The sequence below is a fragment of the Camellia sinensis genome, chromosome 6 (genome assembly GCF_055761805.1).
Source record: "Camellia sinensis isolate YWXY chromosome 6, ASM5576180v1, whole genome shotgun sequence".
NCBI lineage: Eukaryota > Viridiplantae > Streptophyta > Magnoliopsida > Ericales > Theaceae > Camellia > Camellia sinensis.
Window position 1 is genome coordinate 167,132,706 of NC_138966.1, and position 144,179 is coordinate 167,276,884.

The following is a 144,179-nucleotide window of genomic DNA, read 5'->3' on the forward strand; positions in this document are numbered from 1 at the left end:
AAAAAACTTCAGGTTGCAAGTATTCTAGGGTCTTGGCAACTCTTTGCCTTCAATGTCTTCAAGACGATATGTCTCATTGCCCAGGACCGAGATGATTCTATAGGGTGCCTCCCAATTTGGACCAAGCTTGCCCTCTCTGGGATCCTTCTTGTTGCAGACGACCTTTCTCAGGACAAGATCACCAACTTGAAACTATCGTGGGTTAACCTTTTTATTGTAAGCCCTGGCAAGCTGCTACTGGTATGCCCTCAGCTGAATTGCTGCATTCTCCATTCTTTCTTCTGACAGTTCCAGATCTCGGGCCAAGAATGCATTATTAGTTCCGTTTTCTACTCCTTGGGTTCTGACCCTTGGAATGCTAACCTCCAATGGAATAACTGCTTCTGTGCTATAAGTCATGGCAAATGGGGACTCCCCAGTTAATCTTCTCGGCATAGTCCGATATGCCCAGAGTACATTGGGCAACTCATCCACCCACTTTCCCTTTGCTGCTTCCAACCTCTTCTTGATCCCATCTAAGATAACTTTATTAGATGCTTCTGCTTGACCATTACTCTGAGGAAAGCTTGGAGTAGAGTAATAATTCTTGATTTTGTACTTTGCACAAAAGCTCTTGATTAGCTTACTGTCAAACTGCGTACCATTGTCTGTTATTATTGCCCTTGGGATCCTAAACCTAGTAATGATGTTCTTCCATATGAATTTCTTTACATCAATATCCCGAATCTTTGTAAGGGGTTCGACTTCAACCTACTTGGTGAAGTAATTTGTTGCCACGAGTAGGAACTTCCTTTGTCTAGTCGCTTAAGGCAGTTGTCCAACAAGATCCATGCCCCATTAGGCAAATGGCTAAGGGCTGGATACTGGGTTCAAATCTGCTACTGGTTGGTGTATCAAAGGTGCAAACCTCTGACACTTCTCACACTTTCTGACATAAGCTTCAGCATCTTTCTACATGTAGGGCCACCAATACCCTTGAGTAATGGCCCTATGAGCAAGTGACCTGCCCCAGTGTGGCTGCCACATACTCCTTCATATATTTCATACAGGAAGTCTTCAATTTGTAAAGGATGCATACATCTCAAAAGGGGACCAATAAAAGATCTTTTGTACAGATGCCCTTCTGCTGTCAGACTGAATCTTGCCAACTTCAGTCTGATCTTAGGTGCTTCTTTATGATTATCTGGCAGTTTTCCATCTCTAAGGAATACTATTATCACATCCATCCAGCTTGGTCCCATCTCCACACACATTGCCTCATGCTCTGTGTTTAGTGGTTCTACACTTGAACCTGACAAGTAGTCAACCATTATTGTCCTTGCCTCTCATGATTTTATTGCACTAGCTAGGTTGGCCAAAGCATCAGCATGGCTATTGTTATCTCGACTAACTTGTTGTAGTTGACAATTTTGGAATAATGTTATCAGTCTGCCCACCTCCTTTACATAGGCCATCATTCTTTCATCTCGGGCTGCGTATTCGTCTGTTGCCTGGTTAACAACAAGTTGCGAGTCACAGAAGACCATTATCTCGTCGGCTTCTATTGCTGCTATCAACTTTAATCCTGCAATTAGTGTTTCATACTCTGCTACGTTGTTTGAGGCCTTAAACCCCAAATGAATGGATTGTTCTAACATCTGCCCATCCGGCGATACTAGCACTACTCCTATCTCCGCTCCTTGTCAGTTTGAACTTCCATCAACAAATTGGCAGAAGGAGTCACTGGCGTAAATACTGCAAGGCTTGAGTTTCCCTTCTTTCCTCTGTTCCACTATCCCCAGCTGGGTTTCTCCTTGTTCACCTGGACATCGTATACCCCAGCTCAACGGAGCCCGATGTATGATGGCGCTTGGTGTGAACTCGGCCACGAAGTCGGCCAAAACTTGGCCTTTGATTGTTGTTCTAGGTCTGAATTCCAGGTCATATTGACCCAACACCACTGCCCATCTGGCTATCCTGCATGTCAGATCTCCTTGCTGCAACAGAGACTTCAATCTTGTGGGCTTGAAAATAATGATTCAACTTCTTGGAGGCCATTACTAAAGCCAGTGTCAGTTTCTCCAAGGGTAGGTATCTGGTCTCTACATCTGCTAAGGTTTTACTCGCGTAGTAAACTGCCTTTTGTTCTCCCTTTTCTTATCTGATTATCACTGCACTCACTGCATGCTCTGAACCGCCAAGTATAAGAGCAGCTCCTCTCCAAGTACTAGATTTTAGAGAACTGGAGCGGTGATCAAGTATTTCTTCAAGTCGGCCAGGGTGACTTTGCACTTTTTTGTCCATAAGAAGTCTGTGGCTTTCTTCACTAAACTGAAGAAAGGTTTGCATTTGTTAGAGTTTCTGTTTATGAATCTATTTAGGGAATCTGCACTTGTTTTGCCGACGTTGGGCTCTTCAATTCTAAGATGGCCTTGATTTGATCCGGGCTTGCCTCAATGCCCTTTCTGGTGACCAAGTATCCCAGGAACTTCGCTGACCTAACTCCAAATACGTACTTTGATGCATTAAGTCGAAGCCAAAATGTCCTTAGGATATCAAAGACTGTCTTTAGGTCGGCCAGATGATTCTCAGGTTCCTTGGTCTTCACGACCATGTCATCAATGTATACCTCCATTGTTTTGCCTATTAGATGTCTAAACATCTTAGTCACCAATCTTTGGTAAGTTGCTCCTGCATTTTTCAACCCAAAAGGCATCACTCTGTAGTAATATAGCCCTTTTAGGATGATAAATGCAGTCTTCTCCTCATCGGGGAGTACATGGCTATCTGATGGTACCCCCTATAAGCGTCCAGAAAGCTCATCTGACACGACCCAAACCTGCCCCCAAAAGTTTGGACATTACCGGCCCAACTCGAGGCCTTAACGTAGTTATTTTAAATGTTACTCAAGCTTGGGGCCTGAACGGAAGCAAAATAACAGAAGAACAAACATTCATTGAGCTGTGACTAAATACCAAGATCATGTTGCATTACCAAACTTACAATACATTCCATGTACCATGCACACCACTGAAAGCAAAAGGGAATCAACTCAAAAGTTAAGTGTTAACGACATCTATATACATATCTATTGTTTCCCAAGGTTTGTAATAAAACATGCCACCTTAGGGATTTGCCAAAATATAACAAAAGAGTCACTTCGGGTGACTCAGCAAAACGGGAATAACTATAGGCTTTTGAGCTGACCTAGGGTTGACCCGCAAGCTGGTTACCTACAAAACATTCAGGAGAGTAGAGTGAGCAAAGCTCAGTGAATGATAGTAGTACAACAATTTAAAAGAAACATAACGAACATGGGTTAACAATGCATGTTCACAGATCATAATTTCACTTTTTTTTTTCCTTTCAGAACGGCCTCAGGCCCATGTAAGACAGAACGGCCTTGGGCCCATTTTAATAGCAAAACAGCCTTAGGCTCATCATGGTAGCAAAACGGCCTTAGGCCCAATAAAGTACAGAACGGCCCATGTAAGACAGAACGGCCTTAGGCCCAATAAAATACAAAACGGCCCATGTAAGACAGAATGGCCTTAGGCCCAATAAAATACAGAATGGCCATGAGCCCATCGTATCAACAGACAGAACGACCTTGGGTCCATAATTCACATGCCGAAGTTCAACATATATCAACATATCTCATATGACATAAGGCATCCACTAAAGAGTGAATAGGATCTTAAACAACACATACACAACATAACACATGAACAAAACATCATACTACGCTACTACCACTCACAGTGATGTGGGTGAACACTGGTTCCCTCTTGCGGATGCCCTACATAGAGCACATAAAGCATAAGTACATCACCTTTTCTCAATTTCCCTTCATTTCTTGTTATTTAATTCGCTATGTTTCATGTAATTAAACGCATTATAGGAACATCAAATGAGTATAATAACACATTCAGATGGTCAAAAAGGACGTAAGAAAATTATAGAATTTTCCAACTTGGGCTGCACATGCAGAAGTCCTCGCTACACGTGCGGGCCGCACGTGCCTTTTTAGCAGAATACTCCTAATCTTCTCCCATGTTTTCCGCACATGCGGCTGTGAGCCCCGCACGTGAAGCCATAGGCCTCGCACGTGTGGTCGTTTGCTCTGTTTCCTATCCGAAACTCCAACAATTCTAAGGCACAAGGGAATAATCACATAGCTAAAATTAAGACAAATTCACCCCAAGAATATAACATATAAACATGTGAATATGTAAGTTCAGGCTTGGTTTGTCATAACTAAAAAAACTCAAAAAGTCACTATCCTATTTAAATCATATCATTTTATTTAAGTCACATCATGTAATAACCCTCACACTGTCCTAACCATGCTCATGTGCATTCATATGATTCTGTCTTGTTAAGCTTGCATTTTAAATCTTGTCCTTGTTCGCTTGAGTGTTACAGCATGCTTTGTACCTTACTCGGTGCGGGTTTAGCAGAGGTCACCCTGAGCCTAGGTCAGTTTTGAACCTCTTGCATCTAAGACCGTCTTGGAATTTACTTTGGTTGACTCCACCTTCGCTCTGACATGTTGGCCGAGATGTCACTATCTAGGCCGAGGTGTTCATCACCGAGGCCGAGATGTTACCCTTGAACCCAAGTGACCTTACCCCTGGATTGGTGCGACCTAGACCGAGGTGTGACACATCTAGGCCGAGGTGTGGCACAACTAGGCCAAGTGTTGTCCTTTCTAGCCGATGTCCTTGCCTCTTGCTTGCCGAAGTCTTGTTGTTAGCCGATGTCGTTACTTGTCGGAGTGCTCTTGCCGCCTAGCTTGTTGAGTACACTTTGTCATAGTCTTGTCTTTTCACTCAGTCACTTTTGAGTAGAACCAACCAGCCATTGCCACGTACCCCTGCAGAGGGTTAAGTCAGCCGACAGACCCAGAGAACATACATTTTTGTATTATATCTTTGCCTTGTAGAGAGAGAAGCTCTAAGAAGAAGAAGAAGTTTTAGAGTGAGAGAGTGGGCTTTCGAGCTTGATTCCTAAAGATCAAACTGTTAGATTCGTGTATTGAGGTTAGATTCTTGATTCACTCTTGTTGTTCTTGTTGATCATCTAGCTGCATTGCACGATCGAACCTGTTCTGCACGACATGCATCGATTTAAAGTTGGTTTTAGAAAGAGAAAATAGTGTTCATGTGTTCTTAAAGAAAAAGTCTTGTTTGATTCGAAAGTTTGCATTAAGATCCATGTTTTTGTGTTTGTTCTCACAAGATCCTTGAATATGGGTACCCAGGTCTATGTTTTTTGAATTCATAGCATGAAATCTCAGATTTTGCAATAGCAAATTATGGTCTTTGCATTCATCTTCCTCATGTTCATGTTCTTCATATTCGTCATGTTCTTCAAGAGAGGGAAACCCAGATTTTCCTGACTTCATTTCCTTGAATGTGGCCATCGAGGCTACACCTCGGCAAGGAGGTGTGGGACCTCGGCCTAGACCTGATAGTTGCCCAGCATGTTTTCCCGAGATAAGAAACTGTGTTTTGTTTTGATTTGACTTAGTTTTTGAGGAATGCCGAGATCATCTGCATGCATGTGAAACTTGTTTGAAAGTGCATTCAACAGACCTTGCCATGTATTTGTAGGACTTGGACTTGCCTTGACCCCCGGCGTTTGAAGAACTATGTGAGTGGTATTTTTAATAAAGTTATGTTATTAAGCTTTGATAAAGTTTTGCCTTGCTTGTTTTGAAAAAGTATTTGTTAAGCATGAATGACTATCCCTATTTTGTGTATCAAGTATTAGCCTTGGTTTTGACAATCTTTGAAAGTCCGTACGTGCTAGGGGACTATAAGCATTTGTAGCACAATCTTTGAAAGTCCGTATGTGCTAGGGGACTATAAGCATTTGTAGCACAATCTTTGAAAGTCCGTATGTGCTAGGGGACTATAAGCATTTGTAGCACAATCTTTGAAAGTCCGTACGTGCTAGGGGACTATAAGCATTTGTAGCACAATCTTTGAAAGTCCGTACGTGCTAGGAGACTATAAGCATTTGTAGTACAATCTTTGTTATTGTCATCCCTTGGGACTTGAAAGCCTTGAAAGACTTTAACTGTTGAGACTTGAAAGATTTGTTAGATAACTTGATTTGTCCTTAGATTTTGTACAATATGTGATGTGCCTTGATTTGATAAAGATTTCGGATATCATTCATGTAAAACCCTTTATTATTTATACCATTCACTAAGTATCCAAGCTCACCTTTCTCTCTATATATGTAGGTGACGAGCAGGACGGCGGTGACGCCTAGATGTACTTGCCACATGTTTTGGATTTTACACTTTTGCAGCATCTTGAAGATTATTCTTCTTAGTTGTATTTCATTGTATTTTGTATTTGATGGCTGAGAAGCCTTTTGGTCAAGATGTATTTTTGTACTTCATTTTATTGTATTAAAGCTATGTAAAGATGTATGTCATTCCATCTAACTTATGCACTGCTCTTATGGACTACTTAGTTTTGAATTTATTGCTTCTGCATTTGTAAGCCCCATATGTAACACTCTGATTATGTGTGAATCTTGAAAATTGGCCTTCAGTAATCCCGGATTACTGGCCATCACGGCACCATTCTACTAGGAGCGGAATGGGGTCTTGACACATCACCTCTCTATCACATCACTTCAAACCCAACTCATATTTCATAAAAAGTCAAAAAGTGCACTTATTTAGGACACTCCAAACAACCCCTTAGTCTATTAAGCTCAAGAGTTGTTTATTGGGCTTGTACATCTCCAATCTTCCATAAATTCCTCATTCTCACTATGTAAATATATATTTAGATATACATGTATATGTATCATATAAGCTCAAACATACCAAAGAATGAGTTTTAACTTATCATTGAGGTCAATTTCCATCACACACACATAAGAGAGCCATGATGATTTGTATAATTGATTAATTACAATTAAACCCTAGTTTTTATGGAAGATGCTTCATTCCAAGCTTAAGTCAAACCAATTGAAGAGAAATTGATGATTGAAAGTAATTTACATTTACTTTAAGTTGTATTCTTCAATTATCCCTAGCAAGATCTCCAATCTCTAAGTTCTTCTCTTTGTTCTCTTCTTTCTCTTTCTCTTAGAGTCCTTCCAGGATTTCCACCCAATAAAAGATAGAGGTGAGTTAAACAAAGGGACTTACATAACATACACTTTAGGTCTTTGGCTTCTAAACTTGCCAAACGGGCCTTAGCGAATCAAATAAAATAGATTTTCAATTAAACTTCCCGAGTAGCTATAAAAATTTCCACTAGCATGTTCTCATAATCAATTTTAGTTTATCGCGCCTTTATGGCTTTAAATTTCCAATTTAACATTTTAAGTTTAACAGATGTGTGCCAATAATCAATAGATAGGAAATCATGATCAAACAATTCACACATGTAAGCATAACTTTGCATGGAATTTCACATTAAACATATAATTTCTCAGAGATCTAGGGATATAAAGCATATAAGAGAGTCGGGTTATTACATCATCCTTCCATGCCCTAAAGTGGCATCCACCAATTGGTCAATCTTGGATAATGGGAAACTGTCTTTGGGACAAGCCTTGTTCAGGCTGGTAAAGTCCACATAGACCCTCCACTTCCCATTCTTTTTCTTCACAACAACCATGTTTGATAGCCATGTTGGGTAGTTTATCTCTCGAATGGCTCTAGCTTCTAGAAGTTTATCCACTTCCTCTTCTACTGCCTCAACATGCATCAATGTAGGCCTCCTTGCTCGCTGGATGACAGGTTTGGCCAACCTGTCGATATTCAGTCTATGGCAAGTGACCTCGGGATCAATGCCAGGCATCTCGTATGGTGTCCAGGCAAACACTTCAAGGTTTGCTCTCAAGAATGCCTCTAATTCCTTTTCCTCTTCTTCGGCCAAGCTTGAGCCGAGAAGGAAGAAGCGCTCCTTATCTCCTTGCTGGACTAAGATCTTCTTTAGGGCTTCCTCATTTTTCTTAACTGGTTCTTTGCCGACGTCCTCAAGGACTTCCATGTCCTCATCTTCAATCTCTACTGCTTCTGCTTCTCGTATGTTATAGGTGGATTTCATTACTGTCATGGAGTAGTTCTTTGCCTGCACCTGATCCCCTTTGACCTCCTCAATTCCATGTTCCGTTGGGAACCGCAATAGCTGGTGCAATATTGAAGGAACAGCTCCCATTACATGCAACCATGACCTTCCAAGGATAACATTGTAAGGGGAGGGGGTGTCAATTATTGTGAACTTTGTGTTTACCTTCTTGGTGCCAACATGCACCTCCAAACTTACTGTTCCTACGGGCCACGTCGACATTCCATTGAACCCGACCATTGGACCATTGGATTGTTCCAGATCATCTTGGTGAAGGCCAAGCTCCTTGTAACACCTGACATACATGATGTTGCAAGAGCTGCCCTGGTCGATTAGAACTCGCTTTACCTGGTACTCTCCAATCTGGAGGGATATTACCAAAGCATCGTTGTATGGATGCTGCACCATCTCTAGGTCGTCTTCAGTAAAGGACACCATTGGTCCCTGGCACTTGTCTGCCCTAGGTTTTTTCTGCCGAACCTGATACATATGCTGTAAGTGTTTTACCTTCTGAGTTTCCCTACGTATTTCGTTTTCATTGACTTTCGAGTGAATCACATTGATCACTCGAGGTCCGTCTGCTTGCGGTTGTGGTGCTGAGGGATGTGGTGTTGCCGATGCCTAAGGCAATCTCGCTTGCTATTCCCTTGTCCTGGCCTCATCTACTAGGTCCCTTAAATAACCTTGTCTTACCAGGTCTTCCAGATGTGTTTTTAGGGCTCTGCACCCCTGAGTTAGATGCCCATCCTCATTATGTGTCATGACGCAAACCCGCCCCTATAGGTTTTGTCAGTAATCCTGAGATTACCGAAGACCTCTAAGACATAATGACATAATATTAGGGGCTAACGGAAGCAAATAACAAATATACAACATCCATTGAGCTGTGCAAACTTATATGAGACAGAAAAATTTGAAAATTTTTATATACATATTTACACATCATTCTTACATCATCATATATATACAAATTAGACAAAAATGGACTTAGCCCTATTTATAAAATAAACAAAGACTTGTTTAACCAACAAGAAAACAAAACTTGGACTTTATGTACTTAGCCATAACCACTAGACATTCGGAACCTCCACGGGAGGCACATAGGTTGGCTGACAAAACAGAGTCCAGGCAGAAGCTCTAGGCCTAGTCACGCAGCTGATCACCTATATACATAAATAAATAGTGAGCTGAAGCCCAGTGAATAATAACAAAGTAAAGGGTTTAATGAATGATGTCCATACACAAAAAAAGAGTCTTGTACATATAATAGATTCATATTCATATTCTTATTCAATTTATATACAGAAATCAGAATTCATGTTCGATCATACATAGTTCATCTATTAGCGCTACAAATCACATACCAAGCATCAAAGGTCATACTCGTCAGTTCTATAAAGGAACCTCCAGCCGAGTAAGGATAACTTGTCAGTTCCATAAAGGAACCTCCAGACTAGGAACTTGTAAACTTGTCAGTTCCACTTAGGAACCTCCAACCGGGTATAGATAGCTTGTCAGTTCCATAAAGAACCTCCGAACTGGGAACTTATAAACTTATTAGTTCCACTTAGGAACCTCCAGCCGGGTATAGATAGCTTGTCAGTTCCATAAGGAACCTCCGGACTGGGAACTTGTAAACTTGTCAGTTCCATTTAGAAACCTCCAGCCGGGTATAGATAGCTTGTCAGTTCCATAAGGAACCTCCAGACTGGAAACTTGTAGCATACTTGAATCATAGCATAATGTCACTTGTAACATACTTGAACCATAGCATAATGTCACTTGTAACATACTTGAATCATAGCATAATGCCATTTGTAACATACTTGTCAGAGTTGGACAATCATTCATGAAATAAAACATAGTATCTTATTAAACAGATCTTACTTCATAGACAAAAAGTACCTTATCTTGTACTTAGCTTTACTAAGTTATTACTCATAGTGTTCTGGTGCTTGGTTCGTCCCTGTGCTTGACCCTACATAATTTATAACATATTGGGTCATATTACAATTCATTCCGTTCTTTAACTTGTTTAATATTCTCAGGCTCCTTTCATGTTCTTTAATTCATTTACAATGTTTAATGCATGCCTAAGAGTGCTTTGAAATGAAAGACAACAGAAAACGAAGTATAGAACATCCTTTCAAAATTTCTGAAACAGGGCCCTCCGCTCGAGCGTAGCTTCAGTCGCTCGAGCGGACCCCTTTGGTCTGCAAAAGTACTGGTTGCTTGCAACTTACGCTCGAGCGAGACTTTTGACGCTCGAGTGAGGAGTCTAGTAAAACAGGATGCATTCGAGCGGGACTCTACACGCTCGAGCGGACAGGTCGAATTCTGGGTTTTTCCAGATTATGTTTGAGTTTCAAACTTGGTTCCAATCAATGTAATTAATATCATAAGACATATGTATAACTTTCAACATGAATATAAGGGCCAATTTTACAATATTTGAATCTCAAATTTACATAAATCTATCTTATAAACTTGAATCATATCAAACTCACTTCATAACTTCAAAGCCCATGCAAATTAATTTTCAACTTAAATATAGGCTTGATTTTCAACTTAAATAGTACAATTGATTATCAACTTCATGAAATTCAACATTATCATGCTTGCATGTGCCAAATAGCCTTCAATTCATTATGAAATGCATGTTTGTACTCAAATATGCAAACTCCTAAATAATCAAGAGAATATGATCCATTTTAAATCATTTACATCAAAACTTCTTTAATTTATAAATTAAGCTCATTGTTCATAAACCCATAAATTTCCAAAACTTAATTCTTATTTCATCAAAACATGAAATCCATTATTAGAAATCTATGATGCATGTACAATTAAAATATTAAACTTGTAGAACTTGTCCATACATGTAGAAATTAGACTCAATTCATGCATGATATTCCAAAACCAAACCCAAAGTAATTAATTTCTCATTTAACTTCACAAACTTGATCTTGGCTCTAATTCTTCATTTTCCTATCAATTCTCATAGCAAACATTGCATATATGTAATTCCAATAAAACTAACCAATTTAATATATTTAATAACATGTTTAAATTAAATAAAACTCTTAAATTACATTACATGCATGGATTAGAGATTAAAATCAAACCAATTTCCTTCCATAATTTTGAATCCAATTCAATTTCTTCGTCATTTTAGTAATTCCTCTTAAATCATGAAATTGAAATTATAAACTCTTTTAAAGAAATATTTGCATATATGAAATTACGATCAAAACTATTGATTTTATATTTTTTTTCCAAGCAAATCATAATTTAATTCTTGAATTGTTCTAATTTAGATTTTTATTAATTTTCTTCATATCTAACCCAAATTTAAACTCAAAACTTTTTTTTTTTACACATGAATTAAATCTAAAACTTTGAAATTCTAACATGTATGTAAGGATGAGCCTCAAACTTATGAAGAATAATAAAATCAAACTCAAACTAATTAATTTTTCCAAACTTATTTCCTTAAATCATAGATGTTATAAAATATGTTTAATTTGAATCAAACTCTTAAATTACATTACATGCATGGGTTAATAATCAAAGTCAAAACCCATATTTATTCTTTAATTCCTCCAAATTACATGCATGTAGAAATAAGACCTAAATTCATGTAAGATATTCAACATCAAACCAAAAATAATCAATTTTCATGTTCATTTCCATAACCATGAGCCTAGCTTTAAATTCTTACTCAAAACCCAATTTCTTACAACTTATAAGAAATTGATCCCATAGTCTCCTTAATCTCAAGTATTATATATAGATTCTACATGATTTGAGTATGAATTCCTTACCTTAAACTTTGATTTCAGAATTTATGGTTGATTTTCTCTTGGATCTTCAAGCCTCTTCACTTTCTTGTAAGGGATCTTGCCCAAATCTTAGAAGAATGGAGAGTATTTGGGGTCAAAAACCTAGGGTTTTCGGACCTAAGGTGAGAGGAATGAAGAGAGGAGATGGAAGTGTGAAGAATGATCTAGAAAAGTGTCTTTAAACTTGCTGAATTCGCGCAGTCCGCTCTAGCGTCGCTTTTCCCGCTCGAGCGTACTTGTTTCCGACACAGATTCCAAAACTTCAAACGGGTATAACTCTCTCATCCGGACTCTGTTCTAGGTCGGTCTTGTGTCCAAATCGAAGCCCTGAAAATAACCTTTCCAATGGTTCTAGCCTCACATCCAAATTCAAAGTGTGGAAAAAGAAAATGGCAAAAAGAGTGACGGTTGTTTGTAGGAAACTTATCCGAATTAAATTCTTGGTTCACTCCTACTTACCATTATGTCACCACTTCGATCAATGTCCTAAAATAAAACAAAGAGGTTCCAAATATTAAATTAAATTTATTATCATCATCAATTTTTGTTCCGTAAATCACCAAGGCCCTCAATTTCAAATCAAATCCAAAATCCTTGACGATAAATTTCATATTCAAATTGGATACCTCGTAAATAGATTTAATTCATAATAATCATAATTCTCAAACCTTTTAACATAATTAAACATACGAATTCATATCGAACACATAATCACATGCGTAATTAAGTATATTACAGGTTGGGTTATTACATTATGGTAGGCGCAGTGCTTCCCCAGACTTCTTCCCATAATTTCGCTAGGTATTTTCTTTGGTGCTCTATAATAGGGTTGATTCCGGATTCTTTCCAAGACTTCATAGATCGGAATTCGGAATACGGTTGTGACTGCTTGTGCAGCCCTCAGTCCCATCTCTTGCTTGTTGTATCCAGTGTTACCCCGGCCTTGCTTCGGCGAGCCGTTTCTCTTTTCTTGTTTTGGCGCCTTTGTCCCCAGTGTGCCTGCATCGGTTCTCGCATACTTCTCTATCCTGGCCATAAGTTCTTCCATTTTTTTTGGCAGTGTCTTTGCCAGTGACTTTCAAAGCAGCATCGTTTAGGCCGTTCTTAAAAGACACGACTGCCACTTCTTGGTTGCATCTTGGTATTCGGTTGAATGCCTCATAATATCTCTTGGCATATGCCCTGAGGCTTTCATCCTCGCCTATTCTCAAAGCCATCTGGGAGTTCACCCTCAATAGCTGTAGTTTGTTTGTCACAAACCTGGCCACGAATATCTCGGCTAGGCCTTCCTAGCTTTTCACAGTTCCTTTCGGCAACTTGTGAAACCAGTCTGATGCGATTTCCCCAAAGAATGAGGGGAACACCTTGCAGAGTAATGGCTCGTTCCCGGTTTATAGTGCCATTGAGTTCAGGTACAAGCCGACGTAGAAGTTAGGGTCAGACTTACCGTCGTATATCTGGAATCTCGGTATGTGGAACCTCTTTGGGGCCTCAAATTTGTCAAATTCTACCAAGAACGACATTCTCGGCTTGACCGGAGAGGTTACCTCGGCATCTTGTCGCTTCCTCTGGAGGTAATCTCTCAGATCCTCTTTGGTCCATTCAGGAGCTCAACTATCTACGGATTTTAGCCTCTTTGGCGCGCTACTCCCAGTGTCGTTATGGGTCCTCTTGGACCTCTCTCCATTGGTCGTGTCGAAACAAAGTTCCTTCCCTTGAACATGCCGATGTTCTTTGGGATCAGCTTCTTTGGTACGATGTGTCCTCTAAGAATCTCCCTTCATTGACTGCCCTCGTCCGACCTCCCTTAAAGGCCGGTGAGAGTGTTTCTTGGTCCTGGTGTGCTAGGGAACTAGAGGAACTTTTTTCTGTCCCTCTTTCTAGGCATCTTTTTTGGCTGCTGGAATCGACGTATCTTATAACAGAAACAGTGGCTGCATGACGTTGTTCTGCATCATGAAATTGACGACCGACTGAAGGTCAGCCAATTTGTTCGCCATTCCCTTCATCTCACCGTCCCTCCGCAGGCATCTATCTTTTGATACCTGGAGGTCGTCCTCGTTATAATACATGTCTCGGTCTGACTTCTTTGGTACATTGCCCTCTTGGCCGACATCTTTTTCTCCGGGATTCTGATCCCAAGTTTCTTCGTTGCAGTTATCCTCCTCTACGTTAGGATCAAAGTGTTTACCACTTCCAGTAGGGATGTTGTTCCCAATCTTCTCTTTCTGTCCATCATTGGCCATCTATTCTCCTTTCTTTCCCACAAACGGCGCCAAATTATATGTGTTGTTTTCTGACCACACTACCAAACAGGTACTCAGTTAGAGAACACCGACAGAATAGATTGTGCCCGAACAACCTGTCACAGAAAGATGAGACTCCGGCAGTGGTTCGTCCACCCGGGGGCACTCCGACGATCAAGTCAGTAATCAATATCTCTCGAAAATAACCAATTGTGCTTAACTCACAAGCCATAATACAAAAAGCGTACCTTAGACTCATGAGGGTGTCTTACTTTTATAGTCAGCACTATCCTGATCCTTGTAGAAGCCTAGCTTCTCTTGGACTCTGGCCCAATGCTCATCATGGACTCTCCAATAGATAAAGATAAATTCCCTAAGAGCTATATCCTTATCCAGGCTGAGGTCCTCCCCCATTTTAAGACTCTTATAGCTTATCCGTCTATCCTGGATTCCGGTATCTCCACAGATAACCTCGGCCTAGCCGAGATCATCTCGGCGTTAAGACCAAGACACGTGGCACCTCGGCTGGCACTTCGGTGCCACCTTGGCTACATGTTGTTATTCAAAAAATATGCCCCCACACTTAGCATTAATCTGTGCATAAAAATGTGCAGATTTTTTTTATCATTTCCATCTCACTAGTGGTGGATTTAGAGCTCTAAATCATTGCTGAACAAAAATATTGAAAAAATTGCAAACCTGCCCAGTCTTGATCAAATCACATGATTTGATTTTATTTTATTTTTTGAACACCGTCATTCAATTCTTGTTTTCAAATGTTTTGAAACTTTCAAATTAAGTTAGTCAAGAGGAAAATAAATTTAATAGGATTGTGCAAAAAAATCAAAAAATTTGGTATACTAATCTGTCCTAACCAACTTGGTAAGTTTGGTTTGATTGTTTTAATTTGTGATTCGGTCCTTTGGAAAATTAGAAATTTCATAACTGCGGATTGGTTTTAGATTTAAATCAAACCAGACAATATAACTTAAATCATATATGTTTATTTGTTGCACCATTAACTCTTATATCATAACACTACTTAAGGTATAACCAAAGAACTCTTGAATCATAATTAAAATAATATCATAATCAACATCACAATAATTCATACTAACACTACAAAAGTCATAATCAAAGATTACAAAAATCGTAACCAAAAATACATATACTGTAAAATTTCCTCATGTAGGGTATATATATTTTTCCATTTTACAATGTCAGATTTTGTGTATTGTATCTAAATTATGACATTTGCGAGATTACTTATCACAAATGTTATAACCAAAAGAGTTATTTAAGATGATCTAAATAAGTATATTTTTTATTTTTCACGAAAATATGCGCAGAAAAATAGAAAGGTGGTGTGACTTAAAAAAAGATTAAAAAAATAGATAAATACACTTTTTAGTGCATCTCAAACCACTCCTTCGGTCATAACTAAAAAAAATATATGAGTTACACATTACAGGGTGTTTTAGGAAGATAATTAAAAATTCACTTTTTAATTTTTTTGAATTTTTTTTTTTTAAAAAATATATATAAAAAATATGAGAGGTAATTTAACAAAAAAATGAGTTAAAAGGTGTAACACCAACCACTATAGTAAATTATGACAAAGTCACACCTACCATTATAATAAATTATAATTAAAAATTGCAAAGATCGTAAATGTGAATTCTCCAAGAATTTTACATCCATCCAACCAATTTCAAATAAAATCATTTTTTTTTATGTGTTTATTTTATTTTACATTGAAGTTAATAGTAAAATAAAAATCTTCTTGCTGGCTTGAACCTTGAAAAATATAGGTCCCGTTTGTTTTTAGAGATAGAATGGAGGGGATTTATAGTGAGGGAATTAATAGTGAGGGGATTGTTAGTGAGGGGATTGATAGTGAGAGGATTGATAGTGAAGAATTATTAAATTATTTTTATATAAAATAATAAAACAAATAAAAAATATAAAAAATTAAACATTATATTTTTAAAAAAAAATTCTCAATATAAAAAAAATAAAAAAATTTCTAATCCCCTCACTATTTTTCTAATACCATCTCTACCTCCTCCTTATCAATTCTCCTTCCTCCTCCTTACTAATACCAAGGGATTATCTCTATCTCTCAAAACAAACACCCCCTCCTCACTATCAAACGCAATCCCCTTCTTATAACCCCGTAGAGATGTGCATAGAGATACACAACAGAAGAACAAGTGAGGATGGAAATGGAAATGGAAATGGATTTGTTCTCGTCCTTACCAGAAGGGTGCATATCTGCTATTCTCTCCTTCACATCTCCTCTAGATGTGTGCAGATCATCAACGCTTTCATGGGGATTCAAGTTAGCTTCTGATTCAGACACTATCTGGGAGAAATTCCTACCGTCCGATTATCGAGAAATCATATCCAGATCGGCATCTCCTGTAGTCTTCCACAGCAAGAAACAACTCTACTTCACCCTCTGCGACTCCCCTATTCTCCTTGATTTGGGCAAAATGGTTAGCCAACTCTCTATTTCTATATATCAGTGATTTGATTTACGGTGGGTTTAATTTGTGTTTTGAGATAAATTTAAAAAAAAAAAAAATTGGGAAGAGAGTTTAGAAATTTTTTTAATTTTTTGATTGTATATTTTGAAAATAGTTTGAAGTTTGAGAGTTTGGAATGATTTGATATTCGTTGTAATTAAGTAATACATGTGATAGGTGATTGAGAGGAAGAGAGTTGAGATAAAAAATGATTGATTGATGTATAATAGTGATAAATAATTTAAAAAAAAAATTGAGAAAATTTATAACTAAACATGTTTTTGAAAATGTTCTTTCAAAAACATGTTTTAAAATACAAACTAAACACAGTGTTTGGCTCTTCAATTAATAATAATACAGTATTTATTTATTAAAAGTTTAGAGTTGTAGGATATGGACCGGAGAGAAGCCTCTCCAAGATGAAGGATCATCAATCCAAATTTACACAATTTTTATGAGATCTGGTCGAAGGATACTATAATATTTAAGACAACAATGAAATTTAGAAAGGGCAAATATGTATTTGTTGTGCAGTAAGATGTGAGGATTGTTTGTTACAGGTTTTTTTTTTTTTTTTGGTGATTATAATTTATTGGGTGAATTACATTGACAGAGGTTTGGTCTAATTACTACCCACCCTTTAACGTTTTGAAAATTACATTCTCACCCCTATAATTAATAGTCTCATTTCACAACTCCCTACTTATATAAATCGTAGCAACTCCTAGTAGAAAAACAGAGAAAATTACATTAAAAAAAAAAAAAGTAAAGGAAAGGAAAGGGGAAAAAAAAGAGAAAGTAAAGCAAAGCAAAAAAAGAAAGAAAGAGTACATGAGTTCAATATCTTCATTTCGTCTAAATAATTATAATGACAGGGGGATTAGTGTAATTTTTCAAACGTCAGGAGATGATATGTATTAAACCCAAACCTTAGGGGTGTACATGTAATTTACCCAAATTTATTTTAATTTAGGAGTTTATGTCAGACTGTTTGGTACAGTTTTTGTTTATAGCGTTTTAGACAGAGATGGCTTAAATAAGTTTTAAAAAAAAAAATTGATTATTTGAAAGTTAGGTTAGGGGTGCTTTTAGCATCGGTTTCTGATTATCAGTTTTTAGTTTAAAAAAAGGTCCACCAAATAGGTCGTTGCTTGTCTCGCGCTTAGGCTGCGTCTGGGAAGAGATTTGGAAAAGAAATGGAAAAGAAAAAAAAGTAGGTGAAATATAAATAAAATATACCTATATTTCATATAATTTCACATATTTTTTCTCTTTCTCTTTTCAAATTTCTTCTCAAATCTCCCAATCAAACATGACTTTAGACTGATGCCTATTTATGATTTTTTACATGGCTTATTTATGTAACGAGTTAATCTCGAACAAACTTCTATCAAGTTGAACACAAATTAACTCACGCCATGTTTAGTTGGGGATATGGGAAGTGATTTGAAAAGAGAAATATAAAATGTATGTGAAATGTGAATAAAATATACTTACATTTTACTTAATTTCACACATCTTTTTTCTTTTTTTCAAATTCTTTCCAAATCTCCCAATCAAACACAACATTAGTTTATTTTGCAGCCCTAGTCTGCAAAGTTCGATTTTATTCATAATTTTTAAAATGTTTGAACAAAACACAACCTCTCATTGATGTAAAGTAGTGGAGTTCAGAGATTTTTGCAGCTTTTGTTACTTGTCGTTACCTCTTCTATTCAAATCTTTGTACTGTGATGTTTATATATCAGAGCTTTGCGGTAGATAAGCAGAGTGGGAAAAAATGTTTCATGCTACCAGCCAGGCAGCTTTGGATCATATGGGGAGATACTCCACAATACTGGACATGGATCTCTTTACCTGAATCAAGGTCTTCCCTTCCTTTCAATTTTTGAATGTTTGTAAATTTTTAGGATCGAGACTTTTTTCTGCAATGATTTTGTTGTAGTTTCTGATGGTCCAAGTTTAAAGTTGACGTAAAACGACATCATTTTGGAGGTGTGAAGTGTAAAGCAAATAACATTATTTTGATTTAATTTTAAAATTTAGTAAGATCATAGCAAGGAAAGAATGACAAAGGATCCAAGTCCAAATTTGGGTGGCTTGGTTTTGACTTTCGCACTCAACCGATTTGTGAGTTATTATATATTCGGGGTTTAAAGGGTGGATAATTACACTTTTGGTTCTTAAAGTATGCATTTTGTTTCACTTTCATTTCTATAATACTGTAGTGTTAAATGATTCCTTTGATTGATGTCAATATTCAGCATTTTCTTAACAAAAAAATAATACCTCATCAAAAAGAAAATTAGCCCTTTACAAATTGACACGATTGAAATATTATGACAAAAATGACAAAATGTATACTTTTGTGAGCAGAAGTGTAATTAATCTATTTTTTGATGAGGTATAATATTTTGTTATGAGAAGATCCCTAATTGTAATGATGAATACTGATGGTGTTTGTTAAGAGGACTACTTTAACACACATATAAAACTTTTGAGGATGATATCAGCTCAATTGAAATGTTAGAGATTAAAATGACACAAATTGCATATTGTTGCATCTTAAGAAGTACGAACACTTCTAAAAAGGATCTGTGTCGTGTCCGTGTCAGACATCACCACTAATCAGACACTCTCCCAACACGTGTTAGACACTCATCTGAACGTGTCTTAGTTTTTTTTTATAAAGAATTTAGGACTCGGACACACTTCGAACACTCTTTGGACACTTTGAGGATACGCGTGTCCATTAACTAAACACACAAAACTAATTATAAGCTTGAACAAAATAATTTAGAATAAGATGATAAAACAAAAATAAAGTCAATTTATAGAAGTTAGTTTTGTATTGTATTTATTTATTATCTTAGAATGACATGTTTATATATATGACATATATAAATATATAAAATTATATATTCTGTGCGTATCTCCCACGTGTTGTGTTCTGTATTTTTTGAAAATTATCGTGTCTACATGTCCGTGTCGTATTCGTGTCATGTCACGTGGCTATGTCCGTACTTTAGTTACATCTTATTGCATTGGTGAGTGATGTGAATAAAGTTTTGCAGATTCTTGGAGGTGGCCCATCTTGTGAAAGTGTGTTGGTTTGATATTGGAGGCAGATTAAACACTCAAATACTGTCCCCAGAGACCAACTATGCAGCATACTTTGTATTCAAAACTACAGAGCAAAATGAAGGCTTTGAATATACCCCAATGAAGGCCTCAGTTACACTTGTTGGGGACATAGAAGATAAAACAATTTATTTGAAATTGCAAACAAATGGAGAAGAAGACGATGCACCGCTTGGTCCGCTTCCACGAAGGAGAAAGGATGGGTGGATGGAGATTGAACTGGGAGAATTGTTCAATGAAAGAGACAATGATCGTGAAGTGGAGATAAAATTGATGGAGACCGAACACCTTAATTGGAAGTCTGGCCTCATTGTCGAGGGCATTGAGCTTCGACCTAAAGTGGATGCATAGGTGAAAAAAAGACAGGCATGTCTTTATATCTGTTACGGTTAACATGTTAATGTGGTCTTGGTGTAAAATGAATAGAAAGATTACTCTCAATAGCTATTGTTCATCTTTTTTATTGTACCTTTATTTATTTGGATTTGGTTACAATTTAACAGTTTAGCCAAGCAATTTTACTGTGTCGTCATTGGGAAGCAAATCTGTATGTACCACCACCATTGAGTGGCTGCAATAGATAAAATGGAGGGTTGAGCTGATGATATGTTGCTCTTTGACATACTTGGAAGCTTTTTAATATTTGAACTTGAGCTCTATCTACACTAGAGGTGGCAAGTGACGGAGTTGGTGAAAATAAGTTATGCATTAAAATAACAGAGATGATCCAGACTCCCACTTGGGGGGTGACCCCCACCATCCCCACATACATGTGGGGGGCCAGTAGAGGACACAAAAATAAATAAATAAATAAATTGGACCAATTAGATTTTACTGGGGTGGTGGGGGTCTCACTCTTTTCTCTTAAAATAAGCAGTTTCGAGTGGTAGCTCAAAAACAATAAGGCTCGAATGATCTAAATCCAAAATGATGTCGTTTTGGATTTTATTTTTATTTTATTTTTTTCCTTTTCTCTCTCTTTACAGTGTTCTCTTCATCTACAAAGAAGAAGAAGAAAGAAGAGAAGAAGAGAGGAAAGAGAGGCGAGAGAGAGAATCAAACCCAAAAATCAACAAACAACAACACTCTGATCAATACAAGATCTATTATCAACATCAATACCGGATCATCATCATCATAATCATCAACATCAACACTAGATCTGTGTGTATACAGATGATCTTCTTCTCCTTCTTCTCACCTTCTCTTTCTCATCCTCTTCGTCTTTTCTGACCTCTTCTCTCTCTGTCTCGCCTCTTCTCTCTTTCTTCTCTCTTCTCTCTCTCTCTCTCGCCTCTTCTCTCTTTCTTCTGTCTGTCTGGTGTTGAACAAGAAAGAGAAGGGAAAGAAAAGAAGAGGGGGAGGAAAAACATACTCAAAACGACGTCGTTTTGGGTATTCAAGCCACTCTTGGGCTAATTTTTTCAAGCTACCAAGTATTATTCTAAAATAATTCAATTCAAAAATCCAATCAACTTGTTTATTTTATAAGAAGGTGGTAGAGGAGGTAGAGTTAGGGCAATGGTGGTGGTTAGGGTTGCACACGGGTCGGATCGGATCGAGTTAACCTATCAACCGGTAACCGACCGAATAGATTCGGATTGAGTGTTTTAATATCCGATTTCGATTGAATGATGGTTCGAAACCGTCCGTTCATAGGAATCAGATTGACGGTCAGATTCAATCGGTTTCACGGGTTGGGTTGTGATAGTTGGGCCAAACCATAACTGGACCTTCACCATTAGCAATTTTATTATGAAAATAGACATGTTTTATGATTTTTAATTTATTACCAAGTTAAACTATTAGTAATTTTAAAAATAGACAATTTTACAATTGAAAATATAATTAGCAAAAAATATTAAATTTATAATTTTACAATTCTAAAAAACTATCATAATAAAAAAAATTATTTGTTAACCAAACAAACAAAAACAATAAATTCCACATAATAAAAAAATTAAAAAAACCACACATGAGCATTCAGATTTTTTACATTTAGCTTCTTTTAAACAAAAACAATGACTTAAAACAAGGGTTTTTGTTAATAAAAAAAAAAATCCATGTAGGGTTTATGTTACTCTGCAAAAAATTAAAAAAAAAATATATATATATATATATATTAAATCTAGTGCTTTTTTTAAAACAAAATTTAAAAATACAAAATCCATGTAAGATTTCAGTTATTTAATAAAAAATTAATCATAAACACAATATCAATCAAGAGTTATAATTAATCAAAAACATTATAAACAAATAAACAAATAAATTCATACCTACGGTTTTAATTAGTAAGACAGTACCACCACCAGCATCGGAGCTTTTGATTTGAAGGATAGATGAACACCTCACAAAGTATCAGAGAGAGAGATTGGAAAGAGATGGAATTTGAAAATGGGTAAATCATAGATATAAAAAGATATCTAATATAGAGGGAATGTGGGTTTACGTTACACACAGAGAGAGATTAGAGAGAGAGAGAGAAATATAGGGAAGAGAGAAATATGAAAGTCTCTTGGACAACTTTTTTTTGCATATCATCATATTAGAAAGCTTCTTGGGGAAGCTTTGCACTTCTCCCAAAAATAAAATAATTATACAAATATATATTAAAAATGTAAGAGTTGCCTGCTTATGTTGAATAATTCGGTCGGGTCGGTTTCGACCGCAATAATTTATATAAAACCGTTGCCGACCGTGAAACTACAAAATTCAGTCAAACTAAACTGCAGCCGACTGGTTGAATATTCGAAACCATCCATTTTAATTCGGTTTGGGTCGGTCCGGGCGGGTGGGTCGGTTTTCGATTTTTCATGAACACCCCTAATGGTGGTGTTGGTGGATGCCTTCCTTTGATTTTTTTTTTTTTTACCTAAAACTAATGGGTCATTTAAATTTAATTTTAAATAGGTTTATAAGATGTCATCCATCATTAAACGGGTTTCAAAGTAATGTAATTCAAAAAAATTTACAGTTTTGAGTTAAGTTTGTCATCTCTCAATATATATATATATATATAGAGTGAGAGAGATTACACACATTGTCATTAAATTTTCTCACTTATATTAATTTGATTGGAAGAACAAAGGATAACGTTTTGGATAATTCTATTTGCACATCATATAAGCTTTCAACATATATCACAAATGTGTTTAGATATAAATTTTTTTGAACACATATCAAATGTTCAAATTTAGATTTATGAATATAAAGCAATTGTTTTAGATATAAATAATTAAACGGATTGTATATTTGAATAATTTATTTTTATTTATAATTTTAAATCTGAATATTTAATATTTATTCAAAAATTTATATCTAAACATATTTTTACATTATTCTATCTCAAAATTATTGTCAATCAAACCTATCTTTTATCTCCCCTCACACTAGAGTTCGTTTGGCAAGTGGGGTCTAGTCTAAAAAGTCTCATTTAAAATAGGTTTTGTTATTTTTTTGACTTTTTGTGAGAAAAAGAATGTAATGATTATGGGTTAAATGTGACATTTTATCTTATTAAACTAAAAAAATTATTTTATTTTTTTCACTAAAATAACTCTAAATCTAACCCAACCCAATTCAAGTTGCCAAACAAAGGCTAACAAAAATCTTGGGGATCCCAAAATAATTCAAAAGAAGTAGATTTGGATTGGATTGAACCTAGATAAGGTAACATATTTATTAAAAAATGATATAATATATTATATAGTAAAGAAAAGAAGAAACCTGTCGAGAGCACAGACTAATGCCTTCGTGGACAGTAAATACTCTAAATTCGTATCTGGGATTTTCGAATCGAAGGTCAACAACACTCTTCTCTCCCTCTCTCGTTCCTTTAATCTTCTCAGTTCTAATGTATAATACGTTTTCACATTTCTCGATTGTGCCTCTAAATTTGCTCTTCAGTTATATGAATTACTTCTTATATCTCTATGTAATCTGCCTCTAGAGCTTACATAGGACTGTGATTGATCTCTTTTTCTTTTCTTTTTTTGAATTGGGTGTCAATGAAAAACCTGTTGTTTGTTCTCATATTTGAAGCGATGAAATGGGTTCTCTGTGTTTTTAGTTTTTGTGATTATGGTTTATTATCTGTATATACAAGTCTATAATTGAGCTTTTCTTGATGTGGGTTTTAATGGAAATCAGTTTTTTTTTTTTTTTTTAATGGGTGTTTTGAGAGGATGGAGCTTAGTCAAGAAAAGGGGATTGGTTATTTTTATGTTTCTGATCTTTGTGATTATGGTTTATTTATTTTTCTCTATTTCAAATATTCAGCTTTGCGATTCTATAGTTGAGCTTTTTTATTGAAGTGGCTGTTGCTGAAAACAGTTTTTTTTTTTTTTTTTGGCTTTTTATTTTTTGGGATGGAGAAATGATATTAAAAAAAAAATGGATAGAGGGACCTTGTGTTTGGTTTATAAATTTGGTGAGAAGTACTGAGAAATGGTAAGAATAATAACTCTCTTACTTCGAGGATTTAATTTCTCACCAAAAGTGGTGGGATTTTGTGAGAAATAAACCGATTGGTTATAAAATTTTCATAATAGTGAGATTGTCTATTAAAATACAAAGGAAGAAAAAGAAATCTTACTCATATATCCTTATTCTCTCACATAATTTGCTTTCTTAATCATCCAAACATGAAAGCAAGAAAAAACAAATTTTTTTTTTTTTAACTTCATTTTCTCACCCACATAGGGAAAAAAAAATCTATTGTTAAAATCTATTGTTTTCTTTTCTCACCTGTTATACCAAACGGACGGTTAGTGAAGAAATGGCTCCTCATTTAATCTATGCTTCTAATCTTCTTCAGTATTAATATACTGCATTATGTAGGGTGAGCATGGTCCGGATTGGATCGGATTGGAATAAAATCAGAACCAATCTGTTATTTACGGTTCTTGAAAAATTAGAATCAATCCACTCTATTTAAATCGTGGAACCAATCGAACCAATCCATTTAAACACGGATTGGATCGGTTTAGGACCGCGGATTTACATAATTAAATGACAAAAAAATATATATAACACTTTAATTTCATAAAAATATAAGTATAGCACCATATTAGTTTCACAATAGCAACATGTCTTTTCATAATAACGACAAACTATTGTAGAATTTAAATAACCATAAGAAAACTGGTTCCACGATAAGTATTTAGACCATTACAAATTAACACTAAAACTAGCAAACAAAAGTAATAAAAGAAGATACTATACGAGTTTAGGTTTGGATTTAAGTTTTATATGAAATAAGAGAACATACTATGTATACGGTTCGGATCGGTTCTAATCCAAAACCATAGGGTTCAATCCGGAATCAATCCGTGAACTACGGATTTTTAAGTTTTCAATCCAAAACCGAACCACAGATTCAAATAACCAATCCAAACCTACTGGATTGGATCGGATTACAGATTTTACGGATTTCTTGCTCAGTCCTAGCATTATGCCATATGCATGATTTGCCTTCAATTATTTTTTTTTTTAATAATATATATATATATATATATATATTATTGTACTTGTGTTTTACTACTGCTTTCTGGAAAATATGGTATGCTGTTATTGTAAATAGCTTATTTGCTTTTTCAGTTGCATTAATCCTGAATACACAACAAATAACATGCACTTTGTCATCTTCTTGAATCAGTGTGGTGTTGTTTCAGAAATATAGGGGGGTTCAAGGTTAGAGAGGTGATTAGAGAGGCAAACTATGTTAGTGATCCAATAATGGTGGAAGTGGCTGGAGAATAAGTAACAGTAATTGTATGGGAGTTGGAGAGTGTGTAGCTGGGTGCGGGTAAAGCAAGTAGCTCAAGAAGAAGTGTATGGCAATGCCAAAATGGGCAGTATCTCCCCCAAATCTCCAAAATTCTTCTTCTTGAACCTTAGGAAATAGGTCCTATTTATAGGCTTTTCCTTGGCACCAAGAGGACACCAAGCGGCCAAATAGGGAGAAGACATGAGTCCTAGGGGATCACATAGAATATTCTGCCTTGAGCCACCAAACTAAAGGTGCCACGTGTCCCTCTACATGTACTGTCTACTATTTGTTTGCCTCCGCAACTACTTTTTTAAGCCTCAGCAAGTGTAGTTGCGACAGGAGTGTTTGGCACTGCAACTCCCTTTTTGGGCCTCAGCAAGTGCAATTGCAGTAGGAGTGTTTGCCTCTGCACTTGTCTTCTCAACCTGAACCTCAGCAAGTACACTTGCAGCGGTGAACCTTGCCACTGCACTTGCCTTCTCAGTTCTATTTAGCCAATACATGCATTCTCAGGACTCTATAGCCTGCTATCAGCCATGTTCGTGTTCACTTCAGTGAAGCCTCCACCGTTAGCCACCTAACTACAAACTTCCCAGCTTCCCAGGGCGAAGGCCACTGCCAAGCCTATTATTAGCCATGCTATGCCTTAGTACCAAGCCCAAGAGAGCTTCTTAGTCCTGCCTGTGCAACTAAGGCAGGTCCATGACCTGGGTAATGGGAAGGGAGTTCCTTATGTTTGGGCCACCCTGCTCCCATCTTCGCGGGATTGCCGCAGTAAATTAGTATCTTTGGGCCTGTTATTAACTCCAACCAGTAAGTCTTAGAGCCTGCTATCAACGCTAGGTTAATAAACTTTGGAGCCTGCTATCAACCCTAGGCTAGTGATACCTTGGGGCTTGCTATCAGTGACAAGCATTAGCCTTTACTTGCAGAGGGAGGCCTCTCTCAAAGGCTCCTATCACCTTGGCAGGATATTTCTTCTGCAACTTAGTTGTAGCAGTAATAGTTGCTGCAGTAGACATTTTCTGTGGCAAGTTTAGGCGGCAGGACCGAAGATATTAGAGATGGCGACGCCAACAAAATGCCTCCGCAACTTGGGCGCTGCAAGTATTGCCTTTGCAACTTTGTTGCTTCGGTTTTCTCATTTTCTTAGCAATTCCAGATGGCTATGGTACCAACATTACTTGGATTGGCGGCGGCACCGACATTACTTGAAATGGCGGCGCTAAGACGAAGTGCCTCCGCAACTTGGTTGCTACAAGTGTTGGCTCTGCAACTTAGCTGTTTCGGTCTTTCTCTTTCCCTCAACAACTTCAGATGGCAGCAGAACCGAAGATATTAGGAATGGCGGCGCTGAGGCAAAATGACTCAGTAACTTTACCGCTACACATGTTCCCTCAGCAACTTCATCGCTACAGGTGTTGCCTCTGCAACTTGACTTGGGCATTTTTTTTCGCAGAGTCTATCTGGAGCCTTGGTGGGTTGGACCTACCTCAGCCCACTTGTTGGCCCACTTCCCTTGGGCTTTGGCCCATGCTCCTTTTTTTATCCCCGGTCGCCTTTTTGGGGCGATCTAAGTGCTTGGGTCCATACTTAGCTTGGGGCTTAATTTCTGACCTGCTACATTTTGTCCCCTGCGCGCGTGAGAGACACGCTTCCTGTTTCCCGCGCGTGCATGATGTCAGTAAGCAACCCAAGGGTTGTGTCGATAGGGTCAAAATTTGCGTCGGCTCTAAAAGGGTGCCTCTTGGACGGTCAAGTCGTAATGGCCTAGGGAAGCGTATTGGCGCCCTTTGCTGATTTTTCTTTATAAATAACGCCCTTGGGTCCACTGGTCCCCCACTTCTTCCCAAAACACCTTTCTGTCCCCTTTGTCTTCTTCTCTCCCTTGTCCCTACTTTCCAAAGCCTTTCACCATTTTTTATTCTCCTTTATGGCCAGCACGAGGTTTCTTCCCGACAAGGCTACCCCACCCCCTACTGAGTAGAGGAGGGCCCCATACTTCGAAGGACTGGCTAACCCCTTCTGAAAGGCAGTTAACTCCTTCATTCCTGATGCCCTTCCTCTGGAGGAGCCTCTGCTTCCTTTTGGAAAGGCCACTTTGGATGGCGCGGATATGGTAAACCCAGTCTCTGTGCTGCGATTTCGCGTGGAGCGCGGCGACTTTCCACATTCTTACATCTACTATCGCACTCATTTGGGCCCTCCAGCAGATTGGTCTCTTTGGGTTGATGACATCATTGCAGATGGCAGTTTTGAGCAGCGTCTGCGTGATGTCCGTCTTTTCAATGCCATTTTGATCTCAAGGGAGTTATCGGTGCATAAAGTGCAAACCAACACTAATATGATTGTCTCCCGTTAGAGCCGTGACACTCACACTTTTGCCTTGGCATGGGGGGAGATAACCCTGACCCTAGAAGATGTTGTTGTTCTTCTACGCCTTAGCTCCCGTGGAGATCACTCCTTTGACCTAACGCCTCCCCTGCAGAGTAAGTTGCTGTCACTGCTCTTTAAATCGCCTTTCAGGAGGCGCGGAAGTTTGGCTCCTGGTATGACCTTAAAACCAGGGAACTACTCCAGGAGAGGCCTAAAAAGGATAAGACCACCTATCTTTCTTAGTTGAAGCATTTCTTCAAGGACATGCAACCAGTTGTAGGCGACATCACTGATGAGAGTCGTGACTCCGTAGTTGGGCCAGGCTACCGAGCTGACTTGTACTTGGCTGCGTTCATCATTTATTTAATCTCCTTCTTTGTTCTACCTAGTAACCCTGCCGAAAGCATTAACCCCTTAGTGTTTCCTTTGGCTGTCAAGCTTTACAGAGGCAGTAAAATTCCTCTGGCTCCCCTCTTCCTGGGTAACTTATATTTCCGTCTTGACCTTAGCCATTCGGACATGGAGCTATCCATGGGCTGCTATGATGCATGGAGCTTTGTACATACTCAATTCCTGACTGCCTTTTTCTATGAGAGATTTCCTGCTATGGGCCCCATCCCTAAGGAACACGAGTCCTTCTTCACTGATGAAGTCTTTGATGCAGAGGGCCACCCTGTTCCAGATGCAGAGGGCTGGCCTGTCACAAGGCAAGTGCGTCAATCTCTCCCTCGTATCTCTCGGCGGTCTGGCCTTGGCACCAATAGGCCATTTTCAGACTATGTTGACTGTATGGAGGAGTGCGTGTTCCACTCTTTCACTCAGTCTCTCCCAGGCATTTCTGTTGTCCCTTTTATTTTTCAGAGGCCCGTCACGTTGATTTTTGTCTCGACAGTGTCCAGGCTAATTCCCTCCTTATTACTGCCATGATTCGACCCAGATTTCTACCTGTGTGGAATGAAGAATGCATGTCCAGCGTCGTCTATTGGCCAGATAGGGTCCTTAGGCAGTTCGCGATGGATCAGGGCATCTCATATGCTCCTCTGCCTCAGACTGATTTCCACTAGAGTTTTCAACGATTTAGCCGTGACTATATCGCTCTACTTGTGTCCCTCACTTGGGAGAGAGGGTGCCTTTACTCCTGATAATAGGCTATTCTGGTACCGCAATCTTAATTCTTTCTTCAATTTTTGTAACAGTGTTCTGGTTGTCCCTGCAATGAAACCTATCCTACAGCTTGACTTATCCCTTCGTCTGCCTAAAAGCCGAGGGAAACAATCCAGTAGACTATGCCGCTTTAAGCTTCTATCCTTGCCCGTTATGGAGGAGCCTCATCCGTCTAGGACAATGTCTATTCGACCCTTGTAGATTGCTCCCCCTAAAGTGGACGTAACAATATGCATGACCTGTTCCAGGCTGAGGGCAACCCAAGCAGCAGCGGCATCAGTTCCTGAAGCACATGCCTCGCCCAGTAGGAAAAGACTCCGAAGGGTATCCATACTTAGAAAATATTTTGTATTACTTCCTTATACTTCTTATATTTACTTTTATAACCGCATGATCTTCTTCTTCTTTTTTTAGGGCCCACCGACCATACCGCCCTTTGGTCTAAGAGGTTCCTCTACTGCCATCGGCAGTTCATCAGACTCAGACGACGATGATAACTTTTCCATGGCTACTAGGGTCACAAGATTCAGGACCTGCAGGACAGTTCTTCTAGATATTGAAGAGGAACCAAGTGTAAGAGCCGAACCAACTACTGAGGCCGAGCCAATTGCCGAGGTTGAGCCAGTTGTCGAGGTTGCAAGCAATGTACAAGTTCCCCCTACTGTAGAAATTGCAGCGGGTAATATAGCTGAGGGTTTAGAGCCTCCACACCCTTCTGACTCTGCGCACTCCGGCCGTTCCTCTGTTGGCGGAGATGATTTCATACCTGAGACCCCTAGGGAAGATCGCAGCATGAGAGAGCTGCTGGAAGTTGTACCACCTCCTCTCAAAGTTGTATCTGGCGATTCCTCCCAGTCTATCGAGTCTCTATTAATTCAGCAGACTTCATTTCCAAACCTTTAAGTGGCTGAGGGGAGTGTAGGTGTAGCGGTTACTGTCACTGTCCCTGCTGTGGCCCCCCTAAATTTGGACCGACTTGCAGAGGTAGCTGTCACCTTAGCCACCCACACTGTTACTGCTACCGTTGGAACCTCTGACCCAGTTGCTTCGGCAACCTCTGAATAGCTGGCAGACTTATACCCCACTCACTTCCCAGAAATGCCAACTGACCTTGGGGTGTCCCAAGATTTTTATACTGGGATGGATACCACTTCTGTTCCAGATCTGAATGTTGAAGATTACCAGATGGACGACCTCTTTTCAGAGCGACACGACGGTGTAGACAGTTTTAGCCTTTCTCGTGAGGCTAGTTCACCCGGTCGCCAGCCAGCGTTTACTCACTCTAATGCTACTGGGCAATCATCTTCAGGAGAGGTGCGTCGTCCTCAGACCTTTGGTTGCTCCATCAGTCTCCCTCCAGTGATTGAAGCTGCCGATGGTGTGAGAGAGTCTCCCCAGTCCTCGGAGAAAGTTACCTTCCGAAGCTACTTCCACTCTTGCTCGTATCCAAGCACTGCATCCGGACACCTTTACTGCCTTTAGTGTTCCTGGATCTATAGTACAGACGGCGCTGCTAGAGTCACTTGCTGGCTTTATTCGTGACCTTGCTACCAAGCAGATCCTGACAACTCCCAGTAAGTTCGTGAAGAGTGTCGAGGCCAATCTGGGAGGTTTTGAGAGGAATGGTTTGAACCTATCATGGATGATGGACAGGCTTCAGGAGATTGATGGTTTCCTTGAGCACGCCGATAATGTGGCAATGATTGCGTCCTTGGAGAAAACTATCAAGAAGTGTGAGGGTGCCCTGAAGCAACACCGACAGAACTTGGCTCGGTTCAAAGAGAAGGACTTTGCATTGGTTGCCCAATTGCCTTGAGATGTGACTTTGATGGACTCCCTTTTGAAGGGTTTGATTTGATTTGATGTAATTATGTGACTTTGTTATGATTTCTTCCATTTCCTCTTCTTTATTTTGTTGTTTCATCACGCTTGGTGTGCCTTTTCTTTTCTTCTTCTCTATCATAACCTCTTTTCAAACATTGTAATCATGTTCTAGAAGTTTGACTCTAATGGAAAGCATGGACGTTTGGTAGTACTTTTGGGTTTCATTTCATCGCTTTCTTTACATTGCTTTTACATAGCTTCTAAAGATAAGCAAAACTCTTGCAGTGAACAAAACTTCATTATGACTAAGCTTTTACAAGTGTAAAATTCCACTAAGTATGGGAAACTTTCCTCAAACTAAGTGTATATGAGAGCAAAAGGCTTACTAAGTGCATGATACTTTCTTTACACTTTGCTTTAAAAGCATTAACAAAGAAACTTACAACTCTTTTTCCTGAACAAACGAGACTAAGGAAAATATTCTTTGACATACTTGGCGTTGACAGGGCCAGTTCTGAATCCATCACCTACTCTTGTCAACTTGTAGTACCCGTTGCTGCTTGCCTCAGCAACTTTGTAGGGGCCTTTCCATCTGGGTGAGAACTTGGGGATTCGTTGCCCCCGCATGATTGCGTCCACTGTTTTCCATACTACCCATTCCTTGAACTTTCTATGTTGAACAGATTGATTGTAGGCATGGGCTATGGATTGATGATACTTTTTCATTGCCCGCGAGGCCCAATCCCTCATTTCTTTAGCTGCCTCTATGTCATTCTTCCTGCTGCCTGGAACTAAATGTGCTGACATAGCCATTCTTACTGAGGGTACTACCAACTCAACTGGTAACACAATTTCGGACCCATACACTAGGAAAAATGGGATTGCCTAAGCTGGCTTTCTCTTTGGCGTTCTATATGCCCAGAGCGCTAGGGGGAGTTGTTCAGACCATGTACCCCCTGCTTCATCCATCATTATACTCAGTATTTGGATGAGGGTTTTGTTGGTCGCCTTAGCTTGTCCATTCCCTTGGGGGTAGTATGGACTAGACTTGTGGTACTTAATCTGGTAGGCATCCAATAGTCTTCCAACGTGGTGATTTACAAAAAGAGTTCCATTGTCTGACAATATTACTTTGGGTATGCCAAACCTACAGATTATATTCTCTCTGATGAAGTTCATGCCCCATCTGTCTTCCTCATCGGTATAGCCTCTGCCCATTTGATGCTAACTTCAGTTGCTGCAAGTATCCATATGTAGCCTTTGGATTGTTGCGCTATAGGACCTACTAGGTCAAATGACCAAGTATGGAACGAGTAAGGAGTCTTGATGTTGTGCAGTTCAACCGTTGGTGCATGTATCAAGTTCTTAAACTTCTGGCAAGATTGGCATCTCCTCATAAAGTTTTTAGCATCTTATTCCATTGTCGGCCAGTAGTAGCCAAGGTGAATGAGATGTCCATATAATCGCTGCCCTCCTTGATGCTCTGTCTTGTGGGCTTCCCTCAGCACCTTATTTGCCTCATCTTTTGATAAACACGTCAAAGGTTCCTCTTCAAAGCTTCTTCGGTATAGCTTGCCTTGGTCAAGGAAGAAGTGGAGGGCTCGCCTCTTAACTCTAATTGCATTAGCTTTGTTATCAGGTAGTGTATCATTTCCAAGGTAGTCAATATATGGCTGCCTCCATTCTTCACTACTTAAGAAATGGGTTTCCTCTTCTTTAGGATGGGACTGACATTTTGCACATTGCCTCTGCAACTCAGTACTTTCCTTCTCCATCTCTGGCCAGTAATACCCTTGCCTCTATGTCTGTCGGTATAAACTGATATCTCCATCTCCACAGGACTTAGCATGGATCTGCTTAAGTATGTAAGTTGCTTCTTGTCTACCGATGCACCTTGATAGCAAGTTGTTGGGACTGCGAATATACAACTCTCATTTGAGGAGTAAAAATTATGCAAGTTCTGCTGGTCTGATTGTTGCCTGGCCAGTTTTCAACTGTTGGATAATATCTACTTTCCACCCCTCAGTATCTTGCTCTGTATATTCTTCGACCAGTACTGCTGGTATTGTTCTTTTCTCGATGACGATGGCTATACTATCATCTGGTATCTCCACCTTTGCCCCCAGTGTATCCAAGGCATCGGGGAAACGGTTATGTGTTCGAGGGGTATGCTGGATTTGGACATTATCAAACTGAGTAAGCAACCTTTGAACTGCAGTGTGGTATAAGGCCAACAGAGGCTCCTTCAAGGCGAAATCACCCATCGTTTGCTTGACAACTAACTTACAGTCGCCCCAGATTTTCAATTTGCGGAGGCCCTTCTTTTGAGCAACTATCAGACCCAGTATCAACACCTCATATTCAGCCTCGTTGTTTGAACACTCAAAGTCAAGCTTATATGATAGATGGGATTTCTCTCTTTCTTGACTGGTTAGTGTTACGCCAGCTTCACCTTTTCCAGCTCCGGAAGCTCCATCAAAATTTAAGTCCCAATAAGTCTCAATTGCAGCTGCTGAGACATGAACCTCACTTGATAGAGGTACCTCTGCAGGTTCATGTTCACCAGATGGGAACTAGGCCAGTAAGTCTGCAAGTGCTTGGCTCTTAATAGCCTTAAGAGTAACACAGGTGATATCATATTCTGCTAGAGCTAAGAGCCATCTTGCCATTCTTCTAGTCAGAGCAGGCTTGCTCAACAAATAGCAGACTGGATCACTCCGGGTCACAACCTGGATCGGGTGTGCCAAAAAGTAGTAGCGCAACTTCTGCGCTGTGAAGATTAAGGCTAAACAATGCCCCTCAATTGGGGTATATCACGACTCAGCACCTTGACTTTGTGACTGATGTAATAGACTGGCTTCTCAATGCCATCTATGTCTTGGACAAGTAGGGCTCCAATAGACCGAGGGGTAGAGGTCAAGTACAGTAGTAAAGGCTTTTTGGGCTATGGGGCAATCATTGTAAGTGGAGAGGTAAGTACTTTCTTCACCATATCAAACGCATGTTGGTGTTCTTGTAACCATTCAAACTTGTGATTCCCTTTCAGCAGTGTCCCAAAGGAAAAGGTTATCTCAACAAGGGCTGGAATGAACCTCCTGAGGTATGACACTTTGCCTAGGAATTTCTTCAAGGCCTTTTGAGAGTGTGGCGGTGGCACCTCCATAATTGACTTGATCTTATCCCCATCTACTTCGATCCCCCGCTGGTGTACAAGAAAGCCAAGGAACTTGCCAGCGGTAACTCCAAAGGCACACTTGAGAGGGTTCATCTTAAGGCAAGATTTACGGTAACGCTAAAAAACTTTTTCCAAGTCAGAGAGGTGGTGGTTTACCTCAGCAGACTTGACCACTAGATCATCCGCATATACTTTCACTTCATGATGCAGTATGTCATAGAACACTGCAGTCATAGCCCGTTGATAGGTTGCCCCCGCATTTTTCAAACTGAAGGGCATGACCGTATAGAAAAAATTTCCCAAGGGTGTTTTGAAAGCCGTTTTTTCTGCATCTTCTAGTGCCATTTTGATCTGATTATAACCACTGAACCCATCCATGAAGGAGAACATCTGATGGTCTGCGATAGAATCAATAAGTGTGTCAACATGAGGCAACGGAAACTCATCTTTCGGGTAGTCCTTATTCAGGTCGCAAAAGTCTACATAGACCCTGATCTAACCGTTCTTCTTCTGCACAAGTACAATATTTGCTAGCCAAGTTAGATACTATATAGGCTCAATGAACTTGGCCCTCTGTAACTTTTCTACCTCTGCCTTAATCTTTGCTTTAAGATTAGGGTGATACTTTCGAGCATGCTACTTGATTGGCTTAGAGTTGGGGAAAGTGTCAAAATGATGAGTGACAAGGGATGGATCAAGACCAGGCATCTCATCATATGTCAAAGCAAAGAAGTCACTGTATTGCTTTAGTAGTGTTATCAATTCTGCCTTAATTGCTGGAGCCATTGTCACTGAGGTTGACCTCAGCAAGTACCTCCTGCTGGGGTTTGGGCCTATCTTGCATGCATTCATGGGCCGGCTCAGGCATCTCTACCAACCCTTCTTGGGACTCATCATCTTCACATTTATTTGTCTCGAGGCCATCCTCTCAAGGTATGAAATCTGGCCCCCAAGACCGTCATAGGTAGTAAACTGTCTTGCCGCCCTCGCGCACCTTGACAATCTTGGGCGGAGGACTTGTGGATTTGCTGCTCCTTTTCTGTCCACTACTTTCTGGAGCAGCCTCTACATCTCGAATGTCTTCCCACTTCGGCAATTTTACCCCTACGATTTTACCAGTCCTTGGAGTTTCATCTGTTGACAACTCAGTAAAGAAAACTGCATCCGAATAGTGTGCCTCTTCCACCCCGAATGGCTTTTCAGACGCATTTATGGTCACTATGCGCTTTCCCTACTTTGCTTTCACGCATTGGTGATAACTGGATGAGATAGCCCCATGTCGATGCATCCAAGCCCTGCCAAGTATCATATGGTAATTTGTGTCTGCTTCAATCACATGGAACTTAGTTACGTAATGGATCTCACCAACTGCTAAGTCCACGAGAACATGGCCTCTAGTAACTTTTTCTCACCACCAAAACCCGTTATAGTGATCAGTTGGCGAATTAACCTGGACTCTGGGATACTAGCCTTTGCAAAGGTGTCAGTAGTGATAATGTTTATGGGCGCCCCACCATCGAGGAAAACACGCTTGAACTCTACATCATTGATATAAGTTGTGACAAAAAAAGGATGGTTATAAGGAAATGGGTATGCTCTGTCTACTTTTGAAAAAGTAATGGCCCCATAATCTTCCTGGATGCGCCGAGGCACATACTCCTTAGCCTCAGCAACTTCAGCATGGTACACTTCAGAGATATTGATGAGGGCCTTTGTTGCTTCTATCATGGCAGCTTGGCTCAGCCCCAGCTGGTCAAAGAAAGTGCGAAACCTAATAGAGTTTTGCAAGGCCTGAGCATGAGTATCCTCTGCGAATTTTGCCTCTACAGGTACTGTCTCAGGGAGCTGGCCGCTAGCGATTTCTTCTGACTCATCATAGTAGGACGCCTTATGCACTTGATCGCGCACGGGCCCACGATAGCCAATCATGTGTACATTTTTCCCCTTCTTCTTGTGATTAGGATAGGGATCCTTCTTTACATCGCAATTACCGGCATCTTTGAACTTAAGCTCATTTGCGTCTACTTTCTTCTTGAAGATACTTTTCAATGTCCAACAGTCCCTAGTAGGGTGTCTGGTGGTTTTGTGATAGACACAATAATCTGGGCTTTCTTTGTCCTTTTTGGTTGGAGTGACATCAACCGAAAGGCAAAGTAAGTTCACCATCAACGACCCATTCTTTAACCAAGGCCTTAACAGTCTCAAGGCTGCAAGGATATGAATTTTTGTTCTCATAACTCTTCCTTTTTCGAGAGGACGAGGTCTCTGGTTGCGAGCGACTCCCTTTTGTAGAGGTTACCGCAATAACGCTGCTATTACGGGAGTAACGGTGGCTGTCACGATATCTGTGTAAAGGACCAATGGTACTAAGGTTTCTAGTTGCCTCAATCAAAACTGAAAAGGTAGGCAGATTATGGTTCATCAAGAAAACTTTATAGTCACGTATGGCACCCTCCACACATATGCTGACTAAGTGAGCCTCATCTACTGGCTCATGATAATCAATAGCCATGTCTTGGAACCCCTTAACATAGTCCAATATATCTACGCCTTCTTTTCGGACATCTCGCTCAAGTGTGAGGGTTGTAACTTTCTCTTGGACTTGGAAGAACTTCGTGTGGAACTTGTTCACTATCTCCTCCCAACTCTTGATCGAGTTGGGACCCAAGTTCACATACCAACTGTAAGCCCTTTCAAAAAGTGATTTGGAGAACTCCCAAAGGCGCAGAGAGTAGTCACTGCCATGGATGCCAAGGGTTTCAATGAACCTCACCACATGTTCTCTGGCATTACCTTGTTTTCCATCAAACTTAATAAACTTGGGCACTGTATACCCAGTTGGGTAGGGCATGATCAATATCTCCTGAGAGTATAGGGGCTTCACATCTGGATCTGGGAGAGATGGCAGTTGTTTCTTGCTGCACTCTTGCTCAAGCATAGCTTGTACATTGGCTAGAGTAACAAAGTGAGTAGGCTGGAATGGTCCAGTCTGCTCCTAGGTAGCTGTACTAGTGGCCGTACCATTCACCTGAGGTACCACCAGAGGCACCTAGATCGGAGCCCAAACCTCAAGAAACAAATTAGGCACTAGGTTTGGGACTGCTACAGGAAGAGGTGCTTGCACCGGAGCTGGCCTAGAAGCCATGGCCATAATAGCCTCTGTGAAAGTTTGCAAAGCTGCCAAGATCTCCCTCTGCGTATCCTGGAGTGACTGAACTGCCTCAATTACAACATTATGGTCATGGTCCTCCACATGGGCAGCTCCGCCGTTGGAAGAGCCTTGCTGTTGTGGGGGTTGCTGAACCTCATCTTCTGTCATTTTTTTCAACGAAGTGTGTAAGCCACTAAGGGTATGAACCATCAATAAAGCAGCCTTCCCAGCAGAGTCGCCAGAAATGTAGGAGGGTTCAAGGTTATAGAGGTGATTAGAGAGGCAAAACTATGTTAATGGTCCAATAATGGTGGAAGTGGTTAGAGAATGAGTAACAACAACTGTATGGGAGTTGGAGAGTGTGTAGCTGGGTGTGGGTGAAGCAAGTAGCTCAAGAAGAAGTGTATGGTAGTGCCAAAATAGGCAGCATCTCCCCCAAATTTTCAAAATTCCTCTTCATGAACCTTGGGAAATGGGTCCTATTTATAGGCTTTTCCTTGGCACCAAGAGCACACCAAGTGGCCAAATAGAGAGAAGACATGTGTCCCAGGAGATCACATGGAATATTCTGCCTTGAGCCACCAGGCTGAAGGTGCCACGTGTCCTTCTGCATGTACTGTGTACTATCTGTTTGCCTCCGCAACTACCTTTTTAAGCCTCAGCAAGTGTAGTTATAACAGGAGTGTTTGGCACTACAACTCCCTTTTTGGGCCTCAGCAAGTGCAGTTGCAGTAGGAGTGTTTGCCTCTACACTTGCTTTCTCAGCTTAAACCTCAGCAAGTGCACTTGCAGCGATGAACCTTGCCACTGCACTTGCCTTCTCAGTTCTATTTGGCCAATACATGCATTCTCAAGACTCCATAGCCTGCTATCAGCCATGTTCGTGTTCACCTCAGCGAAGCCTCCACCCTTAACCACCTAACCACAAACTCCCCAGCTTCCTAGGGCGAAGGCCGCAGCCAAGCCTGCTATCAGCCATGCTGCGCCTTAGTACCAAGCCCAAGGGGGCTTCCTTAGTCCTGCCTGTGCGACTAAGGCAGGTCCATGACCTAGGTAATGGGAAGGGAGTCCCTTATGTTCGTGCTACCCTGCTCCCATCTTCGCGGGATTGCCGCGGTAAACTGGTATCTCTAGGCATGTTATCAGCTCCAACCAGTAAGTCTTGGAGCCTGCTATCAGCGCCGGGTTAATAAACTTTGGAGCTTGCTATCAGCCCTAGGCTAGTGATGCCTTGGGGCCTGCTATCAGTGCCAAGTGTTAGCCTTTACTTGCAGAGGAAGACCTCTCTCAAAGGCTGCTATCACCTTGGCAGGATATTTCCTCTGCAACTTAGTTGTAGCGGTAGTAGTTGCTGCGGTAGTCATTTCCCGCGGCAAGTTTAGGCGGCAGGACCAAAGATATTAGAGATAGCGGCACCGACAGAATGCCTCCACAACTTGGCTGCTGCAAGTATTACCTCTGCAACTTAGTTGCTTTGGTTTTCTCATTTCCTCAGCAATTCCAAATGGCTGTAGTACCGACATTACTTGGAATGGCGGCGGCACCGACATTACTTAAAATGGCGACACTAAGATGAAGTGCCTCTGCAACTTGGTCGCTGCAAGTGTTGCCTCTGCAACTTAGTTATTTCGGTCTTTCTCTTTCCCTCAGCAACTTCAGATAGCGGCGGAACCGAAGATATTTGGAATGGTGACGCTGAGGCAAAATGCCTCAACAACTTTACCGTTGTACATGTTTCCTCGGCAACTTCACCACTACAAGTGTTGCCTCTGCAACTTGACTTGGGCATTTTTCTTCGCGGAGTCTATCTGGAGCCCTGGTGGGTCGAACCTGCCTCAGCCCAGTTGTTGACCCACTTCCCTTGGGCTTTGGCCCATGCTTCTTTTTTATCCCTAGTCGCCTTTTTGGGGCGATCTAAGTGCTTAGGTCCATACTTAGTTTGGGGCTTAATTTCTGACCCTCTATAAGAAACAATTACAAATACTTTTCTCTGTAATTGAGTAAACTAGTAGAAAGGCCCAAGTGTGGCTTTTAATCGTTGGTCCATTGTGCTCCGCAATGGAATCAACAGCAGCAAGCAGTAGAACAAACTAGTAATCAGGGGTTGTTGCTTCCTCCTCTGCTTTCTCTGTGAAAATGTTAAAAGGTCTCAACTAAAGTAAAATAATTACATGTCTTTTATCTTATAAAATCTTAATATCATAAATTTTAAACTAAAAACTTTTTTTTTGTACTTAATGAATTTTTTAAAGATTTTTCCATAAATATTATACTTTTTAATTGTATCTAGTTTAAGTGCATCTAAAAAATAGAAAAATTTCTTACAATATTAAAATTTTTGACTAAAAATATGAAAAATAAAAAACTCGATTTTTTTAAAAATTGGCTCAATTTTTTGAAACCAAACAAGGTGAATGCAATTTGTTCCTTTGTTTATAATTATCTAATAAAATTGATTTATTTGTATGAATAAATTTTACTATGAAATTTATAAAATAGACGGTTCAAATCATTTGTCTGTTTTTAGATTGAAACCCGTAAAAAAAAATATAGATCGATATAGATAGAGAAGTATGGAAAGAAAACTATTCTCATTTTAACCTTCAACTTCTTAGCAACTAATTTTTTAAATTTTTTTTGATTTCACACATCAAATATTTTGATATAAATTTCTAATATATATATATATATATATATATATTATGACCCCCTATAAGCTACAGGCAAGAAGATCAAAACCACCTAGTTTTAGGCTTATTTTGAAAAGTAAGTTAAAAGTTAATTTTTTTAATTTTTTTTGAAAAAATATAAAAAAAAATAGAGAAATAATGTGATATAAAAAAATAAAAAATTCAAAAAATTGATTTTAAATCCAATTGCCAAAATAGGTACGCATGTATTTATATTAGAAAATAATATATATATATATATATATATATATTAAGTTTATTAGATAATTTGTTTTTAAAAAAAATGATAAATCTCTTTTTAAAAGTAAATTTAAAAAAAAAACATTATAAAATAAAATAAAAGTAAGATTATCTAATCCAAAGTATATATATAAATAGACAAACAGGCGAAGTAAAAGTTGTTTTCAAAGGTAGGTTAAAAGTTAATTTTTTAATTTTTTTTGAATTTTTTTTTTAAATAAATAAATAATAAAAAAATGATTTGAATCAAAATAGTTTAAAAGCCCCAAAGAGACGTAAGAAGAGGTAGATATATGATATATGCATAGCGGAGTCGGGATGGATTATTTGTTGTCGTTGCCGGAAGATTGCAAATTGGAGATTCTGACGTTGACAACTCCTCGAGATGCGTGCCGGTCATCAGCCATCTCGAGGCGATTAAAGTCCGCCGCCGATTCTGACACTGTCTGGGAGAGATTTCTACCATCTGATTATCGGCAAATCATATCGAGATCAATATCTCTCCCTGACTTCTCCACCAAGAAACAACTCTATTTCACTCTCCGCCACTCTCCAATCCGCATCGATGGTGCCAAATGAATAATATCTGGTAGCTTGAAAATAACAGGCTCGAATTGGCTCAAAATCCAAAATGACATCGTTTTGGGTTCCTCTTTTTTTCTTTTTCTTAGTGATGGCAGTGATCAACGGGATGGAGGTCTCCATCTTCGTTGTTGATTTGTTCATTGATTTGTTCATTTGTTCATTTGTTCATCTTCATGGATCTGAAGATGAAGGGGGAAAAAAAAGGAAAAAAAAAATTTGATGATGTGTTGATGAAGATGCCTAGCTCTTCCATCTTCATTGATTTGTTCATTTGTCGTTGATTTGTTCATTGATTTGTTCATTTGTTCATCTTCATGGATCTGAAGATGAAGGAAAAATAAAAGAAAAAAAAATGGTTGATGATGATGATGATGTGTTAATGAAGATGCCAAGTTCCCTCTTCTCTCTTTCTTATCTCTTTTTCTTCTACATCTTCTTCTTCTTCATCTTCAGAAAAACGAAAATAAAAATAAAAATAAAATAAAATAGAGGATGTGGTGTTGTTTGTTGTTGATGATGATAATGATGATGATGATATGCTCTCTCTCACACAACTCCCTCTTCTCTCCTCCTCCTCCTTCTTCTTCTTCATCATCTTCATCTACAAAAAAAAAAACGACGTTGTTTTGGGCACTCGAGCCAAACAAAATTCAAGCTACAAAACGGAACTGGTGCCAAATTGGTAACCCAATCACTGTTCATTGTTTCTTTGATTTGAACCTCTTGAGAGGGTAATTTATACTTATAAATTGGGCCGAGCTGGGTAATGGGCCGTTATGGGCCACATTGCGAAGGGTTGAGTAAAAAGGCCATGAAGTTACTCCGGCTCAAGAAAGGTGTAAAGTTACTCCGGCCCAAGAGAGGTGTAAAGTTACTCCGGTCCCAAAGAGCTTATGGTAAGTTTGATCGTCACTCACAAAGTTATCCCGGTTTGGACCGGAGTATTGGTTATTCCGGTCTAGACATACCGTGGTTAGCATTAAGAGCCAAGGTAAGAGCAGTGAATGGAAGAGCCGAGCTAATGTTATCTCGGTCTAGTCTGCGGCTTAGCATAGCCATGCTTACCTCGGTCATGTTGAAGTCTGACCATGATAGAACCATCTCACTTGGTTTATGCAGTGAAGGGGGTGTTGAAGGATAGGCATTATCTTTTAGGAGTATGAATCCTAGGAGGACTCTACACGGAGGAATAAAAGTCCTACTAGGATTGTGCCACGCGGAACCTATAAAAACTTACAACATCACCTATGGAGAGATAACACACAACTTTGATTCTCAAATACATAGAGCTTTTTGTCTTTGTCTATTTTGCTGACTTAGGCATCGGAGAGGTATCCGGCTAGCTCACGTTTGTGTTTTCAGGGAGCAAAGCGATGACGTTTGGAGGAGCGCAGACTTGATCAACAGGATTATACGAGAAGATTTATTTCTTTCCCGTACAATTGGCGCCGTCTGTGGGAATTTCAGACAAGAACAAAACCTCTTGATCAAGCTTTTCCTCTTTAGAAGCAATGGCGCACAACGAAGATTTACCACAGTCCGCCATTGATGGACAAACACCAGAAGGAGGTGGGAGGCGCGAAGGTTTGCCTCATGTCCCTCCTATGGCGGACTTGGAGCCCCAACGACATAACCCCAGGAGGGATGCTAGGGGGAGGCAGAATAACAACCCCCGTCACCCTCATTCACAAAGTCCTGACAGACAAAGGCAGAGGATTGATCCTCAAGTTTTGGAGGACCGTGTAAAGGAGCAGGACGAATTAATACGACGGATGGCGGCGGACATGGAGATTATGAAACGCCAGATGAAGGGAAAATGAGTGGCAACAGGAGAGGGGCGCAAAAGCAAGACGCCCCCTCGCCGCTCAGAAGACCATGGAAGGCATTCCACACCATCACAAGCAGAGAGTAGAAGCCTCAGGACAGGCGATACTCAATCCAGAACCTCCAAAACTCGTTACTCCAGGTCTGAGAGAACGAGATCATTGAGGTCTTACACTGAGGGAAGTACCTATCGACCCTCGCGCTCGCACCAGACATCATCCAGGCGGACGGAGTTGCCAAGATCGTCCGATTTGCGGAACATGTTAGAAGAAAAGACACGATGGAAGGAGGATACTAGGGCGCGCAACCCTCGCAGGGTATCTGCCCTTCAGCGGTTAGCTCCTCGGACGCATGGAAGCGTCGAGGTCAGAATGCCGTTGCCACGCCCTGCCTACGAACCAACAGACAAAGCATTAGCAAGACTGCAGACCTCACCGTTCATTCCAGCAATTGAAAACGCGCCCCTTCCTTCAGGTTTCCTCCAACCCAAATTCACCACGTACGAGGGGAAGACGGACCCCTACATACACCTAAGCCACTTTCGCCAAGTTATGGTGGTATATCGGCGAAACGAGGCTTTGATGTGCATCCTCTTCCCATCAAGCCTTAGTGACCTAAGCTTGACTTGGTTCGAAAAACTTCCAGAAGACAGCATAGCCTCCTGGGCACAATTGGCGGAGGCGTTCGTCACGAGGTTCAGAACGGATACCAAAACCCCGGTGGAGATTGATCAGTTACTCTCCATCGACATAGGCGAAAAGGAGACACTAAGATTCTACAATAGTCGCTACTAGGAGACATTCAACCAGATTGGGGACTGCCCCACCAATCTCGTCATTGCACAGTACAAAAGAGGCCTTCCAATCGGAAACAGACTAAGAGACTCAATCACTATGACACCACCTCTCACGATGGAGGCCTTAATGGAGAGAGTGCACCAACACATTCGGGTAGCAGAAGATGGCGCCTGTGCTAAAGCAAAGTCTAGCACGACCACAGTACCAGATAAAAAGACCGCGACAAAGGTCAACGCCGTAGAACGTCCGAACAAAAACGGACGCGGCAGACGAGACAACGGAGAGGACCAGGGTAAAAGATGGTTGAGAATCTACACTGCCATAACCACGGTATTCAAGAAACCAATCTACCGGATTTTAAGCGAAATACGCGATGAGCCTTTCGTCAGATGGCCAGCTAAGCTAAGAGAAGCACAGAAAGACTACGACGAAAGATTGCGATGCACCTTCCACAAAGAAAAGGGGCACCGCACTGAAAATTGTATGCCATTGAGACAGCATCTGGAGGAGTTGGTGGCAGCCGATCACCTGGATAAATACATTGAAGGAGGGACACAACCAGCCCCCCAGGACCACAATAACCCCAATAGAATGCCAATTGACGCCCCACCTCAAGATGTGATCAATGTGATACATGGAGTATTCGAACCTGAGCGTGTATGCGAGCTTAGAGGGTCGATCAAAAAGGCTAAGCACTTAAGGGAGGTATTAAGTGCCCAACCTACCATCAAAAAGGGAGAGAACAGAGGCCACGAACGTCATGTCTTTTTCAGACAAGGACCTGGAAAGAATATATTTCCCTCACAACGATGCACTGGTCGTCACCCTCCGCATCAAGGATTATGACGTCAAACGAATTCTGATAGACCAAGGTAGCTCATGTGAGATAATGTACTACGACACTTTCAAACAACTGAAATTGGAGGACAAAGACCTGGCACCAACTGTGTCCCCCCTGATCGGATTCAACTCAATGCCAGAGTGGCCAGTCGGCAAAATCATTCTTCCAGTCAGGGCAGGAAGCGTGACAAAACAAGTGGAATTTTGGGTGTTAAAGGTCCCTTCCACTTACAACATAATCTTGGGAAGAACATGGTTGCATGCCATGCGCTCTGTAGCGTCATCCTACCATCAAGTAATGCGGTTCCCCAACGAAGTCGGTGTAATTGAAGAGGTCTTTGGAGACCAAATTATGTCCAAACAGTGCTTTGTCACGGTTAATGGCAGCCGCGCTACCAAGGGATATGTTCATTCGGTGAAAGAACCTGAGAGCAATGAACTGTTCGCAGATGTCGGCAAAGCAGCTGACCAAAAAGCGGTGGAAGACTTGGTAAAGGTAGGAATAGATAATAAGAACCCGGATAAGTTCTTTTTACTCGGTTCGTCGTTGTCCAGCACTGAGAGGTTAGAGGTCTTAAAATTCCTGACCTCTAACATCGAAATGTTCGCCTGGACACCATATGACATGCCAGGCATCGATCCAAACTTCATCTGTCACCAACTCAATGTCCACCCATCCGCCAGACCAATCATTCAGCGCACTCGCAGGTCGGCGCTCCACCATGCCGAGATAGTGGCGGAAGAAGTGGGAAATCTGCTAGAAGCAGGAGTTATCAGAGAGGTGCACTACCCCAGATGGATTTCCAACACAGTCGTGATGTCAAAAAAAAATGGCAAATGGCGTGTCTGCGTCGATTATAAGACAGTCAACAAAGCATGCCCAAAGGACAGCTTCCTCCTACCACAGATAGATAAACTGGTAAACCTCACGGCGGGGCACAACTGACTTAGCTTTCTGGATGCGTACAGAGACTACCATCAGATTGCCATGTACGAACCAGACCAGAAGGTCACGTCCTTTACCACTCCAAGAGGACTATATTGCTATAAGGTCATGCCCTTTGGCCTAAAAAACGCAGGAGCAACATTCCAGAGAATGGTCACCAAAATGTTTGAGCCGTTGTTAGGCAGAACAATGGAAGCTTGCATCGATGATATGGTGGTCAAAAGCAAGGATAAGAACGACCATCTAAGGGACCTAGGTGAGATGTTCCAGATTCTGAAGAGGCGCAAGTTGCGCCTTAATGCATCTAAGTGCGCGTTCGGTGTAAGATCTGGCAAATTCTTGGGCTTCCTAGTGACCAACCAGGGCATAGAAGCAGACACCTCCCAGATCAAAGCTATTCAGGATCTGGAGAGACCTAACTCAGTAAAAGAAGTACAGCATCTCACCGACATGGCAGCCGCACTCAACCGATTCATTAGCCGGTCGTCAGACAGACTACGACCATTTTTTCAAGCATTAAAAGCCAAGTTCGAATGGGACGAAGAATGCGACCGCGCTCTGGAAAGCTTGAAAGAATACATGTCTTCTCCACCACTGCTGGTCACCCCAATACCTGGAGAAGAACTCTTCCTGTACCTGGCAGTCTTTCAGCACGCAATTAGCGCAGTATTGGTCCGTGCGGAAGGAATCTAACATCTGCCCATCTATTATATCAGCAAGACATTGCTGGGTGCCGAAACAAGGTATTTGCCACTAGAAAAGCTGGCCTTAGCCTTAATGATGGCATCAAGGAAGTTGTCGCACTACTTTCACGCCCACACCATAGTTGTCCTCACAGTTTTCCCATTAAAAGCTCTGTTTGAAAGAGCGAACTTTTCTGGAAGAATCTTGAAGTGGGCAGTAGAGTTGGGACAATTTGACATCAAGTTCCAACCCAGAACTGCGATAAAGGCCCAAGCTTTGGCAGACTTTGTCGCAGAATTTACCCCAGAAAGTCAGCATATCTGCCCAGTCGACCTGACTGACACAACCGAACTGGGGATAGAAGTTGACACCGGACTAGCGCAACCCCTGGTGCAGTATACTCCGTCAGACCCCATGGCAGACCAGAGTAAAGACAGCAAGGAAGAAGCAAACCAAGCTACACCGAGGCAAGACTCACCAACAAATAAAGACTTGGAACAATCAGATAACGATGGGCAGATAGCAAGCATGGACCTTGGAGAAAACACCAGCAACATTCTTGACCCCACGACATCATCTGACCCCTCTACTTGCTAGAAGTTGTTCATTGGAGAGATGCGGAAGCTCTTTGTGGATGGAGCATCCAACCGGCATGGCGCAGGACTTGGCATAGTCCTCATCTCACCAAACGGCCTGGTTGTGGAGCAAGCAATCAACCTTGGCTTCCCAGCATCAAACAACGAAGTAGAGTATGAAGCACTTCTTGCAGGACTCAAATCAGCATTCTACATGAAGGCCACCGAACTAATGGTCTACAGCGACTCACAGCTGGTGGTAAACCAAATTGCTGGCGACTATGAAGCAAAGGATGACAGGATGGCCAAGTACCAAGAATTAGTCCGAACAGAAATCAAGAAATTTGAAGTAGTAAGAATAGAACAAATTGGCAGGGAGGAAAACAGCAGAGCAGACGAACTAGCAGGCTTTGCGTCAATGGCAGATACGTTCATCCCTCACCCACTACTAATTGACTACCTCCCGAGACCAAGCATTGAGGACCCCGAAGTAGAAGAGGTATGTTGCGCCAAATTAGGCCCCTCGTGGATAGATCCCATCATACTGTTCTTAAAAAACGGCGTTTTACCGGAAGACAAGAAAGAAGCCAACAAAATTAGAGCAAAGTCGCAGCGATTTTGGCTCTCCCCATCTATGGCATTGTACAAAAAGTCATTCTCAGGACCTTATCTAAAGTGTGTCCACCCTAGCAAAGTAAAAGCATTCTTGTTCGAAATACACGAAGGGGTGTGCGGAAGCCACCAAAAAGGAAGATCGTTAGCTTACAGAGCCATTTCACAAGGATACTGGTGGCCATACATGCAGGCAGACTCGGAGAAGTATGTGAAGAAGTGCGAAAAATGTCAGAAGTTCGCACACCAAATACATCAGCCGGCCAGAGAACTCCTACCATTGTCCAGCCCATGGCCCTTTGCAATGTGGGGCTTGGACATAGTAGGACCACTTCCAACAGCACCTAGAAACAGGAAGTTCTTTCTCGCAGCAATAGATTACTTCACAAAGTGGGTGGAAGCAGAAGCATTGGCATCAATCAAGGAAAAAGATGTGAAGAAGTTCGTCTGGCAGAATATCATTACTCGATTCGGTATACCTAAAGTCCTAATATCAGACAACGGCACCCAGTTTGACGGCAGAATCTTTAGAGGCTTTTGTGAAGAATACAAAATAAAGTTCTACAATTCTACACCGACATATCCCCAAGCGAACGACTAGGCGGAAGCGTCAAACAAGGTCATCTTGGATGGACTTAAGAAAAGGTTAGAAAGAGCAAAAGGCAAATGGGCTGACGAGCTTCCTCATCTCTTATGGGCTTACTGCACCACACCTCGACGATCAACAGGAGAAACACCATTCTCCTTAGCCTATGGCATGGAAACAGTAATCCCGCTGGAAATTGGCCTCCCCACAATTAGAAGCGAAAATTTTGATCCAGACTTGAATGGAGAAGCCATAGCATTGGAGCTCGACCTTGCAGAAGAAAGAAGAGAGAGAGCACTAGTTCACATTGCCTCTTACCAACAAGAGTTATCCAGGAAATACAACAAAACAGTGCATCCAAGGCAATTCAAGGCAATTCAAGATCGGAGATTGGGTGCTGCGCAAAGTAATGGGAAACACCTTGGTCCCAGGAGATGGCAAATTAGGGCCTAATTGGGAAGGACCCTACAAAGTGGTCGGATTAGTTGGCAAGGGGGCATACCACTTAGAAGATGAGGACGGCAAAGCAATTCCCAGGCCATGGAACGCTGCCAACCTCAAACTATTTTATTTTTAGCTTTTCTTCAAAATACTTGTAATTTTCTTTTTTCCCCAATAAAACAAGTAGTTTTTTTTTCAGCATAAATGTTTTATTCTGTAAAAAGAGATTGTATTAAGTAAGTTAGGGACATCAACAGCAAGGTTGGTCGGAATAACCAAACACTTTACCCTAGGTTGGCTGGAAAAACCAATCTAGAGGTTGGCTGGAAAAACCAACACCCCTCCTAAGCCCAGGATAAGGATTCAGGCTGCTGGACGTTTGGTCGGAATAACCAAACATTTTATCCTAAATTGGAAGGAATAACCAATCTAGAGGTTGGCTGGAAAAACCAACACCCCTCCTAAGTCCAGGATAAGGATCCAAGCTGCAGGACGTTTGGTCAGAATAACCAAACATTTTATTCTAAATTGGCAGGAATAACCAATTTAGAGGTTGGTTGGATTAAACCAACTCTTGGTACTCTTCAACCGAAGAAAGAACATCGGCTAAAGAGTGGTTGGCTAGATTAAAACCAACTCTTGGTACTCTTTAGCCGAAGAAAGAACATCGGCTAAAGAGTGGTTGGCTGGATTAAAACCAACTCTTGATACTCTTTAGCCGCGGTAAGGACATCGGCTAAAGAGTGGTTGGCTGGACTAAACCAACTCTTGGTACTCTTCAGCCGAAGAAAAGACATCGGCTAAAGAGTGGTTGGCTGGATTAAACCAACTCTTGATAGCCGCGGTAAGGACATCGGCTAAAGAGTGGTTGGCTGGACTAAACCAACTCTTGGTACTCTTTAGCCGAAGTAAAGACATCGGCTAAAGAATGGTTGGCTGGACTAAACCAACTCTTGGTACTCTTCAGCCAAAGTAAGGACATCGGCTAAAGAGTGGTTGGCTGGTTAAACCAACTTTTAGTATTCTTCAGCCGAGGTAGGGATCTCGGCTAAAGAATGATTGGCAGGTATACTCATAATTGCAATGATTAAGACCGAGATAAAGTATCTCGGCAAGAGAATGTTGTACCTCATGCAAGACATCAGTTAGAAAGTAAAGGTATAAGCATAAAGATCAACAGAAATAAGGATCAAAGCCAAAGAGGCTGGAAAAACCAAACTCTTATTATGCTTCAACCGAGATATAAATCTAGGTTGAAGCGGTTGACTAGTATGGCCAGTCTAATTGCAAAATTAAAACCAGGATGAATTATCTCGGCAAGAGAATGCACTACTTCATTCAAACTACAATAAAAAACAAGTAAAGCAGCAAACCGAGATAACAGTTAGAGCAATAGAAGATTTTTTCATTAGCAAAGTTTAAAGCAAAATACAAATGAGGGACCCCAACCTGGTTACAAACTTTTTTTCCAACAAAAGGAAGAAAAATACAAAGTCAGTCAAACAGGTCATCAAGATCGGCATCAATATCTACACGGAGCCCGGTTTCATTTGGTAGCGCGGTCTCAGTTGGATGAACGGTTTCAGTAGGCAGCTCGCTGGTCAGGTCTTCCACCAATGTCTCCAACCGAACTAATTGTTCGACAGGGTCATTGACAACCGAAGTATCCTTTGGCACAGCTTCTTCTTCATCATCTGAGTCCTCAAGAAATTGTTGCTGAAGAGCAGCAGCATATTCCGTCATAGAGCCCGGAATGAAGTATGCTGGAGTGTTGAAGACCTCAGTCCCTGGATCGTGACCGAGCTGCTCTACAGCCGCCCTCCAACCGCACTTGAAGAAGAGATCCTTAGCAGCTTCACATTGTTTAATGTAAGTCGCCTCCCCCTCCTTGAAACCCCGGAGCTCGGCATCATCAGCATCCTTCTTCAGCTGCTCTATCTCGGCGTTTTTCTTGCCCTCAAGTTTAGCAAGTTCGCGCAAATATTTTTCTTTGATCACGGTTGCGGCTTTTTGTTTTTCTACTTCAACCGAGCTAACAAGTCCGGCCAGACAACCATTCTCGGAATTTAGCTCAGCTATTTGTTTCCTGGCTTCTTCTAGTTCGGCAGTTTTTTCAATTACCTCGGCTATGGCTTGCCTTGCAGTCTTGCGAAGTTCCAACACGCACTTATGGGCGATGTGGCTCTTCTGCATGGCCTGCAAAAGAAGGGGAAAGACTTATAATCAAACCAAGATGAAAGTTGTGCAAATTAGAAAGATCAACAGAAAAAGCTACTTACAAGCACCATGGATTTCGTGACCGAACGAATGGCTTTTAGTTCGGTCATATTTTTGTGATGCTCCATGTCTGCTGGAAGGCAAACACTCCTGGCAAGATTGAATGCCATCATGTGATCCTTCTCAGCGACCACCGAGTCAGTATCCTGAATATCTCGGTTTTGGAAAGTGATTTTGGGCGCCCACTTGGAGGAGCCAGCCTAGTCGGAGTGCTCCGGTTGCGGGCTCGGTGGAGGGCTTGGTGGAAGAAGGGTTTCGTCTTCATCAACTAGGCGTTGCTCGGTTTGGGTAGTCCGGGCACGCTTGTTTGGGCAAGATGAGAACGGTTGTTGAGATGGAAGGGCCACCACAGTCTCCTGAGCCTGGTTGGACGGTGGTACCTCGACTCGGTTGGTTTCGGTTAGGAGGGCCCTTACTCTATTCCTCTTCGCCATTTCTTCTTCAGCAGTAGTGCGGACTAGGTTGATTTGTGGCAAGGTCGGGTCCGGTTCAGGAGAGGCCTCTAGCAAAAAATCTGTTACTCTGGCTTTTCGTTGGCTACTATATGTATACGTCGGCTCAAAATTTAGTAGTTTGGCCCAGCTTCTTTCAGGGTATCGTAGTGCGGCGCGAAGTGTGCCTAGGTTGGGGTAACTGTATAATGACTTAAGGTGGGCTAAATCTGCATAAAGAAAGCAAGTGTTAGTCCGGTTCAGAAATAGGAGACCGAAATAAAGAGAAGCATGCAATAGAGCCAAGGTAATTATACCGGTGGTTCTTTTATTCCAGTTTATTCGGTCACCAGGAATCTGGGCTTCATGGTCTTCGAAGTTCCCAGAAACCCAGAAGAAATCATCATCGTTCAAGTCTTTATCCTGTGTGTCCGTTATTATTTTCTCTCGACGACGTCGTATTCTTAGATAGTAGACCCAGCCATCTTCTTTTGATCCTATTGAATATTGATGAAAGAGTTCGGCTAAGCCGAGGTTAATGCCAGCTCGGCGGTTTAGCTCGGCTATATTGTTAATTATGCGGTATGAGTTTGTGGAAAGCTGAGTTGGGCATATCCTAGTTTGCCTAAGGAATTCACAAAGTAAGGGCTGAACAGGGAATCTTAGGCCGGTTTCTACAATGAAAAGGAGGGTGAAGGGAACAAAACCAGGGTTCCCCCAAGGTATGATATCTTGTTCGGCCAAGGTGAGATGGACGTCATTAGGGATGTTATAATCCTTTCGGAATTTGGCCAAACCCCCCGGTGTGTCTACCAAGAACCTATATTTACCCATTCTCTTTTAAGTTACGAATAAATTAAGCTTGTGTTAGCTCGGTCGGAGAAAGGTGCTGAGTAGTTCGGTTGAGCGCTCAAAGGAGTGCCTGGGCAACCTAAAGTCTGCAAAGTGAAAAAAAAGGTGTTAAGCACAGCTCGTGGGACCGTGCTAAAAGAACAAAAATGGGCAAAATAAATATAGTCCTAGCTCGGTTTGAAGAAAGAATTTGGTATCTTGGTTTGTGCAAGGGGTTCGTTATTTCGTTTTGTGCAAAGGTTAGTGTTAGCCCGGTTGAACCTCTAGGGGCAGCGCTCTCTGTTCGGTTTGAACTACGACGGCTGGGTTAGCCCCAAGTTATAGCTCGGCCGTGGTTGAGACTAACACACTATTACGCAGACTTAGTGCGGATTGCTAGCTCGGCTGAGTTAAAACAAGAGGTGGTTTGACTTGTTGAAACTATTGTTATAACGTGAGGTGTTAGTTCGATTGAATGGCCTGGCTAGAGTGACATCAACTACAAACTACTTTTTAGTTCGGTTGTACAGTGATTTTGGATCAAAATCAGTGTTTCAGTTTATTCATGAAAAGCTAGAGGTTCTATTACACAAAAGAAAGGTATGTGTTTAGAAAAAACACACAAAATACATGTATTGTAAAAGCAAATGGGAAAAACAACAAAAACAAGGCAGATTTGAGTAAACTTACCAGGTCAAGAGGAAGAAATCGGAGATGGAAACAACGGCAATGAAGAACACGAACTCAGCAAGTTCAGGGTTAAAGAAGCTTAGGAACGAGAGAGTTTGAAGAGGAAATGAATAGTGTGGTGAGTGATTCGAAAAAACAAAAAGTTTTGTTTTGGTGGAAGGACCAGAGGCGGGAACTGTTCAAAATACACGGAGTACGAAGACGGCGTGACAGCTACATTGGGCCAATCAGAGGGGGCCACGTGTCATAGGAATGAGAAGCGATTCAGTTGCTGTGATTGAAGAGACGTTTTGACTGGACAGGTACAGCCCGGTGTGAATTTAGCTCGGCTGGAAAGGCTAAAATGGTTTTTAACCTGGCTGGAAAGGCTAAAAGGGTTTTTTACCCGGCTGGAAAGGCTAAATGGTTTAAGTTCGGTTGGAATTCTGAAATTTTTTAGCTCGGCTGGTAACAGGTAATCCCTATCATGCTACGCAGATGGAATTAAGGGGCAATTGAGAGGGTAATTTATACTTATAAATTAGGCCGAGCTGGGTAATGGGCCGTTATGGGCCACATTGCGAAGGGCTGAGTAAAAAGGTCATGAAATTACTCCAGCCCAAGAGAGGTGTAAAGTTACTCCGATCCCAAAGAGCTTATGGTAAGTTTGATCGTCACTCACAAAGTTATCCCGGTTTGGACCGGAGTATTGGTTATTCCGGTCTAGACATACCGTGGTTAGCATTAAGAGCCAAGGTAAGAGCAGTGAATGACAGAGCCGAGCTAATGTTATCTCGGTCTAGTCTGCGGCTTAGCATAGCCATGCTTACCTCAGTCATGTTGAGGTCTGACCATGATAGAACCATCTCACTTAGTTTATGCAGTGAAGGGGGTGTTGAAGGATAGGCATTATCTTTCAGGAGTATGAATCCTAGGAGGACTCTATATGGAGGAATAAAAGTCCTACTAGGATTGTGCCACGCGGAACCTATAAAAACTTACATCACCTATGGAGAGGTAACACACAACTTTGATTCTCAAATACACAGAGCTTTTTGTCTTTGTCTATTTTGCTGACTTAGGCATCGGAGAGGTATCCGGCACACACCCGCCGGCTAGCTCACGTTTGTGTTTTCAGGGAGTAAATCGACATCGTTTGGAGGAGCGCAGACTTGATCAACAGGATTATACGAGAAGATTTATTTCTTTCCCGTACACCTCTATTTTGTGTAAATAATCAAAACTGATACTATATGATTTTCTGTGTTTATATAGACTTAGTGTGTATATGTGTATGCGTTTGGTGTACGTAAGGCAATGATCAACTATCTTTTGTTTTTCTATCAATTTTTCTAATCTAATCACAAAATTAGACCCAGCCTAATGCTCTCACATATTAGAGGATTATCTGACTATAATCGAATTCTCTGCACTTAAAATGTTTCCTTGGCTATTGACTTTGAGGTTGTGTTCCGTTTGATTGGTGAATTTGATGAGTTAAATGAAAAGGAAAAATTGAAATATAATCACACCTGTTGTTTACATAGGAAAAGAAAGTGAGAGAGAAAGGCAATTTATTTTTTATCTTTTCAGTTCACTTTGTTTAATTTATGGATTTGAAAAGTGTTTTGGAAACGAAAAGGAAAAAAAGGTGTAATATGTTTAAAACATAATTATATTTCATATATATTTAACACATTCTTGTTTTTGGATATTTACCAATAAATCTCATCTCACCAACAAGTATTCTAATTAGTCTCAAATTTTTTCTATTGATTTGTTAAGTCCTATTAGTGAAGAGTTTCTTTCTGTGTAGTCTTATTTTTTATTTTGGTAGACAGTTATACCCTTTTATTAATGTGACGGGTATGATGTGATATCTAATGTGACAGGTATTAATATGATACTCCAATAATGTGACACTCTAAAAAAAATTAAAAACTCTTTAGTGTACTTTTTCTAAATGTGACAACGTGAAGGGTATGATATGACACTCCAAAACTTTTACTGAAAAAAAAATAATAACACCTTAGTATACTTTTTTCAAACGTAACAACGTGGAAGGTATGATGTAACACTTCAAAAAAAATAAAAACTCCTTAGTATACTTTTATCAAATGTGACATCATGACAGGTATGATGTGACACTTAAAAAAAATTAAAAATTTCTTAGTGTATTTTTCTCAAACGTGACAATGTGACAGATATGATGTGACACTCTAAAAAAATTAAAAATTCCTTAGTGTGCTTTTTCCAAACGTGACATGTGACACTCTAACGTGACGAGTATGATGTGACACTCTAAAAAAAATCAAAAAAATTTAGTGTATTTTTCTTAAATGTGACACTTTAACGTGACAGGTATGATGTGACACTAAAATTTTTTAGTGTACTTTGTCTAAATGTAACATTCCAATGTAGTGGATAAATGAGTCACTATACATCCAAAAGGACTTAATGGATCACAAGAAAAAATATAGGACTATATGAATTACAAGTCCAAAATATGAGACTTATTGGTCAATATCCCTTTTTTTTTTCTTTTCTAAGTCGATTCTCAAATTCATAAATCAAATACAGCTTTAGGCTCTTTTCTTTTTCTATTTTCAAACTCAGCCGAATATAATTTGAAATTCGAATCTTATTTCTTTTTTCTTTTCTTTTTATTTTCTATTTTTTCCGTCGAATCTTGCAATCAAACACAGTTTAAAAAATCCTTGTTGAACCATGTCTAAGGTTTGACAATGTGTTAGCCATCCTCTTACAAATTTTTTAAAATGAATAGGAAGTAAGTTTTTAAATCAAAATATAAAATCAGCACCAATAACAATAGCTTAAAAAAAATTAATTATGACTTATTTTAATTTTGGAGTATGTGTCAAATAATTTGGTGCAAAATAAGTTGAAAAAAAATTAATTATCATAAAAGATGGGGAAAGGAACTTTTAACTCTTCATGATTAGCAGTTTTTAACTTAGAATAATTTGCACCAAACCATGCCAACATAGGAGTATTGGGAATTGGGTGACTCGATCATTAAATTTGTTAAAATCATCATCCACATAAAAAAAAAAAAAAAAAAAAAAAAAAAAAAAAAAAAACTTCTATAGCAATAAAATCGGTTGTATTAATTGTAAATTAAATTGTGAATCATTTATGGAGAATATGTATATGAGTTTTTCTTTCCATCAATATAGAAAGTGTTGAGACTTGGATCTCAAGCCAATTATCAATGAGATTTGAACCTCAAATTCAAAAGCTAATAACTTTGGCATTGGCCTCGCAACAACGAAGGGTTATGCATACAATAATTTGAGAAAATTTCATTTATCAATTAGATCCTTATCCTTTTAATTAGATGAATTTTATAATTGAACTATTTGAATGGGGTTAGGACTGGAATTTTTAAAAAATATAGGACATGAAATTTTTAGATCAATTTTATAATGAAAAATGCTTCGGACCCCCACTGGGGGTCGACCCCCAGTGAGGTGGCGCATCGTGATTGGACAAAAAAAAACTGTTTTTTTTTCTGAGTTTCAGCCAGTGGGGGCTCGCCACCTCACTGGAGGTGCGACCCACTGGGGGTCTGCAGCATAGTTGTTTTATAACTAAACTTTAACCACAGACAACTGTTGTTTTATTTTATTTTAATCTAGTACTGTGTGTGTACCTCTTTTGCTAATACAAATCTTCATTCCTTTTCAGAGCTTTGCACTTGACAAGGAGACTGGCAAGAAATGCGTCACACTACCGGCCCGGAAGCTCAATATTGCTTGGAAAAATGGTCCACAGCACTGGCAATGGATAACTTTACCTGAATCAAGGTCTCCCCCAATCTTTCTCTCTTGTGTTTTGTGTTTTTTCTATAAATGCCATAAAGCTTGGAAACCGATGTGGGATACAAATGCGATATGATGATATGTACAACAAAATCTATAAAAGAAAATTAGATACAGATTGAAATAAATTTTTTGACGTTACATTATACACGAGCTCAGAAAATAGTGAGAAATAATTCCTTAAGAATTCGATATTAGTTTAAGAGTCAACAGTCAGTTCACTCTTTTTTAGTGCTGCGTTAATTTGATAAAAATTGAAAAAGTAGTGTACTACTTTAATGTCACTATTATGTTTTTTTGGTGTAAAAAAAAAATAAATAAATTGATTTGTTTTTTTATTCCAACAATTATACTCTAATATACATGACAGATGTCAAACACATTTTTGCAAGCATCCAAAGAATATCGATATTTAATATTGGTGCAATACGGATCCGACTCCCTTCACTCTATGTCTGGTTTTACTATTCTTAGCATTAATCTGTGCATAAAAATGTGCAGATTTTGGAAGGTGGCACGAGTCCAGGGTGTTTGTTGGCTTGAAATTTGGGGCAACATAAAGACTGGAATTGTAACAACCCACATTTATGTCTTAGTCATGTTCATGAACATTTGTATGATTACGACTCGTTAAGCTTGCATTTGTATGTTTGTGACATGTTTTGCCTAAGTAAGATTCATGCCTTGTTTTGATGCCTATGTGATTTGCTTAAGTGTTGTCTACATGCTTTGTTCCTTCCTTGGTGTCTCAAGCCTAAGTTATGTTAAGCCAAAGTCATGCCAAGCCTAGGTTATGTTAAGCCTAGACCATTCCAAGCCGAGGTCATCTTCAGTCTAGAATTATCTTGGAACCACTTTGTTCGACCTCCACCTTCGCCCTGACATATTGACCGAGATGTCATTATCTAGGCCGAGGTGTTCATCACCAAGGCCGAGATGTGTACTATCTAGGCCGAGATGTCACCTTTGCACCTAAGTGATCTTGTCCTGGAGTGGTATGACCTAGACTGAGGTGTGGCACATCTAGGCCAAGGTGTGGCACAGCTTAGTCAAGTGTTGTCCTTCCTAGCCGAGGTCGTTGTCACCTTAGTTGCCGAAGCTTTGTCCTTAGCCGATGTCATCACTTGCCGGAGTACCTTACCGGGTAGCTTGTTAGATACACTTTGTCATAGTCTTGTCTTGTCAATCTATCACCTTTTTTAGGAGAACCAACCAGCCGTTGCCACGTGTCCGAGCTGAGTGTTAAGTCAGCCGATAGAGAGAGAAAACCTATCATTTCTATATCTTTGTTTTGAAGAGGAGAGAGAAGCTCTAGGTGAGGAAGAGGAGTTCTTGAGAGGAGGTAGATTTCCAAACTTGATCCCTAGAGATCGAACCGTTTGATTCATGTTCTAAGGTTAGATTCTTGATCTGCTCATGTTGTTCTTTATGTTCATGTTATTGCATTGCATGATTGAAAATAATTTGTAAGCCATGCATTGCTTTGAAGTTCGGTTTCAGAAAGAGAAAATAGCATTCATGTGTTCTTGAAGAAAAAGTCTTGTTTGATCTGAAAGTTTGCATTAAGATTCATATTTTTGTGTTTGTTCTCACAAGATCCTTGAATATGGGTACCCAAGTCCATGTTTTTGAACTCATAGCATGAAATCTCAGATTTTGTAATAGCAAATTATGATCCTTGCATCCATCTTCCTCATGTTCATGTTCTTCATGTTCATCATGTTCTTCACGGGTGGAAACCCAGATCTCCAGACTTCACTTCCCAATGTGTAGTCGCCGAGATCACTCTTACCCAGACCTCACACATAAGCCAAGCATCGTATCTCACCTTGGCCTACCTTGCATGATCACTTACACCTTTAGTTTGTCTTGAGCGCACCTCGGCATGCAGCCGCACGCCGAAGCCTAGGTAGCCACACCTCGGCCAGGAGGTGTGGGACCTCGGCAAAGACCTGGTTGGTACCCAGCATGTCTTCCTGACATGTAAAACAGTGTTTTGACTTCCAGCGTGTTTTCCCGAGATCATTTGCATGCATGTAAGACTTGTTTTAAGAAGTGCATTCAGTATGCTTTGCCATGTGTTTGTAGGACTTGGACCTTTGCCTTGATCCCGACGTCCCAAGAACTATGTGAGTGGTATTTTTAATAAAGCTATGTTATAAGGTTTTGATAAAGCTTTGCCTTGTTTTGATAAAAGTATTTGTTAAGCATGAATGATGTCCCTATTTTATGTATCAAGTATAAGCTTTGTTTTGGATGACATTCTTGGAACCGTCCTTTCGTGTTAGGGGACGTTAAGCCTATATAACATAGTCCGTACGTGCTAGGGGACTATAAGCATTCATAGCACACGTGTGAAGTCCGTACGTGCTAGGGGACTATAAGCATTCGTAGTACACATGTGAAGTCCGTACGTGCCAGGGGACTATAAGCTTTTGTGGCACCTTTGTTGTTTTGTCCGGAATGTCATGACCCCATGTTTTAAGATTTGACGTATGTTAAGTAAGTAAGTTTTGAAAGACCAAGGTTCGGTTGATGTTTGGTTTCAAATCAAGTTAAGCTATGTTATGTGTGGTTTTGACAAGGATATACTATGTATTGCTTTGAAAAGACCTCGAGAATCATTCATTTAACCCCTTTATTACTTATACCATTCACTGAGTATCCAAGCTCACCCTCCCTATGTATGTATGTAGGCAACAAGCAAGAAGTCGGCTACGCCGAGATGTGTGTTTTGTATGCATGTTATGTCAGCAGTGAGGATGTCGGCAATCTTGAAGCTTTTGTATTTGAACATGTCGGCTTGAGAAGCCCTTTTGTTAAGATGTAACATTTATTTTTGTACTTCATTTTATTTGTATTCAAGTTTTAAAGCTATGTAAAGATGTATGCCATTTCATTTGACTTATGCACTGCTCTTATGGACCACTTGTATTTTAGATTATTGCTTCCGCACTTGTGAGCCCCATATATTTATACTCTGATTGTGTGTGGATTTTGAAAGTTGGCCTTCGGTAATCTCGGATTACTGGCCATCACGGCACCAAACTACTAGGGGCGGTTTGGGGTCGTGACAGGAATGCTATCCCCAAAGACCACTTATGCAACATTCTTTATATTCAAAATCATGGAGAAATTTTCTAGACTTGAATCGGTCCTTATGAAGGTATCAGTTAGATTTGTCGGTGAAATGGAAGTTGGCAATGGAAAAGAAGATTACGGCAGCACTATGGAGTACTGAGCGGAAGGGGGTAGTCCGTTAGTACCCCAATGGTATGCTCTTGAAAGTAATGTATCAGTTCTCTTGCTGCCATGACGAGAGCAAGGATGAGTTTTTCCAATGAAAGGTAACGTGTTTTGGCGTCAACCATTGCTTTGCTCACATAATAAACTGGCCGCTGCTCCCCTAGTTCTTCCTTTAACAGTACGGCGCTGAAGGCCTAGTCGGAGACTGCCAGATATAAAATAAGCGGATCACCTGCCGAAGGTGTTGTTAAGAGTGGAGCTGATCGGAGATAAGTCTTCAAACCTTCCAAGGCGGCTTCGCACTCGGCGGTCCATTCGAAAGCTTTTTCCTGCCGCAGGGTATGAAAGAATTGTCGACAGCGATCTATGGAACGACTGATGAATCTGTTGAGTGCGGCGGTCATTTCCATCAGTTTTTGAACATCTTTGACCGACCAAGGTAAGCCGAGTTCTAGAATTGCTGTGATTTGCCTCGGGTTGGCTTCGATTCTGCGGTGGTAAACAATGTAGCCAAGGAATTTGTCGGATTCGATGCCGAAGGCACATTTCGAAGCATTTCAGTTTCATTTTGTATTTACAAAGAATGTCGAATGTCTCTTTTAGATCGGCTAGATGAGTTTGCTCTTCTTTGGACTTGACTACCATATCATCAATGTACACTTCCATAGTACGGCTGAGTTGCTCCTTGAACATGGCAGTGACAAGTCATTGGTAGGTTGCCCCCGCATTCTTCTGCCCAAAAGGCATAACCTTATAGCAATAGGTTCCTCTGGAAGTGAGGAAGGCGGTCTTGTCTTGGTCCTCCGGATGCATGGCAATTTGATAGTAGTCTCTGTATGCGTCCAAGAAGCTTATACGTTGATAATGTGTCATTGCATCGACGAGTTGGTCAATTCTTGGAAGGGGAAAGTAATCCTTGGGACAAGTTTTGTTTAAGTCCGTGAAATCCACACAAACACGCCAAGTTCCATTTTTCTTCTTTACGACCACAATATTCGATAGCCATGTAGGATAGGTCACTTCATGGATTGCCCTGGCATCAAGTAACCGGTCAACTTCTTCAACAATGGCAGCAGTGTGCTCCTCGGCTAACCGCCGGCTTTTTTGGATAATCGGCTTACATTTGGAATCAACGTTCAAGCAGTGTTGAGACACAGATGGATCCACCCCCGGTATCTCATATGGTGACCATGCAAAGATATCAAGGTTGTCGAGTAAAAAGGAAATTAGCTCCTATCTATCAACTTTATTCAGGGAGGTGCCGACCATGAAGAACTTGTCAGAATTTCCATCAATTTCAACCCGATCCAGGGCTCCGGTTGCCTTTTCACTTGGAAGCCGCCCAACGTCGTCGAGGCTCTCTCAATCCGGCACCTCAATTGAATTCACTTCTAGCTCCCTTGGTATTTTTGCGGCAAGAAGATAACATGCATGCGCCGATTTCTGGGAACCTTGTATTTGCTCAATGTCGCATTCAGTCGGAAAGCAAAGTAGTTGATGATAGGTGCTCGACATGGCCTGCATGGTATGTAACCAAGTTCGTCCCATGATAAGATTATACAGCGAAGGGTGATTGACAACCAAAAACTTTACATCCACTGACCGGGAGCCCGCCCAAATTGGTAGTGTGATTTTGCCCAACAGATATTTTAGATTAGCGTTGAAGCCGAATAACGGACAATAAGCTGGACACAGGTCTGACTCAATGAAACCGAGTTTGACGAAAGTCTTATAGTACATAACTTCTGAAGTGTTCCCCTGGTCAATGAGAACATGGTCAACGGTGAATCAATTTACGCGTAGCTCGATGACCGAGGGATCAATGTATGGGAGCGTTACGCCGGCCAAATCAGAATCATCGAAAGTAATACTCGGAGCTTCATGGGGCCGTTTCGCTGGTGTGATTTACTTTTGAGGGTCAGGATGCGACTGAATTATATGTACCGCGGATGCCGTCGGCAAGCTGTATATCATATGGATTATGCCGAGTGGGGGTGAATCTTGCCGTAAAGCAACTATTTTTGTTGAGTTGTTTTTTCGGACGTGTTGCTTAAGCCGACCGTCTTGTACTAACTGCTCAAGGTGGTCTTTCAACGCATAACAACTGTCGGTATTATGACCGTGGTCTTTGTGATATTCGCACCGTCTATCCCGTCCTCATTGATGATAAACCTTGCCCTGAAGGACTTTTGGAGTTGATGGAAGCTCTTAATCGATGCCGGTTCCAATTTATAATACCATCTGACGGCCAATGGTCCCAAACTGCTCGGAAATATTCGACACATAAGGGCCTCGTTGTCTGCATGTAGCGTCATGGCTTGCTTATAATGACGGATGTGATTGGTGGGGTCCGATTTTCCATCATATAGGATGAACGATGGAGCTTTGAACTTTTTGGGTAGTACTGCCCTTGCGATCTGTCGCACGAAGCGGTCATGTTGATCCTCTTCATCTAAATCATTTCTTCTTCGTTTATTCCGTGCACGCAGACTCTCTTCAGAAGAACTGGAGCCTTCGACTCGTCCCTTTTTGGATTCTGGGGATGACGAGTCAGAATCACTGCCACTATCTTGTCTCCGAATTCGAGGTCGTCGACCATCCTTTCTCAGAGGTCGTCCCGGATCTTGGCGCACGGCCTGTTGGGATTTTGCCTCCTCCAAGGCCAAATCTTGTCGAAGGCACTCGTTCTCAGCCATCATGTTTTCCAACCTCTGTTCATTTTGCTTCACCTGATCCATAATCGCTTGCATTGTCTCATGTGCTGATGTCGAGGGTGAGGTCTGGGCAACTAAGTCGAAGTTCAAGGCTCTTCGTGCGGTAATGTTTTCTGGTCCAAGGATGGTGCTTGGAGTGGTATCAACTCGTAGCGTAAGGTCGTCAGCGACTACCGGAGGATCCTCCGTCACGCCCGCCATGGATGTGCTGGAGTATTCCCACAGACGACGCCAATTGTGGAGAAGTGGTTTGGAAATACTCTTTGGATCCAATAGGACTCTCGAGATCCTCAGCTAATCACCTGAAAATGAATGAGCACTCCGGTCGGGAGTGTCGGAATTAGCACTCTGACGGATAAGTCAGTGTATACTCTCTTGGTTGCTTATATCTTAAGTTAAACTTACTTGTTCTCATATGCCCTCTCTTAGCTGATGCTCTTCTTATTTATAGTCATCCTTGATGTTGATGGTTGGGCCCACCTTTCGTCCAATGAATAATCCCTCATTCGGTTAACTGTTCGTACTCGGCCAAATCTATAGCTGATTATTCGGCCGATCTAGTTATTCAGCCTCCGTCCCTCCGGGATAGAGCCATATAATACATAACTTGGTTTCTTTCCTCGAGTTACTCGGCCTCCGTACGTAATAGTCTTATTCAGCCCCCACAATTTGGTTTGGTTTTTTTAATTTGTGATTCGATCCTGATTTGGAAAATTAGAAATTTCATAACCGAGGATTGGTTTTAGATTTAAATCAAACCGGACAATATAACTTAAATCATATATGTTTATTTGTTGCACCATTAACTCTTATATCATAACACTACTTAAGGTATAATTAATGAACTCTTAAATCATAATTAAAATAATATCGTAATCAACATCACAATAATTCATACTAACACTAGAAAAGTCATAACCAAAGATTACAAAAATCGTAACCAAAAATGCATATACTGTAAAATTTCCTCATGTAAAGTATATATATTTTTCCATTTTACAATGTCAGATTTTGTGTATTGTATCTAAATTATGACATTTGCGAGATTACTTATCACAAATGTTATATCCAAAAGAGTTATTTAAGATGATTTAAATAAGTGTATTTTTACTTTTCACGAAAAGATGTGCAGAAAATTAAAGAAGTGATGTAACTCAAAAAAAGATTTTAAAAAAATAGATAAATACATTTTTTAGTGCATCTCAAACCACCCCTTCGGTCATAACTAAAAAATATATATGAGTTACAACTAAATATTACGAGGTGTTTTAGGAAGATAATTAAAAATTGACTTTTTAACTTTTTTGGACTTTGTTTTTAAAAAATATATATATAAAAAATATGAGAGGTAATGTAACTAAAAATGAATTAAAAGCTGTAAATAAAATAACACCTACCACTATAATAAATTATAACTAAGGGGTTGTTTGAGGTGTTCTAAATAAGTGCACTTTTTATCTTTTTGAACTAAAAAATTGAGGAAAAAAAAAGATAGATATTTGGGTTAATTTTTTGTCTTTTTATGAAAAAATGTGTAATAAAAAATCGTATAAATATAGAGAAAATGTTTGGTGGCCACAAATTCTGTGGCTCAAATGGCCCGAAAACAACGTCGTTTTGGCATTTTCGGACCATTTGAGTCACAGAATTTGTGGCCACCAATCATTGCCGTAAATATAGTGTGCAGTGGAAGAAAGATGATTCATGGTACGGCTACCTGCGGCTGCCCAGCATGTCCAATAGAAAAATAATCAACTCCTTCGGGGATAAATAACTTTTGGACAGTGATGGTTAGTCCGTGGGGGCCATTATGGGTCCCATTTTAATAATATAAACTATTCAATATGTATAATTCGTCGAGTATTATATGCTTATAAAAAATTACGTTGATCGGATATCGGTAGTTATATGATCAGATTAGTTTTTTTTCAACAGTTAACTATCACACCATCCGTTTTGTTTATACAAAACTGATTTGATCATATAGTTAACGATATCCGATCAACGTGATTTTTTACAAGAATATATTAATCAACGAGTTCTACATGTTGACAGTTCAGATTATCAAAAAGGAGTCCTTAACGGGCCCCCATGGACTCAATATTTTTGTGACTTTACATATAAAAAAAAATTGCCACAAACAAATCAATGTAATGCCTGTCTCTGCACAACAAGACGGCCAAGAACAAGTGCTGTCCATTTATACTTTTGTAATATATAAAATAACAATTATTCATCCCACTAAAAATATCACCACTAATAGCACTAATGCATTAAAAAAGTAAAAAAAAATAAATAAATACAACTCCAAGACCAAAACATCACATCATTAATGGCGGGACCCACTGCCACCTAATTAGTGGGAGCACTAATTAGTGCTCCCAAGCATTTTTCTATATAAAATATATTTTTAATATTTTTTATTTGTGAATAGTAATATCATTTTTACTTTTTGTTTAATTTTTTGACATTTTAGATTATTTTTTAGATGTCAAACTTTTCATAAGTCACCCCTACCATTATAATAAATTATAATTAAAAATTGTAAAGATTATAAAGGGTTGTTTGGGGTGTCCTAAATAAATGTATTTTTTGTCTTTTTAGACTAAAAAATTGAGGAAAAAAATATGATTGTTTGAATTAACTTTTTGAATTTTTATGAAAAAATGTGTATTAAAAAATTATAAAAATTGATTTGTAGAAAAAAATTAAAATTTAGAATTATGCAACCGTAATTGTTGACTTTTGATAAATAATATTAATTTTTTAACTTTTTAAATAATTTTTTAATTTTTTAACTTTTTCTTATCTTCTCAAACTTCACCTAAATATGAATTCTCCAAGAATTTTACATCCATCCTATCAATTTCAAATAAAATCATTTTTATTTATGTGTTTATTTTTTTCGGAAGTGATTGAGGGCCCTAAATTTCGGGGCTCGAATGCCCCGAAATTCCACTTTAAGTAAAAAAAAAAAAAGGAAAAAAGAAAGAAAAAAAGAAACAGTTTCGAAAAATAGAAATTAGGGACATTAGGGACAAATTTTTTAGGGCCACCAATCATTTTCCTATTTTATTTTACATTGAAGTTAATGGTAAAATAAAAATCTTCTTGCTAGCTTGAACCTTGAGACTTCTACTGATCATCAACGTGAACCCATTGACTTTAAAGATATAGAGATGCGCATAGAGATACACAACAACAGGAGAACAAGTGGGGATGGAAATGGAAATGGATTTGTTCTCGTCCTTACCAGAAGGGTGCATATCTGCTATTCTCTCCTTCACATCTCCTCTAGATGTGTGCAGATCATCAACGCTTTCATGGGGATTCAAGTTAGCTTCTGATTCGGACACCGTCTGGGAGAAATTCCTCCCGTCCGATTATCGAGAAATCATATCCAGATCGGCATCTCCTGTGGTTTTCCACAGCAAGAAACAACTCTACTTCACCCTCTGCGACTCCCCTATTCTCCTTGATGGGGGCAAAATGGTTAGCTAACTCTCTATTTCTATATATAAGTGATTTGATTTAGTGTGCGTTTGATTTGTGTTTTGAGATAAATTTAAAAAAAAAAAAAAAAAAAAAATTGGAAATGAGTTTAGAAATTTTTTTTGTTTATTTGGTTGGATATTTTGAAAAAAGTTTTAGGGTTTGTGAGTTTGTAATGATTTGATATTTTGTTATAATTGATTAGACGTGTGTGAGAGAAAAATTGATTGATTGATTAATATATAATAGAGAGTAATTTTAGAATTTTTTTGAGAAAATTTATAACTAAACATGTTTTTAAAAATTTTCTTCTTAAAATATGTTTTAAAATACAAACCAAACACACCCTTATGATGTGTTTGGTAACGTTTACGTTTTCAGTTTATAATTACAAAAATTTTATAAACTGGTTTTTGTTTATTTTTAGAAAAACATAAACTACAAACGCGTTTGGTAATTGACAAAATGTTTAAAAAAATTTAAAAATATAAAAAAGAGTGGGAAATGGCAAGTGGTGGCATGTTGCGGCGGAAGACGGTGGTGGAAAGTGGTGACGGTGGGTGGTGGGTAGCTGGTGGTGGTGGTAAGTGGGTGGCGAGTGGTGGTGGTGGTGGTGGTGGAAGGTGGGTGATGGGTGGTGATGGTGGGTGGGTGGTAGCGGGTGGGTGACGGGTGATGGGTGGTAGCGAGTGGGTGGTGGTGGCAGGTGTGTGGCGGATGGCGAGTGATGGTGGGTGAGTGGTGGTGGCGGGTGGCGAGTGGTAGCGAGTGGGTGGTGGTGGTGGCGGGTGGTGGTGGGTGGGTGGTGGGTGGTGATGGTGGATGGGTGGGTGAGTGACGATGGCGGGTGGTGGGTGGTAGTGAGTGAGTAGTGGTAGTAGTGGTGGTGGTAGTGGCGGGTGGTGGGTGGTGGTGGCAAGTATGTGGCGGATGGCGGGTGGTGGTGGTGGTGGTGGGTTGTAGTGGCGGGTGGGTGGCTGGTGGGTAGTGAGTAATGGTGGCAAGTAGGTGGCGGGTGGTGGTGGCGGGCGGTGGGTGGTGGAGGTGGTGGTGGCTAGTGGGTGGTAGCTGGTGGTGGCAGGTGGACGGTGAGTGGTGGTGGCAGGTGATGGTGGTGGGGGGTGGGTGGTGGGTGGTAGTGGCGGAAGACGGTGATGGAAAATGGTGGTAGGTGGTGGCTAGTGTTGGGTGGTAAAAAAAAAAAAAACTCAAAACTCAAAACGGAAACACGTTTTTTGTGTTTTTATTTTTTGGCCAAATTTATAAACTGAGACCACTGATTTATAAATCAAAAATTTTACCAAACAAGTTTTTATTTGAGTTTTTAAAATTTTTGTAAATATAAACAGAAAACTGAAAACGTAAGTGTTACCAAACGGCACTTTAATGTTTATGTTTGGCTCTTCCATTAATAATAATACAGTATTTATTTATTAAAAGTGAGTTGTAGGTTATGGACCAGAGAAGCCTCTCCAAGATGAAGGATCATCAATCCAAATATACACAATTTTTATGAGAATGGTCGAAGGATACTATGGGGGTGTTTGGGAAGAAGTTTGGTCTAAAATACCACCTGGGGGTGTTTGGGAAGAAGTTTGGTCTAAAATACCACCTAAAAGACAAAATAGGTTAAAATGGTCAATAAGATAAAATGTCACATATAATTCATAATTATTTCGCTTTTTCTTTTACAACCGTCAAATTAAATACAAAAAAAACTTAACCAACTTCCCAAACAAAACTATTTTACCCAGGTTAAAATAGTCAAAAAAAAAAATCAAATAAATAACTAAAATAGACAACTTCCCAAACAAAGCCTATAATATTTAAGTCAACAATGAAATTTAGAAAGGGCAAATATGTATTTGTTGTGCAGTAAGATGTTAGGATTGTTTGTTACAGTTTTCTTTTTTTTTATTGGTGATTATAATTTATTTTAATTTAGGAATTTATGTCAAACTATTTGGTATAATTTTTGCTTATAGCGTTTTAGACAGAAATAGCTTAATTAAGTTTTTTTTTTAAAAAATTGATTATTTGAAAGTTAGGTTAGGGGTGCTTTTAGCATCTGGTTCTTATTATCAATTTTTAACTTAAAAAAAGGTCCACCAAATAGGCTGTTGCTTGTCTCACGCATAGGCTGCGTTTTGGAAAGGAAAAGGAAAAGAAAAAAAAAGTAGGTGAAATATAAATATAATATACCTACATTTCATATAATTTCACATACTTTTTCCCTTTCTCTTTTCAAATTTCTTCTCAAATCTCCCAATCAAACATGACTTTAGAATGATGCCTCTTTATGATTTTTTACATGGCTTATTTATGTAACGAGTTAATCTCGAACAAACTTCTATCAAGTTGAACACAAGTTGACTTACGCTATGTTTGGTTGGACATTTGAGAAGGGATTGGAAAAGGGAAATAGAAAATGTATGTGAAATGTGAATAAAATATACTTATGCTTTACTTAATTTCACACATCTTTTCTCTTTTCGTTTCCAAATTCCTTTCCAAATCTCTCAATCAAACACAGCATTAATTTATTTTGTAGCCCTAGTCAGCAAAAGTTCGATTTTATTCATAAATTATAAAATGTTTGAACAAAACAACACTTCTCAATGATGTAAAGTAGTGGAGTTCAGAGATTTTTGCAGCTTTTGTTACTTGTTGTTACCTCTTCTAATACAAATCTCTGTACTGTGATGTTTATATATCAGAGCTTTGCGGTAGATAAGCAGAGTGGGAAAAAATGTTTCATGCTACCAGCCAGGCAACTTGGTATCGCATGGGGAGGTACTCCACGATACTGGACATGGATCTCTTTACCTGAATCAAGGTCTTCCCTTCCTACTCTTCCTTTCAATTTTTGTATGTTTGTAAATTTTTAGGATCGAGATTCTTTGTTATTCTTTTTTCTGCAATGATTTTGTTGTAGTTTCTATGGTCTAAGTTTAAAGTTGACGTAAAACGACATCATTTTGGGGTGTGAAGTAAAAATAACATTGTTTTGATTTAATTTTAAACTTTAGTACGATCATAGCAAGGAAAGAATGACAAAGGATCCAAGCCCAAATTTGGATGGCTTGGTTTTGACTTTCGCACTAAATTGATTTGCGAGTTATTATATATATTCGGGGTTTAAAGGGTGGATAATTACACTTTTGGTTCCTAACGTATGCATTTTGTTTCACTTTCATTTCTAGAATACTGAAGTGTTAAATGATTCCTTTGATTGATGTCAATATTCAGCATTTTCTTAACAAAAAAATAATTTTCTTAACAAAAAAATAATACCCCATCAAAAAGAAAATTAGCCCTTTACAAATTGACGCAATTGAAATATTATGACAAAAATGACAAAATGTATACTTTTGTGAGCAGAAGTGTAATTAATCTATTTTTTGATGAGGTATAATATTTTGTTATGAAAAGATCCCTAATTGTAATGATGAATACTGATGGTGTTTGTTAAGAGGACTACACATAACACACATTTAAAACTTTTGAGAATGATATCAGCTCAATTGAAATGTTAGAGATTAAAATGACACAAATTGCATATTGTTACATCTTAAGAAGTACGGACACTTCTAAAAATGTGGCGTATTTGTGTCGTGTCCATGTCGGACATCGATACTAATCAGGCACTCTCCCGACACGTGTCCGACACTCATCTAAACGTGTCTTAGTTTTTTTATAAAGAACTTAGGACTCGGACACACTTCAGACACTCTTTGGATACTTAGAGGATACGCGTGTCCATTAACTAAACACACGAAACTAATTATAAGTTTGAACAAAATAACTTAGAATAAAATGATAAAACAAAAATAAAGTCAATTTATAGAAGTTAGTTTTGTATTGTATTTATTTATTATCTTAGAATGACATGTTTATATATATGACATATATAATAAATATATAAAACTATATATTCTGTGCGTGTTTCTCACATGTCATGTCCTGTATTTTTTGAAAATTGGCATGTCTGTGTCGTATTCGTGTCGTGTCACTTGTCCTTGTCCATACTTTAGTTACATCTTATTGTTGGACAATCTTCACCGTATTTAAAAGGATTTAATTCTGTTGTGTACAAAACAACAACCAGAATAAAAGAAATAGAGAAAAAGGAGAGAATATGTTTGATTACAAAAATCAAACTCGAAATAAAAATAAATAAAAAAAAAAACAAACAGATTTTATTTTGTTACAAAAACAAAATTAAAATCTGAATAAATGAACAAATAAAAACTACACTGAAAGTAATTAAATAACTTACTTGATTTAATTTCTTCGAATTATTTTTCTGATCAAGTCCAGTGTTTAACACTGTGTCCTTAAGACAGATTCGTCCTCTCCACGGTGCTTTCAGAATTCGGACGTCTATCTCCCAGGATGAAATGATCTTCTACAAACAATAGCAGCACTACTAATTGTTTGCCTTACGAACACACTAAGTGTTTACACTCTTTCTTTTGAAAATAAAATGCAGCAAGATGAAGAATAGAAAACAGAAGTGAAATACGAAATTTCTGAATGCAAAATATCAAATGAGGGTGGTCCTATTTATAGATGTGAAGGTGGCTCTTCATTTTGAATTAAACAGGTATGTAACTCTTGGTTTTGAATTGAACAGGTATCATACCTGTTGGGTTTTGAATTCAAACAGATAGTAAAACGGGAAGGGCCCTGTTTGGGTGTGCATTAATTCCAAAACAGTTTATTTCTGTTTGAAACCGGGAAGGGCCCTGTTTGGATGAACAAAAAATCCAAACTAATTTAATTTGAATTCTGGATTTTAATAAAAAATAAAATTAAATTCAAATGTTTTTGGCCCAAAAAGATTAGAAGCCCAACCCAACCACACACCACGCACCCGCGCCCAAGCCCAGGCCCAGCCCAGCCCGCCCGACCGACCGGACGGACGGCGGCGGCGGCGCGCGCGTGTGTGGTGATTTTTGGGTCCAATGGGTCTAGCCCATTTTGCCCATAACCTCTCCCTCTAAAACACTTGGGTACCCCTTGGGGCACACCCCAAGTATCTCACCCTAAGCCTTATAAACCCTTTCAAAACCTCCCACCAAATCAATGTGGGACAAGCCAATTTACAACCTTAAGGAATTTCCACCAAAACTCCATTTTCATGGAGCACACTTTGGCTTCAATTTCCCATTCACTCGGTAATGGTTTTGAGCAACCAAATATACCACGTGAATCACAACGCGGCATAGAACGCGTTACCACTTTGACTCGAGTAAATCGACACTCGGGGCCCACCTAAAAAATAGACCTAACTTAGGAAAAAATTAACCATTTCCAACAATCCCCCACATGAATGGAATTTGATGACAACGGAAATGCAACAATATGCAGACTTAACGAAAGAGTATAAGTCGAAAATATCTTGCATCAGGATAGGTAGTTTTCGGCTTTGAACCTTCCCTAGTGATAACCTATCGGACTTACTGGCTAACCAATGGACGCGATGCCTTGAATTGTTCAGCCGTTTGTGTAAGCCAAGACAATAGATTTCACACAAAATATCTTCTAACACATCGTGGTTCTCACTGTTGTGTTCATTTTGGCCTTGAACGCACCTGGTTTTCATAAGTGTTTCTAGAGAATTTAGCCTCTTCATTCTCATAGAACCGGCCCCAGTTCAACACTCATATAGGTGATTCTTATTGTGAGTATCTCTTTATACTCGTCTTGATTTTATGCCTTAATCAAGATATAAGTAATCATTAAAAGCAAAGCTTATCCTTATACCCCTGCAGACAACATATGTTGCAGATATCACTCTCACCATAGGAATGGGTAGAAATTTTAATCCCTTGGTGATTTCTGGCGAGCCATACATAACTTAGTTGTCCCTTTGAACTTAGTTCTTGGGATCTCCAGTCATATAAGTAGGGTTACCATTATGACGACTCTTATGTAATAGGCTTTAATCCCATCCCCTTTGATGAACTATACACTAGCTCTTTTGTCAAACCTTTTGTTAACGGATCCGCAATATTCTCTTTAGATTTTATATAATCTATTGAGATTATTCCGTTTGACAATAATTGCCTTACGGTATTATGTCGACGACGTATATGTCGTGACTTACCGTTATACATGTGATTCTGTGCCCTGCCTATTGCAGATTGACTATCACAATGAATGCAAATAGCTGGCACAGGTTTTGGCCACATTGGAATGTCTTCTAAGAAGTGACGAAGCCATTCTGCTTCTTCACCTGCTTTGTCTAAAGCAATGAACTCGGATTCCATTGTGGATCGTGCGATGCAAGTTTGTTTCGTGGACTTCCAAGAAACAGCAGCGCCTCCTAGAGTAAAGACATATCCACTAGTGGATTTTGAATCTTTAGTATCCGATATCCAATTGGCATCACAATAACCTTCGAGTACTGCTGGATATCGAGTAAAGTTCAAACCATGATCACGAGTAAATCTTAGATATCTAAGAACTCGAATGATCGCTTTCCAATGGTCTTCTCCAGGGTTACTAGTGTACCTACTCAATTTACTTATAGCATAAGCTATATCAGGACGAGTACAATTCATTAGGTACATTAGGCTTCCAATGATTTGGGAGTATTTTAACTGAGACACTGCATCACCTTTATTTTTCGATAAATAAAGACTGATGTCTACAGGTGTTCTAGCTAAATTCAAATCATCCTTGATAAATTTATCAAGAATTTTCTCAATATAATGAGATTGAGATAATGCATATCCGTCAGATGTTTTAGTAATTTTCATTCCTAATATAACATCTGCGACCCCCATATCTTTCATATCAAATCTCTTGTTAAGCATCTGCTTAGTTGATTTGATCATGTTTTGACTGCTTCCAATGATAAGCATGTCATCCACATAAAGACAAACTATGACATATCCTTGGTCAGTGTTTTTAACATAGACGCATTTGTCACATTCGTTTATCTTAAACCCATTAGTAAGCATTGCATGATCAAATTTTTCATGCCATTGCTTAGGTGCTTGTTTTAATCCATAAAGGGATTTTACAAGTCGACAAACTTTCTTTTCTTGCCCTGATACTACAAACCCTTCGGGTTGTTCCATATAGATCTCTTCATTTAGATCACCGTTTAAGAAAGCTGTCTTAACATCCATTTGATGTATTTCTAAATTAAACAACGCTGCTATAGCAATAAGCATGCGAATGGATGTTATTCTTGTCACAGGGGAATATGTGTCAAAATAATCCAGACCTTCCTTTTGTCTGTAACCTTTAACAACAAGTCTTGCTTTATACTTGTCAATTGAACCATCTGCTTTCATTTTTCTCTTGAATATCCATTTATATCCAAGAGGTTTAGAACCTGGTGGAAGATCCACCAATTCCCAAGTATGATTTTGCATAATGGATTCAATTTCATTATTAACAGCCTCTTTCCACAAAGGTGCTTCAGGACCTGTCATAGCTGCCTTAAAGCTTTGAGGTTCATTTTCTAACAAGTATGTCAGAAAATCTGGACCAAAGGATTTTGATGTTTTTGCTCTCTTACTCCGTCTTGGTTCATCATTAGTTAAATCCTGTTGGTCGAGACTATTACTAGTCTCTTGTGTTTGATTGTCATTAGTCTCTTGACTTTGTGTACAATCATAAGTTCTTTTCTGTGAACTTAATTCCTGTCCTTTCTTGTAAGGAAAGACATGTTCAAAAAACACAGCATTCCTTGACTCTATAATAGTGTTCACATTTATATCAGGTATATCTGATTTATAAGTCAGAAACCGATATGCACTACTATTCTGAGCATAACTAATAAACACACAATCTACTGTTTTTGGTCCAATTTTAGTCTTTTTAGGAACAGGTACTTCAACTTTTGCCAAACACCCCCACACTTTTAAGTATTTGTAGGAAGGTGGTCGACCTTTCCACAATTCATAAGGAATGCTTTTGGTTTTCTTGTGGGGTATTCTATTAAGAACATAATTAGCAGACAATATTGCTTCCCCCCACAAGTTCTGTGGTAAGCCTGAACTTAGTAACATGGCATTCATCATTTCTTTTAGGGTTCTATTCTTCCTTTCAGCAATTCCATTTTGCTGTGGAGAATAAGGGGCTGTAGTTTGGTGAATAATGCCATGTTGTGCACAAAATTCATTTAATGGTGCATCATATTCACCACCCCTATCACTTCTAACCATTTTAATGGTTTTACCAAGTTGATTTTCAACTTCTGTTTTGTAGAGTTTAAACATTTCTAAGGCTTCATCTTTACTTCTAAGTAAATAAACATAACAATATCTTGTGCAATCATCGATAAATGTTATGAAATATTTTTTGCCTCCTCTAGTTTGAATAAATTTTAAATCACATACATCAGTATGAATTAAATCTAGAGGTTCGGTTTTTCTTTCAACCGATTTAAATGGAGCCTTAGTTAGTTTCGCTTCTACACAAATTTCACATTTATGATTAGGATTAATTTCAAACTTTGGTATATAATCTAAACCAATTAATCTACGCAAAGCATCAAAATTCACATGTCCTAATCTACCATGCCATAAATTTGACTCAAGAATATAAACAAAAGATGTGTTATTCTTATTCATAGCAACTTTCGGTACAACTGTCATTACATTTAACTTAAAGAGACCATCACTCATGTATCCCTTACCAACATACATACCACTCTTTGTTAATACAAACTTATCAGACTCAAATACAAGCCTAAAACCATTTTTACTTAACAAAGACCCAGAAACTAAATTCTTCCGGATGTCAGGTACATGTAGTACGTTGTTGAGGGTCAGTTCTTTCCCTGATGTCATCTTCAAGATTACTTTCCCTTGTCCAGCCACAGCAGAAGTAGAAGAATTTCCCATGAAAAGTTGTTCACCATTTGCAGCCTCATTGTAGGTAGTGAACATCTTCTTGTCCGCACATATGTGACGAGTTGCTCCAGTGTCAACCCACCACTCTTTGGGATTTCCAACCAAGTTAGCCTCAGACACCACAGCAGAAAGGTTGATGTCATTCACTCCGTCAGAGATGTAATCCAATTCTGTTACATTGGCCTGATTGGTGGTCTTCTTACTTGTACTACCATGATTCTTTTTAGGGCGGCGGCAGTCAGAAGCTCGATGTCCAGTTTTGCCACAGTTATAGCATTTTCCTTTGAACTTCTTGCTACTATCGCCTTGTTTAGGACCATCTCCAGTAAACTTTCTCTTTTTGTTATGTGGTTTATGAACTTGTTCAACCACATTTGCCTTGGACTCAATGGGATTTTTCCCATTCCTCTTTTCAGCCTTTCGGTTATCTTCTTCAATTCTTAACCTTACAATCAATTCATCCATAGTCATCTCTTTGCGTTTATGTTTTAAATAATTTTTGAAATCTTTCCAAGCCGGTGGTAACTTTTCCACTAAAGCTGCGACTTGGAATGACTCGCTAAGAGACATACCTTCTGAATGAATATCATGCAAAATTATTTGAAAACTTTGAACTTGAGATATTACCGTTTGGGAGTCTACCATAACAAAGTCCAGAAATTTACCGACAACAAATTTCTTCGTGCCGGCATCTTCTGTCTTGTATTTCTTCTCCAAAGAATCCCACAATTCTTTTGCTGTTTTCAGAGGACTGTATACATTATACAGCATATTGTCAAGGCCATTTAGGATGTAGTTTCTGCATAGGAAATCTGAATGTTTCCATGCATCTACAGCGGCAACAACTTGCCGATCACTTTCACCCTCTTTAAGTGCTGGAGCCTCTTCATGGAGAAACCGGGCCAAATTAAGAGTTGTAAGATAGAACAGCATCTTCTGCTGCCATCTCTTAAACTCGGTACCATTAAATTTTTCCGGTTTTTCTCCATGATTGATTGGTACATGAACATGGTTCTGGATAGGGACCGATGTAGGTGTAACAATAGGAGTACCACTGCCAGATGCAGTTTCAGTTGTAGTAGCCATAATCTTTGATTTACAAAAATCAGAAAATATTAAAACACAAATTAATTTTCTAGTTACTAAAACCAGAAAATAATTATAACAACAAAATAATTTTATTTTCCTTGTTACTAAAACTTGAAAAATAAAATATCACAAGAATTTTCTGTAATACCAAATAATATTCTGAATTGTTAATGACACCAGTATCGTACTACTAGTAGTTGTCAAAGAAAAGAGACAGTATATTACTACTATCTGTCAAATAGCATAAATCACTATTTGTTTTTCCAACCAGAATATTAATTTGAAAACACAGAAAATTAAATACAATGAAGATATCCAAAAAGGAATCTGTCTTAAGATTGTTGGACAATCTTCACCGTATTTAAAAGGATTTAATTTTGTTGTGTACAAAACAACAACCAGAATAAAAGAAATAGAGAAAAAGGAGAGAATATGTTTGATTACAAAAATCAAACTCGAAATAAAAATAAATAAAAAAAAAAACAAACAGATTTTATTTTGTTACAAAAACAAAATTAAAATCTGAATAAATGAACAAATAAAAACAACACTGAAAGTAATTAAATAACTTACTTGATTTAATTTCTTCGAATTATTTTTCTGATCAAGTCCAGTGTTTAACACTGTGTCCTTAAGACAGATTCGTCCTCTCCACGGTGCTTTCAGAATTCGGACGTCTATCTCCCAGGATGAAATGATCTTCTACAAATAATAGCAGCACTACTAATTGTTTGCCTTACGAACACACTAAGTGTTTACACTCTTTCTTTTGAAAATAAAATGCAGCAAGATGAAGAATAGAAAACAGAAGTGAAATACGAAATTTCTGAATGCAAAATATCAAATGAGGGTGGTCCTATTTATAGATGTGAAGGTGGCTCTTCATTTTGAATTAAACAGGTATGTAACTCTTGGTTTTGAATTGAACAGGTATCATACCTGTTGGGTTTTGAATTCAAACAGATAGTAAAACGGGAAGGGCCCTGTTTGGGTGTGCATTAATTCCAAAACAGTTTATTTCTGTTTGAAACCGGGAAGGGCCCTGTTTGGATGAACAAAAAATCCAAACTAATTTAATTTGAATTCTGGATTTTAATAAAAAATAAAATTAAATTCAAATGTTTTTGGCCCAAAAAGATTAGAAGCCCAACCCAACCACACACCACGCACCCAGCCCAGCCCAGCCCGCCCGACCGACCGGACGGACGGACGGACGGCGGCGGCGCGCGTGTGTGGTGATTTTTGGGTCCAATGGGTCTAGCCCATTTTGCCCATAACCTCTCCCTCTAAAACACTTGGGTACCCCTTGGGGCACACCCCAAGTATCTCACCCTAAGCCTTGTAAACCCTTTCAAAACCTCCCACCAAATCAATGTGGGACAAGCCAATTTACAACCTTAAGGAATTTCCACCAAAACTCCATTTTCATGGAGCACACTTTGGCTTCAATTTCCCATTCACTCGGTAATGGTTTTGAGCAACCAAATATACCACGTGAATCACAACGCGGCATAGAACGCGTTACCACTTTGACCCGAGTAAATCGACACTCGGGGCCCACCTAAAAAATAGACCTAACTTAGGAAAAAATTAACCATTTCCAACACTTATTGCATTGGTGAGTGATGTGGATAAAGTTTTGCAGATTCTTGGAGGTGGCCCATCTTGTGGAAGTGTGTTGGTTTGACATTGGAGGCAGATTAAACACTCAAATACTGTCCCCGGAGACCAACTATGCAGCATACTTTGTATTCAAAATTACAGAGCGAAATTATGGATTTGAATATGCCCCAATGAAGGCCTCAGTTACACTTGTTGGGGACATAGAAGATAAAACAATTTATTTGAAATTGCAAACAATTCCACTTGGTCCGCTTCCACGAAGGAGAAAGGATGGGTGGATGGAGATTGAACTGGGAGAATTTTTCAGTGAAAGAGACAACGATCGTGAAGTGGAGATAAAATTGATGGAGATCGAACACCTTAATGGGAAGTCTGGCCTCATTGTCGAGGGCATTGAGCTTCGACCTAAAGTGGATGCATAGGTGAAAAAAAGACAGGCATGTCTTTATATCTGTTATGGTTAACAGGTTAATGTGGTCTTGGTGTAAAATGAATAGAAAGATTACTCTCCATAGCTATTGTTCATCTTTTTTATTGTACCTTTATTTATTTGGATTTGGTTACAATTTAACAGTTTGGCCAAGCAATTTTACTGTGTTGTCATTGGGAAGCAAATCTGTATGTACCACCACCATTGAGTGGCCGCAATAAATAAAATGGAGGGTTGAGCTGATGATATGTCGCTATTTGACATACTTGGAAGATTTTTAATATTTGAACTTGAGGTCTATCTACACTAGAGGTGGCAAGTGACGGAGCTGGTCAAAACAAGTTATGGATTAAAATAATTCAATTCAAAAATCCAATCAGCTTGTTTATTTTGTAAGGAGGTGGGGAGGAGGTAGAGTTAGGGCAATGGTGTTGGTGTTGATGGATGCCTTTGATTTTTTTTTTTTTTTTTTTTTACCTAAAACCAGTGAGTCAGTTAAATTTAATTGTAAATAGGTATATAAGATGCCATCCATCATTAAGCGGTTTCAAATGAATGTAATTCAAGAAATTTACAGTTTTGAGTTAAGTTTGTCATCTCTTGATATATATATATGGGTGATGCTAAGGACCTCTAGTGACTGGGCACTCCCAGTGCCACATGAAACACTGCCAGTGGCTGAAGTTCAAAAAAAAAAATAAAAAATTTCAGCCAATCAACAAGGACCCCAGCATCCCCACTGGGGGTCCAATGCATTTTCTTATGAGTAATGATTCATCCTCCCTTTTCCCCCCACCCCCTTTGACCCCCTCTCTCTCTCATTGGCTACCTTTTCTTTTTCTTTTCTTTTTTTTTCCTACTCCTCCAATCATCACCTGCCACGTGGCAAAAGGGGGTGAGGGAGTGACCCCCAAAAAGGGGTCCCAAGCATTATTCTTTTCGTATATATATATATATAGAGAGAGAGAGAGATTACACACATTGTCTTCAAATTTTCTCACTTAAGATTTGATTGGTATAACCTGGATTTTTTTTGGGTAATTTTATTTGCACATCATATAAGTTTTTAGTATACATCACAAATGTATTCGGATATAAATTTTTGAACAAATATCAAATGTTCAGATTTAGATTTATGAACATAAAACAGTTGTTTAGACATAAATAATTGAACGGACTATATATTTAAATAATTTATTTTTATTCATAACTTTAAATCTGAACATTTAATATTCATTTAAAAATTTATATCCAAATATATTTTCATATTATTTTATCTCAAAATTATTGTCATTCAAATTCAAACCTATCTTTTATCTCCTCTCACACTAAGAAAAATTTTGGAAATCCCAAAATAATTCAAGAGAAGTAGATTTGGATTGGATTGAACCTAGATAAGGTAAAATATTTATTAAAAAATGATATAATATATTATATAGTAAAGAAAAGAAGAAAACTGTCGAGAGTCCAGACTAATGCCTTCGTGGACAGTAACTCTAAATTCGCATCTGGGATTTTCGAATCGAAGGTCAACACTCTTCTCTCCCTCTCTCGTTCCTTTAATCTTCTCAGTTCTAATGTATAATGCCTTTTCACATTTCTCGATTGTGCCTCTAAATTTGCTTTTCAGTTATATGAATTACTTCTTCTATCTCTATGTAATCTGCCTCTAGATTTAGCTTACATAGGACCATGATTAATCTCTTTTTCTTTTCTTTTTTTTGAATTGGGTGTCAATGAAAAACCTGTTGTTTGTTCTCATATTTGAAGCGATGAAATGGGTTCTCTATGTTTTTAGTTTTTGTGATTATGGTTTATTATCTGTATATACGAGTCTATAATTGAGCTTTACTTGATGTGGGTTTCAATGGAAATCAGTAATTTTTTGTGTGTGTGTGTGTGTGTGTTTTGAGGGGATGGAGCTTATTTTTATGTTTCTGATCTTTGTGATTATGGTTTATTTATTTTTCTCTATTTCAAATATTCAGCTTTGCGATTCTATAGTTGAGCTTTTTTATTGAAGTGGCTGTTGCTGAAAACAGTTCTCTTTTTTCTTTTCTTTTTTTTTTTTTTTTTTTTTTTTGGGGGGGGGGGGATGGAGAAATGATAAAAAAAAAGAAAAGGAAAGAGAGACCCTGTCTTTGGTTTATAAATTTGGTGAGAACTGATGAGAAATAGTAAGAAAGATAACTTTCTTCAGGGATTTAATTTCTCATCAAAAGTGGTGAGATTTTGTGAGAAATAAACTGATTGGTTATAAAATTTTCATGATAGTGAGATTGTATATTAAAATACAAAGGAAGAAAAAGAAATCTCACTCATATATCCTTCGTCGCTCACATAATTTGATTTCTTAATCATCCAAACATGAAATCGAGAAAACACAATTTTTTTTTTTTTAACTTCATTTTCTCACCCAGATGGGGAAAAAAAATATCAATTGTTTTCTTATCTCACCTGTTATGCCAAACGGACGGTTAGTGAAGAAATGGCTCTTCGTTTAATCTATGTTTCTAATCTTCTTCAGTCATAATATACTGCATTATGCCATATGTATGATTTGCCTTCAATTAGTGCTTTTTTTTTTAATATATATATATATATATTTTATTGTGCTCGTGTTTTACTACTGCTTTCTGGAAGATATGGTATGCTGTTATTGTAAATAGCTTATTTGCTTTTTCAGTTGCATTAATCTTGAATACACAACAAATAACATGCACTTTGTCATCTTCTTGAATCAGCGTGGTGTTGTTTCAGAAACAATTACAAATACTTTTCTCTGTAATTGAGTAAACTAGAAGAAAGGCCCGAGTATGGCTTTTAATCGTTGGTCCATTGTACTCCGCAATGCTATCAGCAGCAGCAGTAGAACAAACTGGTTATCAGGGGCTGCTGCTTCCTCCTCTGCTCCTTCCAATTGGAGGAGATCATTATGCCAAAATAGTGTCTCCTCGTCCTCCTCATCACCATCTTCACTGTCTGCCTCATCATATCACTTGAATGGCGGGCCTTCCTACATGCGTGGCGTTATCTTTACCGAACCTAATAAACCTCTCTCTATTGAAGAGTTCCACATGCCTCGCCCCAAGGCTGGTGAGGTTCTCATCAAAACCAAGGGTAAATTTTTCTTCGACCAACTACACAAACATGTATATATATAACTGAGCACTTTATGATGTCATTATATGTCGTGAGGTGATTTTGTAAATTCTTTAGTTGTATCAATGTTCGGCAATGTACACACACACATACAGACTACAGAGAGAGTGAGAAAGTGTTTGATTTGCAAAATCACCTCCCCATTGGAAGAACATTGTGCCAATTTGCTGGTGGCTTACTCGGCTCAATCAAACCCTTTGGTGCAGAAATAGTGGAATACAGTTACAGGAGAATGAAAGACCCTTAAAAAAAAGAAGAAAAAAATTGACAACATCATCAACTTTTACCGTGATGTGAAAGGGGCCTATATCTATAAATTTTAATGTGATTAATAATTTTTGGCTTCCATATTAGTAACGATGAAGTGTACGCCCTTTACTTGGTCCACAAAGGCACAGAAGAAAAGAAAATGCAAATGGATTTGTGAAATTTTAATTCAGTCTTTATCTTGGAGTAGGGAAGAAATTACAAAAGAAATCAATTTTCCTTTTTTTTTTTCTCCTTTTTTTTCCCTGTCCCCTGCATTTGTAAGAATGAAACAAGGTATTAAATGTGTATAGGAAGTAAATTTGAAATTTTGATTCTTGTTGTTGAATTGTTTTTCAGTTACTGCTTGTACACCCCTTTTCCTGTAGTTTGTTTTCAGTGTACACAGTTCATTCATTCAGCAACTTTCTATTTTTTGTGTTATCTAATTGTTGTGTCTATTATTGAGTGCTTGAAATATGCAGCCTGCGGGGTTTGCCACTCTGATCTTCACGTAATCAAAGGTGAACTTCCATTTGCTAGCCCTTGTGTTGTGGGTCATGAGATCACAGGTGAGGTGGTTGAGCATGGCCCCCTCACGGACACCAAAATCATTGAAAGGTTTACTTAAATTTTCTTTGAAAGATATGCTATAATTAATCACGATTCACTAAGAACTCCCAAAATGATGGACTGGTCCTCAACATGGATAACAGGATCAGTTTTACCTTGATTCTTCAGATTTCCACTTAAGATTTCAGCAGCAATAGGAATCTAACCTGTCGAGGTGCAAGAGAGTGGACTGGTGTCTTCTGCAGCTGTTTCGTCAAGGTTTGAAGGTTCCACTTGACACATCTTGGGAAGTCTGTTGTGTTACTGTCTTCTGAGTCAATGATAGTTGCATGTTCACATAGCCAATACTGTGATGAAAATGAAAGTAAATAAAATTTTGTAAACGCACAAATTTGTAAGTATGATAACTGCAAATTTGAATGGATATTATACTTACCAGCAATGCAATGACACACCCCGTAACTTTTTCTGGAGTTCTGTGCAATGCCATGATAGAATCAATCAATGTTGATGTGATTGCTTCCGGCCAATCATGCTGTTTCATTGATTCAAGAGGTTCCACATACTTTATAAAAACCCAACCTATTGAATTCCCACTTGTTGCAAAAAATAGGGTGAGACACAAGTACAATGTAACAATGATTGCTACATCTTTGAAGTCAGTTGGTTGCTTGCCTTTCATTGCTTTGACCAAGGCATTTTTAAGAACAGGACCGGTGAGCCTTGTGTCCTTTTGGAATCTTCTCCTGAGGAATGCAGATTTTGGCTTTTTAGAGTATCTTAATGACATGGCTCCTTTACCTCCTTCCAAACCAAAAATCAAGATCATGTCATTTGTTGTAAAGGTCAGGTTCTTCTTCCCAACTGTGAATGCTTTTGTTTTTTCATTGTAACATTGGATTATGGCAACTACATCATCATCGGATTTCCTAGATTTCTTTGGATCCATCCTTCCAGTGGTTAGAGCTTGGATCAAATACCAGAATGGGGTCTTTTGAAGCTCTAGAAGATGTTTTGAACTGAATTTAAGTGTTTGAAAGAAGGAGACGACAGATGAGAGGTTGGATCGGAATTGAATGCTGTAGTGAGCTCTCTTTCTGTGGAGTTTAACAGGTTTTTTCCCCCTTGAAGCTTGAGTCTTTTGAAGTTGGGGTACTCATCTGGATGCTAGTTGCTTCATCAGCTTGGACTTGTGTGTTTTGGGAAGGAGTTTGTGGTGTTTTAGTGCTGGTTTTTTATCTTAGATGATAAGAGGACTGAGAGAGTTGTTCTTTCTTCCTTGGTGTTTCTAGTGTTTTGCTGCTGGTTTTTTATCCTAGTCCATAAGAAGACTGAGACAGTTTCTGTTTTTTGCTTGGTGTTTCCGGTGTTTCGCTGCCTTTACGTTTTGCCATTTCTAGTCAATGATTAAAGCATAGAGATGTCAACATTAAATCCCAGAGAAAAATGGACATGTCAGAGAAAATTACAGATAAGGGAGAAAATTGGAGATGCCAGAGAAAATTACAGATAAGGGAAAATTACAGAAAATTTGACATGTCAGAGAAAATCAACATAGCATCATAAACATGGGAGAGAAATTTTCAATAATTGTTTAAATTACAGATAGAAGTAAACATACCAGAGAAAATGAATGATAGAAAAAAGTAAACATGGCAAGTGAAAGAAAATTTGCATTCCACAATTAGCAAAGATAAAATAAACAAAGTAATGTAAACATGGCACTGAGAAGTACACCATATTGAAATCAAGAATTGAACAAAATAAACATACCAGAGAAAAATGCACATTCTGGAGAAAATTACACATTCTTGAGGAAATTTTCATTCCAGAGAAAATTTCAATTCATAATATTAAAATGCAAGAAAAATTTACATACACAAGCAGAGAAAATTAATCATGATAGAGACACTCAAGGGAGGAAAGTGGTGCGATGTGGTCAGAGAAAATTATAAATACCAGAGAAACTTAGACAAGGGCAAGAGTGTAATTGACATTGTAGAGAAGGATACATATTCCAGAGAAATTTACAAAGCAGAGAAATTCAGAGACAAAATGACAGAAACATGTTCAAGAATAAGATCAAAATTCAGAGAAATAACTTTTTCTCAAAGTACATATGGCAGAGAAAATTCCAAGAAGAAATATTCATTCCAGTCCACAATATTAAAATTCCAGAGAAAATTTAAAATGACAAAGACACAAGGGAGGAAAGTGATGTGATGTGGTCAGAGAAAATTATAAATACCAGAGAAACTTAAGACAGAGGCAAGAAAGCAATAGACATTCTAGATTAAGATAGACATTGCAATTAAAAATACATATTACAGAGAAATTTACGGAGCAGGAAAATTTATAGACAAAATTACAGAAACATGTTCAAGAATAAGATAAAAACACAAAAAATTGTTGTGAAAATAAACATGCCAGAGAAAATTGAAAGAAGAAAATTACATTAATCAAAAATCAGAGAAATTCAAATACCAGAGAAATTTACAGATAAAATCACACAAACATGTTGAAGAATAAGTTCAAAATACACAGAAATAAATTTTTTCAAATTCAGGTAGCTTTTTATTACGAAATTGAAACCCTAATTTATGAAAGGTTATTATAAAATGCTATTAACTGTGTTTCCAGAGAAAATCTAGTTGTATTGTAGAAAAACTGACCAGAGTTAGAATGAAACTTGAATAATGAGCTGATATGGCCCGCGATGAAGATGCGACGTGACGAAGATGGACTGAGATGATGATGAGCAGTGAAAACGAAGCTTTAACCTAGGTCAGAGAAATTTGTGAGGAAGGAATGGGAATGATTTTTGGAGAAGATAACGAAGCTCTAATGTCGATGGTGCAAATGATGTTGAAACCCTAATTCTGCTGTTCTCCTGTTCGTGAAGATGCTGGATGTTTGGAATGTAACTGAGACGTCGGAATGAGTTTGGTTCTGTGTTGATTTTGGCGAGGGTATTTTGGTCCACAAAATAATTAAAAACGCGCGCCAAGTTGTTTCAGGAACGTGAGGCATCACTATCTTTTTGTGTGTCCTTTATCCTCTAAATTGTTATTATTAGGGACCTTAAAAAAAAATCCCTTTTTTTTTACCTAAAACCAGTGAGTCATTTAAATTTAATTGTAAATAGGTATATAAGATGCCATCCATCATTAAGCGGTTTCAAATGAATGTAATTCAAGAAATTTATAGTTTTGAGTTAAGTTTGTCATCTCTTAATATATATATGGGTGATGCTAAGGACTTCCAGTGACTGTGCACCCTCAGTGTCACATGGCACACTGCTAGTGGCTGAAGTTCAAAAAAAAAAAAAGAAAATTCAGCCAATCAGTAAGGACCCTAGCACCCGCACTGAAGTTCAAAAAAAAAATAAAAAAAATTTCAGCCAATCAATAAGGACCCCAGCACCTCTACTGGGGTTCCAATGCATTTTCCTATATATATATAGCGAGAGAGAGAGAGAGATTACACACATTGTCTTCAAATTTTCTCACTTAAGATTTGATTGGTATAACCAGGATTTTTAATGTCTTCAAAGTTTCTCACTTAAGATTTGATTGGTATAACCAGGATTTTTTTTGGATAATTTTATTTGCACATCATATAAGTTTTTAGTATACTTCACAAATGTATTCGGATATAAATTTTTGAACAAATATCAAATGTTCAGATTTAGATTTATGAACATAAAACAGTTGTTTAGACATAAATAATTGAACGGACTATATATTTAAATAATTTATTTTTATTCATAACTTTAAATCTGAACATTTAATATTAATTCAAAAATTTATATCCAATTATATTTTCATATTATTTTACCTCAAAATTATTGTCATTCAAATTCAAACCTATCTTTTATCTCCTCTCACACTAAGAAAAATTTTGGAAATCCCAAAATAATTCAAGAGAAGTAGATTTGGATTGGATTGAACCTAGATAAGATAAAATATTTATTAAAAAATGATATAATATATTATATAGTAAAGAAAGGAAGAAACCTGTCGAGAGTCCAGACTAATGCCTTCGTGGACAGTAACTCTAAATTCGCATCTGGGGTTTTCGGATCGAAGGTCAACACTCTTCTCTCCCTCTCTCGTTCCTTAATCTTCTCAGTTCTAATGTATAATACCTTTTCACATTTCTCGATTGTGCCTCTAAATTTGCTTTTCAGTTATATGAATTACTTCTTCTACCTCTATGTAATCTGCCTCTAGATTTAGCTTACATAGGACCATGATTAATCTCTTTTTCTTTTCTTTTTTTTGAATTGGGTGTCAATGAAAAACCTGTTGTTTGTTCTCATATTTGAAGCGATGAAATGGGTTCTCTATGTTTTTAGTTTTTGTGATTATGGTTTATTATCTGTATATACGAGTCTATAATTGAGCTTTACTTGATGTGGGTTTCAATGGAAATCAGTAGTTTTTTTTGTGTGTGTGTGTGTGTGTGTTTTGAGAGGATGGAGCTTAGTCAAGAAAAGGGTATTGGTTATTTTTATGTTTCTGATCTTTGTGATTATGGTTTATTTATTTTTCTCTATTTCAAATATTCAGCTTTGCGATTCTATAGTTGAGCTTTTTTATTGAAGTGGCTGTTGCTGAAAACAGTTCTCTTTTCTTTTTCTTCTTTTTTTTTTTTTTTTTTTGGGGGGGGGGGGGGGGATGGAGAAATGATAAAAAAAAAAAAATGGAAAGAGAGTTTGGTTTATAAATTTGGTGAGAACTGATGAAAAATAGTAAGAAAGATAACTTTCTTCGGGGATTCAATTTCTCACCAAAAGTGGTGAGATTTTGTGAGAAATAAACTGATTGGTCATAAAATTTTCATGATAGTGAGATTGAATATTAAAATACAAAGGAAGAAAAAGAAATCTCACTCATATATCCTTCGTCTCTCACATAATTTGATTTCTTAATCATCCAAACATGAAATCGAGAAAACACAATTTTTTTTTTTTTTTAACTTCATTTTCTCACCCAGATGGGGAAGAAAAAAAAAAATCAATTGTTTTCTTATCTCACCTGTTATGCCAAACAGACGGTTAGTGAAGAAATGGCTCTTCGTTTAATCTATGTTTCTAATCTTCTTCAGTCATAATATACTGCATTATGCCATGTGTATGATTTGCCTTCAATTAGTGTTTTTTTTTTTAATATATATATATTTATTTTATTGTGCTTGTGTTTTACTACTGCTTTCTGGAAGATATGGTATGCTGTTATTGTAAATAGCTTATTTGCTTTTTCAGTTGCATTAATCTTGAATACACAACAAATAACATGCACTTTGTCATCTTCTTGAATCAGCGTGGTGTTGTTTCAGAAACAATTACAAATACTTTTCTCTGTAATTGAGTAAACTAGAAGAAAGGCCCAAGTATGGCTTTTAATCGTTGGTCCATTGTGCTCCGCAATGCTATCAGCAGCAGCAGTAGAACAAACTGGTTATCAGGGGCTGCTGCTTCCTCCTCTGCTCCTTCCAATTGGAGGAGATCATTATGCCAAAATAGTGTCTCCTCGTCCTCCTCATCACCATCTTCACCGTCTGCCTCATCGTATCACTTGAATGGCGGGCCTTCCTACATGCGTGGCGTTATGTTTACCGAACCTAATAAACCTCTCTCTATTGAAGAGTTCCACATGCCTCGCCCCAAGGCTGGTGAAGTTCTCATCAAAACCAAGGGTAAATTTTTCTTCGACCAACTACACAAACATGTATATATATAACTGAGCACTTTATGATGTCATTATATGTCGTGAGGTGATTTTGTAAATTCTTTAGTTGTATCAGTGTTTGGCAATGTACACACACACATACAGACTACAGAGAGAGCGAGAAAGTGTTTGATTTGCAAAATCACCTCCCCATTGGAAGAACATTGTGCCAATTTGCTGGTGGCTTACTCAGCTCAAACCCTTTGGTGCAGAAATAGTGGAATGCAGTTACAGGAGAATGAAAGACCCTTAAAAAAAGAAGAAAAAAATTGACAACATCATCAACTTTTACCGTGATGTGAAAGGGGCCTATATCTATAAATTTTAATGTGATTAATAATTTTTGGCTTCCATATTAGTAACGATGAAGTGTACACCCTTTACTTGGTCCACAAAGACACGGAAGAAAAGAAAATGCAAATGGATTTGTGAAATTTTAATTCAGTCTTTATCTTAGAGTAGGGAAGAAATTACAAAAGAAATCAATTTTCCTTTTTTTTTTTCTCCTTTTTTTTCCCTGTCCCCTGCATTTGTAAGAATGAAACAAGGTATTAAATATGTAGAGGAAGTAAATTTGAAATTTTGATTCTTGTTGTTGAATTGTTTTTCAGTTACTGCTTGTACACCCCTTTTCCTGTAGTTTGTTTTCAGTGTACACAGTTCGTTCATTCAGCAACTTTCTATTTTTTGTGTTATCTAATTGTTGCATCTATTATTGAGTGCTTGAAATATGCAGCCTGCGGGGTTTGCCACTCTGATCTTCACGTAATCAAAGGTGAACTTCCATTTGCTAGCCCTTGTGTTGTGGGTCATGAGATCACAGGTGAGGTGGTTGAGCATGGGCCCCTCACGGACACCAAAATCATTGAAAGGTTTACTTAAATTTTCTTTGAAAGATATGCTGTAATTAATCACGATTCACTAAGAACTCCCAAAATGATGGACTGGTCCTCAACATGGATAACAGGATCAGTTTTGCCTTGATTCTTCAGATTTCCAGTCGGAGCTCATGTGATTGGAGCTTTCATAATGCCTTGCGGTAGCTGTTTCTTCTGTAATAAGGTGATTAAATCAACTAATTCCTCAACTTTTCTTTCCCTTGATCTTATTTTGTCTCTGACATTGCGACTTGCTGGTGTTGATATATATAATACATGGTATCAATCTTATATAGTAAGTTTTTTGAGTGAATACAGGGTCAAGATGACTTGTGTGAGGATTTCTTCGCTTATAACCGCGCAAAAGGAACCCTTTATGACGGAGAAACGCGCTTGTTCCTCCGCAACAGTGGTAACTGTTTCGTTACCACTTACAATTTACTTCATCTTAATATGAACTTGAATTCTCAATTTTCAACACATTCTAATTGAGCACTTTTATTTTCATTATGTAATTTTTCCTTTTGGATATTCTGTTTGTGTTAGGCATGTTGATTTCTCAACAGAGTATTTTTAGTTACTCATCATATAAATATTGGCCTCTTCTTACATGTGAAACTCTGCAGGGTTGAGCGGCCTCTTCTAAAGCCAAATCTTCTGTGATGAGCCTTTTCCACTTACATATTGACTTTATTTTTTTTATTTTATTATTGGATAAGTATTTTGACTTTCTTTATATGTCTCACCAATACATCCTATGTGTAATTTTTTTTTAAAATAAAAAAAACTTATGTTCCACTCACTATCTGGGGGATCCATCTATTTGACACTGATTTCCTTTGGTTCTTTTCTTACTTCTGTTTCAACTTTGATGAATGTTTAAGTTTATTGATTCCTTTGTCTACTTCTCTGTTGGAATGACTAAAATATGTCATTTCCACAGGCAAACCTGTATATATGTATAGCATGGGTGGCCTTGCTGATTTTTGTGTCGTGCCAGCACATGGTTTGTGCATTCTACCCGACACATTGCCGTATACAGAATCTGCTATTTTGGGATGTGCAGTTTTTACTGCATATGGTGCTATGGCTCATGCAGCTGAGGTTCGTCCTGGGGATACCGTTGCTGTGATTGGCATTGGGGGTGTTGGTTCTAGGTAAAAACTAAAATTAGTGATCTTTTAAATGTATATTGCTATCTTATCATTTTACTAAACCAAACAGTTCATGACTTGGTGATACTTTCCATTTATAAGCATGATACTCATATGCCTCGAAAACTTTCTGGGTTTCCAGAATGAGCCATGCAATTGTGTGGTCTCTTCTATTGGCTCTCTCTACTAAAATCTGAAAAACAAGATTGTGTGATCCAGTTGTTTGCAGATAGCACGGGCATTTGGCGCCTCTGAGATCATAGCTGTTGATGTACAAGACGATAAACTGCAGAAAGCAAAAATGCTTGGGGCTACACACACTGTAAATGCACAAAATGAGGATGCTGTTGAAAAGATTAGAGTACGTAGTCCCTTTCTTGAGGTTTTTAATTGCAGAGTAGTACCGATTTGATTTGGGATATCAAGTCTTTGTCAAGTAAGAGGAAGAAAACCAAAAAATGATTTGCCAGCCATTACTTTTTTGGGATATTGATCTCTGTTTGGTTTGATTTTCAAAATTTGTTTTTGGAAAAAAATTCAAAAAAAAAAAAAAAAAACTACAAACTAATTTGGTGAAAAAGTTAAAAAATAAAATCCATTCATCATTTTCATATGGAGTGTGGAAATACTTTTTAAAGGATTGAAAATATATTTTTGGTTGTTTATTTTTGTCGAACTAGTTTCTATTTTTCAAAAAAAATTCTGAAAATAGATTCTGAAAATGAAACCAACTTTGTCAAGTAAGGCTGCTCATTTCTCTATTTAGCTAACTGGTAGTTGGCCTTTGCTCATCAAGCTGAGAAACAAAGTATATGATATAATTTATTCCATAGATGTGCACCTTTCATACAAGTTGGCTTCGCCATGGAACCTCTGCAATTAATCGCAAATATTCACAAAAATCAAGTTCGAACGAAGTTTAGGTACTACAAGTCTCTAATCTTTCCTTCAGTAGTATTGGACTCTTGGCTATCAAAAAAAAACATTTTGCCTATCTAGTTGAATTCAATGTTGGTACTGCCTTACAGCTGTAAAATAACTATTTAGTAAAGAGCTGCAATATTTTTTTTATTTTCAAGTGATGTGAATTGTTTGTTACCCTGAGGAGATTTCTTCAAGTAGTTGTGCATGGCATGTAATATGACATATTTTGCTCGTTGGAAATTGTTTATTGTTGGATCAAACATAAGATTTATTTAAGTTGCTTTGAAGCTTCAGCATTTTTACCTTTGGGTTTCATGACTTTATTTTTTAAGGTATTTATGAGTTCACTGGATTCTAAAGAAATCCTTTTAGAGAGATACTTATGTTAGTGTGCTTATTTGGGCAGGAAATAACTGGAGGAATGGGGGTAGACATTGCTGTGGAAGCCCTTGGAAAACCGCAGACATTTTTGCAGTGCACACAAAGTGTACGAGATGGAGGAAAAGCTGTAATGATTGGGCTTACGCACTCTGCTGCCAGAGGGGAGATAGATATAAACCGTCTGGTTCGTAGGCAGGTGTGTCTTTGTACATTTTAAGTCATAAAACTTGCATGGCTTTCAAGTTTTGGTAGCACACTTATTTTCTTAATTTGAGGTTTCAATAAATTTAATATCTCTAAAAAGTAGAAGTTAAGAACCAAAGAGAAAATATATAACTATAAATTCAATACTCAAACCCAATTTATTCATTTTGAACTCTATGATCATGTTGTAACCAATGTTTTTCATATTTTAGACTAGAGGTAGTTAGCTCTGGTTTCCATATTAGTAGAGCGTCTGATTGTGGTTGTAACATATCACGGTGCAGATTAAAATAATTGGCTCATACGGAGGCAGAGCAAGGCAGGATCTTCCAAAGTTGGTTAAGCTTTCCGAAAGCGGTATCTTCAATCTGAGTGCTGCTGTTTCAAGAAAATGCAAAATCGAGGATGCAAATGAAGTGTACCAAGATCTCAACCGGGGCAGTATTGTTGGACGTGCTGTTGTTGAGATAATGTAGTTGTGTTTCATCAAATTGTAAGGCTTCTTTGGCTCCTTATCTCCAGTACAAGGTTGTCCGTTTGTTAGAATAAATAACATGTTCAAATGTCTGTTTGTGGGGATAGAACTGATGATTGTGCACAACTATGTCCCTTGTGGAAGGGGTTGTTGCTGCAGATGGCAGGAAGTTACTATCATGTCATTTTTCACGTCTTTTGTTTCGACATTCAATGGCAATGATGCCTTGAAATTGTTTTGTAGGACTTGCCATTTCACTTATTTTTCTAATGCATAATGGCGCTGTTTGGGAATTCATTTTTTTGGTTTTTTTTTTTTTTTTTGGTTTTTTTCACTAAAAGACAATTTGGTTACAAAATAAAAAAAAAAACAAATCCAAACAAAATATCACATCAAACTCTATAATTATTTTACTTTTTCTCTCACAAACATTACATCCAACTGCAAAAAAATTCAATTCTTTCCAAACATAAAAATTTCTCTAATAATATCTTACAATTAAAAAAAATCTACAAAAAAACTCACTTCCTAAACACTTATAATATTGCAATATATCATTTATGGTTAAAATAATGCTCCAATAGTACCAGTTTTTTTATTTATTTATGTCATTGTGCATCAAACATCATTTAGAATATTGCATTGTACCCTTTGGCGTGAATTACAAAATATATCGAATATAAATTAAAATGTGACAATGGAAAACAGCAGCTCTTTGTTGCATCTTAAAACAGGGATTGCACTATAGAAGAAATTCGCGAATTCGAGCTGGCCTTTTTACTGCATTTGTATAACCCTGCAAAAGAATGAAAAAGACACAGATTACCAAAAAGCTTCACTTTCTGCATTGCAAATGAAACTATTTATACGACAGATCTCAAGAAAATTGAACTCATAAGGATGGCATGCAGCAAGAAGAGAAATGAAGTTATAGATGAAAGGAAGTTACAGATGCAAAAATAATAATAATAATAATAAATAGTTTGAAAATAATTTTTTTCATGGATTTCTTGAGATAATTTCGTATGAAGGTATCTCAAGAGATCTATAACGTGGGTCACAACAAAAAATTTGATGTTTACGACCCATAAAAACTATTATGTTGGTCAAGGACGACTCTATCAATCTTCATCTACTTCAAACTTCAAAGTTGGCATAAAAAAATTTAGAAGTCAATTATGAAACTCTATTAAATTGAAACTTGTGTTGAATATTGGCTACAGATTCTGGAGGTCACCCCATGTGAAAGGGGTGATCCTCATGTCAACAATGGAAGGCAACCAACCAAGGCAACCAACCAAGTCAAGCTTGGTGGCCACCAACCATGTCAAAAGTCAAGAATGAAGGCTCTCCCACCTACTCCTTTGTGTATAAATAGAGACGGGAGGGAGAGGATATAGATTATCAGGTGTGGAGCTGAGAGGTGTGAGTTGAGAGCAAAGAGAGAGAGAATTACAGAGAGTGTAATTCTTACCATTTGTTCAATATAGTGAATCCGCTGCCCGTGGACGTAGGCGACTTGCCGAACCACGTTAAAACTTGTGTGTTATTGCTTGTTTGAGTTCCCTGGTGTGCCCCCGATCCACAACAATTGGTATCAGAGCTCGGGTTGCGAAAAATCGAATTTTTCCCGAAAGTGCCTAGATTTCGAAGTGCTCAAAATCCACTTTTGACCATACCAGGAGGAAGAACTCCCCGAGAGGAGTCCAGAACAGCAAAAACAGAGCCAAGAAGCCTTCACACGCGCCCTCACGCGCTCTCTGCACAAAGCGCGTCAGCCCCAGTCGCACCACACGCCGCCACGCGCCGTTCAGTTACCGGCGCGTGATCTCCAATCTTACCCACGCGCCACACGCGCGTCTCCCAAGTAGAAGACGAGCCACGTGGCGCCACGTCAGTGCCGCGTCAGCGCCACGTCATCCGCCACGTCATCGCCACGCGTCCGACAGTCAGGCCACGTGTCAAACACGTGTCAGCCACGTGTCAGCCCAGTCAGCCTGAGCCGCTGACCAGCCGCGTTGACCAGCCGTCAAGCCGTTGACCGCGCCGCCGATCCTCCGTTGACCGCGCCGCCTGCGCCGTTGACCGAGCCGTTGACCAGCCGTTGACGGGAGAAATTATCCGGTGCATCTCAGCGCACCAGATTCTGCAGATCTGACCCGTCCAAAGTGTTTTTGCCAGATCGGAGCCATTCGGAGTCCGTTTTTGACGATCCAATAGTGCTTCCCAACTATTTGGAGTATTCCGGACACATCTGTACGGTCAGTTTTTTGAATTGAAGTTTCTAAAAAATGGCAGAATCTAGAGCATCCGAGTCCGTAAGTAATCCAGCCAGTACAAGCACTTCTAGGCATTGGACCCCGGTGTCCCATGCCAAGTTCGAGGTAGAGAAGTTCGATGGAAGCAGCAACTTCGGCATGTGGAGATGCGAAGTTAAGGATATGCTTGTCCAAATGAACCTGCACTTCACTCTGGGAGACAAACCAGATGACCTGGACGAGATAGAATGGGAGAGGGTGAATCTCCTGGCCTGCAGTTCCATCCGACTTTGCCTTGCAAAAGAGGAGAAGTATGCCTTTACAGAATATGATATTGCGAAGAAGCTTTGGAAGGCGCTGGAAGATAAGTTCATGACAAAGAGCATTGAGAACCGGCTCTACTTGAGGAAGAGGTTGTTTCGTTTCGACTACATTAAAGGTATTTCGATGAACGAACACCTAAATAATTTCAACAAAATTATTACGGATTTGAAGAATTTGGATGATGACATTGGTGATGAAGACAAAGCACTGTTATTGTTAAATTCCTTGCCTGACTCGTATGATCATCTCACTACTACTTTACTGTACGGTAAAGAGAAGATCAAGTATATTGATGTTGCAAACGCCTTGGTGAACAATGAGTTCAGAAGGAAAGATAAGTCTGCAAACAGGGACTCAACATCCGAGGCATTAACAGTTAGAGGCAGAACAAATAACAGAAGAAATACAAGGCGAGGAAAGTCTCGCTCAAAATCCAGGGGGAAACCTTCAGACAAAAGACGTCTTGCAAAAGACGAGTGTGCAGCTTGTCACGAGAAGGGACATTGGGCAAAAGATTGTCCAAATAAAACAGAAGAGAAGGTGAATATTGCACGAGATGGAGATAATGATGAAGGAGGAGCCTTCACAGTTTCATCATATGGCCAGTCGGATGAATGGATAATAGATTCCGGATGTTCATTCCATATGTGTCCTAACAAGCAGTGGTTCTCGAGCTTACGAGAGTTCGATGGAGGAGTTGTGCTGATGGGCAACGACCAAGCTTGCCAGACAAAGGGGATTGGAACAATTAAACTGAAGAGCCATGATGGAACAATCAGAATTCTTGAAGATGTACGGTATGTACCAGATCTAACCAAGAATCTCATCTCAGTGGGAGTTTTAGACTCCAAAGGTTACAGAGTAACCATGGAAGGTGGAGTCCTTAAAGTTGTTCGAGGAGCATTGGTTGCAATGAAGGGTATTCGACAGGGAAATTTATATTTCCTAGATGGCTCTACAGTCACAGGGAGAGTGGCTGTCTCCACCAGCTCAGAAGATGATGCATCAGACACTTCCAAACTTTGGCACATGCGCCTAGGGCATGTCGGTGAGAAGGCTTTACAAGGGTTGGTAAAGCAAGGCCTGTTGAAAGGCGCCAAGACGGGGAAGCTTGAGTTCTGCAAGCATTGTGTATTGGGCAAGCAAACAAGAATCAAGTTTGGTACTGCAATTCACCGTACCAAAGGGATTCTAGACTACGTCCACACCGACGTATGGGGTCCTTCCAAGACTGCTTCGTTGGGAGGTAAACACTACTTTGTGTCGTTCATTGATGATTTCTCTAGAAGAGTTTGGATTTATACAATGAAACACAAAGATGAAGTCTTAGACATCTTTCTTACGTGGAAGAAGATGATTGAGACCCAAACAGGCAGACGGATCAAGAAGCTCAGATCTGACAATGGTGGAGAATATACATCAGATCCCTTCTTTGAGGTTTGCCAGAATGCAGGGATAGTGAGACATTTCACAGTTCCTGGAACACCGCAGCAGAATGGAGTTGCAGAACGCATGAACCGCACTTTGGTGGAGAAAGTCCGGTGTATGCTGTCACAGTCTGGATTGAGCAAGGCATTTTGGGGCGAGGCATTGAACTATGCTCGTCATCTTGTCAACAGACTACCTACTGCAGCATTAGATGGGAAGACTCCCATAGAGGTATGGTCAGGAGTCCCAGTTACTGATTATGATCAGTTACGTATCTTTGGATGTCCAGCATATTTTCATGTTACAGAATCTAAGTTGGATCCAAGAGCCAAGAAAGCCATCTTCTTGGGCTTCGGTGACGGTGTCAAGGGATACAGACTGTGGTGCCCTGAATCAAAGAAAGTTCTCATCAGAAGAGACGTTACCTTTGATGAGTCTGCAATGCTGAAGCAATCAAATCCTCAACAGAATGAGGAAGCATTGAAGAAGTCAGTGCAGGTGGAGTTTGAGACTCCAACAAAGACTAGTCAGCCAATTAACCATCCTGAAGAAGTCTCAGAGGATAGCTCTGAAGAGAGTTCAGATGAAAATGAAGATCCAGAGGCTCCGCAACAATCAGAACCCATTGCAATCAGGAAAGGAAAAAGGGTTACTAAGAAACCCAGTTGGATGACCGATATGGTAGCCTATGCACTTCCAATCATTGAAGACAATATTCCTTGCACTTTCAAAGAAGCCGTGCATAATGTAGAAAGTGTCAAATGGAAGGAGGCTATGGATGAAGAGATCGGGTCACTTCACAAGAACCAGACTTGGGAGTTGGTGCAACTTCCAAAAGGCAAGAAAGCAATTGGGTGTAAGTGGGTTTACACCAAGAAGGAAGGCATTCCAGGCAGAGACAACATCAGATTCAAAGCTAGATTGGTAGCTAAAGGCTATGCTCAGAAGGAAGGAATAGGCTACAATGAGGTATTCTCACCTGTTGTGAAGCACACGTCTATTCGCATCTTGTTAGCTTTGGTTGCACAGTTTGATCTCGAGCTCGCCCAACTCGACGTCAAAACTGCCTTCTTACATGGAGATCTTGAAGAGGAGATATACATGTCCCAGCCAGATGGTTTCAAAATTGCTGGAAAAGAGAATTGGGCCTGTAAGCTGAACAAATCGTTGTACGGATTGAAGCAATCCCCGAGACAGTGGTACAAGCGATTTGATCGGTTCATGATGAAGACAGAATACACAAGAAGTCAATTTGATCATTGTGTATATTTCCGTAAGCTTCCCGACGGTTCCTTCATCTATTTGCTCTTATATGTAGATGATATGCTGATTGCATCTACGAGCAAGGTGGAGATTGACAAACTCAAGGCACAGTTAGCAAGGGAGTTTGAAATGAAGGATTTGGGAGAAGCAAAGAAAGTTCTTGGCATGGAGATCCAAAGAGACAGGAAGAAGGGCACGGTTTGTCTGACACAAACCCAGTATCTGAAAAAGGTGTTAGACAGATTTGGCATCAATGGGAAAACCAAAGCTGTAAGTACACCATTGGCCCCTCATTTCAGGCTTAGTGCTTCGTTGTCTCCACGCACAGAAGAAGAACGGAAGCATATGGCACAGGTTCCATATGCAAATGCAGTTGGTGCATTAATGTATGCTATGGTTTGTACACGGCCTGACATCTCGCATGCTGTGAGTATGGTAAGCAGGTATATGCATGATCCAGGAAAAAATCACTGGCAGGCAGTGAAATGGATCCTAAGGTACATACATGGCACGGTCAATCTGGGATTGAAGTTCGAGAGAGATAACCGACTCGGGCAGAATTGGGAAGGATATGTGGACTCAGATTATGCTGGTGACTTAGACAAACGCCGGTCAACAACAGGGTATTTATTTACGCTTGCTAAAGGGCCGGTAAGTTGGAGGTCAACGCTTCAGTCAACGGTGGCTTTGTCTACTACAGAGGCAGAGTACATGGCAGTAACGGAAGCCTTTAAGGAAGCTATTTGGCTACATGGGTTGATTAAAGACTTGGGAATTGTTCAGAAGCACGTTGAGGTGTTTTGTGACAGTCAGAGTGCCATTTGTTTGGCAAAGAACCAGGTTCATCATGCCCGCACCAAGCACATTGATGTCCGTTTCCATTTCATCCGAGAAATAGTGAATGAAGGGGATATTCTGCTTCAAAAGATTGGTACTGCAGATAATCCGGCCGATATGCTCACAAAGGTAGTTTCTGGGATCAAGTTCCAACATTGTTTGGACTTGGTCAACATCTCTCGGAACTAAGCACCTTCGGGTGCATGGCAGTGTTGATCGATCACTATGTTGGATAAAAGAATCCTCGCCAAGGTGGAGATTTGTTGAATATTGGCTACAGATTCTGGAGGTCACCCCATGTGAAAGGGGTGATCCTCATGTCAACAATGGAAGGCAACCAACCAAGGCAACCAACCAAGTCAAGCTTGGTGGCCACCAACCATGTCAAAAGTCAAGAATGAAGGCTCTCCCATCTACTCCTTTGTGTATAAATAGAGACGGGAGGGAGAGGATATAGATTATCAGGTGTGGAGCTGAGAGGTGTGAGTTGAGAGCAAAGAGAGAGAGAATTACAGAGTGTGTAATTCTTACCATTTGTTCAATATAGTGAATCCGCTGCCCGTGGACGTAGGCGACTTGCCGAACCACGTTAAAACTTGTGTGTTATTGCTTGTTTGAGTTCCCTGGTGTGCCCCCGATCCACAACAACTTGAATGTTCAGAGATTCATTTCCAATGTTAGAAAACATCTTTTTTCTTGTTCTTTTTTTTTTTGCAAAGTTTGAACTACAGCAAGATTTCATAAATCACTTAGGCCATGAATCCACTTGCAATATGCACAATTTGCATATGAGTATATGCTAAATTTGAGAAGTATGACTGGTTGTTACCTCATTGAATTTAAATAGTAGAGGACGTGAATCTCTCTCCAAGGTTGCTGGCTTATTCTTTGCATTGTCAGTATCCTGAGAACCTTTGCTGCTTGACTTTCTAAATCTGGTTCGAAAGACAAAATTTGAATTATTTTTCCATGTAGCATGTTTCTTCAATGTCTGGTGGTAACAACCAGTGGTGACAAGGACAATTTTGAATTATTCATAAAAGTGTCAAACAGTAGTGTTAGAGACCACTAATTTAGTGGCTCTAAACCCATCACTAATAAGGTGGCAAAGCAAAAAAAAAAAAAAAAAAAGACAAGAATAAAGATTGGGGACCCCTTTCCCCACACCCCTTTGACCCCCTTTCTTTTTTGATTGGTCATTTTTTCTTTTTCTTTTTCTTTTTTTTATTCTCCAATCACCACCCGCCACGTGTGTGTGGAGATGGTGGGGGTTGAAATTTGAGGGGGTCTAAATCACTGCTGAAAAGACAATACATACTGTAGCAGTGGGTGAGACCCACTGTCACATTATTAGTGGTAGCTCTAATTAGAGCTCCCACTCATTTTCTAATGTCAAATAAACGTCCAAAGGTGACAAGGACAAGATAAGCTTCCATTATATATACAACAACATAGATCGGAAACAGAAAAATCAAAGAAAGCACGAGCTATTATTACTTCTTGAAAAAATGCTGTGAAAACAACTTCAATATCATGAATTAGTGACTTGTGAAATATGCTCTCTAATTTTATATGAAAATTTCAATATTTTAAATGCTTTAGCCATTTTATTCAACGCCTTCACATGATCACAAATACCAATTTCACTGCATTCTAAACTACCATTTTTGTCAGAAATTCTGTTATTATGTGAACTGCCCAGAACTCCAGTGAGCTACCTGTTCTAGTGTCATGTCCCTTTAATATGAACTTTATTCTAGCCCATAAATCTTTGGAAATTTTCTTGAGTATTCTTCATTCTGCTACCCCGTTAACTCATAGATAACTCACATCTTCAACAAAAATAATCAAAGTGAATGTGCCGCTATAAAATCTGTCCACGCATATATGTTGGAAAAAGATTAAGAAAGCAAATTCAAAAAGAAGCATAATATGTATACCTGTCAAAGAAGTTGAAGGAGCCACTAGAAGGCTTCTTAGCCTTCTTAGTATCTCCAGGGGAACTGATTTGTACACTAGCTTTGGCATTTACAGTAGATCCTGAAGCTGATGAAACATGGTTCGTAATCAAATTAGATATTTCCAGGATTGATGTATTCTTGGCACTTCGCATGTTTTCAGCATGTGAAGTTGAAGAACCAGATGTGGAAGATTGTGGTCTGCCATTTTCCTCCCTTGCCAGTGTCTGGTTTCCTTTGCTGCGTGCATCAATGGGGTCCATTGATCCGTTGATGCTTCCTTTCAAAATTTTTTGCTTTTCCACCTGAGGTTAGTTTGTCACATGCATAATATTAGTTTGATATTAAAATCCATCTTGTAAATAATAAAGTTCTGCAGCATCTCTTAAACAACACATATGAAGCAAATTTAAGTGAAGCTATTGAAAGAATTTTACATTTTGACACAAATAAATGAAATTATGATATACATCCCTTGCACAAATGAGCAATTGTTTTGTTTCACAACTAAAGGATGAGACAGGACTACATTAAAAAAGAAGTGAGTGTTAAATTGTTAACCACCAACTCATCTAAAAGCTTAAGAGGGTAGAGAGGGTGTGGTGCAAATTTTAACACGCAACCTCATGTGGCCGGGCTTTCCACCATGAGCGGTCTAAACACGTGCAAGTATTATAGTTAATGGCTAGGAATGAGATTTGGAAAAGGACCATCGTCTGCTCTAATACAATATTAAATTGTTAACCACCAACTCATTTAGAAGCTTAAACTATAAGTGATCTCTTTTTGGGTAAATAGGTAAATATTACCAAAAAAGAAAGACTTACAACAAAGCCCAAGACACAAGCCCAAAATGACACACAGACATGGCCGAAAGGCCCACTAACTCACAAAAGAGGCTCCACAAAAACCTGACCAATCCATTCAAATTGAAGAGAATAAAATAACCATGTGGTTGTAACTTTTGTATTGGTAGAACATATTTGTGATGCTATACAACTTTTTGCTGACTATTTAATAAGCTGCGTAACTTACCTCATGCACCAAGACCTGCCTCACAGCAGAAGCAAGAACAAAATGACCAGACGTATAACCCTGTTCAACACCGAATTATAAGGCAGTTAGATAATAAACAAACCACATATCAGATTTGATAGCACAAAAGCACAACACTAACCTTGAAGTTTATTAAGTCACCAATTGGAGGATCAAATGAAAGCATTGAAGTATCTGAAACTGCATCATGTCTTGAGGCACTGGGTAGAGGATCAGATTTCAGGCTTTTATATGTAATACAACAGGAAACCATTGTATTCACTAACTGAGCCATATCATTCTTCTCTTTCTCTGATAGTAAGTGCACTGCCACCTGAAGAAAAAGACAGCATACTGTTTCAGACCATACCATTAAGAAAATCCGAAGTTTTTCATCATTCTAAAAAGAAAGAAAGAAAACAAGAGAAAGCCAGCAAGTAAAGGAATGTGTATATAGACTGATTTGAGTGATGGAATGTTTATAGATTCAGTTCCTTCTAGTATCTCTGCTTTCATGTAGGCCTTCTTTTGGGGTGCTTAGTTGAGCCAAAATGCTTGTTTTCTGCTTCTGTATGGGTTGCATCCCCTTTTCTGGTGTTCTTAATAAATTTCACTTACCAAAAATATAAACCTTTTGAATTTACTATTTTTCCAACCCAATTGTTGGATCAACCCCTTACCTAATTGCAACAATGGAGCTAGACAAGGTCATAGAGTGCCTGGTTTGGATGGGGGTTTTTTCATGTATGGGCACAAAATAAATGAGCCTCTCATGGGCAAGGGACAAGGGTGATATGGAATTCATTATAATTAGTGTTATACATCATATGAAAATAAAAGGAAAGCAACAAGGCAGGCACAACTACACACAAAAGGAAGACAAAGGAATAATATAGGTGAATTACCGGCCTTAGAGTTGGGGGTGATAGAATATGCAGTAATGAAGATATTGTATCTTCTACAAAAGATTTTGTTGACATATGCCTTGAGATATGTGGTAATATTTTATTGTGCCAAGACCGTAGAATATCCATCTTTTCCATCAACATCGTTCGGTATCTGTTGGTTCACAGCAACATGCAATAGTGAGAATACTGATTCTTCCCAATAAACATAAACTTCTAAGAGAAATAGAAATACCTCTGGAAAGACTTTGGCCATTCAATATTTGGTTTCTCATTTTGTGCTACCAGACTACGCACAGTGATTGCAATACTGGGTTGATAAACTACAGAATGTAAAATGAGGAATTAAAAATTTTAACTTGAAATTTATCCTTAATAATGGAAGGCCAAAAGTTCATATGTGCCCAATGCTTTACCTTGAAGAGACATCCGTTGTGTACGCATAATATATTGATGAAATAAATCGGAAACACCAAGACTATGCAAGCATTTGACCTTCATTTACATTTTATGTTAGACAATATCTCAAAATGACATATTTAGCTAATTCCCTAGACTGAATGAAGTCATAAGGTGGACAAAATGTTTTTATTGCAATTACGACTTACAGTCTTTTGCATAACTGGATCATGATAGTGAAGCTGCAAAGTATTTTCATGGATCCCATCTAAAATTAAATCGTAGTCACCGCTGGATAGTTGGCAATCATTGAACAGTCAAGGTAGATGACCTTTCACTAGAAATGATGAAAGAGAAAATGAAAGTTTTAACTGGAGTTCTTAACCTACCGGTTAGAAATCATGGAGTGCAGAAAGTCAAATTCATTGGAGATGCTGCTGCAGCCACTAGCTGACTTCCTTTCTTGTTTTACTTTTCTCTTTTGAAAAATCTATCCAAAAAAAACAATAGTAACAGTAACAATAAGTCAGAATTTATATGCAAATTGATAATGCCAAAAATGAAAATTAAACGGTTTAACAAATTATTGTTTTACCTCTTTCCATACGTCAAAAACACTTTTTGAGGTGTCCTTCCGGCCAACCATCTGAGAACTGATCTCCAACTAAGAACCAATAGACCATGCAAATTATGTTTGCAGGAGACCAATCAAGAAAATAAACATCTATCAAGAAAAATCCCAAGAAACTTTTCATGAGAAAGACTTGATCTTCCTCAAACCCTTAATTGAATACAGCATAGCAATATATATTCTACCACTATTAAGCAACAAAAAGTATGCTAGAGCGAGATCAGCTGAATATCATACCATATTGAGGGTTTCCTTCTTCTTGTGGAGAAACTGAAGAGTGTTTAAGCATGAGCGTATATCACACTCTGTAAATAGAAGCATACAAGAATATCTAAGGCCATAAAACTCAGAAACATTCTGCAGCACAACACCATAAAGAATATTAGAAGCCTCTGAAGAATTCATCAAGATTACTTGATGTCCAAAGTGGTTTTAGCACATAAATGCTTATCATAAGTAATAGCACATGACTAAATCTGATATTTAGACAAGTAATTTTCTTGAATGATTCAAGTACAATTGTCTTTTTAACCATCTCCCATAAAGTTTAATTCCACTTCAATAAATTTTTCAGAATGTCTTAGAACCCCATTGACTAATAAAACTAAAGGCTTACAGAGATGTTGAGATCAAGAGAATTTCTGCATCTGCATGTTTTGTGATTTCTAATCAAGCTATGACAATAATACTTCAGAGTAGAACTCTAATTCCATCACCCTTTGCATGAGTCTCACCTGTTGTAAAATGATGGCACAGTCCCACTCATGAGGACTCAACTATTTGGGTTCTTCATTTATTTTAGTCACTACGCTTCATTATCATTGCCAAAACAACAAACAGTATTTGTTTGACAGTTTTTCTCTTGTTATGGTCTTTCTTTAAGTGTCAATTACCATTTGAATGCTTCATCCTTATTTTTGTTATCTTTCTATATAACTACTAGCCTTTTCATTCAAGAAACCTTCAAGGAGGGAAGAAAAATTTATTCACAAGGTTGATATGCCCTTGTGGAGGAGCTATTACTCACCAGTATACTCTGCAAGTGCAGTAAGTGCAATGGAACTTGCCTTTAGTCCTTCCTTGTTACATATATATTTGAGCCTACAATAACCATTTTTCAACAAATGAGGCTGCATAATTACAATCACAAAAAAGTGACAGTTCAAATACAGTAGGGGACAATCATAAAAAGTTGTCTATTTGAACAAAAAAAGTGTTTATTATTGTAGATTAACGAATTTAATTTTCTTTTGTTAATGATATAAGAAATATATATCATGATAATGTGTGTTGGAAAACTCGATTAATTTTATGAGAAACATATATCAATAACATGTGTGAGAAACCTGCTTTATTTTATGGAATGGAATATTGATAAATGAGTATATTACCAAATAACCCCAATAAATACAATTCCTAGTTCCACCCCTGGTATCATTTTAATGATCGACAATTGTAAACAATGGGGTCAAACTAAAGCCAAGTCAAGAAACAATAATTGGTGATAAAAGTGATGGTTCCAAATGAAGGCTGTCAAATGTTAGATCCATCAAACAGGCAAAATTGATAAACCATTACCTGCTTACAATACGACTCGCTGTTGGTTGAACAAATATATGAACTCTGTAACCAAAAGCAAATATTTAGTATCGAGGTATGAAACAATTCGGCTTTGCGATGTATGTATCATATCAAGATCAAGAAAAAACACAAAGACACATAATATAGTTGTCTTGACTCGTCATTTTTACTTTTATAATCTACTATCACAGATTCTCAAGAACATGAATTGAGTTGCAATTGTTTATGGTCTAACTATGATACCGTAAAGCAGAGCATGATGTGCCATTTAACCCAGTTATGATGAGCATCAAACCAACTCTACAAAGAAAATCTGGCAGAGAATCCTAACAACGGAGAAAGAAATATGGAAGGAAAACAAAAGATTGTTTGCTCCTAGAGTGAATTGAGGATTGATACACAAACCAATGGGCAGAGACAATAAATCGGCACACAATATTTTGTTGCATCGTAAATGATATCCAAATGACATTTATATAAAATTCTTTTCTTTACTCAGCACATAAGCAAATAAAATCTACACAAAGCAAAACCTTTCCTTTCATACCTCAAATCACTAAGTCATAAACATAGAGAGCTTATTAAGCTTTTTGATGTACTTTCTTTTTTCTTTTCTTTTTTTTTTTTTTTGACTGACAACATTTTAACTGACAGCAACAATAACTTACTTTGCCACTTGGCGCAATGGTCTTAAGGCAGGTGCATACAAGTCATTACATATGCAAATCACCTGCATATCAAACCCCACCCACTTTAAGTATGAGAAAAATGATTAATTAACCGCGTAAGAGCTACTCAATCTTACAGGTCTTGACAATGATGCACTTTTATGCTTCTTTCTCGAGGACATTCTCCCTTGTTCTTCCTCTTTAGACACATTTTCTTTTCCAATATCTGACTTCCTCTCAGCAGCAAGCTGCATCAATAACATATGTGCCATTGTTATTCAGAAAAGTACTTCCTCCCATCGTGATGCAGAGTCAAATACCAGAATAAGTACATGGGAAGTTTATTTTCAACAGCCATTAATTAGAAGAATAAGATAACTAAAAATTTTAATAACCGAGTGTACCTCAGTAAAATCAAGTGTCCATCATTATATCATAAACTTGGCTATTTCTCACTCTTAAGCATGACACTACTTGACGAGTTTCAGGTCTTAAATTTAATGGCACATCTAGGCCACATCAACTAACCCATATGCTCTGTAACTCAACAAAGAACCATGCATTCAAAGTACAAGAAACCCGTGCTTGTAGGAATTAGTCATGTTATCAACAATCCAACCTAATTATGGGAGGAAAAAAAAGGTCGCTGAGCTTACTAAATGACCCAATCTTTAACTGCATGGACACCTGCACATGAAAACAACAATAGCATACTATATAAAGGCAATATAAGTTACCATCTTTAGAATAACCTCCACAGCACCCTTGCCATCACCAAGAGCTCCATCTATTTCATCAATTACCTACAAAAAAATGCCGACAATTGTATAATACCATACTATAAAAGCTAATGGTAAATGCCAAAACAATAACACTCACCAAACACTTGGGCTTTGAGTCAGCCATGACAGAATTCATCTGAACCACATCGAGAATTTTACCTTCAATTGTTGATGAAGACCGATCATCGCTTGCATTAATCTGCTTATAATACCATTTTAATGAATCGTTTTATAAAAATAAGAAATAGAATACATATAGATATTTAAGAATGATTCTAATACTGGGAAAGAGAAGCACTAGAATATGCAAGGAAAACATTAATAGAATACATCAAGCAGAACATGAAAACCAAAGCAGGATATAGGACCTAAAGAAGGATATAGTTGAAGTAGCTTATCTAAAAGACAGAAGAAACACAATAGCAATGAAATGCTCATATTTATGTGCATCATTAAAAGACAACAATAACAAAACCTCCACAACACGATATCCACAATGACTGGCAGCTACATGTGCAAGGGTTGTTTTTCCTAGCCCTGGGGGCCCGCACAGTAGAAGAATCTGCAAAAGTTACAAGGTTTGATTATAAATTACCTTAACCCTAAAAATAAAAAATGAAAAGATCACAAAGAAAGGATGACAACTATAAAAAGGAACAAAAATGAAGCATTATAAACTTTCTTGTCCACACACATGCACAGTCACAACTTTTGGAGGTTTAGCAAATGTGATAACAACATTGCAAGTTGGATTGATCTGGGAAGCAATTATGAAGACTTGGTATTTAAAGGTAAAATTGTTGTCCAAGTGTATAGGTCTATATACTACGCGGTAAATTTCAAGCGAAACACAATGAATTACTTTTGTATACTGAAAGGATATTTTAAACAAATCTCCATAGCTGACCTTCCTCTCTGGTGGACCAGAACACTTGGCTTTCTTGTTCCATAATTCCGGAATAGCTTTGCAGTCATTGTTTTCTTGATTTAAACCATTATAACCTTTGAAAGTTTCTTTGCTGAATCTACCAGCAAAGTTCCTTGAAAAGTTCCTATCAGAGAGTTTCTGATGTTGAGCAACCAACGAATGTCGTCTCAAAGAAGATAAAACCTCATCTCCTGTAGTCCTAATTTCAGATCCAAAAACACAAGAGTCCCACTGTTTCAACCACAAAAGGACCTGGGAACAGAAACAATGTAAGTGATGGGCAGCAACTCAAAGCAAAGAGCATCCTCAAAAGAAAATTGCTTTTGAAACTTTTAACTTAAATAGAAACTTCAGAGTTCAGAACAAAACTACGAATTGTCTTATGTACCTCGCGATTTGTCTGTTCATCACTAAGAAGCTCCATGAATGATTTGGGAGCATATTTATCAACCCAAAGCTTTTCATTCACCACTGGTGTTCCAGGAAGGATTGAATCACTCTGACCTTCAACACTAGCTTGCAGGGCCTGTAGTGCCACAACAATGAACATCAAACAAAAGTCTAATACATGAGGAATAAATTAATCCTTTGTAAGCTCACCAGTAACAATTTATCTTTGCCATCTTAAACCATTTTAAAATTTCTTAGAGAAAACTTTCCTGGTTCATGGGGTCAATTATATAAAGCCTCAAAAGACCTTCATCACTTGAAAAGTCATGAAATGTAAATTGCCAAGCTTAACTTCCTCCAAATATCTCATCCAAGAAAATTTGCTATCAAGCAACTGGATGAAGTAACCTGCTTGGGTGGTGGCCATCATTCTATTCAAATTATAAGATGATATAAATGACAAAGTCACAAAATTGAGCTCATAAGACCAGATTAAATGGAGCAGTTATATGGATTGAAGCAATTCTGAATTGTGGAAACATATCAGAATTACATGAATCCAACACATAAAAATACGCAGCAAGATATCCCATCAGAAAATTTTCAGCATCAAGGTGGAACACTTTAATAAAATTTGTTAACATGAGTTTTAGCTCAGAGGGCGCATTGAGAGGAACGGTGTTAATCATTTTTTGTTTGGATTAAACAATATCTTCCTTTTCTTTGCATTCATTTTCAGATTTTTGGGGGAATTGTCAGTAGATATATAGGCGGTGGTTTGATCTTTTGCTACTTTTTTCAGACTTGTATTGTGTCATGTGAGACCCTGAGATGGTGTTTTGCAAGTCATACATGGGAGGCATCTCTTTAATGATTTTTATTACATTTATTTATGAAAACAAAAACTGTGAACATGTAATGTTCTTATAGAAGTCATTACTTTCTTTCATGGTGAACAATCTAATATAAAGCCTACCTTTGCGAAAGCCTCCGTTTCCACCCTCTGCATTAGAATATGGATGGGTTCCGAAATAAGACCTGCAAAGTTGAGGAACTACCTGTAATATACTGAAAGGCACTGAAAGTTTGCTAACATGTAATACGAACCATGGCAGTATTTGAAATACAATAAAAGACTAAAGGGCTGTGAATGACACTTTCCAGCATAAAATTTTCTGAATGGCTAAAAAGAAACCACTAAAAACCCAAGTGATCAAATAACCAATGGGAAGCTACCTGTACTTTAAGGAGTAAGGAAGGACAGTAAGATGACTAATAAATGGTTTCCCAGATGCAAGATGTGAAATTGATAGGCACAAAACAACAGAAGGCATGCAAAAATTTGACACACTCTGATTGACAAGCGGATGATGACACTTACAATCTAAGACCACTATGGCTATCTTATTAAGGATTCTATACTCTAGCACCAGATCCCTCTAACCATACTGTCCTCCGTACAGATCACCAAATATTGTTCCACGAGTAGGTTGATCCACAGCGGGAAAAAGATAACCAGGGTTCACTATCCTAGGAATGTGAAGGTTAACAAGAGTCACAGCACAATCCAAACTTTGTACAACCGAACCCAAGTTTTGTCGCGCGAAAATTGGCAACACGATTTACAAATTGTAACAACACAAAATCAACCATGCAATCAAGTTCATAAATAATAACATTTTATTTCTTTTCTATTTATGTTAAATAGAGAACTAGAAATAGACTTTAAACAAAAACAGTATTAAGTAGTAACAGTATCATGACACAAATAGATAAATAAATACCCCAATTTGCTACTTTATAGAATAACCGAAATTAATATTCATGGAAATCAAAAGTGATATGTATAATATCAATAATGCTTGTTGTTCAAGTATTTGATTTTAGAATTTCCTACAAACCAGAATTCTTGTTCCCATGGAATCAACTATAATGCCGTGAAGACACAAAATTACAGAAACAAAAGTCGTTTATCTTCTGTTTCTCGCCAATTAATTTCAATTTCTAGAGTTTCAGTTATTTACTTTTCCTACACTTTCCCAGAAACCAAACAGCATAATACAAAAATCATTGAACAAGAGTAGTCATACCACTAGAATACGCTTTGACATCCAATTTCTTCAACCTATCCTCCTCCACTCTACTCATCTTTGCATAAACCCTGTCACCATCCAATCCAGTCACCGGAATACAATCACCGTTGATCTCCGAAGCAAATCGCGAAACAATCTTCTCCACGGCCTCAACAACCACAGGCTCCACCACTTCAGTGGCCTCATTTTGCGGCGGCGGCGAATACCGAATCCAGTCTTCATCATCAATTTCAGTCCCCAGATCATCGATCCTGCTCCTTTTATCCTCCAATTGGGCGTGTTCGTCAGAATTAGAGAACTCAAAGCCGTCGGATCGGAAGCGTTTCTTGCCATTGATTAGGGTTTTGGGAGATGTTGATGGGTCAGTAATTGGTGTGGGTTTGGGAGGAATTGACAAGGTGGGTTTTGTGGGTTGTTGGTTTTGCTTGTTGGGTTGTGGTTGGGGTTTGTTTTCTTCTTCTTCTTCATCTGGATAGGGTTCTGGGGGCTCTAGGTCACCTTCGTAGTCATCGTTGAGGTGAGAGTTAGCTTCTAGCCATTCGAGCTCTTCTGGTAGAGGAATGTCCATATCATTGTCCATCCCCATCTCAATATCCATCTCAACCTCAATCTCAATCTCAATCTCGATCTCGATGTTGAATGGTGTAGTGTCGCAGAGAAAACAAAAGTCGGAATGAAAAGAGAGGGACTGTGTTTTGGCGGGAATGTGAGGACGATGAAGCGGCAAACGAAACTTCCAGTTCCGATACTACCCTTGTCAAATTAATTTGGGAACCTCGCACGGACTAAGGTGCAAACGAACCGAGCGGAGCCGAGTTTTATTGAATTCGAATTCGGTTCGATAAAGTTTTATTAAGTTTGAATTTGGTTCGTTTATTTATCAAACTTGTTTATTGAGCTCGAAAAGGAATTGGGCTCGAGCTCGGCTCGGCTCGTTAATTTTAATAAAACTCAAACTCGGTTCGGCTCGCCTCGATAAATTTTTTTTAATATTATTTATATTATTTAAATATAAATATTTAAATAAAAATTATTATTTATATTATTATTTTTATATATATTTATATATTATTTAATATATTAAATAATATATTTATTATATAATTTAAATAAAAATAAACGAGCCGAGCCTAACGACCCGAACACATGCGAGCTCGAGCTCGGCTCGTTTACTAAACGAGCCTAATATTCGAGTTCGAGCTCGGCTCGTTTACTAAACGAGCCGAGCCGAGCTGAACCGTTAACGAGCCGAGCCGAGCCGAGCTTGTTCGCGAACAGCTCGGTTCATTTGCAGTCCTAACACGAACCTTACAAAATTTCGTTTATTTTTTAAGGTTAATTTTTTTTTACCAATGAAACAGTAACGTAAATTATTTTAAATTCAAATAATTTTTTTTTGCAGCCTTTTTTATTAATATTTTTTTACAAATATCTTTAGGTACTACCAAATTATATATCTTAAATTCTAGACATAAATTTTATAGTATAAAAAATATATATTTAATAAGTAAAAATTTTAGAAGGATTCAAGGAAAAACAAAACAAAAAACATAAATTAAACATAAACTTCACTTTTTTCTTTATATTACTTCACGTTCAGTTTGTTTCACTGTCATTTTAAAATAAATACACAATCTTTTACAATAATTTGTAAGTTGAAGTATATTGACTAAGGTCTCGTTTGGCAATATTATTTTTTAGTTTAAAAGTTAAAAAATTATTTAAAAAAATTAAAAAGCCAACAACTTATACTAACAAATCAAAGATTCTCTTTTCTTTTTTCTTTTTGCACATCTTTATGTAATAAATCAAAAGTCATAAAAAACATACTAAGGCTTCGTTTGGGAAGCCATGGTTTGGGCTTTTTTGCCTATTTTAGCCACAAAAAATAAAATAAGCTATTTTAGCCATAACAAACAAAACATCACATCGAACCCATAATCATTACATTCTCCTCTCACAAAAAAACTCAAAAAAGCCAAAAAGTCAAAAAATCCTTCCTAAACCAAGCTTTTAAGCGCAGGCTAAAATAGCCAAAAAAACCAAAAAATCAAAAAGCTAAAAAGTCAACCCACTTCCCAAACGGAGGCTAACTTTTTTTTACATCATATTTTGGCCAAAAAAATAAAAAATTACTGAAAAAACCTATTCCCAGACGAGGCCAAAGAGCATTTATAATGTTTCATCAAATTTGTAAAAATTTGATCTAATATGATGCACTCCAACAGTTTTCATTAATTATGTCAATCGTCCGACCGATCATTTGGTAAAGAGTAAATTTTCAGCAAATTCATCCCCAAACCCGATTGTTCAGGAGTTTATCCATCTAGCCGTCTCACCAACAGTCATTTGTGAAATTTGATAAAATATTAAACGCTCGATTAGTTTGATGAAATATATAACACTCCATTCCTTTGATATTAGTTTAATAAAACGGTAATGACACTATTTTCATCAATTTTTCGTTAAAATTGAATCTGATGGAACATCTAATGCAGCGTTAGAGATGACTTAAGTGTACAAAATATATTTGAATATAATAAAATTATGTATTTATATTTAAATGTTAAAAGATAAAATGCACGTGAAATCAAGTAAGAAATTATAAAATTTGTGTGCATTTTGTATCTCAATGTGTTTTTATATTTTTGCATAAACTTTTAACAACTGTTTATTAGTGATAAATCAATTTCTATAGACACATCGCATTAAGTTCAAGAATATATTTTTTTTTTTTTTGTAATAAGACATAATAAATAAAATTATTTGATGAGAACGACTTTTTTGTTTGAAGGATTTTTTTTTTTTTTTCTTTTCATTTTTACCCTATTGTTGCCAAACCACTGCCAATTGGTTGTGAGAAAAGTCACTGAGAAATGGCCAAAAAAAGTTTGCCGCCAGTGACTAATGGTTGTGGTAATATTTGATCGATAGACAAATTAGGTGGATATATAGATGACACATAAACAAATAAGGTATAGCACATGGACATAAAAGTAAAAATATAAATAGATAATGTAATATTTCAAATTATTTGAGTGAAAAATAATAAAACTTGGGATATTGCTCAAAAAATTTAAAAAAAAAAAAAAATTCCTTGTTTAAGGGTTGTTTTATGAAGTGCAAAAAAAAAAAAAAAAAACTTATTACAAAAAAGGCATACAAAAAATAAAGAAATAATGTGATATAAATAAATTAATAAACTAATTTTTTTTAACACTTCTCAAAAAAGGCTTAACTAAAAAAATAATTGTAGCGTTTGATAGAGTTTTCTAAATATGATTTGATAATAGAGTTGTATTTTGAGTTTTTGAATTATGATTTGAGTGTGAAAAATTTGTTTGGTTATGAGTTTTAAAAAGAGTTTTGAATTGAGTTTTGGAAAGAGTTTTGAGTTTTTGAAATTAGAAATGTTATTTGATTCAAAAATTTACAACTCATAACAAACACACAACTCAAAATTCTACTCAAAGCTCATATAAAAATTTAAAAAATTCTGAAAATATTTTTTATTTACAATATAAAAATAACCGGTGCCCAAGAGAGGGAAAAACAAAAAAAAACAAAAACACTGTTCTGGTCAACCGGTTAGATATCCAGGGGGACGTCTAAGAGGATGATCGGGTTAGCCAAATTTTTCCGCTTGGAAATGAGTTTTCAAAAGTAGGTGTAGAATTATAATTTTAAAGCTCAAAACAAACACAACATTCAAATGAGTGGGTGGAAATGTGTTTGGAAGACATAATCAAACACAACCAATCAGTTCCGATTGGTAGCTCGAAAACAAGATTGCTCGAATGGCCCGAGTCCAAAACAACGTCGTTTTGAATTTTTTTTTTTTTTTCTCTCTCTCTCTTTCCTCTTTGAAGATAAAGAACACAAAGAGAGAAGAGGAAAATCTTTGTCAACAACAACACATCATCATCATTAACAACATCTTCATCAACATCATCGTTATCAACACATCATCACCATCATCAACAATATCTTCACCAACATCATCATCATCAAACACATCACCATCATCAACAACAACATCTTCATCAACATCATCAACAACATCAACATCATCAACATCCATTGATTTTGTGAAAATCCATATCCATCGATTTCAAACCCTGAAAAAAGAAGAATAATAATAAGAAACTCAATATCTAATGGAGCTCTCTCTCTTATCTCTCTTTCTTCTCTTTTCCTCTTATTTTTTTTCTCTATTCCTCTCTCTTTCTCTTCCTCTGTTTTCAGAGATCTAATAGGGGGGAAAAAAGCTGCCCAAAACGACATTGTTTTGGGCAGTCGGGCCATTCGACTCGAAATATTTTCGAGCTACGAATCATTTTTCAAAAATAATATGATCTAAATAAGCTAATGTATATATATATATATATTTTGACACTTCTTAATAGAGGCCTAACTGTATGAAGGTGACCCACCACAAAATAATTAAAAAATATGTATATTTGTTATTTTTAAATGTCATATAAACCGGAGTACCCCACACAAAGTAATGTGAAATTTATTCCATACTTAAAAAAGGTGAATTTACAATTTAGTTTATATGACTAAAAATAAATATTTTTTTTTTGGTACATCAAGGTAGAGAAACGAACAAGCTAGGACTACGCCCTATTTCCCTCCTCAATGAGGTGCACAATATCCGTAACTAGTATATTACGAATTTTCATTGGTGGTGCATTGACAATTAGAAGATCAATTGGTTGAGTATCGCTTAATTTTGCCAAAGCATCAGCGCATATGTTGGTTCCCAACCTGATGTGCTGGATTGAGCAATCTCAGTCTCTCGTGATAATGCGTGCATCATTCACAATGCCCCGAAAAGGACATCTGTCTCCCAGTTCTTCACCCAACAGTCGCACCACTTGCTCCGCATCTGTTTATATTATCACTTGGTTCAAACCTCGTTGGAGTATGATTGTATGTCCCTTGTATATAGCCCAAAGTTCTATTATACCTATAGTGGTGCGGGTATGTAAATTAAATGTATAAATTTAATAAACAATAAAATAAAATAATTCATAAAATAATTATATAAATTATTTTCCGAATTAAATGCTTACAGAAATTAATGTCAAGGCTTATATTGGACATAATCTCCTTAAAGTAGATTTTGCTCTCGCTCCGGTGCTCCATGTTTTACCAATGTCTACTTCCCAAGATGCAACGACTAACACTTAAATTTGCAGCACTACAAATTCAAGTATGGCGAACCAAAACTCTGTTGTAACTCTCTTTTTTTCTTCGTAAAAAATAAATACAGAAACAAATGCAATAGCACAGGAAGAACATAAGAAGAATGATGAAATTCTAAGGAAAAATTGAATACAAAATGCTGGAATTGAGGGCTTTTTATAGTAGAAATAATGGCTATTCCGAACAGGTAAAAACCTGTTCAGATAGATTGAATAAGTACTAGACAAATTGGAATCTGTCCAAATAGATTCAGTTTGAATTGAATAGGTATGAACCTGTTTTGAATCCGTTGAACCTGTTCGGGTGGGTCTGAACCTGTTAGGGATCTGTTTGGGTGAAGGAAAAATTATTGACCAATTTATTTTTATTTTTTAAACCCAAAATAAAAATAAATAAATAAAGTTCAAATGTTTTTGTTCAAAAAAAGATAAGCATTGAGCCGGACAAGCCCAACCCAACTTTACACCCAGGCCCAACCCGTCCGATCAGATGGGCGGCGACACGTGTGTAGTTTTTGTGTTTGGGTCCAATAGGTTTGGCCTACTTTACCCATAACCTTACCATTTTACAAACTTGGGTACCCATTGGGGCCAATCCAAAGTATCCCAATCTAAGTTATATAAACATATTCAAATCCATAAGCCTTTCTAATATAGGACAAACACATTTTACAAATGTGTAGGGAACCCACCTAAATCTATTTTTACGAACCCGAAAATACGTATTGAATTCTCATTCATTCAGAAATGGTTTTGAGCAATCAAATACACGGTTTATTCACTACGCGACATTAAACACGAACCTAATAAAAAAAGTTAAAAATAACGCTTGGGTTCCACTTTAATTAATGCTCGAAATTAGCAAAAAATAAGGATTTTTCTAAAGCCATTTTTCCAACAATTTCCGCTTCAAGACCGGTGTATATCTCGAGTCTCCCCTAGTAGCCGCTAATCCATGCTCCTTTCTCATCCTGGAATAGTCCACCAAAACCGCCACCTCTTGCATTCCGGCGAGTGCTACCATCTGTATTGAGTTTGATTTTTCATGTAGTAGGACAAGACCACACAGTTAGACTTTTATATTTGAGAGGCGTTGTGATGTCTAAATTGAAAGGTTGAAAAATTTCCTTAAAATAATCTGACTTTTCACACACTCATTAATATTTGTATGTTTATTTTTAAAAATCATTTTGTTAGGATTCTTCCAAATAGTCCAGCTTGAGATGAGGAACAGGTGAGGAATTTTGTTCTTTCATTTCACATTTTGAATGACCCACTCTCTCCAAGGCAAATTAAAGCATGTTGAAGTACAATTCCCCGCTGAATATTTGACACCAAACCTGTACACCTTTTGGACAAAGTCATAACAAATGTTCAACATCCTCCACAAAATAAATATATATACAAAATTATAGAATCACACTTTCAAAAATTAAGAATTAAATAATTTTTCACCTCCAATAATAATTCATCCCAATTAAAATAATATTTGTGAAGGGAAATTTTAATATACACATCTCTTATTATATGTAATTATAATTTATGTAATTTTTTATTCTTTAGTTATAATTATTATTTTTATTTAATTATGAGTTTATATTCGTTATGATTTATAATTTTTTAATAATATATCATATATTAATTAATTAGACCATCTCCAATTGTTCATCAAATTTAAATTTGATGAAAAAGTTTACTTTTTGCCACTCCAACCGTTTATTAAATAGATCATCAAATTCAGATTTTTTCAAATCTTTCATCAAACTGAGGATGGATGTGTATTTTATCAAATTACTGTTCATCGTCATTGGATTTTCTCAACTTAATGTTCCCTCAGATAACCACCTCAAGATAAAAAATTGTGAAAAATTTATATTGGCCAGTCGATCGGTGGTTTGTTGAAACTTTATTGGAGCACTTGATATCAAAAGAAAATTTTACTTAAATTTGTATTCAAATTTAGTGAAAAAAAGATGAACTGTTGGAGGTGTCTTATGGCTTTTATTTTTTAATTATGTCTCAAAAAATATAAAATTATGTAATTTTTTATTTTTAATATTGTCATGATTTTTATTTTTATTTTTTGAAAAAAAAAAAATACATACACATTTGACTGATTTACAGAAGAAAGAACCTGCAGCTACATTTACATACGATACGACTTCAGCCGATCGTTCCTTCCTTCCCCAAATATAAACACCGCAAATCCAGCTTTCTCCTCTCTCTCCGATCCCATCGTCCCTTGTCTCCCATTTCTTCATTCTCTCTCTCTCTCTCTCTCTCTCTCTCTTCTGCAACTTGTAGGGATAGGGTTTTTGCTCAGAAAGAAATGGGCCAACAGTCTCTGATCTACAGTTTCGTCGCTCGAGGCACCGTGATCCTCGTCGAATACACCGAGTTCACCGGCAATTTCACCAGTATCGCCTCTCAGTGCCTCCAAAAGCTCCCCGCTAGCAACAACAAGTTCACCTACAATTGCGATGGCCACACCTTCAACTACCTCGTTGAAAATGGATTCAGTGAGTCTTTTTTCTTTTCTTTTTAAATGGATTGACCTGTTTTGTTTTCTTTTTTATGTGATCTATGTGTTTAATCAATCATATTATGGAAATTGATGTTGGGTTTTTGATCTCGAATGTTGTGTGTTTGACCATATACCCATTTTGGTCCTTTTTTTTTTTTAATTTTATTTTTTGGATGATACGTTTTGATAGAATTGTATCAATTGTTGGGTTTCATTTCCTTGTTTGGAAAAGTTGGGAACTGATAAACTGTTTTGGTAGAGATTTTAGGAACCTGACTTGTATGATTTATGGAAACAACTTGGGTTGTATACCTTTGACTTTCATTCTTGAATTTGTGTTAGCCTATAATTATGTGTAGATGCCATATAAGGAAGATAATATCAAAATTTCTTTGAGGCTTTACTGGGCCAGGTCTCCTAGAGTAGATCTTGTTGGAGGTCCAATCTCCTCGAAGCTATGAAGCACGGGTAAGGGTACAGATGCTGTACGGTGTATGGATATGTCTATATATATATATATTTATATTTTGTAGTAGTGCATAATATATATAATAATTAAAAAAATCAAATGAAAAAAAAGAAGTTAAAGAAAGGTACAAACTAAGTTTAATTCCAAAATGAGTTAAGGATCAAATCTACAAATCTCAGTTCAATGCCAAAACCAAAAGAACTCCAATTCAATGACATCTCTCAAACCTTCTTTAGTTCCCTCACTTCTTTGTCACATGCATCAAATGACAAACAAAATTAAAAGGAAATAACTAAAAAGGCGCACCAATCTAATCTACAAACTGTGAGAACTACCAACAATAATTTCATAACAGGAGGCTACAGGAGGAGAAGATGCCAGATGAGAGAGGGAGAATAAGAGGCCAGAGGAGTGTAAATGTATCAAAACGTGTGGGCTATTGTCGCAGAAAAGAGAGAACCCTAATTGGTCAACCATCGCAGATAGAGTGAAAAACCACACAGGTCGATCATCAGCAATCGTTTTAGAGATAGTGAGAACCCTAACCGGTGATTGTTGAGCATCGGCAACCGTCATAGACATGCTGAGAGAGAGAGAGAGAGATCTCAAATTTGTGATAAATGCAAAATTATGCTCTATTTTTGGAGTCTTTAAAAAAGGCAATTTATTTGTTGAAGCTACCACCAATCATGTTGCTAAAGTTCTTTTACCATTTACAAAACTGAGGACATTCAACTGATTTATTTTTACAAATCATTCCAATTCAACATCTACTGGTTTAGGGTTTAAGGTAGTCTAACATGAAATTGGGTGCTGTGTCTCATGTTTGGCTCTTGGCTGAAGCGTGTTCTCAGGCCTCGTTTGGGAACAGGCTAATTTAGTAATTTTTTGACTATCTGGCTAAAATATGAGCTAAAAAAAACTAGTATGTTTGAGATTACTTTTTGGCTTTTTACGAAAAGATGTGCAAAAAGTAGAGAGAAAAAAGAATCTTTGACTTTTTGGTATGGGTTGTTGGTTTTTTGGCTTTTTTAATAACTTTTTGGCTTTTGGCTAAACGGGCTGGTTCCCAAACGAGGCCTCAGTCAGTAGTTCTGTCCATCAATTGTTTGATTTATCCATGTTACTTTAATACCCTGGTAGAAGTTGAATGGTTACATCCAATTTTGCTTTTGGAAGTTATTTGTATTGCTCAAAATGTTTTTTCCAATTCTATGTGGTTGCGTTCTCTGGTAGTTTGCAATAATTGAAACAATTTTTTAAAGATTCTGTGTTTATGTTAGTATTCTGTTAATTATTACCATAATTGCATCAACGGTAAGAAAGTTTCAAATAGTTTGAATATTTCGCTGATTCAAGAGTTTTCTTGATTACTCTCCAAATGAAATGTGTATTTTTTTCTGTGGTGGAAGAAAAATTTTGGCAGGTGGATAATGCTCATCTGCAGGGAATCAAATATCTCTGTTGCAAACTTGGCACCACATTGTATTGTAATCATTTGGTCAAATGAACAGTTCCCCCTTTTGTATTTTGTAGTCTTTGAACTTTTTGCTGCATTCTAGAATATAAAAGTTTTCATATCTGTTTTAGTTGAGGCAATCTACAGCCAGTGTTTTTGTTTCTTCTGGTTGTAAGTTTTTAACGCTTTTTTTCAATACTTTTCATAGCATGTGTAGTTGTTTATTTATATGTTATTAACTTTGCAACTTTATGTTGGTCATTGCAGCCTACTGTGTTGTTGCGGTTGAATCTGCTGGCAGACAAACTCCTATAGCCTTTTTGGAGCGAGTTAAGGAGGATTTCAACAAGAGATATGGTGGAGGGAAAGCTGCAACTGCTGTTGCCAAGGGCTTGAACAAAGAGTTTGGGTATCTTTTCTTGTCTTTCTTGAAAGTGGACGAATTTTTGCTACTTCTCCTCATAGTACTTGACTTTTATTTTATTTCATTTTACTATTGTAGGTCCAAATTAAAGGAGCACATGCAATATTGTGTGGATCATCCGGAGGAGATCAACAAGCTTGCGAAGGTGAAGGCTCAGGTTTCTGAAGTCAAGGGAGTGATGATGGAAAACATTGAGAAGGTAAGCAGGTTTAGCTCTTGTGGTTGACTCTTTATTATAATGATGACATATGTCCTTTTTTGTTTCTTTCTTTTCTTTATTTTTTTTGGCTTTGTTTTGTGCTTTTTTTCTAGATTAGATTATAATATATGCCGGTGATAAATTGTCTTTGTATATCACATCAGATATGGCTACATTCTAATATTTCTTTTAATGGTTCGTCAACGTATTTTCAGATATGTTTTTTAATGCTTGACATGCGGTACATTTTAGTTAAACAATTTTTTTAATGCTGTGTAGGTTCTTGACCGTGGAGAGAAGATTGAGCTGCTGGTAGACAAAACTGAGAACCTTCGCTCACAGGTCAGTCTAAAGCATGCCGAATACATTTTTGTATTAATTTGACTGTAGGTGATCTTTAATTGTTGGAATTGCATTAGTTAATTGTTGGTATGTGCTAATAACCTTCTGGAAGGCATGGGATTGTTATTGGACAAAATTTGGATTGGTTTTACTGAAGGGCTGATGCAAGGTGTTTCTAAAAAAATGGGTACTCACACTGACGAGAGAGTGTTTATTGTACACATATCCCTGATGTTTTGGAAATTAAATTGCACTCGCTGCTGCTTTTTAAAAAAACAATAGAAATAAATAAATTCTATTACACTCCTATTGTGTAGATACATTTCAGTCTCCGTTGCTTTACTTGTTCTTAATAAGTTTTGCTTTGGCATTAATGAGCCTTCGTGAGGAAAGAGATGTTGCTGAATGCTGTTGCCATCATTTAGGTTATGGATGATACTGATTTTTATCCTTACGAAAGTTAAAGATGGCCATTATGATCTTAGTTGTATCATTATATAATAAAAGGTCTATTTCCCATGTACCTAAAAAAAAAAAAAAATGGACCATCTGTACTTGTCATATGGGTGTATTATGACATCTCTTTGCTATTGCATTCAGAGTTGCTAGTCTTAGTGAACCGAGGCAAACTTAAAACCATCAACCTTCAATACTGAAGCAAATCACTGTTTTGTGATACCAATCAAATTGGCTCTATAACTGTCAAAACATTCGTAATTTGGGTTTGGAAATGTTGCATTTGGGTTTGGAAGTTCATTTGAAACTTCAAAAAGTACAACATATGAAGAGTTGACCCACTTATCATCTTTATTACTCAGCAATTCCTAGCCAAATTGAAGCATAGAAAAAAAAACACTCCTCTGTTTCAAAATCTCCATTTACATTATAAAACATATGGTTCTCACTCTTATTTTTGTTTACTTTTGCATTGATTGGTCACATTGGTTGGATTTGGTTTGGTGTTCATGCTTGATGCCAATAAAATCATTATTGGTTGGTGGCTGGCAATCATTGGTGGTAGTTGTAGATGAAGATGGTGGTGATCTGGTGGAAGAGGTGGTGATGGACAAGTGGTTTGGGGCCAAAACGGTGGTGGTGATGGGCAGGCTTGTTGCTAGGGGGATGGTGTTTCATTGGGTCTGCCTCAGGCTAGCAGTGAGGAAATTGGTGGTAGTGGTTGCTTCATCTCTAGATTGCTGATGGGTTAAATTGGTTGGATTGATTCAGTAGCTGGAATGAGACATTGATCAAGGTGAGAAGCTTGAACATACTCCTTTACAGCCGAAGGTCATGAAGTAGAAAAAAGTTGATGAACAATTTGTGATTACCCTTATTAGTAAACCTATTCTCATACATCTTTCCCGGTTTATCAAACATCAAGTTTGTGGTTCTGATCTTTCCGGCCGGCCAATTTGATCATTATTACCACTCAAACCCAAGAAAAATATCTCAACATGAAGCGCTGCTCTTTCAAAAAGGAAAGATCTTGAAGTTTAATTGAGATGGTGAGAGATGATTAGTGGTAGGGCTTTCTGATGGTTTCTAACAGTGGGTATAGTGATGGTGATAATTGTGTGGGTAATATGGGCATGATGGCTTAACAATGATATGGTGACAAGAACGAAAATGGAAAATTAGATCTCTCTCTCTCTCTCTCTCATAACGGAGAAAAACTTAATTCATAGAATAGTGGAGAACAAGAATTTGGGTACATAACTTTGTCCTGCAAAATCAGAAATCTCCAAAAAATGAAATAAAAATCAAACAGAACTACAAACTCTAGGTCTCTCGATTTGTTTGTCATATCTCTCTTTTCTTCCCTTTCGTGTCCTGCCCTTTGTGTACATTTAACAGTTTCCACCCTCATTTAATGCACTTGTTTTTTGACGTGATTTGATTTTTGATTGTTGAAATTTGATTGTTTTTCAGGCACAAGATTTCAGGCAACAGGGGACCAAGATAAGGAGGAAGATGTGGTTCCAGAATATGAAGATAAAATTGATTGTTTTGGGTATCATCATTGCGTTGATTCTCATCATTTTCCTGTCGATCTGCCATGGCTTCAAATGTACTTGATTAGGTTTGTCCTGCTGGATTGGTTCGTCCTCCTATTTTGACATTTCCGTTAACAAATTTCTTGCTCTAGGTTACACCTTCCCCTTTCTGCGAGCCTTTTTAAAGGCCTGTAGTTTGATTTGGTTGTATAGGAGATACACAGGAATTTCTTATCTTGAAAGTAGAAAAATCTTTATGCATGAGGCTTTCTTCTACATATCATGCGACATTTTTTTAATATGTAATGGAGGAATACTTGGATGATTGCACATATAGATCTGTTTCCTTTTTACAAATTACAAGTAGTGCTTGTTTGGTTCGGTTCAAGTTCTGCCTTTTAATGTGTTTTATTTATTTTTTGGTCATATTAGTATTGTTTCAATTAACATTATTATTATTATTTTATGGGCTTTGGAAAAGTTGGCTCTAAACTAGGTTTTAGTGGAGTTTGCTATACTAGTGTGTAGAATTAACCGAGTGTTTTGCGATCCTTGTTTTTCTTGTTATGGTTGTGCTTTCTCTGATTTTAGCTTTGCAAGTGTTGCAATTTGGTTCTTACGAGCGCACAAAGGTCACCGTAAGGCTCATCCTATGGCTGTTTTCTTACTTGGCTCGTTTTGTGATATGCTTGCTTGTTGGTGATGCAGTCATGTGAAGACACTGACTGGTTGATGGATCCAATTCCATTTGGTGATTTTTGCAGTTGTTGCTATTGCTGGTTCCAAGCATCACAAGTATATCCCTTTGAATATTCACAAGTCTATGCCTTTGAATATTCATGGTCAACAATGTTGAAACTTCTAGAAAAAAAAACTTCAAATTGGGAGGGCGACCATCTTGGTGAAATGACCGTACACCAATCCAGAATAGGAGAACAAGTAGATTATACTAGCACAACTCGAGTCGTGTGACATTTTCCATCACAAAAATACATTGATTCATTGAAATTTGGACATAATGAGTTTATTTCTAGATGTTTTATGGTCAATGGACTTTCTTGCGTCTGTTTAAAAATAGAGGTGATAAAAATAATGTTTTTTCTATATATATATATATATATATATGTATTTTGATACATTAGAAAGGAGAGAGAATGGACTCGTGATCTCTTAATAAGATATACAGTCCTTAACATTGGGCTAACTCCATAATTTAGCATTATATATTGAATTTTTTACAAATTGTTATATGTTTCATCATTTTTTCACGAGAGAATTTGATTTTCTCCTTTTGAATATAAAATTTCTTATGAAAAATTTATCATTAATGTATTCTTGGTGTGAGACTACATATATACGTATATTATGAATTTGAATAGAAACTTTAAAAAGAAAAGGAAAAAGATGAGAAAAATATAAATGAAATATATCTTAATATTTTTCTCAATCTAAGAGGTTTGTTAGGTGTAAGATCTTTGTCCGGTCAAAACTTGAAGCGTGAAAAATATGCAGCTCTCACAATTTTGACAGAGTAGAAAGAAAATTCTAAATCTATCACAATTCGCAATGATCAATTCAATTGGCATGGTACATTCAAATGTGCCCATGATTAACTAACTAATCCATAAAAAAAATTTCTAGTTGAGCAATAATATGACTAAACTTAAAAATGCACCTCCATGGATGACATAAATGAGTTTATTCAACACTTAACTATCTCTACATACAATCAATCTGGAAGGAGTCCTACACTATACAATACAAAGGCAACACCTCCAAGGTATTTATCTAAAACAAAATTAATGGTAAAATGACAATAAAACCCCAATTTGATCAGAATTGCATTCTCTTATCTTGGTGGAAAATCCAAAGATTCAACAATAGCAAGCCACATTAGGTGATTATTAGGATGCAATGATACAATACAACAAACATTTGCGAACGAAAAATAAAAAGCACATGCAAGCACAACTGACAATAATGGTGGACTGCATGACTGCACCTTTATAACACATCTTCCACCTTTCAAATTTCAATGGATTGCTGAATGTCTACAGAATGAGCAAAATCGCCCCCCTATCAAATTCAAGAGATGTTATCCGAAAGCCCAGTAAGGCACTAGGGGCTAGTTTTGAGCACATAACATCAACCAAAAACTGTGAAAGAGGCCTTGCTATCTTAAGGTCTCTAGTATCATCAGAAAACGTGTGCTAGAGAGGTATAGTCCATAAGTCTTACCATTATTGTCGTCGCAAACACTTTTATGAATCAACATTCTTTGTCCCGATATGTTGTGAAATTTTAGCAAGAAGATGCTTACTGTCTTATACATCCTGTCTGAAAAGATTCCGTTTTCTTTTCTGTTCTTTTCCTCTTGCTTGTCTGCATTTGAATCTTAGGATTCTTCAGCACGACAAGTGAATTAACACTTCTCTGAAAATTTTCTAGATTTGTATTGTTTTATCAATTTCTATCATGCTCACTTTTATACAAAACATGCAAGCACATTTAACTTCAAACACAACCTCAAAAAGTGGGAAATGAAGGAAGATGAGAGTAAAAGTGATCAACAAGCCAATTGATCTCTGTATGGGGAGATTTCTTCAAAAATAGGAAGTCTTCTTGATCGAAATGGGGTGGTCCATTGGTTCATCAATTGATCAAGTCCCTCGACAAAAGCATCTTCCAAGCTCAGCCCTGCAGGAGTGGAAGACGACACTGCAGATTGCAACGGTTCTAGTTCCTTCATCAATTCCTCAGCACGGTTTCTTGATTTTGAGTCATCCGATCCTGAAAGCTTACCTTGCAATATGTCTTCAAGAACAGACTGTGCCTCAGTAAATTGTGATTGTTTAATGAGGCACATACACAAGTTGCAGGCTTTGTTGGCATCGGGATCGATTTGTTGAGCTTTGCGATACACAACCTCAGCGGCTGCATAGTTTGTTTGTTGCATGTAGGCCCAACCTAAATTGCCCTGCACCAAATGCAAATAGTTGGCTCACTTAGCACAATAACTAGGAAGGCGGAAGGGTGTATATATTTCCTTTTGTATTTGGAAGTAGATTGCATTTGGAAGATTTTTACAAGGAGAAAAAAAATCAGACAAAAAGAAAGCTATTTCATGACTATAATAACTAAAGTGACTAGTATAATGGTAGTTTGGCATTGAAGAGATTATTACCAATATTCTAGATGTTTCTTGCTGGATGGTGACTTGAAACTTCCTTCCGTGGGAACGAGCTGTCTTTGTGGGCTTTCCATTGAATGCTTCTCCTTGGTAAATCATCCGAAGCTTTTGCTTCAACAATTCAATTTGCTCTTCTAATTTCCCACATTTCTGTCAAAATTAGATCATTTCCATAAATCCTAAAATGCATCTACCTTGTTCAAGTATTATTTATTTATTTATTATTTTAAAAGGATAGAGATAAACAGAAACATAGAAAACAGATTTACTCTATAGCTTTAAAACACAATACTGTCACATATGTTGCAGGAAAACTAACATTTCATATTAAAGTGATCAATTTCCATGGAATGTACCCCAAAAAACAAAAAGGGAAAAAAGGGAAAACTATCTGTTTTTCAAGATTACAGTCTGTTTACCTTGTATAAGTCAAGAAGGACATTGTCTAGTGATTCCTGTGCTTGCTTGGAGCAGCGGTCCCTAAAGGACTTGATAGCTTCGATTGCTTCTTCTGCCCTGTCTTGTTGTTTCATGACGACTGCCATGTCTTTAAGGGCACTGTCTACCCTATCTCCAGTATTTATAGCCTTCCAAAACAAAACTATGGCACCTTCTGGATCCTTCTCAACTAACTGAAGTAGCATGGAGGTAAAATGAGTCAAAATAAATTGAAAAATGAAAAAGAGATGCACGAGCAGTCAAAAGAGCAGAACAAGTTTGAAAAAAGGTCTAACAAGTTTAAGAAAAGGTCTATATTGCACAATTCAGTGTCGGTGCATCATCTTTCAGCAACAATATGTAGTTGTAATAAAGTTGGTGAAAGTGGGCACAAATTAGACATATGGAAACCAAATTACATTGGTTGATGCATGTCATAATCCAAATTCGAATAAAATCTCAGTTGCATGTAGGAATGTGAATAACCAAACGGAGGGTTTTGATTGTCTAAAACATGTTCTTATGTCATGTTTGTTATTGAAACAAGTGAGCCTCAAGGGTTCAATTCCTAGCAACCTAATAATACAACAATGAGCTTTGTGGGTTGGTTGGTGTGTATTATGACAAACAACTTACCATCCATTATAAGAATGATCATATTGGTTTCTCAAATCTCTACTACAAGTATCAAAATGTATTATGCCTCGACATTTAATGAAAAAGAATTTCCATATCATTCACAACAGTTTCAAATTAACACAAAAACAACTATATATTGTTGTTTTCTGTCTTTACTTCATATTTGTTCCAAATTTAGCAGGTAGTTTAATAAAGTGTCCACTTTCAATTAAAGGAAATGGATGGTTAAAAAGTAAGTCAGCTGGAAACTAAAAAAATCAATTGAAAAATCAGCAATTGCAATGCTTTTGTTGTACCCTAATAGTCAATTTAAAAAATAAAAAATAAAAAAATCACGTCAATGGGTAGACATAGGGACTTAGGATTCCTTTTGGTTTTTTGCTTTTTCTGATTTTTTTTTTCCAAGGGCATGTTGGAAATTAAATAGCAAAAAGAGTGGCAATGATGTCAATAAGCTGAAAACTTGGGATATACAATCCAACAACAAACAACAAAGAATGGGTGAAGAAGAAGAAGAAGAAACTGATTAGATCTGAAAAAGCAGGGGTTATCTCACTGAGTCAAACCACCATGACTCAGCCGAGTTACCAACGAGTAAGAGAGATTAACACACCAAAAATACTGGTGTGTTAAGGGACTATATAATCACTTATTTGCTATCAGATTGAATGGCCAAGATCAACTCATCAGTGTATCAGATTCATTACTCAAAAAGGTCCACCTAATTGACGGTCCACAACCCAGTACTAAAGTCATTTGATTTCTTCAACTTTTCTTTTTTCTCAAGCTATGTTTCCTCAGAAACAAACAAACATACATCCATACATCCACACACAAACAAACACAAATAAAAATTTAATAAATTGGTTCTTCCTTGGTTTAATAATTAAAAAAAAAATTGTCTCTCTCTCGATTTGATAAAATAATTGAATTTGAATTTGATGAAAATTATGAAGAATTGGTGACACTCTTACATGATTCAAACCCACTTCATAAAAAATAAAAAAATAAATAATAAAAAAAAAAACGTAAATGTTTGATCTTTATATACAAATATGTACCTGGAAATGTTTGGCACGAACGTATGGGGTGTCACCAGGAGGAAGCTTGTGAATGATGTGATAAGCCTCTTGTTTGTTTTCTCCCTTTTTCTTCAAACTCTCCCCATCCATTTTCTCTCTTCTTTTTTTTTTTTTTTTTCCTCTCTCTTTCTCTCTCTCCAAACACCTCTATTTTGTGTGTCTAAATTGGAATGAGTATTTGTGTTTGTTTCATAGAACAGGAGGAGGACTGACTGAGAGAAGAGAAGAGAAGAGAAGAGAAAACTGAAGAAGAAGAAGAAGAATGTTGAAAGTAAAATCTGGATTGGATGGAATGGGATGGGAATGAAGGTGGACTGGAAAGCATCCAGGTTCGTTGGTCTTGGATTGTCCTCTATATCTCTCGATCCATACGTGTGTGTATTTTATAAATCTCATAAACGATGACAGCCGTTGGATCATTGGATGTTCCTATAAACATTTAATAATCTAGACTTTATCAGTAGTCGCTGTTATTAGGCCTAGTTTGGAAATAAATTAGTTTAGGTTAAGTTCGGTAACGTTTACATTTTTTATTTATGTTGGTAAAAATTTTATAAATTAATTTTTGTTTATTTTTTAAAAATTATAAATTACAAACATATTCAGTTTAAACAAAATGTTTAAAACATAAATTAGAAAAAAAAATTGTCCAGATCTAAAATATTTATATTTATTTTTTCATTATTTATGATAATGAAATCATACACATTATAATTGAAAAAAAAATTAATTAAAAAAAATTAATTGAAAAAAAATATATTTGAAAAAAAAATTGTTAGTCAAATTTTTAGATTTCTGTTTAAAAACTAACGTAAACTAATTTTTTGAGTTTACAATTTTTTCTTAAATTTATAAACTGAAACAACCATTTATAAACCCAAAAAATTATCAAATAAGTTTTTATGACAGTTTTGTAAATTTTTGTAAATATAAACTGAAAACTGAAAATGAAATAGTTACTAAATAGGTAGTAATTTTTTAGTTTTTTATTTATTTATAGGGGATTGGCTTCTTTTCAGTCCGTGATTGGAGGGTGTTATTGGGTTCATGGGGGCTTATCATGGGTCCTGTTTTGATAATCCGAACCGTTCAATGTGTAGAACTCGTCGAGTAATATATGTCTGTAAAAAATCACGTTAATCGGATATCGATAGCTATTTCATCAGATCAGATTTCTGTCAACCGTTTATTTTTTCACAGTTCATTTTTTTTATATAAAACTAATTTGATCATGTAGCTATAGATATCCGATTAACGTGATTTTTTACAGCCATATAATACTCGACGAATTCTATATATTGAACGGTTCAGATTATCAAAACATGATTTGTGGTGGGCCTCTACGGGCCCAAAAGCACCTTTCAGTTCGTGATTAGACTGGAGGGAAGTCAAACTCTTTTATGAAAAGATGTGCAGAAAAGTAGAGAGTGTGATGTGATAATTCATAATAATTTTTTAACTTTTTGGTTAAAACATATAATTGTCAAACGAAGCCTAAGCGCCCTTTTAATTTTTAATTTTTTTAATTTTTTGTTTTTATTTATTTATTTTTCATTTTTAGATATACCTAATATAAATACACTTAAAAAGCATAATATTTATAAAAAAAAATCTTAAAAAAATTCCCTAAATATCAAAAAAATAAAAATTCAGTATATTTTTTATATTCTTGTGTATTTATTAATTTTTTAAAATATTTTTTTTTCATAAATATTTTACTTTTTAGATACATCTAAGTAAGGTATATCTAAACAAATTTTAAAAAATACTTAAAATTTAAAAAATATTCATTAAAGAAAAAACTCAATTCCCAAATTATTGAATTTAGAAAATTAAAACCAAAAATAGTAAAGAAGTCCTTAAGTTAAGATACAAGGTAAGGTAAGGGAAATTCTATTGTTGTGTATTATATTCATGTTTGGTTATGATTTTTGTGTTTTTAGTTATAATTACTGTGTTATTAGTTATGGCATACAGTAATATTGGTTATAATATTATTTTAATTATTATAATTTAATATGTGGCATCTTAAATATTTAATTAAATATCACGTAAAATTATATATATATATATATATATATATGAATAGCGTAAATATTAGATGTTATGGTTTAGTGAATTTAATTAGGGATTAGTTTTTTTTTTTTAACTTTTTCAATTTTTTTTTTAAATTTTATGAAACGAGTGGTATATAATTATTTTAAAGAATTGGGAGAAAGTATAATTAATACAAAAATTAATCAGATAAGTATCAATCTAATGAAAGTTTATGATAAAAAATCTAAGGTGGATTTGGCCGTGGACACGTGTTGGTTCTAGGGGACTCTTGTGGTTTGATGGCATGGTTTGCCTCCCTCTAAACAGGGAGGATTTGCTCAAGATTAGTGCAACAAAAAGAAAAAAAAAAAAAAAAAAAAACACGAAAGAGATACTGGAGATAGTAAACTAAGGTTTCGTTTGGGAATTGGGTTGATTTTTTTACTTTTTTGATTTTTTTGGCTATTTTAGCTTGGGCTAAAAAGTCTGATTTGAGAAGGACTTTTGGCTTTTTGACTTTTTTGTGTGAGAAATAATGTAATGATTATAGGTTGGATGTGATGTTTTGTCTTATTGGGCTAAAAAGTTTATTTTATTTTTTGTGGCTAAAATAGCAAAAAAAACCCCAAGTTGGGCTTCCCAAACAAAGCCTAATAAGTGAGAAGGTTCGTGATAGTGGAAAGTAGGAGTAAAGGGTTAATATTAAGATGAGTTATATTATACCCTGAGTCATCATAATATATTTTACGTATGTTTTGAGAAGGTTCGTGATAGTGGAAAGTAAGAGTAAATGGTTAATATTAAGGTGGGTTATATTATACCCTGAGTCATCATAATATATTTTACGTATGTTTTGAGAAGGTTCGTGATAGTAGAAAGTAAGAGTAAAGGGTTAATATTAAGGTGAGCTATATTATACCCTGAGTCATCATAATATATTTTACGTATATTTTGAGTTATTATAACTGTTTTACGCAATTTGTGTTTTGTAAATTATATTAATATTTCAATTACGTTAATTATTTTCTGAACTCTATTTGCTTAAATTGAAACACACGGATATGTTTGTTTAAATTTTAGAAATTATTTGACAATGATTTTATAAGCAATTATTTTCTGTAAGTACTACCACGGGAGTCCTATGCCTTGGGGACTTAACTAAACCATTGGCTTCTAATTGGTCACTTTGTGACCCTCTGTTTGTCATGGATCCATTGACCTCTGTTCTGATTGCCACTCCAGTAACCTCTGTTCTGTTCTGTTCTATTCTATACCGTGGTTATGGTTATTTATTTACATAATTTCTGTATTTCAGCTTCTGCCACTTAAATAATTGATTATTCAAATTAAGTTATGTTAATATGTTAGCTGAAATGACTACATATGGTTATTTTGTATCCCCTATACTCTTGGCATAATATTTCTCATTCTGCTGTGTGCTTATAACTGTTACCCTTTTCAGGTAATGAGATGTAAAGAAGAACTGTAATCTCTTATAGTGGGACTTGCACGGAATTTGATGCTGACCTGTTACACTTTATTTTTTTTCTTTTCTTTCCTTTTTTTTTTTGTCATCTCATAATAAAATAATAAAAGCTCCATAGATGTATTTTCAATCATTAACGAATTAATTTCCTATTTAATTATTTTCTTACTTTTATTCCACTTCTGCTTGCGTCACTTAATTTGTTCGATTAGAATTAATAAGTTGTGATTCCAGCCCTAATATAACACCCCAACCCTTCACATGTCATTGATATTATGCACGCTTAACTAGGGAGTTCTACTAGGGATTTCACCACATAGGAAAAGGCCTCGATACTATACAAGGGTCCAAGTTTTTACTTTTATAGCCCATGAACTCCCTCTTCATTCTCAATGTGGGACACTGGGACCTTATAATCCACTCTCCTTACGGCTACATGTCCTCGTGCAATAACCTGCCAGCTTATAAGCCCGCTCCCATGCACCGAGAGACGCCAAGGGCCCACACTCGGTATTCCGGAGAGTCGGCTCTGATACTATTTGTAACGCCCCAACCCTTCACATGTCATCGATATTGTCCATTTTGGGCCACGCCCTCACGGATTTATTCTTCCCAGTGGATCACCCATCCCAGAACTACTCAAGCCTAAGCACGTTTAACTAGGGAGTTCTACTAGAGATTTCACCACCCAAGAAAATGCCTCCATGCTATATAAGGGTTCAAATTTTTACTTTTATAGCTCTGGAACTCCCCTTTTATTGCCGATGTGGGACACCGGGAGCTAACCCATGTTTTCACAATCCGAGGATCACATAAACTCTCACAAGTTTAGGGTAACCTAGAGCTCTGATACCAAACTTGCACGGGGATATTGTCCCGAGTTTGACCACACTTTCCGAATGGTTAGCATATACGTACGCGCGTAAATCAAAGCACTCGTTTACTCATGAAAACGAGGCAACAATATATATATATACACACAATCTCTCATCTACTCATGAGAACAAACATAATAATGCCAAGCCTAAGACATTCAAATAAATCTCATAATCCTCATTTTTTTTTTCTTTTACACTCTTTCTCACCATCGCTCAAATAAAATAACAATCTATAGAGTCATGGTGAAGTGTAAGGAATTTATCTATGGGTTCTAAGTTTATTTTAATTTCATATATTCGTGAGTGTGATTACAATCATAAAATAAATCCCTATAAAAACCCTAAACCTTGCATATGCAACTAATCAAAATAATTAAAATCGATCAATCGTCTACATGCAAATGCGAAATCAATTCAACATCAAATAAATAAAAATAAATGAATAAAAATAACGAATTAAACATAAATCAACGGAAATGAGTTTTGCACTTACAATATTTTTTTGAAGATCAAAGAATCATTTGAATAATTAATAATGTCATTAAAATAAAATCCTAATCTTTTTCTTCCTTTTCTCCTCTGCTGTCTCTCTTGATTTCTTACAGTGCATTTTTTTTTGGGTTTAATCTCTCTCTCTCTTTCTCGATTGTTGCTGAAAATTCTGCCACACTTCATTATTGTGATTAACCCTAGGTCTAATATATAATACCTAATTGACTATTATATTTATATTATAAAAATACAACATAAATAGATATAAATATGATATATATTTTATCAATATATAAACACTTTTTTGTTATTATGAACAATATAAATATATCAATATTCAGATTAATTACCTATAATTAAATAACACTTTAAATTAATTAAATGCCACATTAAATTCTTATCTATCCACACAATTAATAAAGCCGAAAATAAAATAAAGTAATAATTATAATAAGTAATGACTTAAGAAAATTAAAGTCGCTACAATATACACACATCAAAAGAATCTTGTCCCGAGATTCGATAGGAGAGGGTACTAAGCAAAAAGTTCCGGGTGCATACGCCGAATTTACTTTCACTGAATTTACTTTCTCTTCTGATTCCTAAGTGATATCGTTTTCATCCTCGCTCCATTGCACTTTCACTAAGTTTACTTTCTTGCGCCGCAACTGCTTTACATCCCGATCTAGAATAGTAACCGGTCGCACCACATACGTGAGATCATCACTAATCTCTAACACTTCTGGTGATACTACTTGGGAAGGGTCTTGCACACACTTTCGCAATGAAGATACATGGTACACGTTGTGAATCGTAGCTAAAACAGATGGTAGGGCTAATTTGTAAGCCACATTATCAATCTTCTCAGTGATTTCATATGGTCTCACAAATCTAGGTGCCAACTTTCCTTTCTTTCCGAATTGCATGATACATTTCATCAGCGAGACCTTCAAAAACACGAAATCTCCAACATTTAACTCAACCCTTTTACGTATTCTATCAGTGTAACTCTTTTGATGACTCTGTGCAGTCTTAATACGTTCTCGAATAATGTTCACTTTCTCCGTGGTCTCTCTCGTAATTGCCCATCTGAGTCCACAGACCAATTAGTAGGACAATCATCAATCAAATCCACCACTAGGTCATGGAGCAGTGCTAGGTATATGGGAGGCGCATGGGATATATGTGTAGGCTGAAAGTGAATGGCTGAAGTGGTGGAGTTAAGGTACAAAGAATTAAATATGAACTTATATGTATAGTTTGAATTGTATTGATTTGTACATCTTGAAAAATAGTAAACGACCTTGATAAATTATGAAATTTGAGCAGAGGCATGTATACATGATTCTAGACAACTTTTATGTTATAACTTTTTATTAAAAAGATCGATTAAAACTTGTAATCGGATGATTTATTTACAATAGTTTTTATTCATTTTAGCAATGAAATTTTAGATGCTGTTTTAACTCACGAAACGAGCTCATTTTTATTGATTTCGCTTAAATTGAAGTAAAACATTATTCTGAACACTTTTTGTGTTTTGAACTTTTTCAAAAATCATCTTAGGACAGTTTGTTTTCGTTTTCAACTTCAAATTTTTCGGTTGAATTCCGTTTAGGTTCTTCTATCAAGTTTTTCTCTCAACCTGTACAGTTTCTACTAAATTTGTTCTTATTGTCTTTTAGCAAATTTGGTTCTGTATAACTTTTGTTCTTTGAGTTTTGATCAATTCGAATTATTTAAGTATAAAACAATGCGTTTTTTTATACTTCTTCAGCAATTCACTTATGATTAAATTATACTAACTTTATTTTGTTTGCAGAATGGTGGGTCTTACTAACTTTTTATGTAAGACTGACCCATCATATTTTAATTTTAATTTTTTTTTATTTTATACTCAATTTATATTCGTTGTGTATTGGCAAAAAACTAAATGCCACCGTATCTCAGGAAACTACCCATTCGTCTTAGTGCGGATGGAACTACTTGTCTTGTCACGTAATAAGAATTAAATGTATTTTTGTTTGTGTCTGGTAGACACGTGGGTGTCAAATATTTGTACTCATGCCAGTATACTTGTACACTGACCCGTTTTGTCTCTTGACATCTCGGGTGCGTTCTGTTTGAGCGCAGCCGAGCTTCCTTTGCAGGATTAGTTGGGACTATGGTGGTGAGGAGAAATAATTATAGTTGTTGGTCATATCGTTCGAACTTCTTTTGTTTTCTTGAGCTTAGGGTTGATATTAATTTATGTATTTATTATTTTTTTATGACCTTAGTATTTTGATAATTTGGCATGGTTTGTAACTTTACATTATTTAAGTTATTTTGACTATTTATTATGACTTTAATGTTGGAGGCATTGGATAGTTATGAATCTATGATGGATAGTTTGGTTGGCGTTTATTATTATTATTATTTTATATCCCTTGTTTTTTTTTTAGCATTGAATTTACTTAAACCTTATGGCGACGAGAACATTTAGTTTTTTTGTTTCACCCCTAGGATTTGGATGATGAAATATTGATTGGGGTTTAATCATAATTTAATATTTAATTGTCCAAATTTTGGGGCTTGACAATTTGGTATTAGAGTCGACTCTGTGGAGTACCGAGTGTGGGCCCCTAGCGTCTCTCAGTGCATATGGGTGGGCTTGTGAGCTGATAGGCTACTGCACGGGGATCTACAACCTTAAGGGAGTGGATTGTAAGGTCCCAGTGTCTCACATCGAGAATGGAGGGGGAGTTCCTAAGCTATAAAAGTAAAAACCTAGACCCTTATATAGCATCGAGACTTTTTCCCGGGTGGTGAAATCCCTATTAGAACTTCCCAGTTAAGCGTACTTAGGCTGGAGTAGTTCTGGATTGGGTGACCCACTAGGAAGAACAAATCCGTGCGGGCGTGGCCCAAAGCGGACAATATTGATGACATGTGAAGGGTTGGGGTGTTACAAATGGTATCAGAACACTAGGTTACCCTAGACTTGTGAGAGTTTAAGTGATCCTCGGATTATAGAAACATGGGTTAGCTCGTTTAATTGGGTGGTTGAATTTATTCTTAGTATTTATGAACAAATTTTTGTGTGTTTAACTTGAAGGTGATGGTTGGAAGGTATCTTTAATCTTTTTCAAGAACCCATTAGAGTACTTTTTGATATTGGTACCTCTTATCCTTTCATATCTAGATAGTTTGTAGAAAGAGAACACCATTGTCTAGACCTATTCGTGTTGAGACCCCTTTAGGAGGGGCAATTACTTTTTATGGGATGTGTAAAGATTTTGAGATTGACTTTGCGGGTAGAGTCTTGTATGCAGACCTAATTGTGTTTAGGTTTGAGGGGTTTACAATTATTTTGGGTATGGATTGGCTGTGAAAATACTTTGTGACTCTAGATTGTGCTGGAAAGACTGTAAATATAGATATTCCCGGTATGCCAGGCTTACCCACACTTCTAACGATGGCGAAGATTTGGTAATGATGAGTTTTCTGTGCTCGGTAGAAATCCCTAAGCAGGATATTAGTGAGGTAGATGTGGTACACCTCGACGGGTAGTAGAATTTCGCATTGACTTAGTGCCAAGAACTGCACCAATTTCTAAGAAGGCATACAGAATGGCACCTAAAGAGCTTGTGGAGATGAAGAAGCAGCTGAAAGAGTTGCTTCAAAAAGGGTTCATTTGTTCAAGTAACTCTCCGTGGGGAGCACCCGCGATCTTTGTCTCCAAGAAAGATAACACTCTCCACATATGCATAGATTACAGAGAGCTGAACAAGGCGACTATCAAGAACAAGTATCCGCTACCTAGAATTGATAACTTGTTCAATCAGTTGAAGGGTGGCAGCCGTGTTCTTTCAGTTTGATCTCAGAACGGGTTACCATCAGATGGGTGTGTCAGAGGAAAGTATACCGCTTACTGCTTTTCGGACTCGGTATGCAATTTCCTATAATGCCTTTTGGTTTGACAAATGCTCCTGCCTATTTCATGGACTTGATAAACATAATTTTTCAACCGTATCTAGATAAGTTTGTGATTATCTTTATAGATGATATCCTGGTGTATTCTAAGAATGAGGAAGAGCATAAAGAATACTTGAAAGTCGTGTTGCAGACTTTGAGGGAGCAACAGTTATACATTAAGTTCAGTAAGTGTCACTTTTGGGAGAAAGAAGTTCAATTTTTGGGACACGTTATGTCCAATCAGGGGATAATAGTAGATCTTCAGAAAGTTGTTGCAGTCAAAGAATGGAAACAGCCTACAAATCCTTCAGAGGTGAGGAGTTTTTAGGACTAGCCGGTTATTACAGAAGATTTATAGAGAAGTTTTTCACTATCGCAATACCCATGACCAAGTTGACCTGCAAGAATGTGAAGTTCATATGGACAGATGATTACGAGAGAGCTTTCTAGGAGTTAAAGTAGCGTTTGACTATAACACCAGTGCTAATTAAACCAGTACAAGGGGAAAAGTTAGTAGTGCTTACTGATACGAGTGGAACTGTGTTGGGATGTGTGTTGATGCAGCATCAGAAGGTTGTATCTTATGCTTTTCGACAATTAAAACCTCACGAGAGATGATATCCTACTCATAACTTAGAGTTGACAATAGTTGTTTTGCGTTGAAAGTGTAGCGACACTACTTGTTTGGGGAGCACTTTGAGTTATACACAGATCATAAGAGCCTCAAATATCTTTTTTCTCAAAAAGAGATGAACATGAGGCAACAAAGGTGGGTTGAATTCATCAGTAATTATGATTTCGAGATCTTTTACCACCTAGGAAAAGGAAATGTGGTTGCAGATGCACTTAGTCGACAATGTGGGATTATAGCTTCTTTGATGATTCAAAAATGAAAGTCCTTGGAGTTCGTTTTGATGCATGATGTTCAACCAATAGAGGGTGTCGAGAGGGCATACATTGGTAGTTTGATCGTGCAGTCGACGTTACTGGGTAAAGTTCATCAGATGTAGTATTTAGATGAGTTTCTCGTCAGCAAGCTCGATAACCTTGTAGTGGATTTGATCGATGATTATCCTATTGATTGGTCTGTGGACTCAGATGGGGGATTGAGATTCAGGGGCAAATTGTGTGTACCTAACATTGTTGAATTGAGGAAAGAGATTATGGATGATACCCATAGATCCCGATATACCATTTACCCTGAAGGGACTAAGATGTATCATGCCTTGAAGATGACGCTTTGGTGGGAAGGTATGAAGAAGGACGTAGGAGAGTATGTTTCTCAATGTTATGTGTGTCAACAAGTTAAGGCAGAACACTAACTCCTATTTGGACTTTTGCAGCCTCTCGAAATCCCTACTTGGAAATGGGAGTACATCTCTATGGACTTCGTGGATCGATTGTCGCGGTCTAAGCGAGGCAATGAATCTATTTGGGTGATAGTGGATCGACTTACCAAGTTTGCTCATTTATTCCTATCAATGTTCACCAAACTACGAATAAACTGGCTAGGCTGTATATTCGGGAGGTGGTGCGACTTCATGGCACGCCAGTTTCTATAGTTTCAGATCATGATCCGTTGTTTGTGGCAAAGTTTTGGGAGAGTTTTCAACATGCTTTGGGTGTTAGGTTAGACCTGAACACGACTTATCATCATTAGACAGATGGGCAAATTGAGCGGGTAAATCAAATCTTAGAAGATATGTTGAGAGCTTGTGTTCTCGATCTTGGTGGTAGTTGGGAAGAACACTTGCCATTGGTGGAGTTTGCTTATAATAATAGCTATCACTCAAGTATCGGGATGACACCTTTTGCAGCTTTGTATGGGAAGCTATGTTGATCACCTGCTTGTTAGATGGAGGTAGGAGATGCGCCGTTGTTAGGGCCAGAGTTTGTGAGAGAGACCACAGAGAAGGTGAACATTATTCAAGAACATATTAAGACTGCACAGAGTCGTCGGAAGAGTTACGTTGATAGAAAATGTAAGGGGGTTGAGTTGAATGTTGGAGATTTTGTGTTTTTGAAGGTCTCGCCGATGAAGGGAATCATGCGGTTCGGAAAGAAGGGAAAGTTGATACCTAGATTTGTAGGCCCATACGAGACCACTGAGAAGATTGGTAATGTGGCTAACAAATTAGCTCGACCACCTGCTTTAGCTATGATTCACAATGTGTTCCATGTATCTTTATTGCGAAAGTGTGTGCAAGACCCTTCCCAAGTAGTATCACTAGAAGTGTTGGAGATTAATGATGATTTCACGTATGTGGTGTGACCGATTACTATTCTAGATCGGAGTGTAAAGCAGTTGTGGCGCAAAAAAAAGAACTCGGTGAAAGTGCAACGGAGCGAGGATGAGAATGATATCACTTGGGAATTGGAAGAGAAAGTTCGGCATATGCACTTAGAGCTTTTTGTTTAGTACTCTTTCTTACCGAATCTTGGGACGAGATTCTTTTGAGGTGTGTATATTGTAGCGACCCTAATTTTTTCTTAAGTCATTATTTATTATTATTATTCTTATTACTTTATTTTATTTTTGATTTTATTAATTGTGTGGATACATGAGAATTTGATGTGATATTTAATTAATTTAATGTGATAATTAATTATATATAATTAATCTAAATATTTATATATTTATATTTTTTACATATAAAAAATGGTGTTTTATATATTGATATATATATATATATATATCATATTTATGTATGTTATAACTATGTTGTATTATATAATAAAATATAATATAATAATATATTAGGTTAGATGTGCCATTAGAAAGCAAAAAAGAGGATTGTGCTTGTGCGGCTAAGAAAAATCGTGAGAGAGAGAGAGAGAGAGAGAGATTAATCAAGAAAGAGAGTTGAGAAAGAGAGAAACAGTGGGGAGAGAAAAAAAAAAGAGGGAAGAAAAAAAAAAGAAAAGGGTTAGGGTTTTATTTTGGGGTTTTTATTAATTCTACAAATATTTCTTTGATCATCGAAAAATAATTGTGAGTACAAAACCCACTTTCTTTGATTTATATTTAATTCGTTGTTTTTATTTATTTATTTGATGTTAATTTGATTTGTATGTAGATGATGAATTGATTTCATTAATTGGTTAGATATGTATGTAAGGTTTAGGGTCTTTATATGTATTTATTTTATGATTATAATCACACTCATGGATATATGAAATTAAAATAAATTAGGAACCCATGGATAAATTTCTTACACTCCACCATGACTCCATGGATTGTTGTTTTATTTGAGTGTTGGTGAGAAAAAGTGTATACAAAAAAAAGTGAAGATTATGAGATTTATTTGAATGCCTTAGGTTTGGCATTACTATGTTTGTTCTCATGAGTGAGATGTTTTGTATATGTCTATTGTTGTCTCGTTCTCAGGAGTAGACGAGTGCTTTGATTTTCGCATGTACGTATATGCTAACAATCCGGAGAGTGTCGGTCAAACTCGGGACAATATCCCTGTGCAAGTTTGGCTTCAAAGCGGTGTTAGATATGCAGGCACATGGGATACATGTGTAGACCGGATGTGAAGGGCTAAAGTGGTGGAGTTAAGGTACAAAGAATTAAATATGAACTTATATGTATAGTTTGAATTGTATTGATTTGTACATCTTGAAATATAGTAAACGATCTCAATAAATTATGAAATTTCAGCAGAGGCATGTATACATGATTCTAGACAACTTTTGTGTTTTAACTTTTTATTAAAAAGATCGATTAGAATATATAATCGGATGATCTTGTTTACAATAGTTTTATTTATTTTAGCAATGTAAATTTTAGATGTTGTTTTAACTCATGAAACAAGCTCATTTTTATTGATTTCGCGTAAACTGAAGTAAAACATTATTCTGAACACTTTTTGTGTTTTGAACTTTTTCGAAAAAAATCATCTTAGGGCAGTTTCTTTTTGTTTTTAGTTTCAGATTTTTCAGTTGAATTTCGTTTAGGTTCTTCTATCAAGTTTTTCTCTCAGCCTGTTCAGTTTCTACTAAATTTATTCACAATGCCTTTTAGCAAATTTGATTCTGTACAACTTTTGTTCTTTGAGTTTTGGTTAATTCGAATTATTTAAGCATGAAACAATGCGTTTTTTTATACTTCTTCTGTAATTCACTTATGATTAAATTATACTAACTTTATTTTGTTTGCAGAATAGTGGGTCTTACTAACTTTTTATGCAGGCCTGATCCACCATATTTTTATTTTTATTTTGTTTATTTTATACTCAATTTATATTTCATTGTGTACGAGTAAGAAACTAAATGCCACCGTATCTTGGGAAACTACCCATTCGTTTTGGTGTGGATGGAACTATTTGTCTTGTCTCGTAACAAGAATTAAATGTATTTTTGTTTGTGTCTGGTGGACACGTGGATGTCAAATATTTATACTCATACCAGTATACTTGTATACTAAGCCGTTTTGTCTCTTGGCATCTCAGGTGCTTTCTGTTTGAGCGCAGCCAAGCTTCCTTTGCAGGATTAGTTGAGACTATGGTGGTGAAGAGAAATAACTATAATTGTTGGTTATGTCGTTTGAACTTCTTTTATTTTCTTGAGCTTAAGGTTGATATTAGTTTATGCATTTATTATTATTTTTTTAATGACCTTAGTATTTTGATAATTTGGCATGATTTGTAACTTTACATTATCCAAGTTATTTTGACTATTTATTGTCACTTTAATATTGGAGGTATTGGATAGTTATGAATCTATGATGGATAGTTTGGTTGGCATTTATTATTATTATTATTATTATTATTATTATTTAGTATTGAATTTATGTAAACCTTATGGTGACGAAAACATTTTCACTCCTAGGATTTGGATGATGAAATATTGATTGGGGTTTAATCCTAATTTAATATTTAATTGTCCAAATTTTGGCGCGTGATAGTTTGGTATCAGAGCCAACTTTCCGGAGTGGAGGCGGAGTTCCTAGGCTATAAAAGTAAAAACCTGGACCCTTATATAGCATTGAGGCATTTTCTCGGGTGGTGAGATCTCTATTAGAACTTCCCAGTTAAGCGTGGTTAGGTTGGAGTAGTTCTGGGATGGGTGACCCACTGGAAAGAACAAATCCGTGCTACCCAAAGCGGATAATATCGATGACGTGTAAAGGGTTGGGGCGTTACAAATGGTATCAGAGCCAACTCTTCGGAGTACCGAGTGTGGGCCCCTGGCGTCACTTGGTGCATGTGGGCGGGCTTGTGAGCTGGAAGGCTACTGCTTCGAGACGTGCAACCCTAAGAGGGATGGATTGTAAGGTCCTAGTGTCTAACATCAGGAATGAAGGGGGAGTTCCTGGGCTATAAAAGTAAAAACCTGAACCCTTATATAGCATCGAGGCCTTTTCTTAGGTGGTGAGATCCCTAGTAGAACTCCCCAGTTAAGCGTGCTTAGGCTGGAGTAGTTCTAGGATGGGTGACCCATTGGAAGAACAAATCCGTGCGAGCGTCGCCCAAAGCGGACAATATCGATGACGTGTAAAGGGTTGGGGCATTACACCTAAGCATCCAGGGGTTGGGTCGTGACAAAAGTGGTATCAGAGCAATGATTTTAACCTTTCTTGTAGAACCTTACGTTTGTACCATGACTAATTCTGGTGATGTAGGGATGTTCGAGTTTATTCTTAGTGAGGCGTTTTGGAACGAGCTCGAGGCTATAAGTCTGGAGGGAATCTTGGCAGACTGTCACGCCCATGCCTCTCCAGAGGGATGTGGAGACTTTGAAGACATAGTCAGGCGATTACATCCAAGCCTTGCCCAATTGATGGGTCGACCAATATATGTACAGGCCGATCCTGATGATATAGCATACTTATCGTGGAAGTAGAGCCATTCCTACACATGCGGACAATATCTCGGACCTACCCGCGTAATCGGCTTTGCCCCAAGATTTGACTGCCCTTACTACATGATTGGCCATTTGCCCTCAGGTTTTGCTGAGAGGAGGGAAAATGTTTACCTCGAAGATTACATATTCACCAACATCCCTAACCCTTTGGAAATTATTAATGTCCAGGATGTTGATTTTAGTAATGACTTAATATATGTCGAGACACCCGGATGAATTGTTGACCGAGTATTTTGGTGATATATACAGTCCATCCCCATTTACATAATTCAAGAAGCTTGGGTTTGTTTTGGTGTGGTATAGCTAGGATGGGAATTTGAGCTTCTTATGCAACATTGCTTTCTGTGGTTATTTGACCCGCCAATATTGATTTTGTAGAAAAGAATTCTTTTTGTGAGCTAACTATGATTAGTTTTGATCCCTATTTTGTTTTTGGGACCAAAGGGGTTAGACACTGACATAACTTTTAACTTTTGGGATAAAGATGTAATGCTAATACTGTATTCAAAGCTAGTATTTTATATATATGATACTTTATAATGCTTTATAAATGTGATGTTACGTTTATTAAATTATTTCACACTAAAATCTACTTTGCAGTAATAGTCAACGATGGTAACAAAACTAAGTCATCAGTTAGCAGAACTGAGTCAATGGAAAGAATCATAGAAAGAGCGGTTACCAGCTTTTTGCAGGTCTTCCAGACCAACATAAATAATGGAATGCCAGAACGACGAGAAGAGTCGGTTACCATAACACAATTTCAAGATCTGAAACCCACCACGTTTACCGGTGGTCCAAGCCCAATGGTAGCAGAAGCATGGGTTAAAGATATGGAAAAGATTTTTCGTGCACTACCCTACACCGAAAGACAAAAGATAACTTTTGCCACTTTTAGTTTCAAAGATGATGCGCAGGAATAGTGGCTTCTTACCCTGGAGAAAGAAGAAATCGTGACTTGGGCAAGATTCTTGGAAGTATTTTATGAAAAATACTTTCTAGATTCGTTGCGGGAACAAAAGACATTGGAATTCATACATCTAAAGTAAGGAACCATGACAGTGACTGAATACGAGAGCAAGTTCACGCAACTAGCTCAATTTGCGACATATGTCATCCCCACCGAAGCTCGAAAAGTAAGGAAATTTAAAGCAAGATTGGATGGTGAAACCATAGACATACTTAAGGTTTTGAAACTACCAACCTATGCGGATGTGGTGGATCGAGCATATATCACGAAAAAAGGGATAAAAGCTTCCCGTTCTGGAGAAACAAGCCAAACGAAGCGATTTTGAAAAAGAGACAACAGAAGATCCGGTGCTGCACCCCCAAAGAAGGTAAATACGGGCACAACTAGTTCAGGTAATCAAGGTCCAACTAAACCCAGAGGTGGAACTATTCCTATTTGCCCTATTTATGGAAGGGCTCATTAGGGACGATGCCATCAAGATACGATGTAGACATCCTATTTTTGACCGCCCGTAAGACTTGGACGCTTCGTCCTGGGCACGTGATGATGAAAATAGCATTGTGTATGATTCGAATTCTCAACGAAGGAATCTAAGGTCAAGCTCTAAAATAATCCGAAAACCTTCATATTTACCTTGTTCTTATCTCAGAGGTCCATTTTTGAACATTGTGCCACCCTACACTTAGCCTGAAACAGAGGAACATGGGAGAACATTGGGGCCCAACCGTGCCTCATCGAGGGCCGACCGTGGCCATTTAGGGCCGATCATGAGCTTGCCAACTGTCTATTTTTGAAGATATTTTCGACATATTTGCTCAAATTCTATAAATACGAGGTTATATCTCTGTTTTGAGGGTTGAAAATTTTTCAAAGAGCTTATACACACACACTTGAGAGCTCTTTCTTCCTTGCCAAGCCATCTTTGAGCAAACTTACCATCTTTGAAGTATATCTATACACCATACAAACCCTCAAACCTTAACCTTGGAGCCTTGGTTGAGTCTTAAGCATCACAATTCAAGCTTGAGAGTGTGTTTGGACCAAGTTTGATTTACAACAAGAGCTTGTCCTCTTTAAGAGGTATAAGCTTACCACCTTTTCTCTTGCTTTCATTTCTGTCTTTTACTATCAATTTCTTGTATCTTTGTATTGTTTTGGATCCATTTCAAGTGTTGGAACTTGGGTTTGAATAGCTATTAAAGGTAGAAAGGTTTAACACCCTTTCTTGTATCTTACTTCATAGCTCACACCCTTGTCTTTACACTTTTTTTTTAGTCTTCAAACTGATTTTCAAATTTCAAAAAGGCTAAAAATCACGGTTTGAGATCTCAAAAATGGAGGAATTAGCCACCCCTTCTTGCTCTTGTTCACTAGCCTTGTGATTCCTTGTTATTTCCTATTTTTTTTTGTACTCTTTAAAACATCATTTTAGCCACTGTTTTTCACATATTAGGGGCTGTTTTAGGGCTGTCCTAATTTATTTAATTAGTATATACTTTGAATACCTTACTTGTTGTGTTGTGTTGTGTTGTGTTGTCCATGCTTTGATTATCTTTTGGTTTCCTTTGCTTGGTTTTCATGTCAAGAGTCTCATTCTAATAATTAATCTTGCAATCATTTCTGCAACCTCCCTCTTTTCTTCTTTTCTTTTGTTTGAGAGTTATGTCAAAA

General features: G+C 37.6%; 7 protein-coding genes and 1 long non-coding RNA gene across 15 annotated transcripts; 5 read left to right on the forward strand and 3 right to left on the reverse strand.

Moving 5' to 3' along the window:
• Positions 1-16,250: 16,250 nt before the first annotated feature.
• LOC114322139 (putative F-box protein PP2-B12) lies at positions 16,251-20,446 on the forward strand. Its single transcript, XM_028269391.2, has 3 exons — positions 16,251-16,670; positions 18,449-18,567; positions 19,775-20,446. Exons 1-3 carry the CDS (start codon positions 16,392-16,394, stop codon positions 20,190-20,192), a joined length of 816 nt encoding a protein of 271 aa, XP_028125192.2. The 5' UTR covers positions 16,251-16,391; the 3' UTR covers positions 20,193-20,446.
• Positions 20,447-23,602: 3,156 nt separating this feature from the next.
• Positions 23,603-81,327, forward strand: LOC114322140 (uncharacterized). 3 transcript variants are annotated; one of them, XR_014333459.1, is made up of 2 exons: positions 23,603-23,642; positions 80,386-81,031. It is a non-coding gene; the product is annotated as an uncharacterized LOC114322140 (long non-coding RNA). The 3 variants fall into 3 exon arrangements; XR_014333457.1 differs by lacking the exon at positions 23,603-23,642 and adding an exon at positions 79,103-79,169 and having other exon boundaries at positions 80,386-81,327; XR_014333458.1 differs by lacking the exon at positions 23,603-23,642 and adding an exon at positions 79,161-79,220 and having other exon boundaries at positions 80,386-81,327.
• Positions 65,200-77,884, forward strand: LOC114322141 (F-box protein PP2-B10). The gene is made up of 3 exons (XM_028269392.2): positions 65,200-65,623; positions 68,341-68,459; positions 77,234-77,884. The coding sequence occupies exons 1-3, from the start codon at positions 65,351-65,353 to the stop codon at positions 77,631-77,633; spliced, it is 792 nt and encodes a 263-aa protein (XP_028125193.2). The 5' UTR covers positions 65,200-65,350; the 3' UTR covers positions 77,634-77,884.
• A 4,144-nt stretch (positions 81,328-85,471) lies between the features above and the next one.
• LOC114322142 (GroES-like zinc-binding alcohol dehydrogenase family protein) lies at positions 85,472-91,667 on the forward strand. 3 transcript variants are annotated; one of them, XR_014333456.1, is made up of 10 exons: positions 85,574-85,710; positions 86,947-87,322; positions 88,091-88,226; positions 88,347-88,416; positions 88,551-88,644; positions 89,176-89,389; positions 89,606-89,747; positions 90,220-90,309; positions 90,717-90,887; positions 91,180-91,667. XR_014333456.1 is itself a non-coding variant. In XM_082875269.1 (9 exons), exons 2-9 carry the CDS (start codon positions 87,019-87,021, stop codon positions 91,369-91,371), a joined length of 1,323 nt encoding a protein of 440 aa, XP_082731395.1. In that variant the 5' UTR covers positions 85,472-85,710; positions 86,947-87,018; the 3' UTR covers positions 91,372-91,667. The 3 variants fall into 3 exon arrangements, 2 of the variants coding, with proteins under 2 accessions (XP_082731395.1, XP_082731396.1); XM_082875269.1 differs by lacking the exon at positions 90,220-90,309 and having other exon boundaries at positions 85,472-85,710; XM_082875270.1 differs by lacking the exon at positions 90,220-90,309 and having other exon boundaries at positions 85,632-85,760.
• A 226-nt stretch (positions 91,668-91,893) lies between these two features.
• CTF18 (P-loop containing nucleoside triphosphate hydrolases superfamily protein) lies at positions 91,894-109,581 on the reverse strand. Of its 2 annotated transcripts, XR_014333460.1 has the most exons (24): positions 108,848-109,581; positions 107,734-107,795; positions 106,756-106,893; positions 106,347-106,619; positions 105,915-106,001; positions 105,537-105,638; positions 105,395-105,460; positions 104,795-104,905; positions 104,658-104,719; positions 103,987-104,031; positions 103,436-103,509; positions 102,646-102,713; positions 102,373-102,441; positions 102,167-102,267; positions 101,987-102,068; positions 101,795-101,873; positions 101,614-101,701; positions 101,379-101,532; positions 100,616-100,807; positions 100,474-100,533; positions 99,421-99,743; positions 99,199-99,312; positions 98,310-98,415; positions 91,894-92,166 (listed from the first exon to the last, which is right to left on the reverse strand). XR_014333460.1 is itself a non-coding variant. In XM_028269397.2 (23 exons), the coding sequence occupies exons 1-23, from the start codon at positions 109,446-109,448 to the stop codon at positions 92,113-92,115; spliced, it is 2,997 nt and encodes a 998-aa protein (XP_028125198.2). In that variant the 5' UTR covers positions 109,449-109,581; the 3' UTR covers positions 91,894-92,112. The 2 variants fall into 2 exon arrangements, 1 of the variants encoding a protein (XP_028125198.2); XM_028269397.2 differs by lacking the exon at positions 99,199-99,312.
• A 6,556-nt stretch (positions 109,582-116,137) lies between these two features.
• Positions 116,138-121,859, forward strand: LOC114322144 (putative vesicle-associated membrane protein 726). 3 transcript variants are annotated; one of them, XM_028269399.2, is made up of 5 exons: positions 116,138-116,579; positions 118,780-118,921; positions 119,015-119,135; positions 119,415-119,477; positions 121,407-121,859. In XM_028269399.2, the coding sequence occupies exons 1-5, from the start codon at positions 116,390-116,392 to the stop codon at positions 121,551-121,553; spliced, it is 663 nt and encodes a 220-aa protein (XP_028125200.1). In that variant the 5' UTR covers positions 116,138-116,389; the 3' UTR covers positions 121,554-121,859. The 3 variants fall into 3 exon arrangements, 2 of the variants coding, with proteins under 2 accessions (XP_028125200.1, XP_082731398.1); XR_014333461.1 differs by having other exon boundaries at positions 116,144-116,579; positions 119,415-120,729; XM_082875272.1 differs by having other exon boundaries at positions 116,144-116,579; positions 118,780-119,135.
• Positions 121,860-123,730: 1,871 nt separating this feature from the next.
• LOC114322145 (protein SULFUR DEFICIENCY-INDUCED 1) lies at positions 123,731-127,183 on the reverse strand. The gene is made up of 4 exons (XM_028269400.2): positions 126,800-127,183; positions 125,081-125,293; positions 124,656-124,811; positions 123,731-124,448 (listed from the first exon to the last, which is right to left on the reverse strand). The coding sequence occupies exons 1-4, from the start codon at positions 126,908-126,910 to the stop codon at positions 124,038-124,040; spliced, it is 891 nt and encodes a 296-aa protein (XP_028125201.2). The 5' UTR covers positions 126,911-127,183; the 3' UTR covers positions 123,731-124,037.
• A 5,132-nt stretch (positions 127,184-132,315) lies between these two features.
• Positions 132,316-134,922, reverse strand: LOC114322126 (uncharacterized). Its single transcript, XM_028269379.2, has 2 exons — positions 134,861-134,922; positions 132,316-132,802 (listed from the first exon to the last, which is right to left on the reverse strand). The coding sequence occupies exons 1-2, from the start codon at positions 134,920-134,922 to the stop codon at positions 132,316-132,318; spliced, it is 549 nt and encodes a 182-aa protein (XP_028125180.2).
• Positions 134,923-144,179: the final 9,257 nt, after the last annotated feature.

Bases quoted from the DNA above. Each gene is read 5' to 3' on its own strand.
- LOC114322139 (XM_028269391.2), top strand. From the start codon at position 16,392: ATGGAAATGGAAATGGAAATGGATTTGTTCTCGTCCTTACCAGAAGGG. The intron at 16,671-18,448 runs GTTAGCCAACTC...TTTATATATCAG, and splicing joins TCCTTGATTTGGGCAAAATG to AGCTTTGCGGTAGATAAGCA. The intron at 18,568-19,774 runs GTCTTCCCTTCC...AAAGTTTTGCAG, and splicing joins ATCTCTTTACCTGAATCAAG to ATTCTTGGAGGTGGCCCATC.
- LOC114322141 (XM_028269392.2), top strand. From the start codon at position 65,351: ATGGAAATGGAAATGGATTTGTTCTCGTCCTTACCAGAAGGGTGCATA. The intron at 65,624-68,340 runs GTTAGCTAACTC...TTTATATATCAG, and splicing joins TCCTTGATGGGGGCAAAATG to AGCTTTGCGGTAGATAAGCA. The intron at 68,460-77,233 runs GTCTTCCCTTCC...AAAGTTTTGCAG, and splicing joins ATCTCTTTACCTGAATCAAG to ATTCTTGGAGGTGGCCCATC.
- LOC114322142 (XM_082875269.1), top strand. From the start codon at position 87,019: ATGGCTTTTAATCGTTGGTCCATTGTGCTCCGCAATGCTATCAGCAGC. The intron at 88,417-88,550 runs GTGATTAAATCA...GAGTGAATACAG, and splicing joins GCTGTTTCTTCTGTAATAAG to GGTCAAGATGACTTGTGTGA. The intron at 89,748-90,716 runs GTACGTAGTCCC...TTATTTGGGCAG, and splicing joins ATGCTGTTGAAAAGATTAGA to GAAATAACTGGAGGAATGGG.
- CTF18 (XM_028269397.2), bottom strand. From the start codon at position 109,448: ATGGATATTGAGATGGGGATGGACAATGATATGGACATTCCTCTACCA. The intron at 101,874-101,986 runs GTAAGTCGTAAT...ATGTAAATGAAG, and splicing joins ATCCAGTTATGCAAAAGACT to GTCAAATGCTTGCATAGTCT. The intron at 100,534-100,615 runs GTTAGTGTTGTG...GGTGTTGAACAG, and splicing joins GTGACTTAATAAACTTCAAG to GGTTATACGTCTGGTCATTT.
- LOC114322144 (XM_082875272.1), top strand. From the start codon at position 116,390: ATGGGCCAACAGTCTCTGATCTACAGTTTCGTCGCTCGAGGCACCGTG. The intron at 116,580-118,779 runs GTGAGTCTTTTT...TGGTCATTGCAG, and splicing joins CCTCGTTGAAAATGGATTCA to CCTACTGTGTTGTTGCGGTT. The intron at 119,478-121,406 runs GTCAGTCTAAAG...ATTGTTTTTCAG, and splicing joins CTGAGAACCTTCGCTCACAG to GCACAAGATTTCAGGCAACA.
- LOC114322145 (XM_028269400.2), bottom strand. From the start codon at position 126,910: ATGGATGGGGAGAGTTTGAAGAAAAAGGGAGAAAACAAACAAGAGGCT. The intron at 124,812-125,080 runs GTAAACAGACTG...TAATTTTGACAG, and splicing joins TCCTTCTTGACTTATACAAG to AAATGTGGGAAATTAGAAGA. The intron at 124,449-124,655 runs GTAATAATCTCT...CATTTGGTGCAG, and splicing joins AAGAAACATCTAGAATATTG to GGCAATTTAGGTTGGGCCTA.
- LOC114322126 (XM_028269379.2), bottom strand. From the start codon at position 134,922: ATGGTGTTCTCTTTCTACAAACTATCTAGATATGAAAGGATAAGAGGT. The intron at 132,803-134,860 runs GTACTCTAATGG...CTGTGGACTCAG, and splicing joins AGAGGTACCAATATCAAAAA to ATGGGCAATTACGAGAGAGA.